Source organism: Balaenoptera musculus, chromosome 14 (assembly GCF_009873245.2).
Source record: "Balaenoptera musculus isolate JJ_BM4_2016_0621 chromosome 14, mBalMus1.pri.v3, whole genome shotgun sequence".
NCBI lineage: Eukaryota > Metazoa > Chordata > Mammalia > Artiodactyla > Balaenopteridae > Balaenoptera > Balaenoptera musculus.
In genome coordinates this window covers 566,255-704,598 of record NC_045798.1, presented here as the reverse complement: position 1 = coordinate 704,598, position 138,344 = coordinate 566,255, and the positions used below count along the sequence as shown (strand labels likewise).

Below are 138,344 nucleotides of genomic sequence, written 5' to 3'. Positions count from 1 at the left end.
CCACCTCAACCACTCCTGGCCCCTCCCCTCCCAGGCTCACAGGTTTTCCAAACACTCCCAGGACGTGGTGGCAGCATAGGCTGGACTTTGTTCTGGGTGGAGAACACCCAGGCACTTGCCTTCAGCAGGGAGGCCCTTCGGGGCTCAGCTTTTCTCTAAACACACACGAAGGAGGAGATGAACAGGCCCAGCGAGGAGAGCGCAGGCAGGTCTCCTAAGCAACCACCCGTCTGTTTGGCTCCGGCCAAATCCTAAGTGGCAAGACTCATGAGACGACCTTGGGAGCTCGGGCCGGGTAATTAGGGTGTTGCAGCTAAATGGCTGCGCTGGTCTTCCCTACCTGAGCCTCTCTGTCCAGTGCTAATTAAGAGAAGGCGTGATGCGGCAGACAGGCACGCTGGTAACACCTCTCTCTCCAGGCCCTGTGAACAGCCTGGGTGACCGTGCGTGCAATTCCCACCAGGAGTCCCCCACCCCGCCCCACCTGCACACCTGCACACACATATACACATGTGCGCACGCGCGCACACACACACACACACACACACACACACACAGAGGAACAGATGTTGACTTCAAAGCGCCAACAGTCATGCAAATGCTTAGGCAAAATAGAAGTTACTTTAAGCAGAATCTACACCGTATGGCAAATGGGGACCTGCTAGGTAAAGTGTGCTGTCAGCAGGCAACAAACCCCTCGTATCAGCTTATGGAAAGGAACAAAGAACAATTGGGGTAACATAACTGTATTCAAAAGAGAAGAGGAAAATGAGATGCTGGCATCTGGGAGGAAAACTAGTTTGCCGTAAGGTAGAATCAGCACTTAAAAAGAAACTGGGTGGGGGCTTCCCTGGTGGCGCAGTGGTTAAGAATCTGCCTGCCAATGCAGGGGACACGGGTTCGAGCCCTGGTCTGGGAGGATCCCACGTGCCGCGGAGCAACTAGGCCTGTGTGCCACAACTACTGAGCCTGCGCTCTAGAGCCCGCGAGCCACAACTACTGAAGCCCGTGCACTTGGAGCCCGTGCTCCCCAGTGCATGGGGTCACCGCGGTGAGACGCCCGCGCACCGCAACAAAGAGGGGCCCCTGCTCACTGCAACTAGGGAGAGCCCGCACGCAGCAATGTGGAACCCAACGCAACCAAAAATAAATTAAATAAATAAATTAAAAAAAAAAAAAGAAACTGGGTGGTTCCTCATACTTAAAGTGTAAATGCTAATCCACTGCAAATCTTTTTTCTGCCTGTAGGTTCAGGGCCTAGTGAACCACGGGAGGGGCACCGGGCGCAGAAACCAAACTGTTACCATTTTGAAAACAAGAGTTTCCCCTGAACAGGGGAGATAAACTGTAACTTCGCCTCTCGGAAAAAGATGGAAAACCTTCCACGCGACCAAGGCAGCTGGAATCTGCGTTCCGTCTGGTTTCCACCCAGAGCTCCGAAACCCGTCCCTAATCTGGACATGACTGGTTTAGTCCCTTCATCACTCTTGCTATCAGATGAACCAATTGCCTCCCTTCCCGTAAGCCGAGCTGCCGCGAGGGGAGGAGGGGAGGGGAGCAGCCTGGATCAGAATGCCCGGGCTCACTCTGTCTCTAGCCGTGTACCTGTTTGTTCATCTAAACACGGAGGACGAGCCATGGCACCCACGGTGCCTGGGCTCGGTGAGGTGATGTGTGCGATGCACTCAGCCCGTGCTTGGTCCTGCGTGTCTGCCGTTAACACTGTAACTGAGAGGTCGTCCAGGCTCCATGAGCCTCCACCCACACCACTGCATTCGGCGGCCCCTGCAAAAACCCAAAGGTTGGCTGGTAGGGATTTGGACTGGTTATAAGTGACAGAAACTCAACTCAAACTGCTTCAACAAACACACAGATAAACAAAAGCCAGGGGAAAGATCATCTGCATCCTGTACGAGAGGCAAAAACTTCAGGGCCTCTGTCTGTGGGTCTCTGCTTCTCTTTATTTCATTTTTCTCTTTTGAAAACAATATCTATGTGCTACTGTAATAGGGAAGAGCTAAATCAGACTCCATGTTCGATCTATTTCTTTGACTTTAACTTTTGCTTTTCGTTGCTTTTGTTATTGTCATCATATATGATGGCCTGCCTCAGGGAACCCTGCCCACCTGCGGATGGCTGCAAGAAAAAAGAAACTAACACATCCCCTCCCCGAGGCTGGACATTCCAGGAGATGTTTTGCAAGACTGATGGCCCTTTTACTCTTACTTCCTCACCGCCTCTCCCTCTCTGTTTCTATAAAAGAAACTGGCATCCAGACCCAGATAAGATGGTTTTTCAGAGACACTAGTCTGCCATCTTCTCAGTCTGCCGGCTTTCTGAATGAAGTCGCCTTCCTTGCCTCAGCACCTCGTCTCCGATTCATTGGCCTGTCGTGCGGTGAGCAGAGCGAGCTTGGACTCAGTAACACTATTAGGAGATGGCGATAAACTCCAACTGACCTCCTTCTTATAACCTTTAATTCCAGATGAAGAGACCTAGGTATCCGTGATCTAATCTCAGGGTAGACCCTGATTGGTCCGTCTTGTGTCAATCAAGAGGAAGGGGAGCTCTGATTGGCCACCCTGGATGTGAGCCCTCCTGAAAACTATAGGAAAGAGATGGAGGGATGACCCTGTTCCCAGAGCAGGTGAGCTATTCCACAGACATTAAAAATATCACCTGCCCTCTGTGTCAGGGGAGTAGGAGAGAACTTGACAGTGAGGAGGGGGCTGCTGCTCCCCTGGCATGACGAACTCTGGTGAAAACAAACCCTGGTGACTGCAGTAGGAGGAATGTCTGCTCTGGACAAAACGAAGGTTTTCTAAAGAAATTGATTCCTGTAGCTGGAGTGTGCTCGCTCTGTGAACAGTTGCTGAGGATGTAAAAACCCACAGCCTGGAGGGGCAGAGTCAGGCTCCGCCACCACCACACACCCGCCCCTCACGCCTGTCCTCCCTCACCACAGACTCCGTCTCCTCCTCGGCCAGAGAAAACAGGGAGAGGGACCTCCATTGATTGAGCTGACCCTGGAGGCGCAGAAATCACGTCAGAGAAGGGCCTTGGGCCTTAATTACCAAGGAAGGGGAAATGCTTCCTAGAAAATGAGAGAAGCAGGAACTCCCTGAGGATGAGGGCTTGAAGGAGACTGAAGAGAAGGAGCCTCGCCCAGGAGAGGCAGTGCTTGCAGGGGTGGTGGTCAGCTCCATGCCTGATCCCCTCCGCCACTGAGCACCCACTCAGAGGGGCAGCCATACTCCGCGGGACCCTGATGGTGCATCCTCCCAACCCCTTACCAGGGAAAGTTAGCCCATCTCTTTGGATGTGTATGGATCAGCTCATACTAGGTTGTGTTGCGGTAACAAACAATCCTCACATCTATAGCTTTATTTCTCACTTCCATTCTATGTTGGTTGAAGATTGGTTGCAGTTTTGCTCCCATTTATTCTTCATTCCCTTTTATTCTTCATTCTTCAGGCAGGGGAAACAGCCAGTCTGGAGCATTCACTATCATGGCAAAGGGCAGAAGTGGAGCCAGGTGATGGCTCTCAAACCTCTACCTGTAAGTGGTCCATCACCCTCCTCCTCATTTTTCAATAACCAAAGCAAGTCCAACAGCTAAACCTGATGCCCATGGTGGGGAGTGGCATCCCTCATGGGAAGGAGCAGGGAAGATTCCAGAACAGCACAGTCCACCACAGAGTGGCAGCCTCTTGGCCCCTGTCCCACCTCTAACCTGAGGGGACCCCTTCATAGGAGCCACAGGGTTCCCCAGCCCCAACCTCCCAAGGCCTGAGACAGGGCAGGCATTACCCCATTTCTTCCTGGACATGTGTGTGTCACGGTTCCTCCAAGCTCTGATGGCACAGGGCTCTCCTTTGGGCATCTCCAGACCAGAAAAGAGCTCTGGTCTCTGTCTACTGCTGCAATTATTCATTGCTCTATAAGAAATACCTTAAAACTTGATGGCTTAAAACAATCATTTTATTTCACAATCCTATGGATTGGGAATTTGGCAAGTCTCAACTGGACAGTTCTTTTGCTCCATGGGCATTGATTGGGGTCACTCACTGGGCTGCATTCAGCTGGGAATTCGGCTGGGACTGGAAAGTCCATGGTGGCTCAGAGTCTTCCTATAGAGCCTTTCTTCCTCTCCAGCAGGTTGAATTTCTTACATGGCAGCCAGCATCCAAGAGACAGCATCCCAAGTAGAGAAGGTGGGAGCTGCAGATCTCTTAAGACCTAGCCTTAGGTGGTCACTTATACCACATTCCGTTGGTCAAGCTCCATAGGGCCAGCCCAAATTCAAGGGGAGGAGAAACAGCCTCCACCTCTTCACGGGAGTACAAAGGCTTTGCAGCCATCTTTAATCCAGTATATTCATATATGTCCCCAAACTTTGCATGGCATGTGGCGAGAGCATTCTCACCACACTGTTCTCTAGCCACAGCCTGGGTGGCCTGGTAGGTATCCTCACTCCGAAAGCATCAAGCCAGGGAATGCATGGCAGCCTTCCCTTCTTGAGACGACTTCTCACAAGATATTCTCTCAGAGCCCTCTGATTTCACTTTGGGGGAGGGGATCTTGCACTGTCCCAAATGTCCATGACCCTGACCCCTTTTACATAGACTCACTGGGCAGGGGATGGTGATGGTAGGACAAGATATGCCACTCTTGAGCCAGTCCCATCTCTTGGTAGCTCCTTGGTGCTTTCAAATAGGGAGAATTTGGCTCCTTTGTTCTAATCCTTGGGTATTAGTTACTTCTCTAAGACAACAAGAGAAAATTCACCTCAGCATCCTGTTACTCTAGACTAAGGGCACACAGTCTCATGATTACCATCATCCTCACCACCACCATCACCATCATCATCATCCTCAATACCACCATCACCATCATCACCATCATCACCATCATCACCATCATCACCATCATCCCCACCACCACCACCATCATCACCATCATCACCATCACCGTCATCATCATCCTCATCATCAGCACCACCATCATCACCACCATCATCACCACCATCATTATCACCATCACCATCATCCTCACCATCATCATCACCATCATCACCACCATCATTACCACCATCACCATCATCCTCACCATCATCATCACCATCATCACCACCATCATTATCACCATCACCATCATCCTCAGCACCACCATCATCAGCACCACCACCAACATCATCACCATCATCGCTAACATCGTTTCATAGCTGAGGGAACCCGGCCACAGGGAACTAAGTGATCATCACATGATAAAGAGATTAAATTAATCTAAAGCTCAAAAAATCCTCTTTTTTTCCTGGGTTCTCCTGGGCCAAAAGGAGCAGCAGTGAACCCAGGCTGACCGGGCCTCATTTGGCCAGTGGATGGGATGAATGGGAGGGGTTCAAATAATGTCACCAGAGTATAATCCTCCTGCTCTTTCTGCCTCTCTCCTCCCGCTTTCTCTCCTTTCCCCACTTTCTTCCTCTCTCCCTCTTGCCCTCCTCTCTCCCGGGCAGCCCTGCTTGTCCCATGGTCAGCTCCATTCTCAGCCAGGACCTCCCCCAGGTGACTTCCAACAGCTGTCCTGACGCAATCCCACCTGCTTGCTGCCCCCAGGCCTCTCTTCCGTTGTCAGCCCCACCCAGGGCTCCAGGCAGCTCAGATCACAGGCTTGTCCTGCACCAATCACAGCTCTGAGGAGAGTGCTGTCACCAGGCCTGGGGCAGGAGCCAATCAGCAGAGCTGGACAGGGGGTGTGTCCAGGCCCAAGGACATCTGGGCTCAGGAGGCAGAGGTGATTCTAAACGGAGACGCTGGGGCTGTTAGCAGAAGATGGGACCGTGACCTGCCCCCGGATGGGGTGGGGACTTTGACAAAGATGAGCGGGAAAGAGCCTGAGTTGCTCTGGTTGAGCACTACCTCCTCAGCCACTCGCTAGCTGTGTTGCAGGAAGGGGGACCCTTCCAGGGCCCGAGAGTGGGCTCTTGTCTAACACGCGAACGTGAATTGTCCAAGGAGACACTCGTGCTGACAAAGCAAGAGACTTTGTTGGGAAGGGGCGCCCGGGCGGAGAGCAGCAGCGTAAGGGACCCCAGGAGAACGGCTCTGCCACGTGGCTCGCCGTTTCGGGTTTTATGGTGATGGGGTTAGTTTCCGGGTCGTCTCTGGCCAATCACTCTGAGTCAGGGTCCTTGCTGGTGGTGCATGCATCTCTCAGCTGAGATGGATTCCAGCGAGGAGGATTCTGGGAGGTTGGTAGGACTGGTATCTCCTCTCTCCTTTTGACCTTTCCCGAATTCTTCCGGTTGGTGGTGGCTTGTTAGTTCCGTGCTCCTTACCGGGACCCCCTGTTGTAAGATGACTCACGCAAGTGGTTACTATCGTGCCTGGCCAGGGCGGGCAGTTTCAGTCAGTGGTTCCCCTAGTAGGTGTGTCGCCCTGGATGAGTTACCCTCTCTGTGTCTGTTTCCCATCTGCAAGATGGGAATAACAGAATATCTACATCTCAGGGATGAGTGTGCATTAAGTGAGGAACGTGTGCATCCGCTCAGACACAGCTGTGTGCCTCGGGGTTACCGATACGACTGCAGAAGCCTCATCCCACCAGGGAGAAGAATTCACCTGGAACTAATGGGGCTAACTCACAGGCCTTGGACACCCTGACGCCCCAGAAAAGACACTGGAAAGAGCTCCTCCCACCATACCCCAGCAGGGTGCAGGGAGAAAGGGCCCAGGGCAGACCCTGAGAGGTGAGATGGCCCAGGCGGCATCCCAGGACACGACCTCCAGGCCCAGGCCTAATTGTGTCTCCTTCAGGCCTCATTGGATTCCGTTGTAGAGAGATAAAGGCTGTTACTTTGTATCAGCAAGGCATCTTTTTCTGCAGGATTGAGTTCCTGAAAGGCGGGAGACTCTTGAGAGAGACAGAGCCGGGACATGGAGGGAAAAAGCTGGGTGTGAATAGACTTTGGAATAAAATCCTGACAGACTCAAATTGATTCTGCCGCCCGAGAAAACTGAGTGCAGAGGGAATTAGATTTATGCCCTGTCAGATGTAACTGTCTCCTGGTGTCTGTACCAAGAGCTGTTAAAGTGGTAATCTTTAGAGATGTATGGAAATTGTGTGTGAATAGACCCATGCTCCATCTGGGGAAGAGGCTTCTTCCGTGGGGATGTACATAAGACGGCATCATGATTATTAACGACACGATAAACACGATGCACTGTGGGTGGAATTTAATCAGAGCATCTCAAAGCACAGCAAAGCTGAGGCTCCTGGTGACTTCTCCGTGTCTGTGGTCACTCGGGAACTCTGGGGGCTACTGAGGAAGGCTCTGGGTCCATCGCCCCGGGCAGTTGATGGACTGTGGGGTCCCCCAGCTGAGGGTGGGGAGGGCAAGAGTCACCGTGCATCCACCAGCCTCAGTCCAGGACACGCTCATGAGAGGACTCAGACCTGCCCCTCCCTCGTGACAGAGCCCTGGGACCCTCATAATCCCAGTCCTCCAGACCCCTTGCCCCCCACAGCCAGAGCTGTGCCTCCACCCAGCCTTGCCCACACCACACAGAGCACCCCTGGAGCCTTTCTTTTCGTTCTCTCTGATGCCCTAGAAGTAAGGTGTTTTGAACCTCACTAAGAAGCAGACCTGTGCCCACTCCCTCCAAACCAGGAGCAGAGAGACAGCCGCCTATGCGTGTTTGGGGGAGTGTATCAGTCAGGCTGGAACAGGGTCTGCTGTGTAACAAACACTCTCCACACCAGCGGCTGAACACATCAAAGGCACACCTCTCGCTCATGCTATGTGTCCAGTGTGGGTTAGCAGGGCCCTTTGCTCTGGGTAATCACACGGGAGCCAGGAAACCAGGCTGACACAAGCTTCCACAATCACCAAAGCAGGAACTAGGAAACGCCATAAACTGACCTTTAAATGCTCACGTGGGGCTTCCCTGGTGGCGCAGTGGTTAAGAATCTGCCTGCCAATGCAGGGGACAGGGGTTTGAGCCCTGGTCCGGGAAGATCCCACATGCTGCAGAGCAACTAAGCCCGTGCACCACAACTACTGAGTCTGCTCTCTAGAGCCCACGATCCACAACTACTGAGCCCGTGTGCCACAACTACTCAAGCCCGTGCACCTAGAGCCCATGCTCTGCAACAAGAGAAGCCACCGCAATGAGAAGCCCGCGCACCACAACAAAGAGTAGCCCCCGCTCGCCACAACTAGAGAAGAGCCCACGTGCACCAACAAAGGACACAATGCAGCCAAAAATAAATAAATTTTTTAAAAAATTAAAAAAATTAATGCTCACGTTTCATTGTCCAAAGCAGGTCACATGGCCAGGCCAGACTTCAAGGGAGCAGAGAAGCATAATCTCCCCAGGTGTCTGGAAAAGGAGGCCAAATGATTGGTGAACAGCCCAAATGACTTCGGGCCAGCTAATTCTATTCTCCCTCATCTCCCCAAGCAAGACGACCCCAAAATTCCAGCCACATACAACCAGGACCTCTGGGCGAAGCCCGGGGTGTTCGTACCTTTGTACCCTGTCCACATGGGGCCCCACTGCATCTGAAGACCCCAAAACTAGAAAGATAAATCCTTTCCTTCCACACACTCCATGTTGCACGGAACAGAGACAGGAAAACCACCGTAAGCGGAGGAAGGATGGAGATGCAGCTGTCGTAGAAGAGGAGCCCTCCCTCCTGGAGGACACTCTGAGCCCCTGCAGTGTGCCTGTTTCTTCCTGGTGGCCAGATTTGGGTCCTGCCTGGAAGCAGCCCCCCAGCTCTGCCCTCTGGGAACTTCCGGACTTTCCTCTGTCCTCTTGGCCAGTGTGATGTGGGGTTCGGGTGGACGCCCCCCAGGAACGGCAGTTTTCTCAGCCTGTTCTCTGGTCACAGGCGGTGAGTGGAAGTTTGTCTCAGACGCACCCTTTCCTCTTTTCTCCTGAACGGGTCTTGTTTTGTCATCACAGCTGTCTCAGAACCTTAGCAGGTGTCTTGTTTCTAATCCTGGTCAGCTCTGGTGCCAACAGCACCCGCAGTTCTTTTGCCGACGCCCCCAGGTTTGCATGGTCCGGCTCCTCGCCCTCCTCTGTCAGCGGGTGGCCACGTTCCCCGCCCCCGCACCGTGTCCAAAAAGCGTGTCTGACACGCCTTTAGCCACAGGGAGATTTTAACAGAGGCACGATGCCACACCCTTAACTTGACTCTTGTCCTATCTGTGTTTTAATTGAGTTTAAGTTGGGGGGCCTTAAATTCAGTCAGCCTTTCCAACTTGGTGGAAGCCCTTTTTTCACTTTCACGCCTGCTTCAAGCTGACAGCTGCCACCAGATCCCGCTAACGGCCTCTCGCCCCGGAGCTACGGTTTCACCAGGTTCACGGTCTGAGGTCCAAGTCGCTGCAGTCACGTCCGACCAAACACTTCCCCCCGCAGAGCGTGGAGCTTTCTCTCCAACTTCCATCTAAGCCAGTGCCACACGCTTTCCAGTGTTTATCTTCTGTTACAGCAGCACCGTTTCTGGGTGTCAGTTTCAGTATTAGTCAGGGCTGGTTAGGTTCTGCTGCACCTACTAAACGATCCCCAGGCCTCAGGGATGGAAAGTGACGAAGGCCCACTTCTCACTCACATCACTACCCTCCCAGGTCCTCAGGCCACCTGCGCCTTGAACTCACTCAGAGGCCCAGGCTACGGGCACTCTGTCCACCCATCCGGCCACGACTGTGGGCAGGAAAAGGGGACATGGCAACAGCGTGGCCACTTGAGGCCTCTGCCACCTGGCCTGTGGTCCCGTCTCATCTCCTGATGGTGCCTGCGGTTTCCTAACGCACATCAATAGGGGGGTTGGGTGGGTAGTTACTTGCTGTTATAGAATTTTTTACAAGAATGGATTCAGGCATAAACTTGTGCGGTTAAAAAATGTTTCTTGTGATTTTTAAGAAGAAACTTGGGAGAAAAGAATTGGAGTGTTGTTGCAAAGTACACATTTGTACAACGCGGCAAAGGGAAAGAAAACAAAGGAGGCCCCCTGCACAGCTCGGCCGGCTGCCGCCAGCCCAGCGGTCAGAGGGCTCTGGGGGTTCCCGACGCCGCGAGCTGGCGCTCTGAGGCCCGCCTTTCTTCATCAGAGCATTATCGGAACAGATCTAGGTAGTGTCAGCCTGAGGATTAAGTTTCTTCTGATAGGCTCAGAGTTTCACATCCTCACCTGTATCCCGTGGGACAGATGCACTCAGTAAACATGTGTGGAGCACCTGATGCCGCTGAGCACGAAAGGCCGAGTTTCTGCTGGATTCGCCCTCTGCTCCCTTTATTCATTCATTTATTCAACAGATACTTATTGAGGATCTGCTCTATGTCAGACATTGACCTAGACCGTAGGGATGCTGCAGAGGAGAAAACACAGGCACACACAGAGAAACCCCTGCTCTCATGGCGTGCACATCCTAGCAGCAAGAGGGGGAGCCAGGAAACAGAGTGCCGAATGCTGATGACAAATACGCAGGAAGGGACAGGGCGGTGGGAGGGGGTAAGTTTAAGCAGGGGGTCGTGCGAAAAGTGAGAGGGTGACCTAGTCGCATAACTCAGGGAAAAGCATCCCAGGCAGACGAGACAGCCAGTGCAAAGGCCCTGAGGCAGCTTGGACTGTCCAAGAAGAACACAACATGCACGGGGCTGGAGGAGAGGAAGCAAGGTGGAGGAGAGTCCAGATCGAGGGGTGATGAATGAGGTGGGGCCTGTGGGCTGCCGCAAGGACTCGGGCCTTTGCTTGGAGTGGGATGGGGGCCCTGGGGACTGTGTGCAGACAAGTGATGCGAGCAGTCTGGCTGCTGGCCAGGAGCAGGGTGTGGGGCATGTACCAGTTATTTGTGGCTGCGTAACAATTGACTCCAAAATTAGCAGCTTAAGACAACTCGAGTTCACGCCCTCACATTTTCTCAGGTCAGGAACCTGGCGTGGCTTAGCGGGCTCCCCAGCTCAGGGTTCCTGGCAGGCTGCAGCTGGGTGTTGGTGGGCTGAGGTCTAATCCGAAGGCTTCACTGGGGAAGGGTCCACTTTCAGGCTCACTCACAGCTTCTCAGCAGGACCAGTCCTCCGAGGGCTCAGCTCCTGGCTGGCTTTCAGCGGGGCCATCCTCGGTCTCTTGTCACGTGCGCCTCTCCACAGGGCTGCTCTCAACGTGGCAGCTGCTGACTTCATCAGACTGAGAAGCAAGAGCTAGAGAGGGGGAGAAGGTGGAAGCCAGAGTCTTTCTACAGCCCCACTTAGAAGGGACCTCCCATCGCTTTGGCCACTTTCTATTCGTTGGAGGCGAGTCACAGGCCCCACCCACACTCCAGGGGCAGGGATCCCCCGGGGTGTGACCAGCAGCAGGTGAGGCTCCGGGATCAGCTGGAAGCCCGCACAGGGGGCAGGAGTCAAGCAGGAGAGGCATCTTGGTCTGATTGTCTTTCAGCTTGAAGGGGTTGTCCTGACCTAAGATGGGACTAACCGAGACCCACTCTGGACAGGGGTCCCTCCCATACTCTGCGACCCTCCTCCCAGCAGAAGGAAGTGAGAAGAACGTGTAGGAAACCCCAAGTCCCAAAGCCCCCTGAGAGCAGATGCCCACCCACGCCCCAGCTCCAATCACCCCACCAGTTACTAAGCGAGTTAATCGCTGCGTGAAAAGGGAGCTGCAGACGCCTCGGAGGCCCCCCTGAGGCCCTAAGCCAGCTAACCCTCCCACTTAATCCGCTTTAAGACTGAAGCCTCAAGGGGAGGACCAGTAATCAGTTTTTAAGGTTACAGACAGCATCCGCACTCCAGTGGTTGCCCAGGGCAACGGTGTGGGGCTGAGCACCAGGCCTGAGGTTGGATTACTTGCCTTGTGGATTCATCCTTACAGTTTATCCCGCTCTGCCTGAGGCCAAGAAGGGATCTGCGGCTGTGTCATGAGAGCTCGTGAACGCAAAGAAGAATTTACGTGGGAAAAAATGCAGACCGACGACAGGGATTCATCTCAGCCAGTTCTGGCTTCCTAGTGCACCTTTCGGTTCACAATATTCCCTGAACTGATCGTCTCTGACAAGGACCCGGCCAGCGGAGGGGACGCTCAGCACCTCCCCCGGGAAGACCAGGTTCCGAAGGAAACCGACCCAAGACCTCAGTCTCCGTTCTCTGGGGATGCAGTTTAAGGCCGGTTTCCCAAGGCCAGAGAAAACAATCCTGCCCCAGAACTCTGTCTCTGAGGGCTCTCGCAGGGAAGGGGACCCCCAGGGGCTTCCGCAGCTCCATCTCCCCACTGCCTTGACCGCATGCCTCCTGTCCTCTGCATCAACCATGCCGGCCTCTGCCTCAGAGCCTTTGTGCTTGCTGGGCGGTTCCCACTTCTGCCTTTCACACACCCGGGTGCCCCTCCGCAGGTCCCAGCTTGCCGGCTCTTTCTCCTGGACGCCCGCCTGAAGCGCCCCACCATCACTCTACAGCCCATCTCAGGGCACTCGTCTCTTCCTGAAATTAACTTGTAGTGAATTTCCTTGCCCAGTGCCCGACTCCCTCCCCAGGATGGATGTCCCAGAAGCTCACTGGCCTTGCGCAGGTGTTCTCCCTGATCCAGGGAGGGCCTGGATGAATGAGTGGGTGGGTGAATGAATGAATGAATCAGGAGGACATGTGGGGTTGGACAGGAGCAGGTTGAGAGGCAGGACCTTCTCTCAGCCGGAAGTGGGCGTGGGCCCAGCACGGATCAGGGGCCAGCATGCGCTGGGCGGCACCTTAGCAGACCACGCTCGAAAGGCAGCCCAGCCAAACAGTGCTGGGGTCAGGGGCAGCTGAAGCCACTCCCACCTCTTCAAGGACACAAGCCCAGTCACCACCTCAGCCTGTCCTGCCAGCGCCCTGTCCCACGCTGGCTGGGTGACCCCTGCACCCTAGATGAAGCGTCAGCCCAGGCACCCACCAGGGACGGAGGGAGCTGCCTGGAGCGGAGGGAGTCCTCCCTGGGCGGTGGCGGCTTCGATGGGGCAGCTGCAGGGACATCGGCTTCCTGGAAGCCTCCTCTCGTCCGCGGCACTTTTTCATTGTTTTAGGCAGAGGGTCTGGGTGCTTCCAGCCCAAGTGTTCCAGAGAGTCCTGCCCCTCTTCAGTCTCCAAATTCTTCCCAAAGCCCCTGGATGACGATGCTCGGTAGAGGACAAAGCAGAAGGTGAAGGAGGCTGGGGGTGAGGCGTCTGGGCCAGGCCAAGTCTCGTGACCCGTGAGACATGCCCCTGAGAGCAGCGCTCTGGGCAGGGACCACCGCTGAGTCTGCATCCTGGCCTCGAAGAGCCCCAGGTGTGCTGGGGCCAGCCTGGGTGGGCCGGAATGTCCCTGCGCTCGGGGCAGAGACCACCAGGTGGCAGTGTGAGAGCATCCTGCCTGGGCCCAGCCCCTCAGCCCTAGCCGGGCCAGAAGAGACTCTGAGCCGAGAATTGGGGAAAAGTCCCATCTGCTTCCTGGGCAGGTGGTCGTAAGGCATCAGCAGACCTCCCACACTAGACCTCGGGCCTCAGGAGTCTAGGGTAAGACATGCTGAAGTGCCTGGATTCCTGGTCCTGGCACCCAGCACACCTGCACACACCTGAGTGCACACCTGCACATGTACCTGAGCACACCTGCGTACACCTGCACACCACCATGCTCTTCTCATTTGGCTGTGGCATCCTCCCAGGCAGGCCACCAAAGCTGAGGCCGCACGAGAAAGCGAAAGGAGTTGCAAGGCTGGTGAAGAGCCAGTTGTGACACAGCAGGGAGTGGTGAGGACCGGGACACGTCAGACCAGGAGCCCACGTGCGGGGGCAGCCGCTCCACGCAGCACCAGCTGACCGTCACCCTGTAGAAATGACCAGCATGCCCACATCTGGCCCTTCGAGAGAAGCTGCAAGCCTGGATCTGGGGGTGAAGATCCCATGTTTAGAAGCATCCTGTTGGCCAAACAAAATGTGTCTGTGAGTTGGGTGTGACCTGACAGGCCCTGGAGTGTGACTTCTGTTTCAGAGTGGCATGTGGATTCCACGTCTGCACTGACCACATCCTGCGTGGAGGGCCAGGCCTCCACTCAGTTTTTTCATGTGTCAAAAGATGTCATCCCCTGACCGGGCAGCTGTAGGATGACAACGATGGTCCAAATAAAGCACCTGCACCTGCCCTAGGGCCTGGCACACAGCTGGTGCTCAATAAACCAATTTGTGTTTGAGAGCATGGGCCCTGGATCTAGAAACCCTGGGTTTGGAACTCACGTCTACTCCCAGATTGTAGGTAGATTGCATCAGAAATGGCCAACCCAATATTTTTCAGTCCCCCACGCTCTTCCAGAAACTGCCACACCCCTCGTCGCCATGAGGCGGGACCTAGTCCCCTCCCTTTGAAACTGGGTGGGCCCCAGTGGCGGCCTCAGTGCGCAGAGCTGTCAGAAGGGGTGCCGCAGCCTTCTGAGGCTTGGTCGCCTATAGCCAGAGTCTCCGCCTGGTTTTCTCTCTGTGCTCGGGATGCGTGTGCCTGGAAGCAGCCGCCAAGCTGTAAGGAAGCCCAGGCGACGTGGTGAGGCCAGGGTCCAGCTGAGGTCTCAGCCAACAGCCAGCTGACCCACCAGAGCTGGGAGAGGACCTCACCCCAGCTCCTGCCAAGTGGAGCTGGGACCAGCTGTCCCCCCCCACCAAGCCCTGCCCCAACTGCAGATTCACGATCAAAATCACTGCTGTCGTAGTGTATGCCACTAAGTTTGGGCTGGCTTGTTCGCTCAACGACAGGGAGCTGAAAAGCGTCTGCTCCCTCAGGGACCTTGGACAAGCCGCTTAGGGCCTCTGTGCACGTTTCCACGTGTGTAATTACAGATAATAAGGTGCCCACCCCTCGTGAGCATCATGAGGGTTAAGTAAGAATGTGTATGTGGGGCTTCCCTGGTGGCGCAGTGGTTGGGAGTCTGCCTGCTAATGCAGGGGACGCGGGTTCGAGCCCTGGTCTGGGAAGATCCCACATGCCGCGGAGCGGCTGGGCCCGTGAGCCACAACTACTGAGCCTGCGCGTCTGGAGCCTGTGCCCCGCAACGGGAGGGGCCGCGATAGTGAGAGGCCCGCGCACCGCGATGAGGAGCGGTCCCCGCACCGCGACGAAGAGTGGCCCCCGCTTGCCGCAACTGGAGAAAGCCCTCGCGCGAGCCGAGGACCCAGCACAGCCAAAAATAAATAAATGAATAAAAATAAAAGTAGCTATAAAATTTAAAAAAAAAAAAAAAAAAAGAATGTGTATGTGATGCACCGGGTTGACTAGTGTCCCCTAAGCACGCATGCCCCTCCCGGAATTTCAGAACGTGCCTTATTTGGCAGTAGCGTCTTTGCAGGTATAATTAGTTAAGGTGAGGTCATCCTGGATTAAGGTGGGGCCTAAATCCAATGACTGGTGTCCTTACAAGAAGAGAAAACAGAAGCACAGAAGAGATGCAGGGGGGAAAAGGCTGACCGCAGGTGGAGGCTGGGCCGGAGGCACGTGTCTGCACAGGCAACACGCAGGGCGCCGGCGGCCCCAGAGCTGGGGAGGGCGGGAGGGACCCTCCTGGAGCCTGCGGGGGGAGCCGCCTGCCCGCACAGTGATTTTGGACGTCTGGCCTCCAGACCGGGAGAGGATAAACTGCCCTTGTTTCTAGTCGCCCAGTTGTGGTGACGTCACAGCAGCCAGGACAGTCGCGCTTGGAGAGAGGCCGAGAAAGCATCCGCTGTCCCTCATCCTGCACCCAGATCTGCTGCCGGATTCCAGCTGGGGTGAAAATGCTAACTTTAAAGTAATAATAAAATAAAATCCCCCTTGCCGCCGGCCCCCTGGCTCCTAACGGGATTCCCGGGATGGAATCTTATAGCGAGCCCCTGCTCCTCAGTGCATAGGGCTGTTCTCGTGAGAGCTGGCATCAAGCATGGCCTCCACGGGCACGGGGCCGAGGGCAGGAGACCAGCCCCGCCCGGCCCCGGGCACACACGGCTGCCGCCCTGCACCGAGCCCAGGTCCCCAGCTGGGAAGCTCCGCCACGGGGTGGGCGCAGCCCTGGAGACCCCATCGCAGCCCCCAGGCCTCTGCTTCCTGGGTTGCCTGGTGGAGAGGGGTGCTCGGCACTTGCAGCCCTGCAGCCCCCTCCTGCACTTCCAGGGCTGGCAGCTCAGAGGCCGCCCACCTCGGGGAGATGTTGCCACGCGGGCCCAGAGCAGGGCTGGGCTGTAGCTGCTCAGGGCTTTTCCTCCGAAGCACGGCCTGCCTTTGCTCCTGCCTTGGGGAGTTTTGCCAAAGGCATTTAAGCGTGGAACCTGCCCCTTGCCCCACCCCCAGGTCCCAGAACAGAGTCGGTTGTTCAATCCAAGTGGAGACAAAGACCCCCCAGAGGCCAGAGAGCCAGGCCGTGGTGTGCACGGCCCTGTGTCCTCGGGCCCGTCTGTCTGTGAGCACACGGGCCCGCGTGGACACACGTGCACAAGGAGATGCAGGTGTGTCTGTGGGTGCACACATGTGTGCCTCTGCTTATGGACGCACGGAGGCCCACGAGGCATGTGCGTGAGTCAGGCGTGTGAGTCTGAATCTGGACGCCCATGTGTTTGTGAGAGTCCGGAAATATGCGTGGCCATCTGCGTCTGGGTCTGCAGCTGGGCCTGGGTAGGCATGAGCGTGAGTGTGTGTGTGTGCACGCGTATGTGGAGGGGGTGTTTGCATGTGCGCAGGGTGTGTGAGCGTGTGTACATGCATGTGTGACAGTGTGTGTCTGAGTGTGTGTGTATATGTGAGAGCCTTGTGAGTGTGTGTGTGCAGGTGTGCTCATGTTTACCTTGGCGGGGTTTCTACATTTGAAGTACACGTGTGGATCTGTGTGTGTCCTCCTCTCCAAATGCACGTGTGTGCTTGAGGCATGTGCAGGATGGGACAGCGGGGGTGCAGAGAGGATACACCTGCAGGGGCGGGTCCTCCAAGGTCGGGAGTCTGTCCTCGTTGCCGTCGGAGAGCTGGTGTCGGCAGTGTCCTGGGCACGGCCTCTCCTCTCCTGCGCGGCCCACCCAGGGCGGGCGTTTCTCCAGTGGGTGCACAGATTGGGGTGGGGAGGTGGCACCTGCCCCCAGAGGTCCCCTGACCACCCAGGCATCTGTCCCTCTGCCCCAAGCTCAGCCTGCAGGAGGAACAAAGTACAGAAAAGGGAGAGGAAACCAAAAACCCTCCAGAGAAATGGAGCACAGGCGCCTGAGAACAACTTCCAAGGGGCCCCCGCCCTGCCAGCGTCCGCGAGTCCCTGCTGGTCCAGGCTGTCTCTTCCTCCAGGACCCGTGTCCTGCCCCAGCCCCAGGATGGAGGGGAGAGCAGCCCTGTTCACCGCCAAACCCTTGCCATTACACACTTCCCTTCGGAGGGGTTTGATGCCTTAATGGTGTCTCTGCAGGGATGGGCTTACGTTATCAGTAAGAGGAATTTGCCACGTTTGAGGCGGGGCTGGCTGGGAGCTGCGGCCTGGTGGGCTGACTCAGAGAGGCTGCTGCGAAACAAAACAGGAGGGCCGGGGTGGGGGTGAGGGTTACGGGAAAACAATGAGAACAAATGAGTTGGTGGAACCTTAATGCTGCTCCCTGATCACTGGGTGACCAGCCGTGCTCAGCGTCGTGGGGTCACGAGAGCCCAGGCCTGGGCCGGACGGGCCTTCCCTGAGGTCTGAGGTGGGCGCCCAGCTCTAGAATAGTAGGGCATCAGCTGGGGGACTTTCGGAAGCTGGGTTTGAGATCATGGGGGCGCTTCTATCTGCCTTCTTTCCACATCATGACCCCAATGCCCCCAAAGGTGGATGGGAACCCCGTGAATGGGGTTCCAGATCACTTTCCGAGAGCACCGTCCCCAAATTTGCTCCAGGTTTTCCCCACAAACGTGCCTGGATGCTGGGATGGTCCTCCTGGGCTGGGTTGGTGTGCGGCCGGTCAATGTGGCACCCTCCCCCCCCCCGCCCAATCCATTCTCTGTCCTTGGCCGCCTTGCCGTCCCGGAGATGCCTTGACGGCTGCGCTTCCCAGGCTCCCTGCCCACTGGCTTGTGCGCTGGCCGGCCAGTCAGCCACGTGGGCAGCCCCTCCCGGTCCCCAGCTCCCGCTGGGCTCACGTAAGCAGTGCTCGCTGCCCAGTAACTTTGGAGGCAAGGCCTCCCGCTCTCGCCCGCCCCTGGGCACCTCAGCATCCCTTAGCCTTGCCTGAACGTCTGCAAATCGTCAATTTATACGGTTTCTTTGTCTGAATTCTGTTTCCTGCTGGTAGCCTGAATGATACAGGCAGAAACCCAGCAGGGCTCCACCGCTGCCTGGAAAGAGCCATGAGCCTAGACACGTGAGAACCAGAGATGAGGGTCTTCATGTGAGTCCTTTTCCTAAAAACCAAGCAGACAGGGACTTCCCTGGTGGTCCAGTGGTTAAGACTTCACCTTCCGATGCAGGGGGTGCGGGTTCCATCCCTGGTCGGGGAGCTAAGACGCCCACACGCCTCGCAGCCAAAAAAACAAAACATAAAACAGAAGCAATATTGTAACAAATTCAATAAAGACTTTAAAAATGGTCCACATCAAAGAAATCTTAAAAAAAAACCCAAACCAAGCGGACATCCGCATTCCCTCACCAGCACCACTGTCACCCACTGTCACCCACAGCCACGCCATTATGCACAGCACCCCAAACACAGCGACACCGCTATTGCCGACACCGCTTTTGGCATCTCCACCACCCCCCGCCAACAGCGCCACGAACCAATCACCTGTCTACGGTCTGGGGGTTCAGGAGCCGAGGTCCGCACCCTCAGGTAGCTTGCATTCCAGTGACATGGGACAGATGACAAACAAACCTCCACGCAGATACACAGCACTTGTGGGCCGGCTATGTGGGCCCAGTGTAAAAATTGAAAAGCAAGGCCCCTTGCTCAAAACACGGTGGGAGAGTGTCGTAGGCACTAAACTCTTTTTTCTCTCTTTCTTTCTTTCTCCCGCTGTTTCTCTCTCTCTCTCTAACTGTCATAGAGTTTCTCACTTGCTATTTAATGTCATTCTAACTAAATAAAATGTTGACACTATTAGCACGAATTTTCTCTCCATTTCTGCACATGCAGCGCACGTGCCAGAGCCTGTCATCTACGGGCAGCGTCACCAAACTCACATGACGTGTGGGGCTCGTCCCTCAGCTGGCCCAAGAGAAAACACAACCTAGGCCAAGGGAAGTCGCAGGGGGAAGAGAGGGCCCCCCCCAAAGCTTGGAGCCTGTCTGAGGGACATTGTAAAGCACAGAGTACTGATGGGAATGTGAGGTGCCACCAGGCCAGCGGATCAGGAGACCACGCCCACTGATGGGAGGCTCCCAGGAGGAGGGGCCACGGGGAGGTCCGGAGGCAGAGGTGGGGGGTGCACCGGGGTCAGAGCCTTTACTGGGGTTCCCAGGGGAAGATGCCTCAGGGGAGCCCAGCAGTGGCTGGCTGAGCCATTCCCGGGGCTCTGGGGCACGGGGCTGGCCCTGCCCTGGGTGTGAGAGCCCACAGAGGGGGGTCGGGGTGGGGCTCGGGCCGGCTGGGTTACACGTGACAGGGGCGCTCAGGTGAGTGGTTTACAGCCTCCTGGAATCGGGAACCTGGGAGAGGCCGTCCCTCCGGGTCAGCGAGGCCCCAGACACTCATAATTACAGAAGCTGGAAGGCGTGGTTGATACCAGGGAGGGTACCAGGCATGGGGACGTTTGTGGGGCCTGTTCCTGCCACACGGGCGTGTGCTGGGACCTGACGACTGAAGGTCCTCCTCCTGATGGTCTAACGGCCAGCCAGGGTCTGGGGGAGTCAGGCCAGGTGTCTCCCCTTCCCAGAGGCCTTCACCCCAACAGACCACGCAGATCCCCCAAGGAATTTAGATTTCCGCGCTGGGACGCACGTGCGTCCCTGATCAGGGTCCCGAGAGGCTTGCGTCCACCAGGCTTGCTGCCGTGCTGCCATCCGGGTGGGGCGGCCACCGCCACCCAACGTTGAGACACTGCAGGGTGGGCTCCCAGCCTGATCTGACCCCTCTGCCCACACCAGGCCCCGTGGAGGGCAGTGAGCCAGGGCCTGGGGCCCTGGGGTGGGAGAGGGACACTTTCCTCCATCCCATACAACCCCACTCACAAAACAAGCTCAAAGACAGAATCATTAGAAGTTTCAAGGCAGGGACCGCAGAGCATTAAACTTAAGTGCGGTCCCTTGGGTTGGGGGCCCATGCGCTGCGCGGGTGACACTCTGTGAGGCCAACCCTAGGCGGTGTTTGGATCAGAGGAGCCCAGGGAGAGAGGTGTGCTGTTCAGGCCCGGATGGAAGGTGGTTCCCGGCCGAGGCCCCGAGGAGGGAGCAGGGCGGCCATGCAGGTACAGGCAGGAGGCCAGTGTGGCCGGAAGAGATGAACAGGGGAGAGGATGAGCTCAGAGAGGATGCAGGAAGGAGGGGGTCAGCCGTGGACAGACAGCAGGCCAGGGGAAGAAAAACAGAAGCTGGGGGGTGTTGAGGGAGAGTCACGTGTGTAGATGGAGAAGCCCCTAGAGAGAGACTGTGGACGGTGCAAGAGAGAGGCGGTCGCTGGGGGTCACGCGGTCCAGATGAGGGATGCGGGCCCGGGCGCAGGAAGCCAGAGGAGCCTGGCAGCTGGCCCTCGCGGGCGGGCAGGCGGGCTCCCGGCAGATCAGGAAGCGGGCAGACGCAGGGCGCGGGGCTGGGGAAGCTCTCTTCCAGCTGCTGGAACAGGAAACGAGGTGGTGGGGCGAGAGTGAGGATGGGGAGGGGGCACCTGATGTCGGAGAAGAGGAGAGACGGACGCCGGGAGAGAGACCAGAACTGGGGAACGCAGGACTGACAGCTGCGGCGCTCCCGGGGGTCAGTGGCTGTGAATTTAAAGTGAGAACGATCCGCACCTTGTCCTTACCTTCCCCGCAGCCAAGTTCAGCTGAACGAGGCAGAGAGCAGGCGAAGAGCTGCACTGACCCAGAATGACAGATTTCCAGCAGCGCGTGATGAAGGGAGAGCATGACGGGGCCAGGGCGCCCGTGCAGCAGTGACCATGAGGGTTACCCGCCGAGGAGCTGCGGGCGGGAGAGGAGGGGACCGCGAGAAGGCGGCGGTCCTGGGGCAGCGGAGGAAGAAGGGGGACGACTGGACAAGGCTCTGGAGACGGGGCTGGAAACTGAGGTGCGGAAGGACGGGGCGCTGCAGACGAGGCTGAGCGTGGGGGGAGGTCAGGGGACCCGGCACGTGCTGGAAGGTCGCCTCTGTGGACCCTGAAATGGGCAAGGCGGCGACCCCAGTACAGCGGATGGGTGTGGCGGGAGCCGGACCTGAACGCCTCAGGGAGTGAGGGGCGCCCGGCAGTGGGCAGCCCAGACCACGGGGAGGAGGGCAGGGGGGGGAGGGCAGCCCAGACCACGGGGAGGCCGTTTCGGGCCCATTCAGGCAGGAGGGACCCACGCAGGCTGCACAGTCACACCAGCCGGTCTGATTATGTCGAGTCGTCAGGGACGCGAGATGCTGTCCTGCTCCTGCCCGCTCCACCAGGGAGACCCCACGATGCCAGAGCAGCAGGTGGGCACATGCAGGGCGCCAGAGCCCACGTGGCAAAGGCGCCAGGCTCCAATGGGCTCAGGTCTCCCGGCCTGGAAGAATCAGATGTCGCTGCTACGCACGTGGCCAGCGGAGAGGTGGCGGGGAATAGGAGCGTCCCCGAAGCCTGGTCCTCTGGGGTCAGAACGAGACAAAGGCAGATCCTACACACACAGAGGCAGACCAGGACCTCGTACCTTCACGTGTGAGACTCTGGATCCATCGTTTAACGGTGGATGGACCTTCCGTGACCTGGGGGAGGGGAAGCACCCTCCTGTGTTCAGGCAAGTCCCCACGAGCGCAGGGGTGGTGAGGGGCAGCCCCTGTCTCCCACTGTCTATGCTGACAAGTCCAGATGCTGCCTCTCAGCCCCCGCTGCACGGGACCCAGCTCTGGCCACCCAGACCCTCCTATGCCCGGCTTTGACGCAGAGCAGAAGTTGTGCTTATAGCAGCGTGGGCAGGAAAGGGTTAACTCAGAAGGTCCCGCGTGTCCATACTCTGCAAGCTCCCAAGGTCCTTAGGACAGGCCCTCGCCAGCTTCAGGGAGGTGACCTCTGAGCCCTGGGGAGGTCCTGCCTGATAAGAGTGTCTTTGTTTACCTGGGGCCTTGAGCCACACCAGACTGTCTCTGCTGCAATGTGATTTATGGTCAGGCCTTTGGCCACACAGCATCAGCTCCACCTCCAGAGGGGTGGGAGGCTGAGAACAACCACGTGGGCAGGCAGCTATGTCTATGTGACCAAACCCAGTGAGAACCCTGGACCCCAAGTCTCGGTGGCCCTCCCTGGTCGGCGGCACCGCACGTGTTGTCACTCATCACAGCTGGGAGAATCCAGCGCTGCCCGCGCGACTCCCCGGAGAGGGCAGGACCGGGAGCCCACGCCTGGTTTCTCTGGGACTTGGTCCTGTGTGTTTCTTCCCTTTGCAGGTTCTAACCTGTACCATTTGCTGTCATAAACTGTAACCCTGAGCATTACAGCTTTTCTGAGTCCTGTGAGACTTAGCAAATCATTGAAACTGAGGGTGGTCTTAGGGACCCCCAAACTTGCAGTGGGTGTCAGAAGTGAGGTTGTCTTGAGGACCCCACACAAGCAGGAAACGTGCAGGTGTTTCCAGGTGTGCAGAGCACCCAGAGCCAGCAGGGGGGCAGCCGAGGGCTCTGCCTTCAAAGGCAGCCTCAGTCACCCCTCACCAGCCTGAGCCCTGGCACGGGGAACCTGTCATGCTCTGGCCTCTGACCTCCCTGTGTGTCTTCTGCACCTGTGAGCTAACCAACACCCTCTGTGCTGAACTCATTTCCTGCGTAGATCACCGAGTCGATTTCTGCTGCTCCAGATCCAGAATGCTGACTGATCCAAAGGATGCAGTCTCGCTGGGACCTGAGACGGGACCACTGAGAAAGGTCGTCATGCCAACGGCAATTCCACCTGGAGACCAGGAAGGAGCAGGTGTGCAGCCCTGAGTGGGAACAGGTGTGCCATGTCAGCGATCAGCCGCAGGTGAGATGGCTGGTCGTGCTCTTTGAGGCAGAAGGAGGGACAGACATGAAGTCCAGAATGGGGTTTCTCACTGAGACACCGGGAGGCTTCCAGGCCCATGACGGAGTCAGGGACACGCTCAGATGAGGGCTCAGCGGTGCAGCTTCATTCAAGGTCGGCTCAGCTATTTTATCTAATTCCTTCCTTGTCACCTGCAGTTTGGGGGTCCCCGGGACCACCCTCGCCCTAACAGCGATTCTCTCCAGCAATCGTGCATAACGTGCATTTGATTCTCTCCAGCAATCGTGCATAACGTGCATTTGTTTCTCTCCAGCAATCGTGCATAATGTGCACTTGTTTACTTGTGGTCTGTATCCTGCACAGGGGCAGCCGCTGAGGGTGGAGGTGCCCCTGGTTTACGCGCTGCCGGGTCCTGAGCGCCTGGCGAGGACTCGGGGAAGGCGGGGCGGGGACGCCGAGGTCCCGGGGCTCAAGACCACCCCCACTCCAGCCTGGTAGGGAGGACTCACCAGGGGTGACAGGCCCAGGCCACGGCCAGAGAAAAGGCCTGGAGGGTGCCCTCCATCACCGGGAACTCGCTGAAGGCCCTCCTGACCGGCAGGTGTGGGCAGGGCTGGGTCTGCTTTGCCGACACGTGGTCATCGGCAAACGCTCCCGCCCGGCATCACCACGCCCTGGGCGGAGGGTGCCCCAGATTCCCCCGTCAGCCGTGCTGTCTGAGTGGGGCACCTCGGGCACTAACCCAGGCCTAAGCTGTTGGCTCGTGGCCCTCCTGGGTCGCGTGACCAGTCCTGGGATGGGCACTATCGGAGCCAGTGGGATGAGTGAACCACAGGACCTGGGAGGCTGCTGGGACAAGGGCTTCCTCTTTCAGGACCCTTCACGCTGGCAGGGCCAATGCCCTCTGTCCCTCCCCCGTGCAGCTGCCGGTCGCCAGGGCACCTCTCCCTCCCCTCTGCTGCCCTCGGCCCTGCCAGCACTCTGCTGGCCGCCCCCTGCATCCCACTCCTCTGTTTGGACCCCCCAGAGGCTCCGGACTGACAGATTGCAGCCACAGCTCCCACGAGGAGTCCCGACGCCTGCCCTGAGTCCGAGGTCACAGCACCTCCCTCTCTGTGCTGTTGGCACCCTTCCACCCACCCCCAGGGCCACCCCCTCGGGTGCTGGGAACACGGCCCGTAAGTGCTCTGCAGAGGACCGCTCAGTCCTAAGCCCCCAGGAGAAGTGCTACTCCACCAGCTCTGCGAAGAGAATCCAGCGCTAACCCACTGGCCGCTGCTCAGAGCACCTGCCGGAGGCCGGGGCCCCCATCTGCCAGGCGACCTTTCCAGCTGCATCCTGGCACCCACTGCTCCCGCTGCAGCCCCGGGGCCGCGGGTGGCGGAGAGGCCAGGGGAGCCTCAGGCGGAGGCCACGGGTGCTGAGTGCGGCCGAGCTGGGCCAGGCGTCCTGTGCAGAGTCGACCTTCCGGAAAATTCTCCAAAGTTCAAGCGTAACACGCTTCCACTCAGCTTGGACTGGCGACCAGAGATCTCCGGGAGGTGACAAGTGACTTCCTCTGAGCTCACCACCCAGGAACTGGATCTCCCAGCAGGGCCACTTGAACGGAGGCTTGTCCAGGGGACCCCTGGGCTGACGTAAGGGGTGTAGATGTCTGGGTCTTGGGGGTCAGACTCCCCCCGCCCCCGTGTGTGGACACACCGTGTCAGGGAGGGCGCTCAAGGCAGGCACTGCAAGTACAATCACAGACACCCGAGTGACCCCCATGGGAGGACCCCCAGGAGCCAAGGGCCAGGCCTGATTGCCCCTCGGAGACGCCCGCTGGCCTGTGAGGAGAAGCCACGCAGAAGCCAGCAGAGAGGAGGCCAGGTTTGCTGGGCAGTCCTCGCCCAATGGAATAAAGTGTCCCCAGGAGGCCGGGCAGGACTGAGCGGTCCCCACTCAAGAGGCCAATGGGAGGAGGGTGAGCCCAACCGGCCCGGGACGGCAGGGGGCAGTGAGGGCCACCCGGCACCGCCCGGGAGTCTCCAGGGCCTGCCCGCACCGCCCCCATGCCAGGACCACATCCGCTCTGGTGCCTCCTGCCACTGGTCAGAAGTGTCTGAATAAAGAGTTCCCAGGGCTCACTCTCTGGGGGATTCGCTGAGGATTTCACTGGTTTTCCTTCTGCAGCGTCAGGAGTGAGCTGAACGCTCTCTTAAACAGGAGAGACTGGGCAGGGGAGGCGGGGAGGGGCGCTTGGGGGGCACACCCATCCCTCCTTCCACTGATGTGCAGCGGCCCAGGGGACCAGCCAGGCGGGCTCGTGTCGCGGCTCTGAGGACACAGGCCTCCCAAGGGCAGGCTCAGAGGCCAGGCCCACGAGTCACAGGGCAGGACGTCCACCGCTGGCGAGGAGCGGCCAGGCCTGGAAGAGGCGACTGCAGCCCCCGCAGAGGGGCTGTGCTCTCCTGCCGGCTCCTCCGGCCCCTCCTCGCAGCCCTCAGGTCCCTGGGAAAGGCATCCAGGGCTGCAGAGCCGTCAGGGGCAGGTGTGGAGCGGGGGGCAGGGCCAGGCCCAGCATCACCCCAAGCGGCTCCCACCACGGGGGCACGTGCAGGTGTATGAGGGGGGGTGTGAGGGTGTGACGGGCCCCATCCCGGGCCGCCTTCCCCCAGGCTGACCCCAGAGACCCGGTCAGCTTGCTGTCAGGGCAGCTTAGCTCCTACGCCCTCTCTATCAGGGCTGCCGGCTCACCCTTCTCAGCCCAGAGCCCACGCAGGTTCTCCCTTTTCCAGAAAGTTCTAGAATATGGACACATATACCCACAAGGAAATAGCTATGGCTATTTCATGAAGATAATTTCTGGAAGTGAAACCACTAGATCAGAAGGGTCTGAACCACTATGCAATTGCTCTCGAGAAGGACCAGGTCCATGTAATTTGTCTGCTGACTTCCATACTGAGCCCCTGTGCTAAGAGACAGAAACCCAAAGTGACCGCCCATCAGAGTGCCCCCATCTCTCCCAGTCAGGGAGCCCTACTTGTCCCTCCATGGCCGCACCCGGTATTGCTTGTATTTTTGTTTTTTAATAACTTTACTTATTTATTAACTTATTTTTGGCTGCGTTGGGTCTTCATTGCTGTGTGTGGGCTTTCTCTAGTTGCTGCGAGCAGGGGCTTCTCTTTGCTGCGGAGCGTGGGCTCTAGGATGCGTGGGCTTCAGTAATTATGGCACACGGGCTCAGTAGTTGTGGCACGTGGGCTCAGTAGTTGTGGCTCGCGGGCTTAGTTGCTCCGCAGCCTGTGGAATCTTCCCGGACCAGGGCTCGAACCCGTGTCCCCTGCATTGGCAGGTGGATTCTTAACCACTGCGCCACCAGGGAAGCCCTATTCGTATGTCTATATGCGTGTTTATTCACGCTTCTGCCTCTCCCAGCGTCCCGTGGCTCCCGCAATCTCTGCTCCGTCTTCAGGGGGCCTCCTCCTCTCTGTGTCTCTGTCTCTGTCTCTCCACCTATAAAGACCCCAGTCTTTGGATTCAGGGCCCACCCTAATCCCGTATAACCTCATCTTAACTTAGTTACATCTGCAAAGACCCCATTTCCAAATAAGGCCACATTCTGAGGTCCCGGTGGACATGAATTTGGGGGGACACTCTCCCACGCAGCACATTATGAAACCACGGTCCGTATAAACGGCTTTGGAGGCCTGCTCCCTCAGCCACCGGCTCCCCACGCTGTGCTCCGGCCACGCGTCCCCTCCGGGTGCGGCCAGCATTCCGGCTTCGTGTCCGAGGGCCTTTGCACGGGCTCTTCCCTCTGCCCTCTGCCCCCACGTTCCCGGGGCTCGTTCCTCACTGAATTCTAATATCACCTTCCTGGTCATCCAAGGCAAGCCAGCCGTCCTGGGCCTCCTGAGCCCCGTTGCGAGGCACTGGCCTCCGTGTGGCACGCCATGTGGCTTCAGGAGGCCACATGTCCCTCTAACCGGATGGCGCCCCCAGGGCAGGGCTCTATCTCTGCTCGCAGAGGCACCCCAGGCGCCTGAGCCGCGTCAGGCACGTGGCCTGTGTGGGGGCGGTGAGGGTCCCAGGCAGAGCCGGCAGCTGGCAGGTCCCCCAGAGCTGGCCTCTCAGCATGCAAGCAGCGGGAGGATGGCTGATTTAATTGAATTCCAGAATCCCTGCGATAAGCTAGGAAATTTACACCTGCAATTTGTGGGGCTGAGCGGAGCAGGCAGACGCCCCAGAATCCCTGCGATAAGCTAGGAAATTTACGCCTGCAGTTTGTGGGGCTGAGCGGAGCAGGCAGACGCCCCAGAATCCCTGCGATAAGCTAGGAAATTCACACCTGCAATTTGTGGGGCTGAGCGGAGCAGGCAGACGCCTCAGGCCTTGTTACACGTCCCGTGGGAGGCTTTACTGGGGCCAAAGGCACTGCAGCCTGGCTTGGCTCCAGCCAACCAGCTCGCTCTGGGTGGCTGGGCGGCAGGTTTAGGGGCGCCCACCCAGCCCTGCCCAGCAGGCCTTGGGGCTCAGGACGAGCACCCAGCCAGTCTGGGCAGTTCTCTCCGGTCTGCTCCTTGGCCTGCGTGAGAAGGGGTTAAGGGAACATCTGTCCAGCAACTCAGTTGTGCCAGTGTCATCCAAGGGATCAAGCGGGGGACACACCTGCCAGCTGGCAGGGCAGAGCCGGACAAGGGCTCAGTCCTCAGAGTAGCCAGAGTAGCGTCCCCAGATGGACAGGTCAGAGCCCCACGTGAGGGCACAAGGCAGCTGTGAGGCCAGCGCCCAGCGTTCAGAAGGCTCTGTCCCCGTTCCTAGGCCCCGGGGGGACCAGATACTCAGCCTCCTGCCACCCAGGGAGGAGTGCCCGCAGAGAGAGCTGCCAGCACAGAAGCCTGGGGAGGCCACCTGGCCGGGGCACAGGAAGGTGGGGGGCAAGGAGGCCGAGAGAGAGCAGGGCCCCCCAGGCCATGTATAAAGACTGGCTTTTATTCAAGTGGGGGGACCGCTCGGAAAAGAGGGAGGGGTGCTGACCAGTGCAGGGTCTCGCCTTTTCTCTGCTCAAAGGCCCAGGGCAGAGGGCAGGGATGTGCCTGGGGGCTCAGCCAGGGGGCACCAGGAGGAGCCGGAAGGGCTTGCTGCCCCCGGCCCTGCACCGGCACTCTGACAGGTGACGCGGGGGAGGGGAGCCATTAATTTGGAATAAATAGGGGTGTGTGTGGTTTTACGGGTCACGGCTTTATAAAGAAGATTCTGGGCCTGTATGTGAGCACGTGTGAACGTGTGTGCATATGTGCAGGAGTGTGTGGGCATGTGTGTGAACGCGTGTGTGAGCATTGAATGGTGGGTGTAGTGTGTGAATGTGCTGCCTGACTGGGGTGGCCTAAGGTGACGTGGGTGACGCACCCTTCCTGAAGTTCTGAACAACAGAACAATTGAATGCCCCACTGGGCTGTGGGGCAAGGCCGCCTGTGTGCCGGCAGACGGTGGCAAAGACGGCCAGGGCGCTCCGGACCCCTGCACCCACGCCCCGTGACTTGTGACAGTCTTCCCATCAAGGTGGTTCGGGGGAGGTATACTTCCCCTCCCCCGGCGTCAGGGCTGGCCTGTGTCCACCCGGATGGTCAGATCAGGGAGTGTCATCGCTCGAGCCCCGGACCCAGGCCTCAGGAGGCCCCCGCTTCCGGGGAGCCCCTGGGGAGGCTTCCGGGGAAGACAGAAGACCTGGGCTAACCAGCCAAGGCGAGAAGCCACCGCTCCACGCCCCCCGTGCCCCCACAGAGCCCCGACAGCCCTGGAGCAGCACGTGGAAGGGGTTCCCTTCCCAGCGCAGCCGAGCAGCTGAGGCCGGGCCCTCTGGAGGCCGAGGGGGTGTGCGGGAAGCCCCATGAGGATGGGGAGGCCGGCCCCAGGCCTCCCGCTGCGTGAGCATGCGGCCGACATAGCACAGCCCTGGCGGCCGTCAACACTCATCCAAGGACTTGTTACGGGTCGAAGGGTTGAATGGCCTTCCAAAATGATGCGCCCAGCACCCGTCAATGCGACCTCATTTGGAAAAAATCTTTCCAATGTGATCAAGTTAAAATGAGGTCTTACTGCCGCACTAAATCCCCAGAACCAGACACGGCAGGGGATGAAGGTTGCTAATCGGCTGACCTCAGAATAAGATGATCCTGGTGATCAGGCGGGCCCAGCGCCACCACCGTGCCCGTAAGTGGGAAAGGAGGAAGGGAGGGGCTGTATGTAGAGCGGGTGTCACCCCTGCCCCCGTGCGTAAGTCAGAGACGTCTCTAGACATGCCCCGGGGGCAACGTCACCCCAGTGAGGTCCGTGCCCCGCCTGACGTGCCGGCTGGGGTCCCCACGACCCTCACACCCTGAGCCACGTGGGGCCCGAACACAGAGGAGGCGCTGGCCCGGCGCCCTGCACCCACCCCTGCGCCCCATGCACTTACTGAGCGCTTTCCCACCGAGCTAAGGGCTTCACGCGGGCCCTCAGTTCTCTGTCGCCACCTGACAAGTCGCCCAAACTCGGTGGCTCAACCCAACTGCACTCCGTCCTTTTGCTCATGCACCTGCCAGGTGGGCAGGGCTCAGTGACCACACTTGCCTCTGCTCCACACCTGGGCAGCTCAGCTGGGCGGGAGGGCCCACTTCCAAGAGAGCGCCGTCACACGGCTGGGGGCCAAGGGCCTCGGTTCCTCCCCGCGTGGCCTCTCCCCACGTGAGCTGCTGGGGCTTCCTCACAGCACGGCGGCTGGTTCCAAGTGCAAACATCCAGCGTCACACAGCCCAGCACACGGCCCGACATGCACTGTGCTGTGTCGGCCGAAGCATCACGAAGGCCGGCCCGGTTCCAGGGCAGGGAGCAGGCCCCACCAGGACCAGAGGAGGGCACGCAAGTGCGAGATGCTCTGCCGGCATCTTTAGAGACTCGCCTCCACACGTGGATCATCTCACTGTAATCCCCACAGCCCCATCTGAGGCAGACGTGTGTTCCTGGTGAGCAACCGGGGATGCGGCGTGGTCAGTGAGTTGCCCAAGGCCACGCACAAGGACAGCGGAGCTGGGACTGACAGCCAGACCATCTGTCCCCAGCAGGTGGACATTCCCTTGTTACAGCCGAGTGGAATCTTTTGGACAATCAGCACAATGACAGCCACGAGGTTGGTGAGCGTCCCCTAAGGATCCTCGTCCACCTTCAGGACCGGCGAAGGGGCGGCCCGGTCGGCACTCCCCGTCCGTCAGCAGGCGGCGACCCGCGGTCCAGCGGTCACTGTCTCCTTCAGCATCCAGCCTTGTTTGCTGTTCGCCACAGAACAGGTTGGAAGTCTGGCCAAACGCTGAAATTCACACACGTTTCGCCAGCTGCCTTATTCCTCGCTGGTCTAACACGGGGGTGGGGGGCAGAGTCACAGCCCCCAGGGATGCCAGGTCCCAATCCGTGGGACCTGTGAAGAGTTACCTTATAAGGCAAAAGGGCCTTGGAAGAGATTATTAATTAAGGTTCTCAAATGGGGAGATTGTCCTGGGTGATGAGGGTGGGCCCAGTGTCATCACAAGGGTCCTTATAACGGGAGGTGGGGGGTCAGTCAGAGAAGGGGACGTGACGGCGGAAGCAGAGGTTGGAAGGATTGGCTCTGAAGTTGCAGAGGGGTGGGAGCCAAGGATGAGGACAGCTTCTGGAAACTGGAAAAGGCAGGGAAAGGACTCTCTCCGGAACCTCCGAAAGGAACCACCTGCCCGGACCTGACGCCCCGGAATGGGATTCGCGGGGAGAAGAAGGGCGGGTGGCTTTGAGCCACGCACTCGTGTGATTGCCATGCAGCAGAGGAGCCTGCCACCCGGTCACTGTTCCCTCTCCCAGGGCCTCCAGTGTCCACTCGAGCTCTGCCCCGGAATTGTGCCCAAGACCACATCCATCTCAGAGGTCCAAGGGCTTGGCCCCCTTTTGGAAACTGAAATCTCACTTTGTTTGGTCCCCAGCCTCCTCTCCTGGCTGCGAGGTCTCCCCCTGAACTGCTGGCTGGGGCGCGGTGAACACCGCCAGGCCAGAGGTGCCCCCGGGGGGGGTTTCGTGGAGGGGTCAGGTGTCTCTGGCCAGCAAACCGCGTCAGTCCGATGTTTGCTGGGAGGGCTGGAGGGCCGGGCTTGCATGCCGTGGTCTGACGGTCACAGGCTGGGGGCAGTGGGTAGGAATCAGGAGGCAGAGGCGGGGAACCAGCCCTCCTCGGGGCCCCAGTGCGGCAAGCCTGGGGCCCCCATAAAGAGGACTTCCTCTCCCGTGCCGCCAGCTCTCCCAGGCCATCCTGCACCTGCAGCCAGGCCGCCTGGCGGCCAGCACCCACCCCCCGGCCCCCAGACCAGGACTGGCTTTGGGGGACATCGAGGTGCTGGTGTTCGCATCCTTCTCTCCTACTTGTAGGTCACACTTCGAATTTAAATCTTAATCTGCATTTAATTGCCATCATTGTCCAGGTATTATATGCTCAGAAATGAAGTCTACGATGGAACGAGATGAAAATCGGGGTCCTGCCCCCGACCTCCGGCATCCGCATCTCTCATCCCATCCCCGAGAGGCCCTAACAGAGTTGGCTCTTGATTTACCACTGTAAAAGCAACCTCCGCCTGGTGCTACCCGTATCACTCCTGCCTTTACGAATTCATTTATTCCTGGGCTGGGGGACTCCTGTTCCCCTGAATTCCAGCTCTCTCACTTACCATTTGGTGGCCCCCAAAGGTCATCAGATGAGGAAGGGAGGGGACACAGAGAGGTGGAGGTGATGTGATGACGCAGGCAGAGACGGGGGCAATGCAGCCACCAGCCCAGGACAACGAGGGTGCTGGCAGCTCCAGGAGCAGGAGGAGGCCCGGGCCAGGTTCGCCTCGGAACCCGCAGAGGAACCAGCCCTGCAACCCCTGATCCCAGAGTTCTGGCCTCCAGGCTGTGAGAGGGTAAAGTCTGCTGTATCCAGCCCCCAGTTTGTGGTTACTTGTTGCAGCTGCCCAAGGTGACCGGCCCAGCTGGATGGCGGGTGAGAGCTGGGTGGAGAGCAGGTAGAGTAAATGGTGTAGCTGCGTCTGGACGATGGGCTGTGGGTCTGCACTGGAACGTTCTTTCAGCTTCCCCGTGTGTTTGAAAATTTTTCATGACAAAATGTTGGGGAAGAAATGAAATGTTAGCAGAATAAAAACCTGTCTCTCCCCACCACCGCTTAACAAAACCTGAACAAATGTTTAAAGACCAGCAGTCTGAAGGGCAGCTGAAGTCTGGCCAGCGGATCCAGGCCACCCGGATGTCCCCGTGCCACCCGTGCAGAGGCCTTCCCCTCCCCGGCTCCGCCTCAGCTTGGCGCCCCCTCCTGCACCCAGCCCTGCCTGACCTCCATCGGGTCACCCGTCCTGGTGAGGCCTTAGCAGGAGGAGCCTGTTTCTCTCCAACGTGTGAGGCTGGACATTCTAGGGACGGAGGGCGGGGCCACGTCCTGCTCCGCCCATGGCGGCCACCCCGAGAGCCCTGGAGCGGGACAACCCCGTGGGAGCAGGGCCTCTCCGTGCCCGGGCTCTGCCTGCTGCCAGCGCCCAGAACAGGGCCTGACCCACAGGCCACGTTCAAGTGACAAGTGAATGACAGCGTCAGCCACCACACCGCAGTTGCCTCTGTCCTGGGGACGCCGTGGGGACACGAGGGCTCTCACAGCCGTTTAGGTGAGCCCCTGTCTCGGGCAGAGAAAATATCTCTTAGCTCTTTTCATGTCGTTGCTGTTGTTATTCAAGCAGAATAAATATGACCAGCCACCTGCTGGAGGCTGGCCTCCTGCCCGCCGCCCCAAGGAGCCGGTGGGCCTCCACCAAGAGCGGCTCTGGTCCTGTCCCCTCCCCTTTGAGATACGGCCTGGAAGCAGGACACAGGCCTCTGTTTGGACCTCAGCACCACAACCTCTTGCTGAGCAATCTCAGGCAAGTCGCTTTGCCTCTCTGGCCCCCATCTTCGTCATGAAATGGGTGAAGCGCCACCAGCCTCGGAGGCGACCTCAGAGCCAGGGGCGTAAGGCGGGTGAAGTGCCATAGCGAGCCTGCAACTAGCTGAGCAGCATTGCATTGCTGGTGCTCGGACGGCCACCTGGCGTTAGACGTTTCCTCCTGGAACGAAGTCCATGTGGGGGTGAAGGAGGGGAAATCCCTGTCGAGAGACAGGCCACGCCCACACAGACAGATCCAGGTCTTATTCCCGGGCCCTGGGTAAGTAAACAAGATGCCTGGGAGGGGCCCGCACCCCGGAGAGGAGGGATGGGCAGAGGAAGAAGTCCAGCTGGGTGCAGGTCAGAGACGAGAGTGATGGGGCCACAAGCCAAGGGACACCTGGGGCCACCAGAAGCTGGAAGAGGCAGGAAGGATCCTCCCCTGGAGCCTCTGGAAGGAGCGTGGCCCTGCACACACCTCGACTTCAGACTTCGGGCTTCCAGAATGGTAAGAGAATGTATTCCTATTGTTTCTGGTTTGTGATGCTTTGTTACAGCAGCCCCAGGAAGCAAGTACGACACCCCAAACCTGTCCCTCACGCAGCGTCCCCCCCTTGAGAGACGACTACTCCTTGCTGGTTTCTTAGGTCGATAGGAGGACCTTCGCGCCTTCCCATATTCCTGTCCTCCGGGCCACGTCCAGCGCATTGGCGCGTGCTGGCACGTCACCGGCGGCTGGGTGCCGGTGCGCACAGTGGGCCAGGGACGTGGTCTCGGGGCAAGTGCATTCGACCGGGACGAGAAGGACTCGTATCCAGACGCACCTCCCCAGCCCCGCCTCTGCTGCCTAGGTTCGCAGTGGCTTTAGCTGGCCTCCTGCTTGTATTCATTCATTCATTCATTCATTCTAGGAAGGGGCTCACGTGATTATGGAGACTGGGAAGTCCCACAACCTGCCGTCTGCAAGCCGGCGGCTCAGGACAGCCGGTGGGGTAGATCAGCCCGCGTTCTAAGGCCTGAGAACCAGAGGAGCCGACGGGTGAAGCCCGGTCCGAGGGCAGGAGGAGGTGAGACGAGGAGTCCCTGATCCCCAGCGAGGCGGGAAGAAGGGGCGCGTCCTCCTGCCTGCACCTTGGGCGCTATTCAGGCCCTTCCGGATTGGAGAGGCCCTGCCCCGGCGAGGCCTCTGCGGCAGGGGCCCCCCTCAGAGGCTCATCTCGCCCGGAAACGCCCTCGCTGACCCTGAGCGGTGTTGGGTGTGGGCTCCAGCGGCCAGGCGAGCTGACACACGAGGCGGCCAGGCTGGCGCCGTCTCCGCCTCTCCCGCCTCCTGGGTCTCACACCCTCCCCGGCGCCCAGGGTTTGGCTCAGAGGCGGTGTCACAGCAGCGATAGGTGCCGGGCCTGCGCACACGCCCCGCTGCTTCCCCGCCAACCTCACCTGCACCGCCCACCCGGGCAGCCCTCGCTGACCTTCCCCGGGCGTCACGTGGCTCGCTCCCTCACCCCCTCCAGATAAGGCACCTTCTCAGCCGGCCCTGCTCTGCCCTTTGAATACCCTCGTTCCCTACCCTCTTCCTGCTGTATTTCTCTGTGTGACACTGGACAGGACACACAGCAGGCCAGCTGCGTCCCGGGCCCAGAACACCAGCGCACAGCGGGCACCCAAGCCATGCCACCCAAGGGAGTGACAGCTGGAGCCCGAGGCACAGCGCTGGGGCAGCGCGGAAGCCCCACACCGTGTGGCCACTTAGTGTGTCCCCTGCCCCCGCCCTGGCCCAGAGCACGGTGACGGGACCCAGATGGCACTGTTGCCAGTTGTAGCCGTGAGGCTCTGCCTCATGGAAGGACTTTGTGTGGCAGGTAGCATGTTCTGACCCCGCCTCGGGGATTCTCAGTCTGCCCCGACCTCAGTCTGCTCCAACCAGAGACGCCCATGAAAGCAAGCCAGCTTTGCAGAGGGTGTAGAGCTAACCACCCCCCCCCACATTGAGGGCTGGCCTTTGTCTGGCTCCAGCAGGGACCCGAGGCCCCGGGCGTCCTGATGGGAGCGCCGTCTGCGGGGCCGCGGCCCGTCAGAGTCCCCGATGCGGTCACGGCAGGGCTTTGGGCTGAGTGGCATCCGCTCCCCCTCCGAGGGGCCGGACACTGGGGGCAGCCACGCGGGTCCCACAGCCCCGGTGAAAACGGGACGCCGAGGCGGGGAGCCCCCGGCTGGCAGCACCCCGTGCGTGTGCTGTCACACGTCAGGGCCCACGGGGAAGACACCGGACGCTCGTGGTCGGGGATCTCCTGGGTCTGTCCTGCGCCCTTCCCTTGGCTGAGGCTACTTCACGCCCCTTCCCTGCAATGAACCAGGACCGTGAGAACAGAGCCCTGAGGGGGCTCGGGTAGTCCTCCCGGGGGGTTGTCCAACCCGAGGGGATCTCAGGGACCTTGGACTTGGAGTCGGGGTCAGAAGCAGGGGTCTTGTGTGCAATGGGCTCTCCCTAACTTTGAGGGTGACTAACGCTCACACAATAGCCAGCACAACTGCTTCCAAAAACTGACACGGGGGCACCTTCTGTGCTGTCTCGCTGCATCCCGGTAATGAGAAGAGAGCCTGACACAGAGCAGGTGCTTAATCAATATCGGTTGGAATCAGTCAATTGGATGTGAGGGTGGGGGAGAAGCAGGGGTGCCTTCCAGATTCCAGGAGCGCTGTCTGGGCCTGAGGACCCAGGCACTGGGGCACAGTGACAGAGAGAAAGGCCAGGCGGCGGGTTGACCCCTCTGCTAGCACCTGGCCCCTTGCTGCTTCCCAGGGAAAGCGTTGGCCCTGTGAGAGTCGGAGATGACCTTCCGTCGCATCGATGTGGACAGCGGGTCCTCCCAGGCTGCAGGGGCTCCCTGCTCCTGCTCCGAGGGCTCCGTCCCGGTCCTGGGAGCGCCAGGTGGCCTTTGATGAGCCAAGGGGCCCTCAGTGCACGGTCTGACCTTGACCCAGGACGCAGATCACACCCACGTCACATATGCTGAGCCCACTGGGTGCTGGGCCGTCCACTTGTACTCACAGTCTCTGCCCCTCACCCAGTGGTGGCCGCGTGTGCACGTGCTCTCCCCACTGCCAGAGCGGGGTCCGCGCCTCAGGCCTTCACCCAGGACTCTATCTGAAGCCTCCCCCGCCCCTGGCCTCCTTTTGTTTTTAATATAAATAAATAAATTTATTTATTTATTTATTTATTTATTTATTTTTGGCTGTGTTGGGTCTTCGTTTCTGTGCGAGGGCTTTCTCTAGTTGCGGCAAGTGGGGACCACTCTTCATCGCGGTGCGCGGGCCTCTCACTGTCGCGGCCTCTCTTGTTGCGGAGCACAGGCTCCAGACGCGCAGGCTCAGTAGTTGTGGCTCACGGGCCCAGTTGCTCCACGGCATGTGGGATCCTCCCAGACCAGGGCTCGAACCCGTGTCCCCTGCATTGGCAGGCAGACTCTCAACCACTGCACCACTAGGGAAGCCCTGGCCTCCTTTTTAACTGTGACCTATGCCCCCTGGGCCCCGTCTTTGCCAGCCCTGTCCACTGACTGTCACCCATCTGACTCACTTATTGTGTCTCACTGGGGTGAGGATTGGGGCCTGACTGCAGGCAGCCCTCACCAGCAGGACCAGCCGGCTGCCTGGAGCGCCTGCCAACCCCTCGACCCCTTGGCCCCCGTGAGACCCGCATGGGGCTCCTGGCCTCCAGACCGAGGGAGTGCCTCTGGCGTGGCCCCCCCTCCGGCAACCAGGAAACCGCACGCCCGGTGGCAGTTGTGAGAGCACATCCATCCCACGGGCTTTGCCAAAATCAATCTGTTTGAACAACAACCCTCTGACAGAGCCCTGGGGTGGGGGGACAGACGGAAGCAGCTGTCACCAACAGCTGGTGGGTGCCAGGAGCCTCCCCCAGGGCCGCCCCGCAGCCCCAGGATGGCCCTGGGCCGTCCCCACCCTCTGGCTACATCCCTGCTTCTACGCGCCTGTGGTCGCCTGAAGGCTGTGGGGTGGAGAAGGACTGCATTTGTTAGATGAGTAACGTGGCTGATTAAATTCGCTGGGCAGGCTCCTGGCACCCCACGCCGTCTCTCCCTGGTGGGCAGAGCATCTGTTTGAGGTCGTTAAAAAGACGGTGATTGAAACATCCTGAGGACTGGATCCAGCCATGAGAGAGCGCAGCCCCCGAGGACAAGATCCTGGCCCCATCGCTTAGGCTCCAGGCCCCCCAAGGGGGGGCCGGGAATTAAAGCCCAGGAACAGAAACGGGCGTCTAGCAGCTCCCGGGTACTGAGAACGGGGGCAGGTCATCCATCTGTGCCTTTCCTGGAATTTCCCTGCCCCGCACTTCACCGTCTTGCTGTGGGCCCGGAGAGGGCGAGTCAGGGGCTCCCTGCCCTCCGACCACCATTGAGTCCAGCCCAGGGAGCGCCCGCAGGAGAGCAGGGCCAGGGGCAAGAGAGGGAGGGCCCCTGGCTGCGGCCTTGACCTACCTGGACCGCAGCTCCTGCGGGCACCCTGCCCACGGAGGGTCCCCTCCGCTCTCCCTCCCCGTGTGTCTGCCTCACTCCCTCGGTTCCCACGTCTGTGCCCTCCCCTCCGCCCTTCAGCCCCAGGTGGGATGGCTCCTCCTGTGCCAGTACTGCCCCACCTGTGGACGCCCACGCCCCAAACACACCTGTGTCCCTTTGCAACACGGCAACCATACTTCCTGTAAAAAAAAAAACTGTTTGGTAGTCGCCCTAGAGTTTGCAACGTACATTCACAACCAATCCAAGTCCACTTCCAATAACACTGCCGGGCTCCACAGGCACGTCAGCACCTTCATGGAACACTGCTCTCTTCACGTCCCCACAAGCTATAATCACCCGATACATCGTGCTGGTACCATTTTGAAGAAACTGTTACGTGTTAGGACAATTAGAATAAGAAAAAGCGAAGATTTTATTCTGCCTTCATTTATTCCTTCTCCAGCTCTCTCCTCTTCCGCAGACCTCAGTTCTGGCCTAAATCATTCTCCGTCTGCCTGCAGGCCGTCGTCCAGCATTTCTTTCGAGGCAGGTTCCTGGCGCCTGTCTCTTTTCTATACCTTCCTCAAAGGGCCCAGGTGGAGGGTGCCTGACTCATTGCATTTCATTTAAACCTACAATTTTCAACAACCCTATGACATGGGCATGCTTTTTCGTGTCCTACAGGTGAGGAAACTGAGGCCCAGATTGCTGTGTGCACAGCGTTGGAGGTCATTCACCCACACAATGACTTTAAAGCCAGGCTCTGAACCACTGCATCTGCGCCCAGGAGACTCTGCGGGATGGGTGAGAGATGAGCTTCCGTTGGTCCAGCCCTGCCTGGCCCTCCTGGGAGCCCCCGGCCTCCTTCCACCTCCTGCCAGCCGTGTCGCTAACGCCGCCGTGGGCCACACCCTCAAGCCTAGCCTTTTCCCTCATCAGGATGCAGGACACGGCCTCATGTCCTCTGAGAGGCTCGTGAAGTGCCTGCCCAGCTGCCAGCTGGCCCAGTTGTTGCCATGGAAAAGCCCAGAGCGTGTGGGCCGCCTGGCAGCCCGACACCCGCTCCCCTGGGACCCCCCCCCGGCCAGGCTGCTGGCCCAGTGCCCAGAGCACACACGTGGCTGGGGACCTGCTCCCAGCGGGCCTCACTGAGGACGGCCAGGGGCCTTCCCTGGGAGGGACAGGCGATGCTGGGCCCCTCTGCATCCGTCAGGGCCAGGGGAGCCCCACTGCGGGGGACAGGGCTCTTTCTGCCTGCCCGCCTCCCTCCCCCGTTTTGCTAATGGCACCCCAGCCTGCTTTGAGGAGCAGCCTCCCCCTGGGAGTACAGACTCAGGGGCCCCACCCTCACCTTGGTCACACCCAGGTCTGACCAGTCAGCAGGTGTCACTCCCCCTACCTCTGTCCGTGTCACACAGGTTGGTCCAGGTCTGGGCAGGTAACCTTAGTCAAACCAGTGATACTCCTGGATACGTGCAAACACCTAGCGAAGGCGAATGGCTGAGCACAGAGCCAGGGAGACTCAGATGTGTCGGCCTGGGTTGACCTCTGGTTCAAGCCATACCTGAAACCAGTATCCCTGGCATCTCCAATTGCCTGAGGTAGCACAGTTCCATTTTTATTCATGCCTGATTGGGTTGGGTTTTTGTCACTTTGGGGTGAGCCCTCACTAACACTCTTTGGGTCCTAAAAAGATCCCTACAGGTAGGCTGTGTCCTGGCTCCACCCTGACCCGCCCTGTGTGCCTTTGAACTAATCAGCCCCCAGGAGCTTGGGTCTCTATGTCATGGGGACTGGGTGCCCACAATGGCCTCTCACTCTGACCGTCCTCCACTCTGTGCCATCAGGAGGGCATCAGAAGAATCTCCTTGTGACGTCAGCCTTTCCCCATCTTCAGAAAAATGTCAGGGCACCCAGGGAAGCAAGACGGGCTGAGCGTTATCTCTTTAACAGAGGTTTGAGCTGCCTGCTTCACTGGAGCAAGAAGAGACTTGTCTGTGCGTAGCCAGCCGGGAGGTTCTTTCTTGTGTCCACCCTTGTGTTCCAACTTGTGCCCAGCTATTTGCCTGGGACTCATTCCTTGCTCATTCCTGACCCTGCAGGTAGCGCCTCCCAGGCTCGCTTCTGCCTGGGCTCAGCCAGAAGGAGCCTTGGGTGGGAGACTGTGTGTCCATCACCCTGGATGGGAACCCATGGCCCCCAGCACTTCCTGCAAGGCTTGGTGTGGGTGTTCCAAGCGGGGCTTGAGGGACTGGGAAGGAGTCACTGCACATCCAACTCTGCCTTCTTGGAGGAGAATTCCACAACTTACCCCAACTGTGAGCAAGTCCTCATGTCCCCCCCAGCACATCACATCTATGAGTAGTGACACTGCAGAGGAACTGAGCCTGAAGCCAATATATTGATCCATCAGCAAAGGCTTGATATTTCCAACGTGCTCCCCTGACTCTTCCCATGCAGGCAAAGCACTCTTGCCTGACGTCTGGGCTGGAGACCCCAGTGACCAGAGAAATCTTCCCTGCATCCCTCACCACTATCACCGCCTCCGTCTCCACTTTCACTCTCAGGATGTTGACGATGGTGGTGGAGACGATGAGGAGGAGGAAGAGGAGGAGGAAGATGGTGAAACAGGTGATGAAAAAGGTGATGGTGGTGATGACGGTGGTGATGATGAAGGTGAGGGTGGTAATTTGGGGCCCATCATGCCTGGCTCATGACTGAAAGCTACGTGACTTCCAGGTCGAGTTATTCAACCTCTATGTGCTTCAGTGTCCTCAGTGATAAAATGAGGATAAAAAAGGATTGATCTCATTGGGTTGCTATGACGATTAAATGTCTAGGGAGAAAGATGGTACTCCGGCCATCGACGAGCCCTCAGTAACTGCTGACTATTCGCGTCATTGTCATCACCCCCTACTCGCAGTGTGTGATCGAGGATCCCCACGTGAGTCCAGTCAGAGTGAACCCCGGGATTTCACTAGGACCGTCTCGCTGGGGTCACTGCCCAGATAGAGTGTGATCGGGCAGCTTCAGTTCCGGGCCGTTTTGCCACAACCTGCACCCCGGGGTGTGAGCCTGGCCAAGAACAGGGCCAACATAGGGGACAGCAGAGCTGATGGAAGGAGACAGGGTCTTTGCAGATTATCTGAAACCCTAGGTCAAGCCGGGTCTGCCCTTTTCAGCAACATGAATAAAGTCCTTTCATTCTACGTAAGCCAGCTGAGTTGGGTTTAGGTTCTTCACAACAGAAGGGGCCCCAGTGGATCCTTGTGAGCCTCTGCTGAGCCCTGAGGGCAGGTGATAAGTGAAGGATGAGACATGCAAGGTCTGAAGAGTGAGGGAAGGAGGGAGAAGAGGACCTGGCCACGGGCAGCAGCTTGAGCTTCCTCACACCATGGTGGCCAGGTTCCAGAATTGGCCCATCTCTCATTCCCCTCCAGACAAGGGTCGCCAAGTACACCCACACAGGTTGTACACTGCACAACTTCAGGAGACGCCAACCTTCAGCACTTAGGCTTTCCAGCCTGTATTTGGAGTGAAAATTTTCAGCCCAGATCTCTAAAGGTCAGCTCAGGTCAGGTTAATCATCAGTTCTCTGGAACCACCTGAAACAAGACTTAAAGAGTAACCTGGACAAGCAGATAAGGAAATCCAGGGGCAACAGATATCTGCAGAGACAGGTGGGAACCAGATGAGCGAAGCCTATGGTGGAAGGGAAAAAGGAGTGGTGCGGATTGTGGCAGGGAAGCACGGACTCTACCTAAAGGTGTTCAAATGCCTTGACCTTCCACCTGCCAAAAAAGTGAGCCCACAGCAGAATTCAGATCAAGTTCAGAATCTTTGAAATAGAGACACTGTGCCTTAAGCAAGGATGGAGTCTTGTGTGTCCCACAGAGAGCCCAGCAGAGCAGGTGCTCGGTAATAACACTGACCTGGGTTAACCTGAGACTCGAGACCTCGTGTGATCTCTGAAGGACCAGAAAATAGGGCTTCTGCGTACGAGTCCAGAGAGTTATAAGCACAACAGCTGGTACGTATCGAGTCCTGTCTACACTCCAGGACTCGTAAACGCTGTTGGAGAGACATCTACTGCTTACAAATACCTGTGAGCTCCTCTCACTTCTCAGCCCTCTCGTGTTTTGGGGACCCATGTGGCTGCTCTGCCCTGTGTCACTTCAGGGCCACCGCACGATGGGTTGGGGCCTTCCCACCCAGCTCCCTCTTACACGGCTCGGGCAACTGATACCGTTCCAGACAGTAGACCCTCCACCGGCCTGGGTCCCTGATGACCACGTGGAGCAGGAATAGAACGAGCCTGTGAGAAGCACCGCACTGCCAGCTCCGCTCGCACCGTCAGCTAGCCTGTCACGACTAAGGCCTAGGTGCTTACAAACAGTTCAAGGCAATGGAGAGGGAAGCAGCTCCAAGAGCAGCCGCCGCCCCTCGGAGCGCGCGTGGACGTGCGCCTGAGCCCCCATTCCGCTGGCTCCCGAGCACCCCGACCCCGCCCTCCAGGGGTTATTTGCTCAACCTCCCTCCCGTGTCCTCCATACGCTCCTCCTGCCCGAGTCAGTGGAACCGGAACTTGGGTGTCTGCCATTTGCAAGAACAGCCAAAGAAAACCTGACACATCCAACGTTGTCCTGCTCTTCTCTGGGTTCTCCATAACCGAAGGTAAGTTCTGGAGTTCCGAGGAGCTCAGGAAATGTTTGCTGGATAAACAAAGAAACCAAGCGTGGCATGGGTGCCTGAGAGCTGCCGGGGCCGGACCCCTCAGGGGCCACTTCCTGCCTGAGGAGGTGGTGGGTGGCATCAGCCCTGACTGAGGGGCAGCCAGGAGCCTGGGAGGGAGTATCAAGCTTCAAGGCACAAGGAACCAGAGAACCCGGGTCTCAACCCCTTTGCTGTGGTTTTCATGGGCTTTTGACAGGTAACGGGGTCGTTTCAGATGCACTCTTTCAGTAAGATGTGCTTGTGGCAGAAGACTCAAACTGGATTAAGCAAAAAGGGAATATACTGAATCATGTGTATGTGAAGTCCATGCATAGAACTGGCTTCGGGTGCAGCTGGATCCGAAGTTAAAAATGTCGTTAGATCTCAGTCCCCTCAGTCTCCTTGCTCAGATGTCCTACATGTGGGATCCAGTCTCTGGCAGGCACTCCTCTTGTGATGGCAAGACCCCAGCTGGCACCTGCCTGCCCCCAAGACCTGAGGGAAAGAGGGAGCCTCCTCCATGGTCACCACCAAGGCCCTGGGTCATGTGCCCACCCCTGGACCAATCACTGGGCACATAAATGGGATGTTCCAACTGGCAAGGCTGGAGTGACACACTCACACCTGGAGCCAGAGATGAAGTTAACACCTCCTTAATTTCATGGACTGAGTACAGGAGAGGAGGGATTCCCCAGAGGAAAATCAGGGTGCCAGCACCAAAGACATGCTGCACAATGTATGCTGGACAATACTCACCGGCCACCGAATAGCCATCCATGCCCTGCTTCCTGGCTCACAGAGCCCCATTTTGTTCCTTTAGAGGCAGAAACCCCAGGACCACAGGAAAGTCTGACCCCCAACCCCAGCCGTATGACAAATCATATTTGGTTGAAGACAGCCATTAGTAAATCCACCCCCCTTTGCCGGATTTTCACTTTCCCAGCCTCCTTTACAACAATTAATGGCCATGAGACACACTATTCTGGTGATGAGAACTCCTGGGACTTGGCACCACTGTTGCTTTCCTATCCTCATGGGGTGCTGGAGTGAGGACATGATGGCTGGAACTGCAGCAATCATGTCATATCAATGAAACATCAAGTAAGATAAATAAAAGCCAGTGCTGTAAGTAACGTTCTATTTCTTGATTGTTACATGGGTAACACGGAACACATAACATTTTATGAGAATGCGTTGAGCCCTGCACTTTTCCAGCTGGAGACAATTAAGAATTGCAATTAAGAATGGCAACCTATAGGGCTTCCCTGGTGGCGCAGTGGTTTAGAATCCGCCTGCCAATGCAGGGGACACGGGTTCGAGCCCTGGTCCAGGAAGATCCCACATGCCGCGGAGCAACTAAGCCCGTGTGCCACAACTACTGAGCCTGTGCTCTAGAGCCCACGAACCACAACTACTGAGCCCACGTGCAACAAAGACTGAAGCCTGGGCGCTTAGAGCCCATACTCTGCAACAAGAGACGCCAACGCAATGAGAAGCCCGCGCACCACAGGGAAGAGTAGCCCCCACTCACCGCAACTAGAGAAAGCCTGCACACAGCAACGAAGACCCAATGCAGCCCAAAATAAATAAATAAAATTAAAAAAAAAAAAAAGAATGGCAACCTGTAATAAGAACACCTACAAAGAGTCTTGTGTTAGCTCAACTAAGAGATTAAATGAATTAATGCAGGAAAAGGATTTGGAACCACATCTGATAGATAAGTTCTCAAAAAGCGATGGCTATTAGTGCCCTTGTCACCATCACCACTGCTGTGCCACCACACGGTGCTCCCTCCATGGGGAGCTTCTCCCGGCCCTACCTTCCTCTCCATGTACCGTCCCACACCATGTTCCCCTTCACTGTCACACTCATTGAAAGAGGTGCCTGTGCTTCCTAACCTCACACCCACAGCCAACCAGCCATGGCAGAACCTGGTAACTTCGAGTGTAATGACTTGCTAACTACCCACCTCCAGTGCAGACCGCAGGCCTCCGCAGGCCAGGTCTGTGCCCCTCGAGGTCACCACTGCCTCTGCTGCACACACAGATGTCCTGAAAGTCACTGCAGAACCAACAGCTGGTTCCCACAGGCTGGCAGAGCAGAAATGTTTCAGTCCCTGACCGCTGGGCTCATCACCCAGCTGTAGCTGAGGAGCTATGTGAGGTCTTTTCTGAGCCTGGCTGCACGTCCCCTCCACCCTCCTCATCCCCATCTGCATCAGTCAGCTAGTCCACAACATGCTGAGTAACAAACAGCCCCAAGATCCCAGCTTCTTTGGACAATAAGTGTTTATGGTTCATGTGTTTGGACGTTGGCTGGACTGCTCATTTCAGCTGGACTCACTCTAGGATGGGCGTGCCCAGCACTGTAGCCAGAGCACTCAGTCCTGGGTGTGTCTCACCCTCCCTATCCTCCTGGGTCCAGTGGGCTAGCCTGGGCACGGCCTTCTCACGGCCCTGGCAGAGGCGTAAGAGAGCAAGTGGAAACACACAGAATCTCTTGAGTCTAGGCTCAGAATGGGCACATGGCCATTTCCATCCCTTCCATGGACCAAGGCGAGGTTGTAGGGGGCTCTAGGAGGGGGTGCTGGTAGGGGAAGCAACGCACCCCCCTCAGGGTAGCAGCCTGTCGTCATTTCTTGTGGCCACAAAGTGGGCAGCTTAAAGCAACAGAAACTCACTCTCTCCGAGTTCTGGGGGCCAGAGGTCTTAGATCAAGGTGCCAGCGGGACTGTGCTCCCTCTGAAGGCTCTGAAAAGACTGCCTCTTTACTGTTGACCTGAACTTAGCAGGATGAGGCTGCTGCACCCCTCACCCCCCCAGGTGAAGCCTGTCTGAGTCCAGCCCGACCTGAGGCCCAGGTGCACACCTGAAGCTCCACAGCAGAGGAAGCCAGGCTGGGTTTGGGTGTCTGTCCACTTCAAGTGGAAAAGCCCCAGGGGTCCCTGCGGCCCTGTCCTCCCTCCCGCAGGCTGCCACCCCCAACCTGCTGTGCATACCACTCAGGGCCATGTTGGGGACACAGGGACCGTGCAGACAGGACCTCCCTGCCTTGCAAACACCCCTTTCTTTCTTTTTTTTTTTTTTTAATAAATTTATTTATTTATTTATTTTTAGCCGTGTTGGGTCTTCGTTGCTGCAAGTGGGCTTTCTCTAGCTGCGGCGAGTGGGGGTTACTCTTCGTTGCAGTGTGCGTGCTTCTCATTGCAGTGGCTTGTCTTGTTGTGGAGCACGGGCTCTAGGCACACGGGCTTCAGTAGTTGCGGCACGCGGGCTCAGTAGTTGTGGCCCGCAGGCTCTAGAGCGCAGGCTCAGTGGTTGTGGCGCACGGGCTTAGTTGCTCCGCGGCATGTGGGATCTTCCCGGACCAGGGCTTGAACCCGTGTCCCCTGCATTGGCAGGTGGATTCTTAACCACTGCGCCACCAGAGAAGTCCCCAAACACCCCTTTCTTGCATGAGCCTTCCACTCCTCCTCCAAGGCTGGACCTGATGGAAGACACCCTCCAAGGAGAATCAGGAAGCCGGGACTCCTGGGGTGCCCCAGACAAAGGATACTCAGGGCCCCCTGTGTGTCCGGCACGGAGTCAGGCCCACAGCTGCTCTTCTGGAGCTGACGCACCCACGAAGGAGAGGATACCAAGATGGCAGGAGGGAGCCTGTGCCTGGAGAGGCCTCGGGCCCAGGGAGGTGCACTGCCTGTGGGACCAGGCACCGAAGCCTGGCCTTCCACGACGGGCGGATAGGGGTGGCGGGGACAGCGCTACGGGGTGTTGCCTGTGTGTCTCTAGCACGGCCAGGAGGCCGGGCAGCAGCTGTCAAGATAGAGCCTGGACAAACCCGAACTCCAGAGGGACCTCTCACGGCCGGCCTAGGGAGCCAAGCCCTTCCTCGGGGCTCCAGGAGGGGCAGGAGATGGAGGAAGCCCCCAGGGCTGCAGCCCAGAGCTGCCTGAGCCTCTCGGGGACGGGGGATGGTGGATCCTGACTCCGTGGGTGATGCTGGCAGGCCGGGCGCCTTGCAGGGCCCCCGGAGGTGAACTGACCGCTCTCGCTCTCACTTCTGCCTGCCAGAACGCACGGACTTCTCACGTGGGCAGCCCTGACCGGCCACTGGGCGAGGGGAATTCTGAGAAATGTTCCCACCCAGCTGGGTCAGCCCAGCACGAAGCGCCCAACTGCACTTCGGGGAGGAGTGACATCTGAGTTAGGCTGATGAAGAGGGAGGCTGTGGGCAGGGTGGGGCAGCAGGGGGTCAGGACGGCCGGGCAGCCCCCGCGCAGCAGTGGGCTCAGAGCCCAAGCACAGAGCAGATCCTGAGGAGCAGGAATGAGTGGGAGGGGCACACTTGGATGAGCACCCCCCAAATTCCAACCCCTCGGATGCCCTGCTCAAAGCAGATTCTAGGGAATCCCCTGGCGGTCCAGTGGTTAGGACTCTGCACTTCCACTGCAAGGGGCGCAGTTTCCATCCCTGGTGGGGGAACTAGGATCCCACAAGCCTTGTGGCACGGCGTAGCCTGGGACCCTGTTGTGACAAATGGGAATATGGTCCCCAAATCTCTACTTCCTTCCTGTAGCAGGGCCACACACACACCCACCCCCGGCCATGAGAATACAGTGCCACCCTCCCCACCCACACTGGAGCGGCAGGCCTCAACTTCCTGCCCCATGGGTGGCAGTCTTGGCCGAGTGACTTGCTTTGGACGGGATGGGAGCAGACATGATGAGGCTTAAACATAGACTTTCAAAGTGCCTGTGCAGTGTGGCTTGGCCCCATGAGTTTTGCAAAGAAAATGCCTCAGGTAGCTCACCTCTTGCAGCCTGGCTCCCAGAGAGAGACCCTTGAAACAGACCTGAACTTGACCCACAGGCTGAAGCCGAGCCCCTCCAGGACCCTGCAGCCCCACCGGCAAGAAAGAAAGAGTTGATGTTCCCAGTCACAGAGATTCCAGGGGCTGTTTGTCACACAGCATTAATACGGCAGGAGCTGGGACACCTGCCCATTCCTTGGCTAGGAGGGAGGGGCACACGGTGAGCTGTCCGCCCCTCCCAGACTGCACCCATGGAAGCGGGCTAGGTGTCCAAGTACACTGAGGCGCTCTTGCCAGAAGGAGGGGGAATGGATACTGGGAAGGTTGAAACCAGCATCATCTCTCACCGTGCTGGAGCAAACAGCTGTTCACAGACGGGGCAGCAGGGGCTGGCCTGTTAGCAGGAACTCATTTTCTGGCTGTCACCCTACAAGCGAAAAGTATGTTTGAACCCCAAAGGAGCAGCTGACTCTGATGATTTATAGGGCCTGAAGCGGCTCTGTGAGGGCAGACTGAATTCTGAATACAATTCCACACCAATTAACTTTGCTCAGAGCCTGACAGAAAAGCAGTGACTCTAAAGCAAAGCCAAACAGCGGAGACTGATGGGGCTGACAGGCCACCCTGGAAGCAAATAACTTTCAGCGATGCCTCTCGGAGCTCTGCTGTGTGTGGTGACCAGGCGAGGGCCTGGCTCTGGGGACGGGACCAGGGGAAGGCTGGGCTTCTGGCCTCACGGCAACGGGCCAGCAGGCTGGGGGTGGGATGGGGGGCTTCTCTCTGGCAGCGTCCTGCCCTCGGGGAGGGTCCCCTTTCCCCTGTTGGACTGGGAGGGATGAGTCCTCAGGGATGGGATGAGGCAGGAGAGACCTGGCCTGGCTGCAGATCAGAAAGCTGAGCCCCAGGGGCCTGGAGGGAGCTCGTAGGAAGGCAGAGAAGAGGGAGGAAATCAAGGTCATCAAGAGCCAGGTCCTGAGGGGCGTATCTCTCGGGGGAGGCGGAGCAAGGGGCGAAGGAGCCCTTTCTCACGTGAACAAGAGGGGCGCACAACCTGTGGTCCCCAGACCCTCAGCCCAGCTTGTCGGAAAGGCAAATCTCCAGGACCGGATGAGTCTCTCCTGCCCCTGTGTCACTCTAGGTGAAGTTCAGACCCCCCCCCCCAACAGGGAGCATCGACATCACGCCCCCACCCAGGGTCTATGGAAGGGACAGCAGATGCAGAGGCGTTAGACCACCTGCCCACAGTCCGATGACAGAAGCTGAGGTTGGAGCCCAGGTCCTAGACCTGCCCTGCCCAGCAGAGTAGCCACCAGCCACAAGGGGCTGTTTCATTTCAGATTAAAGTTAATAAATAAAATGTACAATTCAGTTCTTTAGTTGCATGAGCCACATCTCAAGGGCTCAAGAGCCTTGTATGGCTGGTGGCTACTGGACTGGACAGCATAGATCTAGAAAGTTCCCATCACTAGCATGATCTAGAAGCTATCCCTTAGCCACTGTTGGTGTCTGCACTCCAAAGCCCCCCATGTCTCTCCAGGAAGAACAGGGCAAATGTGTGTGCAAGCAAACAGGTCAAAACGAGAAGCACAGGGGCCCTGCCACCCATTACACCAGCAGGGAGTGGAGGCGTCAGGCGCTCAGCTCTGCAGGCCCCTGCAAACCCTGCGGAGCAGGTTTAGAGCCCTGGGAAGGGTACCCAGTCATTCTGTTACGATGTGCATAGCTGGGGGAAAAATGCGCACAAGGCAGGCAAGCAGGCTTCGGCCTCAGATCACCCCACCCTGCCCCTCTCCAGAGGGGAGGTTCCCTGGGCCCAGAATCCTGAGGAGATGGCGGCAGCTGGTCCCTAAGGCGCTGGCCAGCCACCTGGAAATGAATCGAGGGAGGGAAACACCTGGGGGGGAGGGGGGTTGCTCCCCAGGAGAGCTAAGAAACTCAGAGAGGAGTTCCCACAGGGGGTCTACAGAGACCCCATCCTTCACCCTGAACGCACATCCAAGCGTCTTCAAGAACAGATGAGCAGACACAGTCATTTCTACACTTGAAAATTTCAACACTAGAACCTGGACCTTCCCAAGCATTGCTCTAGGAGGGTGGGGAAGGGGTGACAAGAAAGGGCCCATAGGAAGCCCCCTACAGTCCCCAAGGTCAGTTCAGCAGCCCAGGCTGCAGGTCTCTGAGGCCTCCGGAGCAGGTATGGGGCCTGGAGACCCCTCTGGGGATGGGCAGGCAGGCCCAAGGGCCTAGATCCAGATGAAACCCGAAAGTATTTCCCTTGGGACCAGCCCCCAACACAGATTTTCTGGCCTTCTGTCCTCAGAGGGGAATTAGGGGAGGACGAATGCAAAGAAAGTTTTCCGTCTTCCTAACAAGGCTCTTAAAAATCAAAAGGGACGCTGCTGGGGGTAGTCAGAGTTATAACAAAATCTGGAATGGGAAGAGGGGGAGGAGGACCCTGCCCCCACCCCAGGGAGGCTAGGAGAGGCTGGGGGGAGGGCCCAGAGCAGAGGAAGCCTGACAGGATGGGCCTGGGAGGACTGGAGGTTGGTCTGGAGGCCTGAGCTCCCCACCCCCTGTATCCAGAAGCTTGTAGAGCAGCCTTCGCAGCCGCCCCCAGGGACAGCCCTGCCAACAGCGTGTGACAACCCAGACCACTGAGCTGCCTGCCCTGCGCACGCTGGGGCCCTGGGCTGGCTGCTGGCTGGCTCCTTCTCATCTGATAGGTCTCAGCTCAAACTGCCGCTCCTCAGAGGTCTTCCGGGACCACCCCATGCCCACTTCCTATGACACTTCCCTGTTCAGTTTTCTTCAAGTTAGCCTTCCATATTACGTTATTTGGCTCTGTGTTCATGTTCTCTCTCACTTCTAAAAGGGCCCTCTGTCTCATCGACCACTGCATCACAAACAGTGCTGGGATGTAGGGCATTTGGTAAATATGTGTTAAATGAATTGATGACCTTAAGATTTGAGGAAGACAGCCGGCCCCTCTCCACCTGCAGTGGGTCCTCACCACAGTCTCCATGGGTGAAAGAGGACGGTCCTCCTATACCTAGCTTTCAACTCTCAGGCTGCCCTTTCTCATCCGTTCCTGCCATGATGCAGCCCCGGATGGAGAGCAGCCCCTGCACCCCAAATTGCTGTCTCTGTGCCAACCAGGCACGCCCGGGGCCTCCCACCCAGAGGGGTGAGGCGGGGAACTTGACCCAGGAGAAGGGAGAGGGGACGCACTTCGTGTAGAACTCCCCCTTCCCAGACTAGAACCCAGAGGTTGGGGTGCCTGGGCAGGGGCCGGTGGAGAGCACGGGGAAGCCGTGGAGTGGCAAGACCAGCCTGCAGGAAGACCCCGGGACAAGAGGGGCAGGAGACACGTGAAGAAGTCCTGGATTGGGGTGCACGGTGGTGAGGGGCCGAGAAACTCTCACCCGACTTTCACACGCCCCCACTCGGGGCGGAGGTGGTCTGTGCCCCTCCACGAGCGGAGTAAGACCCTTACCCGCCCCTGTGTCAGGAGTGGCGGCGAGGACGCCCCACCCTCGGCCCTCGCATCAGGGCTGGGACAAGGACGCCTCATCCGTGCTCACCCTGCGGGGGCGGGGTGGGGTGACGGTGAGCGTGGAGAGGCCCCCCACTTTTCTGCTCATGCGCTCCCATTTAAAGATTCTTCGGAACGAGGCTGCGCCTGGGGAGGCGCAAAGACGCCCCCCACCCCGACCCCGCAACTGAAATAGCGGGCAGCACTCCAGCTCCCCACACCTCCCACTTTCAGGGACGCCTGCCCAGGTGCGAGCGGAGGGGCGGGAAGGGGGGCGGCTTCCCAGCTCCCTCCCCCGGGGGGCGGGGTGAGGGCGGGGCGGAGCGCGGCTTGGGCGGGGCGGGGCCGGAGGCGGGGCGGTGGGGCAAGGCCGAGGGGCAGAACGCGGCCTGGGCGGGGCTAGGAGGGGCAGGGCCATGGCGGGGCGGGGCTTGCGTCGGCCCCGCTGAAGCGCCCACTTCCTCTGGCGCCGGCTGCCTGGCGGAAGTACGTCAGTTGTTATCCGCTCGGGGCGCCGCTGCCACCGCCGCCTCACGAGCCCAGGCGCCTCAGCTCCGGTCCGCGCCCCGCCCGCCCACCGGGCCTCCGCCCAGCCTTCGCCCGCCGCCAGCTGCCCGCCGCCAGTCGCGCATGGGGCGTGCCCCCGGGGCCGCGGCCGAGGGCCGCTGAGCGCCGGCCGCCCCGCCGATGCGCGCGGCCTCCCGCGCCGAGGCGCCCAGGCCGCGCCGGGCCCGGGGCTGAGGCCACCCGCGCGGCATGTCTGGCCCGGCCCGCCGCCCGCCGCCGCCCACGGCCGGAGTCCGCGCGGTCCGCACCGAGCCCGGCGGTGCCGCGTAGCGCAGCGGCAGCGGAGCGGGAGCCCGACGGCGCGGCCGCAAGGTCACCGCGCGCCATGGAGGCCAAGGTCCGCCAGAGCCGGCGCTCGCGCGCGCAGCGGGACCGCGGCCGGCGCCGGGAGGCGGCCCGCGACGCCCGCGACCAGAGCGCGTCGTCGGGGGACGAGCCCGAGCCCGGGCCCGGCAAGGAGAACACGGGCCTGCCCCGCGCGCCCCCGCCCCGCGCCGCCGCCGCGCGCCCCCCGCGCCGCCGCCGCCGCGAGTCCAGCTCGCAGGAGGAAGAGGTCATCGATGGCTTCGCCATCGCCAGCTTCAGCACGCTGGAGGCCTTGGAGGTAGGTGGGCCCCCGCGAGCGTGCTGCCGCGGGGTCGCGAGCGGGAAGCCCCTGGGGCATGGGCACACCCACCCCTTAGGGCTCCCCGGGCTGCGTGGGCCCCGCGCGCCCGGCGGGTTGCTCCTGGAGGACCCGGCAACCTGCGTTGGGTGCAGGTGTGTTTGTGTCTTGAGGTGCTGGGGAGAAAAATCTCTAAATTACACTGTCCGAACTGGGGGCCGTTTAGCTACTCAGCCGGTCTTTTTTCAGTTGTGTTTCTGTTGCCAAAATATCACTTGATTCGGTTCAGGATGTGCTAGGGAGGTGGACACTGCTGGACTTGGTGGAGGCCGTGATAAAATGGATACACGGGGAATTCCTCCTGTTCCTCTCCTCCTCCTCGAGGTTTCTGTTCAGACGGGGAGAGGGAGGGTCATGTTTTATCCCCCTCTCTGCGACCGCTGTTTGCTGCGTGGTTAATAGGATGGCAAAAAAATATCGTTTGTCTGGTTGAGTTATCATGGAAGTATCTGCTGAGCAAATGCTTCCCTTCTCGCCTGGAACCAAGTGAGTGGAGAAGGAAATGGACGCTGTCAGAGTTGGCAAGTGGACCGGTTGGGAGCTGCTGTCTCCTAGAACTGGCCTGGGTAGGAATGCCGCCTGGCCGCGGAGTCCCGTGAGCCGCAGCCAGCTGGCCAGCCCGCCAGCCCCTCCACCCTCCAGGGGCCCCAGGCAGCACTTACTTTGAGGGACTGCCACCCACTGGGTTTGGGGCCCCAGGGGCCGCTCAGTTAACAGCTCCCCTTTTCCTGGGGGTTGGGGGCCAGTGGCCTAGGACTCACCGGTCGCAGAGGCTGAGCTTTGGGGGAAGGGAAGCCCCCACAGTTCAGGTCTCTGCAGTGAGCCCCCTCCCAGGGGTGCCCCAGGTCCGTAGAGAGCCTCAGGGTCGGGTGCTGGCAGCCAGGGAGAGGTGGCCCAGGGACAGGTTTGCCCCTTCTTGTCTGGGCACATGGATGCACAGAGGTGGGGCACCTGTGTCAGAGCTTGTGCTAACACAGAGCCCCAGGATCGTCTGTTGTGCACATCTGGGGGGCCTGAGATGGCTCCTAGGCCTAGGGGGTCCTCAGCGAACGCGCTTTGGTGGGGTGTGGTGGCACGTGCCTTGGCTCCGTTCTGGGCAGGGGAGGTCCCAGGGCTGAGTTTTCTGCCTTTGTACAAGCCAGGTCCTGCCCTGCGGCCTCTGAGAGGGGATACACCACCCACCTTCCAGGTGTGTAACCGCTCTGCCCCGTGGGGAAAAGACAAAACCCCAACTGCGGCCTCCAAGGCCCTGCGGCCCATCAGCTGGCCTCTGCCACCTGACATCCTCTCACGCCAGCATATCAGCCCCTTTCCGGTTTTGCCTCAGGGCCTCCGTACTTGCTGTTCCCTCTGCCTGGGTTGTTTGGCGCCTTCATGTCTCAGGCGCAGATGTCACTCTGAGAGGCCCTCTCCGGGCATGGCCTGAAGCAGCGTGCCTTTCCCCCCAGCTGTCCATCTCCCCGTTTTATTTCACAGACTTTCTTTGCTGTCAGTTACCACTCTTTCCGAAGCTGTCTGCTCTGTTGTGACGCTCTCCCCGCCAGAACTTGTAGCTGAAAGAGAGCAGGCCCCATGTCTGTGTGTGTGTGTCCCCTGCGGGGTCCTAGTGCCCCATACGTGTTTGTGGAATGAACCAGTGAGAGGAGATACTGAGGTTCAGGAAAGCTGCGCCCAGGGTCACTCAGCGCACCTGCTGGGCCCACACGCTGCCTGCAGTGGCTCTGGCTGCACCGCTTCTGCATCAGGGGCCGGAAAGTGCGGCCTCGGCTGTAGGGGACTTCTGCAGGCTCAGACCAGCCCCGGCCGGGTCATAGTGAGACTGAGCTTGCTTTCTGCTTGGCATTCACGCGGCCGCATCACCCCGGGGCCACTCCATGCACCTTTCTCTGCCCTGCTGGGCCAGGGAGGAGTCTGCCTGCCTTGGAAAGTACGGGACTTCTGGACGAGTCATAACTCCTAGATCAGCCCCGCTTGTTTGGCCTCATTTCTTGCTAAAGTGTAGTGGTTTTCCCCCAGAGTTCAGATAGTTGATAACGAGGCTGATGGTGACAGCTGGCACTCAGCAAATGAGTGCGCTCTACCAGGTGCTGTTCTGAGGCCTGCTTGTCCCCACGGCACAGATGGGGACACTGAGGCCCGGCACCGTGAGCGTGGAGGCCTCAGCCTGCCTGGTCTCAGAGCTCTGCCAGGCCCTTGGGAGTCCGTCTTGGCCTCCATGCGGACACAGGCTGCCACCCCTGGAGCATAACCTAATGTTAGGTGTGGCCCTGCTCCGGAGGTGGGACCTGTGCACGGTGCCAGTGTCCCTCGAGTCCTCCTTGCCTTTGTCCTGGGGGTGCAGGCCCCCCCCCCCGCCGCCACATCCCGACAGGCCCCTCCTCCTCTCTGCCAGGGGAAGGCCTTCCCGCCCCCTGCGTCTCGGGCAGGTCCCAGGCACCCTCACCCTCTACCCTGTGTACCTGAGTGTGCCCCTGAGGGAGGACGAGACCGATCCCTGCCTCTGGGGCAGCCAAGAGGATCACCGGCCGCCTCCGTCAGGTGCTGTGGACACAGCAGGAGCTCCACAACGTGGCAGTGATGTTGTCGGCTGAGGGCAGCACCTGCTTTGGCCTGGCTCAGGATGTGTCCACAGTCCTGGGGATAGAGTTGTCTCCTGGGATCCTGGGTCGGGCGGCTGGAGTCCAGCGTCTGCGCTGAGGGTGTGCAGAGGCCACAGTCTGGGCAGGGGGTCACACAGCTGAGCCCTGGTCCCCATCGGCTTTCTGAGTCTACATCTCTCCGTGTGGGGGCAGTGAGCAGGTAGCAGTGGGACAGCGGTCTTGTGGTTTGGGCAGGACAGGGGCTCTTTCTTCTGTTCTCACTGAGCAGGGACATTTGGGACAGACTGATGGACAGCCCTTGCTGTCTCTCTGGTTCCTGTGATGTCTCCGCCTCCCGGTGTGTTGACCAGAGGTGATGGGAAGGCCCTTGGGGGCAGGCCAGAGCAGCACTGTGGGTCTCTCCCCAGGTCCTCTCAACCTTTTTTCCCTGTGGCAAATCTGCCCTCCGACCGCAGGGCAGGTTGTGCGGGCCCCGAGGTCTCCCGAGAGGTCGCCTCGCAGGCAGTCAGGACGTGCCCAGCAGACCTACTGTGCGCCTCCTGGGGCTTTCCCTCAGGGCCGCCAGCCCTTGCCCTCAGCTCCGTCTCTGCAGGTCTGGAGAGAAAGCATTTGCCGCTAGAACCACTCTTCTGGTTAGGCATCCACATGATTCTTTGTTAATTTGCTTTTCGAACAGCAGAATACTTTTACGTGCTTCAGAAGTCAAGCTTTATGACAAGGTATATTTTGAAAAAAGTCAGCTCCAAACTCAGCCTCCTTCAGTGACCACTCTCGCCAGCCCCTGGCCTTTCCAGAGCATGTTGTGCAGCTGTAACCATGCTTTCGGTCTTGTGTCTCCTTTTTTGCAGCAGGAAAAGGTTATTTACCACATCTGTACACACGTCTGGGAGGTGTGTACCCGGGAATAGAGATGGAAAGGAAAAGACCCCCCATTTTAGCTGTGGTTGCAGGTGACTTCCTTTCTCTAATTCTGTTTCCTACACGCTGACCAACACGTGTTACTCTCATGAGCACAAAGCAGACCCCGAGGCCGCACGTGAGCTGCTGCACGTGGAGTCGTGCCCGCTCCACACCACGCAGGGGCTGCCCGGGGGCTGCCCAGGGGCTCGCTGCGCATTTCCCCTGAAAACAGCGGCGCTCTTCCAGCTTGGGATGCGAGCCTCACGCCCGCGGAGGGGTGGGTTCCGGTCTGGACCTGGCCCCGTGGCGGGTCGGGGAGTCGGTGAGGGGTGCCGAGGAGGCTCAGTGGTGGCGGTCTGTCTGCAAGCCGGGTTCAGCGGCCCACAGGGGCGGAGGGCACGTGGTCTGTGCCGCCTCTGGGTGCTCAGGGCCAGGAGTGTAGGGAGCTGGGGTGTAGTCCCCGCGGCCCGTGGACGGAAGCCCATGCTGTTGGTGTGCCTGGAGGGCCACGTGTCCAGCCCAGCCCTCTGACGGGGAAGCAGGGCTGAGACCACGCAGATGATTGGGCTCTGTGAGGAGAGCCAGCAGCCAGAGAAGCCTTCAGCTTGGAGAGCGCCTGAGCCTCCAGGCCAGAGCACCTCCTCCAGGCTGCCTTCTAGTCTTCAGATGGGGAAACTGAGGCTGGGCCGGGGGACAAGTCCTCGCCCAGGATCTGCCCGCCACAGTCCCAGTCCGCAGACGGGAAGAGGCAGAGGGTGGTCCTGCGCGACATCGAAGGGGCAGCCTTTCCTGGGCTGCAGGAGCAGCACTGTGGCCCGGGCCGGCTGTCCCACCTCTAGGGAAGGGCCGTCCCCTCTGAGCACCGTGGGGATCGACCAGACTGCAGAGCCTGAGGCTGCACCAGGCTGGGAGGGCTCAGCTGCGTCCCCCACCCCGTCACCACGTATCCATCGCGGGCAGTAGGATCACAGAGCAGACACTCAGAGGTGACACCCAGCGTGGAGGCAGCCGCTGTCCCGACGGACGGTCAGCTCATTACCCTCGCCTGCCCCTGAGCACAGGTGAGGGTCTTGAGCCCCATGCGGGGGGCCAGGGCCATCTCCGCTCCGGCACGCTGGCCCACTCCCCTGCTCCCATGGCTGGGGCTTGCGCGCACAGCACTTGTGGCCCCCGGGCCTTGGTTTCCCTGTGTGTCCCACCCACACTGTGAAGGCCGGCGAGGGGCTGACGACAGGAGAGGTGGCGGACGTCCGTCTCCCCACTGCCACCCTCTCCCGGGCGCCTGGAGGCTGTGCTGCGCCTGGGGCAGAGCGTCGTGGACCCCCGCGGCCTGCAGCCTCCCCTTCCCACAAGCTGAGTTTGCCCCGGTGGCGCGGCCCGGGGGCAGCTGTAGCCCGCTTTCCCTTTGCGCCGCCCTGGCTTCTGGGCAGTGTGCGCATGTCTGCGCCGCAGAGGGCTGGGGGGCCGGGTACGCGTGTCAGGCGGGCAGAGTCGGCCTTCTGTAGGAGCGATGCTGGCGCCTGGACACCACCCCTGCCGTGGGCGTGGGGTCACTGTGAGCTGGGGCCGCCAGAGTGACAACAGTGGCACGCAGTGAGACACCCGCTGGGGGACACCCCCGTCCTGGCCTTGACCCGCGTGGTTTCACGTGCTCTGCGCGGAGCCCTGGGAGCGGGGAGCCGTGGTCACGGGGGCCCTGTGCCGATGGGGAGACGGAAGCATGGGTCTGGTCTCTGCCACTCGCCTGGGGCCCGAGTCCAGAGCTGGTCAGGGGCGGCCCAGGTGCCTGTCGTGGTCTTGCTGCCCAGGCCGTGCTGCCCGCCGGCCCGCGCTCCTCTGCCGAGAGCCCCTTTCTGCCTCCTCGGTGACCGGCGTACCTGCTGGTCCTGGTGCCCTGAGGACGCGTCCCCGGGTGCAGTCTCGTGAGGCCCCTGGGCAGCCGGGCCGCCTCCCAGTCTGAGGTTTTCAGCACCGTGGGTTGCGTAGCTGAGCCGTGGCCTCCCTCATCCAGCCCTGGCAGCCCTTCTCTCCTGGACTGCTGCTCGGGACGGTCTCTCATCGCTCTCGCTCCTTGGGGCCCAGGCAGTGGTGGCCCCGAGGCAGGCGAAGGCACGCTCGCATGAGGCTGCCGGGCCTCTGGCAGCGACCGCTGGCCACCAGGGAGGGCTCTGACCCGTCCTTCTCTCCTGACTCACTGAGCATCGATAAGCAGTGGCCATGCCCCGAGCCGGCTGCGGGCTTGGCTCCAGGCAGATTGGTGACTAGACTCCAGGGAGGCTGGGGGGAGGTCACGGGCTGTCGTGACAGCGGCTGCTGGGCGGGAGCCGGCACGGGTGGGGCTCTCAGGTGGAGAGGCCTGGGGAAGGTGGGTGAGGCGCTCGGAGGCTGGGGTGAGGGTGGGGACGTGGGTGGTCACTGGGGTCACCTGAGGTGCTTTCTCCCTCGGGAGCTGGAATCTGAAACCTGCATGGAGTCAAGTGCTTTGGGGACTTGGGGCAAATGTATTTGACTCCAGTTGGGTGTGGAGAACCTTCCAGTGCCCTGGTTTCCCACATTAGTCCTGGAAGGAAAACGCACTGCGCTACTCCCTTCATTCAGCTCACCAGGACTCTGTGTGAATGTGCCGGGAGAGCTGATGGGATCCTGGTGCGCACGGAATGTTTGTGAGGGCAGGGACTGCCGGGTCACACCCTGCCCTGGGGAAGCGTCTCAGTGGCCCCGGCTCTGCTCCTTCCTTGGAGCGGTCTGGGGCAGTCGCTGCCCTCTGGACGCTGCACAGAGCAGCACACGCTGACCGGCCGCAGGTGCCTGCAGGTCCCAGGCAAGGGAGGGTTCTCTGGTGAGAGCTTAGCGTCAGCCGGTGGCTGTGGGGAGCAGAGCAGCCATCTGTGCGAGGCACACGTGCGGCCCTGGCAGGGGGCCGCCACTCATACACCGTTGGCAGGGAGGAGTGGGAGGCCCGAGTCCCGCCCGATGCCGGAAAGTCACGGAAATAGGAGCGATAGCAGTCAGGGCCTCGGCTCACTTCATCCTCCTAGCAGCCCTTGCAGTGGATGCTTGCTGTTCCATTGTATAGAAGAGAAAACTGAGGCATGGGGGTTAAGTCACTTTTTGAGTCTACATGGCTGGCAGGTGGCAGAGCGGGATGGGAACCAGGCACAGGGCGTGGGTCTGTGCTGCACCTTGGGGGCTGGGGGTGGAGGCCATGTGACCAGACAGCGGCAGCGCTCCCACGTGTCCAGCCTGGGCCTCACCTTTCTGGCGTAGGGCTGCGTGTCTGGCCACCCTGCCTTTCCTGTCCTTGGGAGGGACGGTCCTCACAGTTTCACGCTGAGTCAAGAGTTGACCCTATGGGGATCAGGTTCCTGGTGGGTCCTCCAGACCAGCTTCCATGGGAGCTCCAGCCCTGCGTGGCCATCAGCCACGTCCTGAATCCTCTCCCCTGGCCCTGTCCCACTGGTCGCCCCCAATCTGACATATTGTGCCACCTCGGGTGCCTGGCAGCTGCCACCCTCCCTGCAAATACTCTGCAGCCTTGGGTGGGGTGTTCTTGTGGCCCCAGGGGTCCCGCCTCTCTGTACGAGCCAGTCCCCACAGGGACCGTGGGTCTGCCACGACCCCATCACTCAGCTGACCTCACACACCACAGCTGTCCCTTCTGCCCCCCAGCCGTGGACCCACGTGCTGGTCCTCAGACCCTGGCAGGCCCCTGGCCGATGCTTTTCCCACGTGCTGCCTGGCCTGCCCTCAGCCCTGGCTCCGCCTGCGGCCCCAGTGAGGATTTGTCAGACAGGAATGCTCATAGACTCGTCTGGATACAGCCAGTGGCCCCTGGCTCCGGAGATCACATCTCTGCCTGGCCCAGATCCCCTAGGGGTCCCCTGTCTGTCATCTGTGGAATGAACCCATGTTCCCCTCGAGGCCTGGCCCTGCCCATCTCCTCACCTCGGTCCCAGCACCCAGGAACGTCTGCCTTGGGGCCTTTGCCCACCTCTCGCCATCACCCAGGAGCAAGTTCAGGTTGCTTCCTCCAAGGCCCTCCCCGCCAGCTGAGGTGGCCAGTGAAGCTAGTGAGTGTCTCCCTCTCCTCACGTGTGGCCCCTGGCAGCCCTGTGCCTGCTCCGGGTCTCAGTTTCCTCTAGGGAGTCTAGGGAGTGACAAGGTGGAAGTACCTGCCGTGTGGTCCTGCGCCCTCCCCATCTCCTCTTCGAGGCCCTTCTCTGAGCTTGTTTCTCTTCGTGCCCCACCTGGACGGAAGGCAGGCACGAGGTGCTTCAGCAGCAGCGGCCCCGGCCCCCGCAGCTTCCCCTGCCGGGCCAGGCAGGCCTCGGCAGCAGCTGTGCACATTCCGGGGCCGAGGGGGAGCTCCCAGGGCCACGAGCGTGAGAGCAACTGTGGCAGTCGTGGGCGAGTGCGGGATGCGCTGTCTGGGCGTGGAGGGACTGGCGGTCATGCTGAGAGGGGCCTGGACAGACTGACCTCGCAACGTCACTGTCAGGACAGTGGCTGTGACCGTAAATCCCAGTCGAGTGCGGGGCAGAGGGTGGCCCAGGCCGTCGGCCAGGGTCGCGGTGGGGGACCCACACGTGGACGTGGTCTTGGGTGGCGGCTCAAGCGGATCCACAGGGCGCAGACCTGGGCAGGCGGCCGCCTTCTTCCACCAGGCGGCGTCTGGCTTGTCTTCAGCAATGGGGTAGGTCTGTGTTTTGTTTCCAGGTGACTCTTCTCTGTCCCGGCACACGGCGGGGGGGCTCACTGGATGTGTGAAGGGGTGGGTACAGGGCCTGGGAGGGGCGTCCCTCCCGGAGGCGCTCCCCACTGGCATGCAGGGGGCTGGCGCTCGGGAAGCACTCCAGATGCCGTGGTCGTCCTGCTGAAGGCCCGGCTCCTGAATCCTGGCTCCCTGACCGTCTGCCATCCAGCCGTGCCGGCCTCACCAGGTGATCAGTGCCTGGCGCCCACTGTGGGCGGGTGCTCGGGGCAGGGCACTGAGGAGGAGCACAGCGGGCCAGCGGGAAACGGACCCAGAGGGACCAGGATGCAACGAGTCAGGTTCCGGAAGCTTCTGGAGCAGCTGAGGTGTCAGTAAGGCCTTCAGGAAATGGTCCTCAAGGGCCAGGTGACTCTCAGGCAGGATGACTTGCCTGGGGGGTTGGCGCACTGGGCGTGGGATTGAGGAGAAGACGGGCAGCGGTGCCTGTGCGGTGTGAGTGTGACTTAGGCGGTGGACGGGTCAGGGAGGACAGTTTTGTCCCAGCAGCATAGCTGGAGGGGGTGACTGGACCTGGTCCCCACACCAGAGTTGGAACAGCTGGGCCAGCTCCCAGTTCAGCGTTCAAGCCCGGAGAGAGGTCAGCGGCAGGTGCTGGAGGTGTCCCCGGCCTTCCTGCACCTGGAGCAGGGCCCGGGGTGGGGGTCAGGCCAGGCAGAGGGACCTTCCCACCCCTCCATCCTGGCCCCCAGCCCACTGTGTGGACAGGGAGGGGCTCTGGCGAAGGCTGTCTAAATGATGGAAGATGCTGTCGTCGTGGTTCACGGGGCCTCCCCAGTTTCTCTAGAACTTCCCTGATTTTGGCACCGAAGTCCCACGTCGTCGCCAGAACCTTCTTAGTCCCAGGTAGGCATGGAGAGTTGGTCACTTGGGGGTGTCGGGCACCAGTTGCTGGTGGGTGGTGCAGAAGCTGCCTCCTGTCTGGCCGCCTGGGGAGAGACCCTGCGCTAAGCCACGTGCTCCCCCGACCACAGGAAAGGAGCACCTGCACGTTGAGTTTCTGAGGAGTGGGGAGGCGGGGCGGGGCATGGGGGCTGCGGATTCACCCTGGGTGGGGTAAGGGAAGTTTGAGCCAGAACTTGCAGGTGAGGGGGAGTGAGCCATGTGGGTGCCAGGGCAGAGGAAACAGCCGCGCCAAGGCCCTGAGGCAGACGTGCTCTGAAGGGCGTCCAGGTCGAGGGATGACAGCCTGCCCGGTGAGCCATGGGCGAGGCTCTGAAGGTGGACTGGGTGGGGCCGCACTCAGACTGGACGTGGGTGGGATGTGGCGCGAGCTCCTGGAACCATGGAGAGCAGGTGCCTGAACCATGCGTCGGGAGGGCTGCTGGGGCCCTCAGGTCCAGAGGTTCTGGGAGAAGGCAACCTCTGCCACCCGCAGCCTCCTGGCACCTTACGGGGACGGGTCTCCAGGCCTGGCCCTGTCCCAGGGTGACATGGACATCCCACAAAGCCTCCCTCCGGGAAGTGGAGCAACAGGTGGGGTGGGGTGGGGGGCAGTGGTGAGGGCTCAGGTGGGCCATCTGCCTTCTTGCCCCCGGCGGCGAGAGTTGCCCAAGTTTGGTGACGAGGGGTGAGCTCTATGGGCTGGAGCCCAGGTACTGGGGAGCAGACCCCAGCGTGGTTCGCAGAGTAGAGGGGCCCCCCGCCTGGTCAGAGGGGTGTGGCCGCGCTTTTGCCTGCAGGGTCTGGGGGCCTGAAAGGGCCTGATCCAGGTGGGAGCAGGCAGCCTCAGCCCCCGGTGAGGGGAATCGTTCCGAGTCTGTGTTTACTAGTTGTCATTGCTTTTCTCTCTCCGCGGTCGGTTTACAGAAGCGAGTTAGAAATTCGGTCGGTGCTGCATAGTAATCGTGTTTAGGGGAGCTACAGGCGGTCACGTAAAATCGCTGCAGGAAGATCTAGTCTGATTTCACGGCAACATGCACACCGCCGCCCCCGTGGTCCGGGAGGGTCAGAGGGCCTGGCTACTGCGGGGGGCTTCGCTGCAGGGCCGTTGCCTCAGGTCCCAGGGCTTGTCACCGCCGTGCCTGGCAGCGCCTGCTCTGGAGGGTCCCCTGCATGCGGGCGTGGGTGCTGGGGTCTGTGTGGCCGCGTCTGCCCATCTGTCCCTGTGTGCTCACAGGTGTGGCTGCACGGGCAGATCTGGAGGGGATGGTGCCCCGAGGCTCTGTGGTGACTGAGGCCCTGCCTGGACACCCCCTTGGGTTTCCCCACTTGCAGCCGGACACCCTCTGGTGATGGCAAGAGCTGGCCACTTCCGGGGGACATGACCCCAGACCCTGGAGCACTGGAGTTCGTCCTGGCTCACCCTGAATTGTCGCAGCCTTGGCGGTGCCTCAGTTTCCCCATTTGTACTCGGGAGCACTCGTAGCACCAACTTTGTGGGCCCGCAGTGTGGCTCAGAAGTGTGGCTGTGGGTAAAACCCCCGCATGCCCCAGCTTCGCTCTTCCCTGCAGGCCTGGGCACAGCTGCCGCGCCAGTCTACAGATAAGGAAACTGAGGCCAGTGAGGGCAGAACTCTGGCACTGCGTGTGCCCAAGCATGGCTGAGCCTTCAAAACGGGCCCAGACACACCCCCCCACGGGTCTGGCGTCACAGGTGAGGGCAGCCCCAGCCTTGGGCACCAAGCTCAGGCCTGGCTCGCGCTCACCAGCAGTGCGGTACAGAACAGAAGCCCAGGGAGCTCCGCGGTCGTTCTCACGGCAGTGGCTCGGTGTAGGAGCGGCTGCGTCTGGACCCTGGTAAGCCCTGCTCCAGAGAAATCCTTCTGAGATGGCGATTTTCCTTCCAGGAGAGGAAACTGGCAGGGCCGTTGGCTTAGAGTTCATCCTCTCGAACCTTCAGGCGGGAAACACTATGGGCCTCTCTTGGAGCTGGGACGTGTGCAGCATGAGGCCTCCTGCCTGCGGAAGCCAGGAGAGAGCCCGTGGTCCTGCCGTCCCCTCCGTCTGCACAAGGCCCACGCCTGGGCACCTCAGCCCGGCAAGGCAGGTGGCTTTCCTGCTCCCCCAACTCTTCCAGATGCAGGAGGTCCTGCCCTGGGCCCCACCTGCCACTGTGGGCTGTGGCCAGCATGGAGCTGGACTGAGTGCAGGCCAGGGGAGAGGCACTGGTGGTTCAAAGATTCTGACAATCTAGTTGTTTCTAACGAAAGACAACAATGCCAAAAACAGGTTTACAGATGTGACGAGTTAGAACAATCTGTGGTTGACAGATGCGTCCTTTTTACCACATGAACGATGCGGTGGCCGGATGTGTCTGGAGAGATGACCTAGAATTTTCCTGAGGCCCTTCCAGAACCTGTGGAGGGGCCGAGGTGGGCCCCGGAGCGCGGCGGGGGGCGGGTCTGTCTGAGGTGCTCACCACGCAAGTCAGCACCACGCTTGCTTCGCTGCACGTCTGCCCTTCCCTGTCCTTCTTCTTTGTTCACAAATGCTTGTTAGAAGGACAGGTCCCAGGTGTCCCCCTGGGGCAGGCTGCCCCTGGAGATTCATGGTTAGTAGTGGACACGTTCTCTGTGTTTGCTCAGACGCACCACGGGCAGCCCTGTTCTGTTCCAGGGCTCAGACCTGAGAGCTCAGAGGTTATCCCGCGGGCTAGAAGCAGTCTTTGTGACTTTAGCCAGGTAGGTCAAAAGTGGCTTCGGGCGGCCCTAGAAAGACCCTGAGGAGGGTTCTTGCTCCCTTCCTGCCCTGTAAAGGCGAGGCCCACCCCGCAGTGACGTGGGACACGCGCATCTCGGGACCAGGTCGCACGGGGGCAAGATGGTTAGTTAGTTACTCTTTCTGGAAGGAGGTGGCCCGTGGGGAGGTGGGGAGAGATAACTTGCCACTTTCTGTGGCGATGAGAAGGTCAAGGTGGCCCACGGTGGGGGGGCTCCGAGGTGTGGGAGTCGAGAGGCCCGTTGTCAGGGCAGGCTTGGGCCCGGGGCCTGACCAGCACGGCCGCAGCCCAGAGACTCGCGTCCTGCCCGGGGCCCCAGGGTCTCCAGGGTCCTGGGTGTGCGGGGTGGGGCTGCGTCAAAGCCCCGCGGGCCCCTCAGGTGGCACCTGCCGGGCCAGCCTGGCCCCAGACGGGAGGGCGTGTGGACGGGGCTGCGTTTCCACCGCAGACTGAGTGCGGCAGGCGTCCTCTGCATGCGGGCGGGCCTCGTCCTGTCTGCTGAAGGCCGTGTGGAGCCAAAAGGCCCGCCGTGCCCCGAGGAGGACGGGGCTCCTGCCTGAGGGCCTTTCCTCCGCCTCCCGCGGCCCTCTGGGGTCACAAGGCTGCCCGCAGCGGGTCTCGGGACGTCGGCCTGCACGGTCGTGCCGCCGCCTCCTTCTAATCGAGCTTCGCCTGCGCACGCACGCGGGGGGCCCTGACTGACGCACCCCTTACAGCGTGGTGCCTGGGGACTTGCCCTGTGTCTTCCCTGGGGCCTCTGACCGCAGCCTGCTGGGCCCCACCCTCTGCACCACGATGGGGCTGGGGGGAGGTGGGTGCCCACGGGTGGGCAGTGAGGCTCTGAGGCAACGGAGCTGCAGGCTGGCGCCCCGTGGTCGGGAGGTGGCGTCCAGGCTGGACAGGTAGGGACTCTGGGGGCCTCGCTGCGCTGCAGGGCCTGTGTGGCAGCAGCCTGTTAGCAGGGAGACCCTTGCGCGCTGGGTGACCGGGAACGTCGCTGGGCCTCTCTAGGCCTCGGCCTCTGTGGGGGGTGACATTCACGTGTCACGGGCGCACCAGGAGCCCATGCGTATTAAGTCCTTTGCGTGTGGAAAGCGAGCCGTCTTCGCCAGTGCTTCCTCGCCGCCGGAGGGGCGGCCTCAGCGTTCTTCGCCAGGGAAGCCCTGGCCGTATGCTGGGCCGGCTGCTGACCAGTAGAGCCTCCCTCCTGGCATCACCGTCCTGAGGAGACGGGCACCAGAGAGGGAGCATGGAACTCCTCGTCACCTCAGGGGCTTGGCACTGGCTGCTCCCTGAGGGAGGCTCCCTGCGCTCTGACCAAGGGTCCTCCCCGAGCAGCTCTGAAGCGGCTCCTTCCTTTCCGCTTCCCTGCCTGTGTCACTCTCCTGCCTTTTTGGGTGTCATGACAACTTGCCTGTTGGCCCAGCTCCCTCCCGATCTGGTCCCAGGTGCCTGGCGCCAAGCTAGCATAGAGTCGGCGCTCACTGCCAGTTTAATGAGTTGACCTGTGGGCAGGGCAGGCGCTGGGAAGTCCTGGGGTCAGCAGGGGCTCTGTCGGCAGGGCGTGAGGGAGAGCGACCCCCTCGGGCTGAGATGAGCTGGTGCCCTTGGGGATTCCGGCAGTGGCCCCGGAAGTGTAGATGACCTGTGGGTGTCCCTGGGGTCTGATAGCCCAGAGTGTGAGCAGGGGGAAGGGTCAGTCCTGCATCCAGGACGTTGGGGTCCCACCTGCTGCTCAGGCGGAAGCCTGTGGAACTTTGGGCAGATCCACATGTGGTGGGAGCGCGCTTCTGCGTGGAAGGGTGTCTGACCTCACAGATGCGCCAGGACGAGCGCCCTGCCTGCGGCCTCACGGTTCAGCTGACCTTTAGGAGCCCCCACTGGCACACCATCCCTCTCTCTCTTCCCGGTTGACGCTGAGTCAACCCCTGAGTTGACACTGGGGACAGGGCAGGGATGCAGGGCGTGCAGGAAGGTGAGTACGCCAGCCCTTGGTGTGGGGTCAGAGGTCAAGGGGTGCCACATGCCCCCTCTTGAGAGGCCGCGGATGGCCCTTCCCTCCCCAGATCCTGCTTGAGCCGCAGGTCTTTGGGCCTGGGAGAGGGGAGGGATCTGCTGCTGCCGCCGCCTTGTGCAGCCGCGACTGTGTGCAGCCGCCGAGGGGGGGTGGTCAGTCAGCCTGCGGTTGGACGTGGCTGCTCCCAGGCCGGGCCGCGGGCCACACCAGGCGGGGCAGCTGGGGGGCTTCCGTGCCTGGAGGGGCAGCTCCAGTCTGGCTGACCTCATTGGCACGCCTCTCGAATTCTGGGAGTTGTGGGCCCCCTTCACTGGACGGGAGGAGGGGTGTAGGGAGTCGCCTTGAGGGAGCTGCTGGCTCCAGGTCAGAGGACCCCGCGCGGCAAGCACAGCACATCCCTTTCCCTGCTGCCGGTCCAGGGGACATTTCCTGGGGGGCCGTGAGGGTGTCACCTGGGACAAGTCACCATTGCCCTCATTCAGGCTTTCCTCTTTCCCTCCTTCTTGGGCAGATGCTTTCGGAACCTTCTGGGTCCCTTGTTGGCATTTCCTTACCTCTCTCTTCAGCAGCCCAGTGGCGCTGGCGCTGCCCCTGGTTCCCCATGGACCCAAGCAAGAGGCCGGTGGGTGCCCCTTGCCTCTTCACCACCAGTGAATGCCAGCATCTCTGGGCACATTGGCAGAGCTGCAGGTGGGGGCGGGTCCAGGCCCCCTTGGCCCAGTAGGAGCTGCGCGGGCAGTGCAGAGGCCCAGCCGCCCATGCTGCCGTTGTCGGCATCGTTTTAGCACGTGCTTATTACACACCCACTGTGTGTCAGGCCCGGCTCCAGGCACTGGGCACAGCTGTGAGCAAGGCGGGCCCAGGTCCCTGCTCTAGGGATGACATCTGGGGTCGCTGAAGCTCTGCACACCTGGCTGACATGGAGACTGCTTTCCCAAGACAGGCTCCCATTGGGTCAGGATGCCAGTTGGGCATCCTGGAGTTGGGCTGATAAACCCACGGGTGGCTCAGGACCAGGGGATGGGGCAGCTGGAGTTGCAGCATCTCTGCCTGTGGCCAGCTACTGCGGTGATGGCCCTCAGACCAGGGATCCAGAGGGCACCCCCAGGATGGGCCATGCCTCCTGAAGGCCAGCACAGCCGCCGGTCTCAGGAGCTGCTTCCTGCTGAGCTTGGGTGAGGCCTCACACCGGGCCAAGGATCAGGGCCCCACGTTACTGGCTGGGCTCCTTGGGAAACTCACCCCAGTCACCCTCCTCAGACCCCCAGTCCTGACAGGCCCACCCACGCTCATCAGACCCGTCTGCCCCCTACCATTCATCCATCTCCCTTCATTCCCCCTCGTGCGGCCCTCCCAGGATGGGAGGCTCCTTCCCGAGGTGTGGCAGCCTGAGAGCCCACTGTGGGGGGTGGCAGGGAGTGGCATCTCCAGGTAGGTGCTGTCACATGCCCAGGGCCCCACCTTTGGCACAACGTAGTCTCTCATGGTGTCACTGGTGGGATAACACTTGGAATCGTGTCACCGCCGATTAACTGGCTTTGTCCTTCCTCACCCCACAGAAGGACATGGCCCTGAAGCCACACGAGCGGAAGGAGAAGTGGGAACGTCGCCTCGTCAAGAAGCCCCGTGAGTCAGAAAACTGCCCGTCTGCAGAGCCTGGTGAGAACGGGCGGCCCCTGGAGGCAGGCAGCTCCGAGCAGGACCTGGAGCCCACCTGCGACCGAGGGGAGAAGAAGGCCCCGCTGCAGCCCGCCAAGCAGGTGAGCGCTGGGCCCTCCCACTCCGAATCAAGGGCTCCCGGGCGGCCTGGGGGCCACAGCAGCACCTGGACACCACCCATCGGCATCTGGGCCTGCCTGGCAACGTGCTCCATCGTTGTCGGGTGTGGGATTAGGGGCACACGTGGATTGGGGCCGGGGGCAGCCGCCTGCTGGAAGTCTGAGGGTTCTGAGCAGAGGCAGGAGGCACCCCGGGAGGGGGGTGGCAAACCAGGCCAGGAACCCAGGAACTGGGGGCAGGGGGTGCTTGGCTCGGGCGGGGCTGGAGGGCGCACCCGCGGATAGGCTGGCCCCGTTTCCCCATTGCGTCTGTCAGGCTCCGCCGACTGTGGGGTGTCCAGCGTGTCTGTAACACGTGGGGACCGGGCTCATCGCTGGGTGCTCTCCACGTGCTAAACTTACGCGAAACGCAGTGGGTCTGCAAGACAGGGAGGGAGTCACGTCAGTTGTGGTTGGTGGACCAGGTGCAAGGAGCAGCCCCGCTGGGAGCGGGCCCTCGGTGGGAGGAGCCATCCTTGCTGTCACCCAGAGCTCAGCTGGCATGGGGCAGGGAGACTGGGGCCAGGGGCTTTCTCCCAGAGTACAGGGTTCTGTCCTAGGTGTCGGCTCAGCACTACAGCTGTTTTCCTCTCCAGGGACTCACTGGTTTGCGCCTTCTTTTCCGAGAGGGGTTTTTCTTGGTGTTTCACACTCCACTTTCAACTCCCTTGGGGATTGGAATGCTGGTGAGGGGGCAGCATGTCTCAGGGGCCTGGGCTGGATGGGGGGTCTACAGGCACACCTGCCCAGGTGGACACGTGCTCTTTCTTCCATGCAGGTGTGCTCCCCAGAAGGGGGGCCGCTCCCAGCCAACCACTGGGACCAGAACGGCCCGGCCCAGCGCCAGCAGCAGCTCCAGCCCAGCCAGCCCCAGGGGTCACTCCCAGCCCCGTGTCAGCGCTGCCAGCCCCGTCGGGCTCTCCCGGACCCTGGGCAGCCCTTCCAGCCCCAGCGGCCACTCCCGGGTCAGCGCAGCTGGCCCCAGCGGTCACTTCTGGGCCCAAGACAGCCCAGCCAGCCCCGGCGGTCACTTCTGGGTCCAGGTCAGCCCTGCCGGCCCCAGCAGCTGCTTCCAGCCCCAGATCAGCCCTGCCGGCCCCAGCGGTCACTCCCGGCTCAGCCCCGCCAGCCGCGTTGGGCACTCCTAGCCCCCAGGCAGCGCTGCCGGCGCCTGCGCTCCCTCCTGGCCCCGTGGCAGCGCTGCCGGCCCCTGCGGTCCATCCTGGCCCCGTGTCACCTCTGTCGACCCCTGCGGTCCATCCTGGCCCCGTGGCACCGCTGCCGGCCCCTCCGGTCTGTCCTGGCCCCATGCCACCTCTGTCGGTCCCTGCTGGCCCTCTGGCACCGCTGCTGGCCCACGCGGTCGGGGATGGGCCCGTGTCTCCGTGGCCAGCCCGGCAGGGCATCCTCAGGACAGCGGTGCCGGCCGCTTCGGTCACTGCTAGCCCAGTGCCAGCGGTGCCAGCCCCCACAGTCACTCCTCATGCTGCGTCCACGTCGCCGGCCCACCAGCTCACTCTCAGGCCAGTGCTGCTGCCCCCGGCGGGTGTCCCTAGCCCCGTGCCAGCCCCGAAGGTCCCTCCTGGGCCAGCCCAGCCGCCCCCGGCGGTCACTCCTGGGCCTAAGTCAGCCCCAGCAATTAGTCGAAACCCCAGAGCAGCCTGGCCCCCCCAAGCCTTCACTGTTGGGCCCTGGACAGCCGTGCCAGCAAAAGCGGCCACTCATGGACCCAGAACAGCCTCACCCGCCCAAGCGGCCACTCTTGGGCCCAGAACAGCCGTGCCGACGAAAGCGGCCACTTCTGGGCCCGAAACAGCCCTGCCAGCCCCTGCGGTCACTTCTGGGTCCGAGCCAGTCCCTGCCAGCCCCAGCCGTTACTCCCCATACCTGAGCGCCCGTCACTCCTGGGCCGGCCAGCCCCACCCCGCCGGCCTCTCCTGGGGCCCCCGAGCCAGCCACGGCAGTCCCTGCTGGACCTGGTCCGGGCCCATCAGCCCCAGCTCTCCCTCCTGGCCCCGGGCCAACCCTGCCGGCCCCTGAGGTCACGACGGACTCGATCCTCCACCCCTGCAGTGGCCCGCCAGGCCCCATCTGTGAGCCCTGGAGCCTGACGCTCGTTTTCCCAGACCACCCCAGGTGTGGCTGTGCTGGGCCGGGCCAAGGCCCCCTCAGCCTGTGGCCCGAGATGTGTTGTCGGACTGGCCGGAGGCCTTCTCCAGACAGGCCGGGCCGTTTGCGGCCGGAGGCTGAGGCCCAGCAGACAGGAGCCCCTGCAGGGCCACCACCGAGCTGAGGCCCCCCACGCCGGGAAGAGCGGAGAGGACCACAGCGCCTTCCCACCTCCCACCAGGCTGGCCCCCGCCGTGCCCGCTGCTTTGTGACGCGCACGCCCCCGGGAGAGAGCGCACAGCCACCCCCAGGGGCTCAGGCTTGTGGGGTGGGGGGTCCTTTAGCATCTGTCTGTGCCTCTAAAGTGCCCGCGTGTCCTTGAATGTTGGCCTTCCGTGCCCGGGTGTGCTGCGCAGCCAGTGTGTGAGTGTGTGTGTGCATATACGCGGCGTGTGGTCTGCAGGTGTCTGCGTGTGCGTGGAGTGTGTGCGTGTGTGACTTTGGGGGGCGTGCCGGCTGTAGGCCTTGCCCTCCTCGGGCCCCACCCCATCTGGCCAGTGTGCATTCCCGCCCCCCACCAGGCAGAATGTGGGCCCAACCAGAGCCAGGCCTGAGGTCCTGCTGCTTCCCTCTGCAAAGGGTGATGTTTGTCCAGCTCTAGAGTCCTGTGACTGTGGAGAGGGGACACGAGGGGTGCTCAGGGCTGTCTGTGGTTGAGTAGCAACTGCTGCTGAGACAGGAGGCCCCCCGTCAGCACTCTTCTTCCACCCCAGTGACTGAGCACTGAAGCCGGGGGCAGTCTCCTGTCCACCCCCCAGCTTTGGACCAAGAAAGCCTGCAGGGCCTGAGGCCATTCCCACAGTGTCCCCTCCCAGCATCCCATTCGTCCCCTACAGCTTTCTGGCGCCTGGCCCCCTAGGACGTCCCCTATCAGGACAGACCTCACACTACAAAACTTTCTCTGCTGCCCCCCACTCCCACCCGACCCGCACCTGCGCTCAAGGGTCACCACCCCTTGCCCCTGACGTCTGGCTCAGGGCAGCCCCACGCTAGTGCTCCTGGAGTCCTGGGCACAAGGTGGGAGAGCAGCGTCGGCCACCAGGGATGCCCTGGCCAGGCTCCCACTCAGTGCTCTGTGCGCCGAGTCTCATCCGGCTGTGACAGCCACCTCTAATACCGACCCGGTTCATGGAGGCCACGGAGGTGCCCCCCGGTTTCCAGACCCGAGCCTTCCTCCCTGCTTGGTCATGAGGGCCCTGGCCCTCCGGGGGTCCTGACACCTAGAGCAAAGCCTACAGATAACCTGGTCTCCCTCCCAGAAACATGGGGCTTATTTTTCTGATTAAAGAAAATAAAAAGTGCTGTGCCATTATTTTTATAACAGCATCAGTGTTTGTAATTTAACAAAGTATGTGTCGTACGGGAAGTGATTTACTCCGACAAGTGGTTTTCTGCACATCTGGACTTGCCTGTCGTTCATTCCGTTCCGGCTGAGCTGCGGGAGAGCAGCCAGGGGAGGGGGCGCCTGGCCTGGACCTGGCTCACTGCGTCACATGGTGTGGGCCTGGGGGCACTCAGCTGGCCATAATCACCCTCCAGGCCTCCCTGGCAGCCTCCTTGATGGACTGGCTCCACCTGTCCTGTTTTGGAGCCCCGGCTCTGGAAGGGGTCTGTTTCTAGATGCCACTGAAGGCGCTTCTGAGGTCTTGTCGTTGACCCTTCACGTTCGTTCCCACTGTTCCCTGTCGTCATGCACTGAGGGTGGCAAGGCTTCAGGCCGCCCCCTCCCTCCCGCTGCCCTGACCTCCCAGCCTGAGGGGCAGCACGAGCATCGCTGCACCGCCCGCGCCCCCAGCCCTGTGCTCTTGTCTGGGCGTGGCACGGGCAGGCCAGGACTGGACGGGTGCAGCTGCTGCCTTTCTAGGCCTTTCTGCTCTGGGCATGTTGCTGCAGTGCTTGGGTGCCACTTAGTGGGGCAGACAGGACTGTCGGGGCACCGTCTCTGATGGCAGAAGGGGGGTGGGGAAGAGGCCTGAGCCCACAGGGACGCCACGGCTGGGGCCACCCTCCTTCTTCCCCTCCGGAAGTGCTCCGGCCATGGGGGAGCTCCGTGGTGACTGGGGTGGGGCTGTTCCCTGCGTGATCGCTGCTGAGGAAGGGGCTTGGCTTCCGCCTGAACCTGCAGGGGCCCTCTAACCCCTCCGGGGCTCCGCACGGCCGGGGCTGGCCTCAGGTTCAGAGTGCTGGGACCCTGAGGGGTGTGCACTTTGGCGAGGCACCCGCTGGCCACGGAGGAGACTGGACTGCGTGTGTCGTGTCCTGGGGGACCCGTGTTGCCATGAGAAAATATAGGTCCAGTGTGGCCAGATCTTTGTTTCTGCGAACAACTGGAAACCTGGGTTTTTCTGTGGATTCAGTGATTTTTGAAACTTTGGTGGCTAATTCTAATTTGATGACTCACTTTGTTGGCCAAAGGACACAGCTGTGTGGGCTCTGCATGGCCTGGTGGCAGAGGTTGGGGCCCTGGCAATTGACCTGGCCCCGAGGTCAGGGGTGTTGGGTGTGGGGTGTGGCCCACCCCGTCACAGGGAGAGTAGAGCAGCCCAGCCTGATGGGTGGGGCTGGAGTGAGTCTTTGGGGGTGTCGTGGGGCTCTGGGGGAGGCCCCATGCTGCCCCAGGGAGCCCTCGGACGGAGACCAGAGCCTGGGCACAGTGCTCTACTGGGACCTCTCCTCCAGCCCTGCAGCCCACCTCCCCTTCTGCAGACTGGGCCGTGGGGAGGGGACAGGCACCTTCTGGGCAGGAGCCCCTGACTCGGCGCCTCGTCCCTGTTAAACCTGTGATGGGCAAGGGCAGTGGTGGTTGTGATTTGCTGCCAGGTTGAAGAGGGAGAGGTGAGCAGGTGGTCCATCCAAAAGCGGCCAGAGATGGAGCGTACTGTGCAGGTGCTTACTAAGGAGACCCCTTGGGATCCACCCCGTGGGTGGCAGGGCAGCCCCGGGAGGTGAGCGTGGGCGACCCCTGATGAGTCCCCGGCCCTCACAGGGGACCGCACGCCACTTGCAGCGCCCACCTGGGGCACCCAGTCCAGGCTGGCAGTTTCCTGGGGAAGATGGCTCGTCTGCTGCTGTGCGCAGGCCTTCCCCACGTGCGCGTGTGCACGCACCTCTTCTGAGCACGGAGGTGCTCCACACGTGAACGCCTGGTCGCTCCCAACACGGTCTGCTCCTTCACGTGGGAGACACTCTGGGGAGGACAGGCCCCTGGACCGGCCGCTCCCCGCACGAGGACTTCGTCAGCACCTAAGGCGCCAACGCTGAGGATGCGTCCCGACTGAAGCAGATCACCCGCGCCCCGTGAAGCCTCTGTCCCAGCAGACGCGGAACGTGACTCAGTCCCCCAGTACGTTAGGAAAGGCAAGCGTGCGTCTGGTGCGCACAGACGTCTGGCTGGCCCGCCTCCTCCCAGCCAGGGGCTGCATTGACCGCAAGACGCCCCTAGCAGCTCGTCAGAGCAGGGGTGGTGGTGTCTAAGGAAGATGGTGTCCATGCCCAGCCACCTGCCCTTGCCTGGGGGGCTTGGCAAGAAACCTATCCCAGGGGTGGGACTGGGGAGCCTGAGACGGAGGGGTGCACCGCCCAAACCCCTGGAGGGGTCCCAGGGGCCTTGTCAAAAGGCAGGTCCTGACCCTGCAGACGAAGCTTGGAGCAGCGCTCTTTGATAGGACTGTAATAGGACCCACATTGCAAGTGTGAAGAGAAGAGACAAAATTAACCCTAATGTATTTTAAGTCCGTGTACCGTCAGCTCTGTGTATCCGCGGACGCAGCGGGCTGACTGGGCCACCTCATTTTATATGAGGGACCTGAGCAACCGTGGATTTCGGTATCTGCAGGGGGCTCCTGGAACCAGCCCCCCACGGACACCGAGGGCCAGCTACATTCCAAGTAGTATCGTTTCAATATGCAGTCAGTATGAAAACTATCAATTGGATATTCCAGTGTTTTTTTGTACCAAGTCTTGGAAAAGCAGCGTGTATCTTACTCTGCCCTTATGCAGCCCTTCTCAGTTGAGACTGGCCTCAGACTGGTCCAGTGTGTCTCAGAGCCGGCAGGCCGGGGAGGTGACCTTCCCAAGGTCACTTTCTCCCCACACTTGCTGCTCTTGTTGGTTTCCTCATTCGCTCGCTCAGCCAGCCTTGGTTTGACCCCTCACCACTGGACCGCAAAGCCGAGCGCGTGTCAGCCTGGAACCTCCCCTTGAGCACCAGGCCTGTGTATCCAGAGCCGAGACCCTCCACTCAGATGCCACGGCCCCCGCACTGAGCGAGAACAAGCCAGAACACAGCTCTAAAGCTTCCCCGCACTTCAGTGGGGAGCCTTGCGTCTGCCCCGGTGATTGGGCCAGAAACAGGGAGCAATCTTCCACTGCTCACTCCTACCCAGGCCAGTCCTTCGCTTCTGCCTCCTGACTGTCCTTCTGAGCAGGGTTTCATTAGAAAATTCAAATGGAAACAAAAATTCACCGTATAGAATGTGTGGGGTGCAGCTAAAGTAGTGTTCGGAGTGAGACCTCCAGTTTCAGTGCTCGTGTTAGAAAAGAAGACAGGTTCAAGATCAGTGACCTGAAGAAGCTAGAAAGAGAAGAGGAAAGTATCCTAAAGAAGAAAGGGGCGAATACAAATGAGAGCGTAATTAGTGAACCAGAAAGCAAACAATAGAGAAAATAAAGCCAAAAATTGTTTCTTGGAAAACACCAACAAAATTGAGAACTCCCTGGTTAGACTGATCAAGCAAAAAAGAACACAGATTACCAATGTTAGGAACGAAAAAGGAACTACCACTGCAGGTGCTACAGACATGGAAAGGATGGCACAGAAACAATTTTATTCCAGTAATTGAACAACTTAGGTGAAATGAACAAATTTTTTGAAAAATACAACTTGCCAAAACCGACATAAGATGAAATAGGTGATCTGAATAGTCCTGTACCTGTTAAAGAACTTGACTTTGTCACCGGATGCCGTGCCTACCCGTCACGGCCAGCCCACCACCGTCTCACCAGCAAAGACAAGCTGACCCCACAGTCGGCCCAGGGGCTGTGTTCAGCGACCACGCCTGTGAGGCAGCGTGTTGCTAGTGCCGTTTTCAGGTGAGGGCACTGAAGCAAAAAACAAGCAATAGCAACACGAGGAAGCATCTCCGTAACTTGCCCAAGACAAGCAGGAAAAGTGGCTGAGCCAGAATTCAAACCAGGTGGCTCGGCTCCAGAGTCTCTGCCCTTGACCCTGACCTTTCCGTGGAAGACAGCAGCAGCTGGCCGGCCCCCGTCTCCCTGCCCGTCTGCGGGCAGTGAGGTTCCTCTAAGGAGCTCATTTGAGCATGCCCTTCCCTTGCTGAAAGCATTCTGGAAGGTCCCCTCCACCCTCGGGAAGTCCTGGCTCCTGGATATGGCCTGAGCTCCCCCCCTCCCCCCACAGCCTGCCTGCCAGCTCACTCACCCTGTGGCTCAGCTCCCGCACCACCCACCCCTCCGCGCACACCCTCCCTCTCCTGTGCCCATGCCCCTCTCCCGCTTTTTTTTTTTTTTTTTTTTAATTTTTATTTTGGCTGCACTGGGCCTTCCTTGCAGCACGTGGACTTCTCTAGTTGCGGTGCGCGGGCTTAGTTGCCCCGCGGCATGTGGGATCTTAGTTCCCTGAACAGGGATCCAGCCCGCATCCCCTGCATTGGAAGGCGGATTCTTAACCGCTGGACCACCAGGGAAGTCCCCCGTGCCCCTCTCTTCAGCTCACCCTTCTGCGGTGTGGTTATTTCTCATCTGCACCCCTCCACCAGGCCTGGTAACCCCGAGGCTGGCAGAGGGCTGGGCCCCTGGAGCCTCGGTAAACGGCGAGAGTGAGACAGAGAGGGACAGAGTTCTGGGTGCACTCCACGTTGGCCCGTCCGTGCTCCTCACCATCACATCTGTCGGCTGGGCCCATATTTGTTTGCCAGTTTGTTCAGGGGTTTTCTAATCACTTATAAGACAGTTTCCAGACTGGGCTGGGTAGAGTCCTTCCAGAAGATTCACACTTGGCCTCTGGCAGATGAGCATCGTGGTGGGGAATAAGCTCTGACACCTACTAGCGGTGTGGCCTTGGGCAGGTGACTGCCCCTCGGTGCCTCAGTTTTCTCATCTGTACAGTGGGGTAATGACACCCCTCCCTAAGGGTTTTCGGTGAGTCAATTTAAAGTCAGAACCATTCTGGGTCCTGGCTAGCTGCTGTAAATGCCTGGCTCCTTTAATGTGGATGGTTTCTCCCACCTCCACCTGTTCTGAGGCCTGGGCTGCAGCTGGTGGGGAGGGGCAGCCGCGGGGGGCTTTCCTGGGTCGCTCTTCATCCTCTCCCCCTCCCCCCCCCATGCCGTCATCGTCATCGTCATCGTCGGCTCTGCGCCAGCCTGGCTGGGACCACACACGCGGAGGTGCAGTTCCAGGGTTAGGGGCCCGGGCTCTGCAGTGGCCCCAGGCAAGGACTCCTCCTTTCAGATGGCCTGTTTCCTCATGTGTAAAGTGGGGCTGTCACTACTGCATGCGCCTCAGGTTGCTGAGATGAAAAACTGAGTTGGCGTGCACGGTCCGTGCTAGATACGCTTGTTTGCTGCTCTTATTGTGGTTACTGCTTTATCGTTATTCCTTGTAGAAGGATTCCTCCCGCCTCCTGGGTGAGGCCTGGCCGGGCGAGGCTCAGCTTTGGCCTCCTTGGCAGGCTCACCTGGCCCCATCCTGCGGGGGGAATCCGGCGGCCTGGCAGGGCCTAAGGGCAGAGTGCTTGGCCTTTCCGTGGCTTTGGCACCTGTGCCCGGGGCCTGCAGCCTAGGGAGCCGCAGGCTGGGTGCCGAGGCGGCCTGCAACACGGGCCCCCACCCCAGACAGGACCCTCACGCGGACGGAGCATGGGGGACTTGCTGAGGGGCGCTGTTGGGAGGAGGGTGGAGGGGAGTGGACATCTGGGGCGCAGCCGGCACCCACCCCACGTTCCTGGCCCGCCGTGCTGTCACAGCCTGTTCGGCGTGTACTTCTTTGGGCTCTGTTGTCAGTCCCTGTCTGGACCCAGGAATGCCTCGGTGACTACGACACCCGTTGGAGTTCCAGACAGGCGTGACAGGAGTGGGGAGATTTGGGGGTGACAACAGGCCTGCCTGGAAACGGAAGGGGGCTGCTTTAGACCAGGGGATCGGGGCGGCCTCACCCAGGAGGTGACCCGAGCTGAGGCCCGAGTGACGAGGAGCCAGCTGGCCAGTACCCTGGGATGGGGGTGGCGCAGGGCCTGGGCAAGTGTGAATGCCACTCACCCACAGAGGGCCACTGGGGGGTTTTAAGCTGCACAGTGACATGAGCTGAGTTATGTGTTTCAAAATTCACACTGGAGGAGGGCTGGGCAGCTGCGGGGAGGTGCTTGTGGCTTGACTCAGCAGACAGATGGGGACAGCAATGGAGCAGGCTGAGTGGCTCAGCCAAAGAGTGGAGGTGAGATGGAGCCCAGGGGACCCTGCTCTGGTGGCACACACACCCAGAGTCCACTGGCACGACTGGGGGCAGGACACGGCACACCACCGCTGTCCCCCAGCAAGAGGGACCACACTCAGGCACAGGCAGGGTGTCGCGGACACTCACATGCACTTGCTTACATAGAGCTCCCAGAGCCTGCTGGCTCCCCGGGTTGTAGCCTCAACTCAGCCAGCGTCCCGTATACAATCTGTTGTACGTCTCCATCCCCCATCTGTCCATCCATCCACCAATCACCCACCTGTCCATCTGCCCACCCGGCCGAGTCCCAGGGGAAGGATGTGGAGCAGCGGGAGGGGTGGCCAGCCTCAGAGGGCAGCAGCTCGCTCCCTGACCCTGTGCTGGTGTGGGACCCCTCCTCACTGTGCCGGGCCCCGTGCCAGGTAGTGGGGACTGAGGACAGCCCCTGCCTATTGGGCACTCGCGGTCCAGCGACCCTGCTTCACTCTCAGAGGGACACCTGGTGACGCAGGAGTGGAGGGAACATCGGGAAGGATTCCTGGGAGAAGCAGGGCCCACGCCCAGAGCCGGGGCTCCTTAGGGCTGACTGCATGGTTCTGGAGCCTCCACCCCCTCGCAGCCCGGAGGACCGCCCCCCTCCCTCCCCCTTCCCCGGGTCACCCGGCAGCTGCAGTACCACACTTCACCAGCAGGCGCTGCTGTCAGTCGCGGACGCCAGCCTGCAGTGCTGCACTTGGGGTGACCGTCCTCCACGCGGAGCTGGGGGGTGTGCTGTGCGCATGCGGAGGAGAGGCCGTGCAGGCCGCCTTGTCGGGTGGGGCGGGGGCCCTGGCCTTCCTCGCCCACCCCAGCGTCTGACCCGCCCACCAGCCCCCTCGCGGGTGTGTTTGCCCGGTCTGCGAGAAGGGCCCCTCCCTGGGCCAGCCTTGCTCTATGGCCCTGCCCGAAGCCCGGGCTCCCCAGAGTGGGAGGTAGAGCACAGACCTGGAGCTCGGAGGGTGGGGGCGGGGGGCTGAACAGAGTAAAGTATGTGATGTCCTCACTGCTGTCACGTGCCAGGCGGGGCGGGGTGCAGGTTCAGTGGGGTCAGGCGGCCCCCTGAGCGACAGGGAACCGGGTACAGAGCAAGTAGTCAGGCGGCAAGGGGCTTCCTGGGCAGAGCTTTGGGTTTACAGCCCTGGGGCACTGATGTAGTGGGGGTGACAGAGGGGCTAGGCGGCGGGGCACCGGGGGGAAGGGGGCCCCATCCCCGGCACAGCCTGGGCCTCGGACCCTGCTGCAGTCCAGGCTTCAGGTGGACACGACAGGCTGTCGCCCCCCACTTAGCTGTGCCGGGCACCTGCTCCGAGGGGTCACGGAAGGCTTCGGAGCCCCCAGAACGCACTGGACACTGGGGACCGGCTGGAACGGGCAGGGAGCACGAGGGGGGGCGAGAAGGCAGGTGGGTTCTCGTGGATGAGCGCGGCGCGGCCTCCCCGTCCAGCCCGCGGGGGCCACTCAGGGCCATGGGCTTGGCCTGTGGCTGCCCAGTCGCCCTTGAGGTGCCCAGGGGAGTCACCTGGGGGGCCCACACGGTCTCTGAGACCCAGGCCCACGGTGTCCAATCCCTGAGGAGGCCCAGGAGCGCTTGCTTTGCACGGGGGGTGGTCCCGGAGAGGAAACTGGGGTGCTGGGAGGAGTGGGGAGTGAAGGAGGAGGGGCCTCCACCGCAGGCCTGGGTTGCCATGTGGCCCCGGCACGGAGAGGCCGGGTGTGTGCACACGCGTGTCTGTGCGTGTTTGCTGAGTGGACACGGGATGGGGTGCCTGGGCTGTCGGGAGCCTGTGCTCGATGTCTGCAGGGGCGTCGTGGAGTTGGCCACGGGGGCACTTTTCCCGACTCCCTTCTCGCTGGGATGTGCCTGACCCTTGCCCCACCTCCCAGAGCCTGTCCCCTGACTGGTTTGAAGGAGACTCTGGGTGGCCTCAGCCGCAGCCCCCTTTGCAGGGTTCCCCAGGGTCTGCACTAGGCCATCCTCCACCCCTTCCCCTCCCAGGCCTGCAGGTGTGGAGGCCAAGTGAGCCTCTCCTTATCCTGGAGGCCAGTGCAGACCGACTGTGGGCCAGAGGGCACCTCCCACCCCTGGGGGGCAGGGGGGAGAGGCATGAGGCAGAGCCCAGAGCCCCTGAGAACGTGTGTGTACTCGCGTGCACTCCCGAGAGCTCCACGGTCTGATGGTCGTCTGCGGGCAGAACCGTCTGGTGGGGCGCCAGCTCCTGCAGGGGCTGTCGCATGCGGCTGTCCGGGTTGTGCACTGCACAGCTCCAGGGCCGCCACCCCACTGTCGCCAGAGGTGGCGTGTGCATCTGTACGCGTGCAGCAGTCGCGTGTGCGGAGGGAGGGCGCCTCTGTTCCGTCTGCGTGGCAGGGCTCTAGGGGTCGCGGGGGCCCTGTATGCGCCCTGCTTCAGCCAAGGGTCTCGGCCGGGTGGTGTGCGTGCGGGGCACTGGGCAGGTGTCAGGAGCAGGTGGGCGATGGTCGGGATGTGGGCAGGAGAGGCCGGGTTGGGTTCATGCAGGGCCGTCCAGGGCTCTCAGTCGCCCTCGTATCTGTGCGCTCTGGTGGGTGCTGGTCTGTGAAGGGTCTGGACTCCCTGTGAGCCTGCTCACTGCTGGAGAGAGGGGTGCCGGGCGCCCCCAGCCAGCCCCAGGGCATCCCAGGCCCAGGGCGTTTCCTCTCCGCACCAGGGGGGAAGCCACCTGGTGTGCAGCTTGAGGGGCAGCCTGGGGACACCGCTGGGTCCCACCTCTTGAGCCCCTTCTCAGCCGCACCCCCTGGGCTGGCCGCCCGCCCCCCACACTCTGGGGGTCTGATCACCAAGTGGAACCACATGCTGCCTGTCTGCGGCCAAGTGCGCTTGGCGGCCGGCCCGGGAGACAGACGCTTCCTCCTGGGATGTGCCACAGAACCCAGGGCGGGGAGGGGAGCCCTGCTGGCCAGAAAGCCCAGGACCCCAGGTGCTCCTGGGGTGCTTCAGTCTGAGGGTGGTGCCCCTGACCCTGCTGGTCTGAGGGAAGTGTCCTCTCGCCACCCTTCTGAGGGCCGTGAGCTGACCCTGCCAGCTGGAGAGCAATGCCCTGCTTCCACATACCCACCCGTCTAAAGGGGAGTCCTGGCCCCGCCAGCCTGAGGACACGTTCTGGTGGTGTGCCAGCTTGCACGAGCCGATTGGTACGTGCTCAGGAATTTTGCACACCTCGCGGAAACCGCTAGGGCTCTTCTCTCCCCAGGGAGCCTCATTGCTCCCAGCGGTGCCCTCTCCCCCCCCTTCCCGATAGCCCCGTGACCCACCTCCTCGCCTTTCAGAAGTGTCACCTTCTCAGTGAGGCCCGCCCTGGCGACCCTTCTTTGCTCTTCTCCGCTGTTGTCCTTCCAAAGCACCTGTGGCCGTCTGCCGACCGTGTGCCGGCCTCTTTGTGGCTTCAGGAGGGCGGGGCTTGGGTCTGTTTGTGTTCACTGCCCAGAACAGAGCCAGCTCATAGGCACGCAGTAAGCCTTGGGTGGGTGGATGGATGGATGGGTGGACGACGCGTGGGTGAATGGATAGGTGGATAGATAGGTGAATGGATGGTGAATGGATGGATGAGTGGACAGGTAGATGGGTGGATGGATGGATGGATAGGTGGATGGACGGGTGAGTGGATGGGTAGATGGGTGGATAGGTGGAAGGGTGGATGGATGGATGGGTGGATGGATGGATGGGCAGATGGATAGACCGCAAGGCCCAGGGGTGGGCACAGGCACAGGGGCTCCCAGCTGCCCTCCCAGGACAATCAGTGCCCAGGGACTCTGATCTTATCTCTCCAGCTCCAGCTAGAAGTGGAGGCATGGCATCCCTGGCCTTCTGGCATAGCTGGCTAGCAGCACTTCTGAGCCGCTAGGAAGCAGGCAGGGCTACAGGACAGCCAGACCCCAGCTTGGGCTGTTTGGGGTCCTGGCCTAGGAAGAGAAGGTGACCAGCCACCCCAGTCCAGGGTTGGGGTGGTTCCCAGGGCACAGGACTCAGTTTTACAGGATCTTCTGGGAAATGGGGCTTTCAGAGCCAAAACTGACTGCCTGAGGAAGGATGACAGACCCCAGCCTGCCCCCCTCTGCAGGGCACCACCAAGGAGTCAGGATGAGGCATCCTCTCTGAGGCCCAGCTTAGAGAGGAGACAACTTGTGTGAATGTATGAAGTGTAATGTGGCATCCTCCCGCCTCACACTTCAGCTGTGTGTGGGCTGTTCTTCAGCCTCTGCTTCCCCTCCTGCTTCGTTGGGTGTCCTTGTGCAGTGAGCAACCTGCACAGCTATACACAGCAGCCCTGCGCCAGGCCTTTCCTGTCCTCGCAGTGTCTCTGGGTCCAGCCTTCTTCTTCTTGGGCAGGGACCCTGCTCCGAGCCCAACCCGAAATACTGTCCCCCAGCAGTGAGTTGGGGCTCATGGGGGTGATTACTAATGATCAGAGCTGTGAGTCTCAACTGGAGCCACAGCAGAATCCCCCAGAGGGCCTGATGGCACAGCAGGTCTGGGGCGGGGCCTGAAGGTGCGCGTTTGCATTGCTAACCAGCTCCTGGGTCCTCCTGCTGCTGGTCCGGGGACCCCACTTTGAAAACCACTGGACTAGGGCGTTTGTCTTCTCACAGAGGCTGCCTGTCAGCAAGGCGGTGAGGAAGGTCCCCCAGGCTCCCGTGTTCCCTCCTTTTGGTGAGGCCTGTCACGGGGTCCAGAGGCAAGAAAGGCCCATCCCTGCGGGGCAGTTAGAGCCCACTGGGGACAACAGGGACACCTGGTGGCTTCTCGGTGCTGGAGAAGGGTTCCGGCTCACAAACAGAACCTCTTACCCCCATAGTGCCTGTGAAGGGCTCTGTCGGCACCCCCATTTCACAGATGAGGAAACAGGCTCAAGCACAGTCAGAAGAGGCAGCGCTGGCCCAGGGGCTGGGCATTCACCACTTGGCTGAGCACGATGGAGCTAGTGAAGCTGGGGTGCCACGGGCTCACGATGGGGGTGCTCCTGCCTGGGGTAGGACTGGAACCCCACCCTGGGCCTGCCGTGGGGAGCGAGGGTGGTATTGAGGCCTGGGCTCCCCCCGGGTGTGGCTGTTCCAGCTTCCCAAGAGGGTCCTTGCACCCAGGGCCCGGGCTGTGGATGGACACTGGTTCTGTGTTTTGTCATTACACTCTGCTGGCCACACAGTGTAGGGGCCTGTGGCTTTGGGGAGTTGTACCCCATCTCAGGGCTTAGGTTGGCCCTGGGGAGCAGGGGCTCTGAGGGGCTGCCTCGAGAGAGGCTTCTGGCCGAGCCCACCCTGGGGTCTGCAGGAAGAAGGGCTCAGGCCATAAGGGGGTTTCCTGGGGACTCGAGAATATCCCAGAGCATAGCTGGTCCACCTTGCTGACCCGTCCTGACCTTCCGCCCCGGCTGGGGTCTCTGGGGCTGAAGGATGCTTATGAAAAAACGGCTGGGTGTGGAGGACTGGGCCTGCCTGACCCCGGTCGTGGCGCAGCTTCTGAGCACTCCTGAGCTCCGCGAGCTTGTGCGCTGGGCTGCGAGGCCTGGGGGTGGAGAGGGGGGCAGGCCGTCCGCACGCCCCCCACGCTGCCCCACAGGGACAGTGGCGGCCCCTGGAGCAGGGGTCATCGGGTGCTAGGCAGCGTGCCGGCCGAAAGCCACGGCCTCGGTCTGCTGCTAGGAGACGTCAGACACGCAGACGAAGGTGTGGGCCGTCAGTGCGTGTCCAGACGAAGCTGCGGGAACGTTCCAACACAGGGAGGCTGGAGAGACCGGGAGGTGGTGGGATGGCCGAGCTCAGCGGGTCCTGCCGGGAGGGCATCAGGAGCTGGCAAGACATGGGTGGAGGCTGGCCTGGTTCAGGGGTGATGAGTTCCTGGGCCTGGGAGGGTGGAGGTCTGGGGCCGTGATGGGCACCCCTGCCCCGCAGTTTTGCAAGGTTTGAAACTATTTCCGAGTACAAAGAAAGATGCAAGCAGGATTTGGGTCCACTTTCCACACTGTCACGTAACCTCTCTAGGCCTTGGTTTCCTCCTCTAAAGTGGGCACAAAGCATCTAACAGGGCTTTTGTGTGAGGAGCAAAGAGCTGAGGGCCCGCCAGGTCTACAGAAATTCTGGCAGATACATGACCTAGCAGCACCTGTCCTAGTGAGTACTACTTGCTTCGTTCTGCAGATGACAGAACTGAGGCACAGAGAGGTTGAGTAATGGCCCTAGGACACAGAGCGGGGAGTGGCTCTGCAGACCTTGCAGCCCTGACTGCCCACCATGGGTTGTGGTGAGGACTGAAGGGGCCCGGGAGTGGTGTGCATGCCGGGAGCGGGGGTGAATTGCCGCCGGCCTGTCTTGACGCCCCCTGACCGGCCCTGGTGGAGTGGAAAAGGGCAGGGCGGCCCATTGGCCCGCTCCGCATCCAGGAGTCTTTACAGTCATCCACTGGGCCAGCGAGAGGAAAGGAGAGACCGAGCCGGCAGCGGTTCATGCTGCTGAGTGCTCGCCCTTCGCTCTCTGAGGCATTTCTTTCCCATGCTGGGTAGGAATGGGCGGTACTGGGTTGTAAATGTTTGGCTCTGCCCCTGCCGCCCCCTCCCCAGGTTTCAGCCCCGAGGGACCGGGTCGCGGAGGGGGGAGGAGCCCGAGCCTGGCTGTGCCCCGGCCCCACCCTGCAGGGTGTTTGCTGAGCCCGTGTCTCCCGTTCCCCAGATGAAGGTCACAGTGTCCAGAGGGGGCGACCACAACAGTGACGGCGACAGCGTCCGAGAAGCCACCAGCTCCCGGAGGAGCAGTTCTCGGGACCAGCTCAGTGACGTGAGTAGCCCAGCCGCTCACCGGAGCATTTCTGGGTCCCTGGGGTGACTGCCAGACCAACTCCCAACCTTCAGACACAGCCGGGCCGTTTGCTTAGGGGCCCAGAGTCGCAACTGAGGGCTTTGTGCTCACAGTTAGCATCTGCCTTCATTAAAACATGGGTTTTCACTAATTAGGGCGTCCTCGTTAGGAGGGATTTGAATGAGGCGCAACCACGAGGCACTGGCCAGGGCCCGTGGAGGCGACCGTGCTGGGGTGCAGGTCCTGTGTCCCGCTGGGGGCGGGCTCGGGGTGGGTGCCAGGCAGGCAGCCATCAGGGATGTGGATGGGGAATGGCTCGCACAGATGTGTTTATTAAGAAGGGTAGGGGGAGCGTCTCTGGCCCGGTGAGCAGGTCTGGAACTGCAGGGAACAAGCTGGAAGCACTCCCACCTGCCCAGGCGGACCGGCCTGTCAGCTCAGGCTGGCAGTGGCCTGTGTGTCCAGCATTCCAGGTCTCTGCCTGGGTGCTGAGGTGGCCACTGGGGGCCACGCGGAGGGGAGGGTGCCCCGCCGAGGCACAGGCTGGCCTGTCCGGGGACACCCTTCGGTGTCCTGCCTAAAAGACAGGTCCCTGAGCTCAGGTCCCGGGGTGGGTGTTCTTGGGGCCCAGTGTGGGGATGACCCAGGCAGGCAACACACAGGAGCTGCCGCTGGGATTTGGCCCACAGTGGGGATGCTGGGTAGCCCTCCAGGGCCCCTGGGTCTCCCTGGACCTTGGAGAAGGGGATGGGCAGGTGATGTCAGGGCTAGGGGTGGGGACAGAGGGGCCCCAGGGGGAGGGACGACTCAGGCAGAAGGGTTCCCAGGAGGAGGCATTGCTCCTGGAAGAGGCCTTTGTCTTCTTGACCCCCAGCTGCAGAAGTGGCCGCAGAGCAGAGATGGGTTTTCTGCAGGGCTAAATGGAACGAGTCGTCTCTCATTATCATTTAAATGGGGGCTGGGGGAGGGCGGGCACGGGAGGCCGGGAGGAGGGCCTAATTGCCCGGCTCCGATCTTGTTGCCACAAGATGGGAAAATAGGCTGGTAATTGTCTGGGGCCGCGGGGGCTGCCCTAGTTCGAACTCCTCTAATTGCCAGCCGCAGTAAATGAACGGAGACAGATTCTGAGCACAGCGCCAGCGGTGTGAGGGCGCAAGCTTGGGGGCAATTATGGCACCCTACCCACCCCCATTAGCAGGGCCTGGGGCTGGGCCACCCCTGGTGGTAAGGGACCCCCACTGCGGTGAGCTCGGCCTGGCAGACCCCCAGGGGCTGGCCCGGGCCGGCCAGGGTCTGCCTGGGGCGGGGAGGGGTGGCCTGGCCTCAGCTGAGCAGAGCAGAGTGGGCCAGGCTGCAGTGGTCACCCCTCCCAGAAGAATCTTGGCATCTGGACCTCAGTGTGGCCTGGACCCTGGTCTGTGGGTCCCACACACCTCAGACAAGCCCGCCCTCGCTGACTGCGCCAATGTCCCCCGCACACACACCTGCCCGGTCACCATGTCCTGTCCGCCTGGACCTCAGGGCTCAGCCCTGGGGAGCTGGTGAAATGCACTTGACTGGTCTCTCCCATCGGATCCGAAATGCCCTTTTGAACCAGAGGGAGCTCCATCAAGCATTGTTGGGGTCCCCTCACAGGACCTCTGGGGTGGCTGCCAGCCTCCAGGCCACAGCTGACCCCCACATCTTGACATCTGAGGCCCCAGTTGCCCAGCTCCTCCTCCAGGAAGGCTTCCCGAGGTTTCCCGCTGGACCCTGTGACCTGGGAGGCTGGTGGGTGGTGAGGGAAAGGTCGACCTGAGCACAGAGAGGGGGTCGACCCCTGGCCCAGAACCCTGTGTGGAAAGGTGGGGTTGGTCCTCTGGGAGGGGCTGAGATCTGGCCAAGGGCCGAGCCCGTCCCCGAGGAACGTGGGGAGGCCCCGCTGGGCTGGACCACATCTCCAGGTCTGGGGGTGGAAGGCTCCTGGTGCAGGTCTTCAAGCCAGGCCCCAGGCTGGTCTGGGCTCCGTGGTGCTCGGCGTGGCCCCGGGCCAGAGTTCCAGCAAAGACCCGGAGGGGGCTGCCGGGCTCTGCCTGCTCAGGCCCTCGGAGGAGAGGGTGGCCGTCAGGGGCTGCCGCCGGTTCCTGACTGTCCTTCTTCCTTCCCTGCAGAGCTCGGCGCAGGCGGTCTCAGGCAGAGGTTACTCCGTAAGTGTCCCGCCCTGCTTCTGCTGTCTGCTCCCCGCACCCTGGCCCTCAGGAGCCCCGACTGTGCCGGGCGCTGCCCCCAGGCGGGAGGGGGGGCTGGCGCAGGTTGGGGATGGGGCCAGAGTGGGCGGAGGTTCCGAGGGAGCATCCCTCCTGGGGTCCTGCCCTGCAGCCCTGGCCTGCGAGGAGTGTGGGTGGGCCGGACACTCTGCCTCTGGGTCCTGTGGGGCAGCGCTTGGTGTCAGGGGTCCCACCCATGGAGCAGCTGCCCCCCAGTGCCCTGACACCATCTCCCGGACCATACTCGGCCGGGCCGGAGAGTCTGGACCGGGGTGTGCAGCCCCAGTCCCTTAGCTGTCGTCTGGGGCCCAGGGGCAGGAGGGGGACGGCCTGCTGCCGCCTGATACTCCAGCCAAGGGGGGGCCCCGTCCCTGTCCCCCAGCCTCCTCCTCACGACTTTATTTCATTTCCTCTTAAGTATCAGGAGGACTGTTAATGACACCATAAAACCCAGAGCTCCATAAAAGCCATTTCTGCAGATTTACAGCCGTTTCGGCTCATTGGAGGGCAGGGTCCTGGGCTCCGCCCGCCTCATCCCCGCAGCCCCTGATTTACTGCGAGTTCCAGAGTTCCAGGGTTTGACAGGCAGCCTCTCTAAATCACAGGGGCTTTTTATAGGGTGTGTAATTAACCCATTAATTCCCCGGGTGGCAGGGACAGCCGTGGATCCCTGGCCGTCCTCTCCCCCAGCTCCCCGACCCCCAGGGTCCGCTGGCCCAGGCAGCTCTGCCTTCTTCCTCTAACCCCGGGCCAGGCCACAGCGTCTTCGAGCCTTTGACCTGGGGGGCTGGACACTTCCGGGTGGCGGTCCCGGGGCCGCCCGAGGGCTGTCTTCCTGGGGAGGCCTCTGCGCTCCTTGGGCAGCCTTGGTGCTCTCATCTCTGGTCACGGCCGTGGTCGGTGGCCCGTGCTGCTCCTTCCTCCCGCGGGCCTGGGCGGTCCTGACACACCGGCCTCCCCTGGAGCTGACTGTGTTGGCAGTGGCATTCAGGCCAGGAGCTGGGCCAGGACCAGGGCTGTGGGAGATGGTTGGCAGTGTGGTGCAGGTCGGCACTGGGGCGAGCTGGCACGGTAACGGGGACGGTGGGGGCCAGAAGGCCCACCGGCCTGCATCGGTCCCAGAGGGTCCAGGAGTCCCGAGAGGCTGGGCCCAGGGAGGCCCTGTGTGGAGCTTCCCGCTGTGTCTGAGACGCCCAGGGCAGCTGGGGTCTGCCTGCCCCAAGTCTCCTTGCCAGAGCTGCTGGGCGGCCCTTCTGCTTCCAAATCACCATGTGTCATTCGTGGTTTCTCCCCAGAACGCTGCTTTGAATGTTTCCTGGAGAAGAACCTGTAATTAACATGCCAGCTGCTTGCAGCTTAGCTCCCTGCCGCCGCTGCACGGGAGTGACAGATGGTGGCGGGCAGGGGCCCAGCCTGCTCTTCAGCCGTGGGGTTCCTGAACCATGTCTGCAGACGCCTGCGTGTGCGCACCAGGCCCTGGCGTGAGCAGATGTGTCCGCAGGTCCCTGACGTGTGCCGGCCAGCGCTGCAGGGCACGCATGGTCAACCCGGCCCTGGTGGCCCTCTTGCCCAGTTGGCGTGGTAGCAGGGGGGGCTGCCCCTGGGGCTGGAGGAATGGAAACGGGCCCAGAGGACCCTTGCCCAGCAGGCAGCGGCTCGGGGCTGGGGGCAGGCAGGCGGCCCTGCCAGGAGCCAGGGGGCTGGGGTTTGGAGGCCAGCTGGGCCGAGCTCAGGGCGGCTGCAGTCCTGCCTCTAGATCCAGATTTCACTGTGGAGGCCTCAGACACACCTGAGGGTGCCACTCAGGTTGGGGGCCATGTCTGTGTGTGGCTCTCAGTGAAAGGGGAGTGTGTGTTGTGTACCCCTGTGTGTTGACATGTGTCGGTCACATGCACGTGCCTTGAGGCGGTGCCTCTGTGTGGCCGTGCGGCTGCACGCCTACGCGTAGAAGCGTCACGTGTTTCTCTCTGGCCATCTGTGTGTGTGTCTGGGTCTTGTCCTCTCGAATGTCTGTCTGGAGGTGCCCGGATGTGTCTGTGGATGTAGCAGGTGGGTGTGTGCCTGCCACACGTGTGTATCTGCATGTAAGTGTCCATCTGAGAGCCTGTGTCTGGACGTGGCACGGGTGCCTCTGTACATGTACAACTGTGATTCTGCAGTACGTGTGTGTGTGTGTGTCTGGCCACGTGGCATTGCGTGTAGGTGTGTACCTTGGCCTGTGTGTCCCTTGCCGTCTGTGCGTGTCTGCAGTTGGGGCCTCAGGCCCAGCAGGGGTCATGCTTGTGCTTGCCTCTCCTCGACAGCGTCCCTCCCCCCGTACTAGGTGACAGGGCGGGGGGCGGGGGCATTTGTCGTCTGACCTGGTTTATAGACCGTACTTAAAAGAGTTTAATTTGCCGAGATTTATCCCCAGCAAATCCCCAATTATCGTTCATCCCCAACAGCGTCCGTCCCAAAAGCTCCGTGCAGCTTCCCCAGCCCGCCGTCAGAGGTGCGTTAGTGCCATAGGATTACTTAGAAAGTAATTTTCCTAATTTGGCTGCTTGCAACCAAGGACACGAGGATTCGTCTCCCGCCGAAGCTGGGGACTTGGGGCTTTCCTCTATTAAAGAGAAATGAGTATCTAGACTCCTGCCGAGGCGGGAGGCCGGCCCTGCCCCCACGCCGAGCGTGCTGCCCGGGGACGGGAGCGGAGGACGCCGAGCAGCAGTGACGCCGCAGTGACCCGGGCAGGTGTCCCACGGCCACCCTCCGGGGTGGACGTTGTTATCCTGGCGATGACTGCCCACCCTGTAGATGAGGAAGCTGAGGCACGGGGGCAGAGACCCCGCTGCAGCGCCCACTGTCAGGAGGGGTCTCTGCTAAGGGACCCCCGGCACTGGCCACACCCCGGCGTCCCTGCCGTCCCCTCCCACCCAGCCCCGCCCCGCCCCGGCCCCTGGTTGTCACCAATGGGAGGAAGCCTGCCCTCCACCTCGCCTGCCTGAGCCCAAGGCACAGCACCTCTCCCACCCTCACTGGCCAGTCTCAGCTGAGCCGCGGTCCTCCCGCCCTCCCCTGGGCTTGGGTGCATTTGTTTCTTCCCTCCTCCCCTCAACACACCTGGGTTGAGCGGCTGCTCTGCACCGGTCACCGCCCACCGCCCGTCATGGCGGCTGGAAAGGAATCAAACAGCCAGCGCCCCTGCCCCGGGGATAAGTAGCGTCCCCCATGGAGGTGGTGAGCTCTGCGGAGGAGTTTGCGTGGTGTGGCGGGAAGGCCTCCCCACCTCGCCCTGACACCGGAGCGGCCCCGACACACACGCACACACCGGGAGCGAAGGCCCTGGGCCGGGGGCCCACGTGTGTCGGGAACAGTTCCGGGGGCGGCCAGTGAGCCTCTAACTCTGGTTCCCAGTAGAGCGGCGGAGGGCTGGGAGGAAGGGGCACCTGCCTGCACCCCGGCCTCCAGGATGCCCAGGCTCACCTGGGTCGGGCGGGGCCCCCCATGCCGAACCTGCCGGGGTGGCCCCCATACACACAGATACACAAGGCATCGTTAGCTGATGGGCGTGACTGCCTCAAGGGGGTTTCTGGAAGTGACCTCTGAGCTGTTGGCCGGGCTGCAGAGAGCCTGCCAATCTCACATCACCTGCACTGCAGCACCAGCCCCGGGTCTCAGGGACCGCCACACCTCGCATTCCTGGCGCAAGTGGGCGAATAAGACGTGTCAAGGCCCAGCTGGCGCCCTGCCCCGGGGCCGCGGAGGGGACTGCTGCGGCCTGTGGCGCGCCCCTGGCTGGTCCCTTCCCCCTGGAGCCTGGGCAGTAGGGCAGAGTTAAAACTAGCAGCTGCCGTGGCCCAGACAGAGCCGACACGAGGGCTGGCAGGGCCCAGGCTGGCGCTGTGCCCAGCCAGCTGTTGCCGAGGACGTCTGTCTGGAGGGGCGGGGAGGGGGGGCGCAGGGGCTCCTTGTCGAGGAAACACCTCGACATCTGGGGGTCACGGGAGGCTCCTTTCCTCCCCCATCTGGGGCTTGCTGCCAGCTCGTGGTTGGTGGCCTCAGTGCCTCTGACGTGGGCCTCGCCCGGCGGGCTGGTTGGGCTTCCTCGAGCGTGGTGGCTGGTTCCCGGGGTCCCGAGAGCTAGGAGGAAGCGGCAGCGGTGCTGTGGCCTCAGCTCCGGGTGGCACGGCGTGGCCTCCTGAGGCTCTGTTGTCGTAAGCACCCCTTAGGCTCATGGGGAGGGGCTGTGGACGCCCCCCTCTCTGGTGGGAGTGTCAGCACCTCATGCGAGGGGTGCCGGCACCTGGGCAGCCTGGGGACGCACAGGCCGCTCACGAAGCGGAGCCCCTACCCACCCTGACGAGGCCTCTCACACTCGGGGCGCAGCGGCTTCTGCGGGGGAGGTCCGCCGTGCACGCGTGTGTGACAGCACCAGCCCGCGCACAGCCCTGGGAGGTGCGGCAGTGGACGAGGCCAGCTGAGCTCCAGCCACGCCGGCAGGGCCATGTCCCATGAGCCGCGTGTGCACGCGCCCGCGCCCTGTGGGTCCTGCCAGCCCTCCTCCCGGGCATGCTCGTCGTGGCTCCCGGCTCCACGCTCGGGTTTCTGCCCCGTCACCCTCTCTGGCAGGAGCGAGCGGCACAGCCCTGCCTGCTGGGAGCCCCGGTGTGGGGCTCGGGAGGGCAGAGCAGGTGGCCCGCCGGGGACGGGGTACCTGGTTGGCCGCCTGCAGGTCACTTGCCAGCTTCGCCCGTAAGCCAGGGGCGATCGTGGCTGAAGATGAGGCGCGGCACGTGGCGGGGGAGTCGGCTCCCGTGAGCCCTCAGGGGCGGGAGGGCTGGTGGACGCGGGCGGCGAGTTCTGCAGGCTGGCAGGGGCGCCCGGGGGGCCCCTGGGCCGTCCTGAGGCCTGCCTGCCCCCGTGCCCACCGCGGCCGCGGCTCAGCGCCCTCAGCCCCTGCAGCGGCCCCTGCTCGCTCTGGCGGCCGGGCCTCCTCTGACCCACCCAGCTGCCCCGCTCGCAGCCCTGCGGCAGGCTCCGTCTTTACGAGGCGGGTTTACGACACCCGTTACCCTGCTCCTCGGGCCTCTTCCGAGCAGAGCAGCCGTAATTTGTACAAAAGCAATGGAAGCCCGTCAGGCTCTCCCTGGAGCCGGGAACTGCACCCACCTCCCACCTCTGAGCACAGGACCGTCCTCAGCCGGGAAGGGGCCGCTGGGAAGGGGTCGCCAGGGACGGCGGGTGTGCGGTGGGCAGTGTCCTCACCTGTGATGCAACCCCAGCCCGTGCCCAGCCAGCCTTCTGTCAGGAGGCACCGTCTGCCCATACATCCGTCCGTCTGTTCGTCCGTTCTTCCCTCGTCTGTCCTTCACTTGGCCCACCTCTCCGGGTCCTGGGGTGCAGCCGTGCCCCACATTTGACCAGGTGGAGGACCCAGAAATCCTTCCCTGTGGGCTGATAGAGAGCCTGCGTCCCGCTGCCCCTGTCATCCAGCACCTCTCCTGGCCTGGCCTGGGGCAGGGGGGTCAGCACCGCCTCCTCGGCCAGTTGTGAGGGATTCTGAACATGGCATGTGGGTACATCCGCGGTTGTTATTCCCAGAGAAGCAGACCGTGATGTATTCGCCTTGGGGGCCTTTGCCGCTGGGAGGAGGGCCAGGAGGGGAGAGTGCCCAGGACAGCCGGACCGTTCTTCATCGCTGACCTGGGTCGGTGGATGTGGCACCAGGAAGAGCATGGCCCTCAGGGCCTCTGCTCGGCTTCCTGTGAGCGGGCACTGGGTGGGGAGCCTCTCCAGGCAGGGGGCAGCAGGTTCTTCCTAAAAGGGGTCTAGGCCCCAGATAGAGCAGGGACAGAGTAATTGATAAATAAGAGAAGCAGGTGACCTGCACGGAGCTGTAGGCGTAGGTGGTGCAGGCAGAGGGGTGCTGGTATGGGGGGTGGGTGCTAGCTTTAGAGGGGGTGCTGGTGTAGAGGGAGGAGTGGTCAAGGACTTGGGATTTCACCGACACGAGCGGCCCTGAGTGGAGCCGTGCGCGGCTGACCGGTCTGCCTGCCGGGGCTTCCCGTGGGCACACTCTGGGCCCCTCTGCCTGTGGCCATCCTCTGCAGGCAGCCGGGTCCTTGGCCCCTGACTCTGCTGTCCCGCGTAGAGGTCAACCTGCCAGGGCGGCACGCCCTCCCCCTGAGGGCTCCAGCACCTGGGCCCCTCCGGGGTCCTGGGGACCCGCCCTCCCGGCCAGGAAACTTCCTGCGGCCACCCTCTGTCCGGCCAGACGCTGGGGTGGGAGAAGGAGGCGTCCTGTGCTCCCCGGGGGTCCCTGGCCCAACCTCTTGGCCCTGAGCCCGCATCACTCCCTCCGCCCCACTGCTGTATCCTGCTCGCCCTCTCATGAAGCAGCACCCAGCGCGTGCTGGGGGGAGGCCGTCTCAGAGCCCCCACGGGTCACAGTCAGGTTGGGGTGGCACAGACCTGGACAGCCACCTGCCTCTGGGAGCCCTGGGCCCGCGGGCCCCTTGGCCTTTGGGCGCTTGACCCAGCAGGACAGCTTGGCCCTCCGGGTCGGTGAATATTCTGGCTCCTAGCTCTGCCCTATCAGGAACGCGCTGGAGCCACCTCCAGGAAGGTCATGTGTGGCCCCCAGGTGTCGAGCAGGGGAGGAGCAGGGATGGCAGAGCCAGAGGCCACTAGCCCCTGCCTGCCTGGAGGCTGCACTGCCAGTCCGAGGTCCTGTGAAGCCTGAGGGGGTGAGCGGCCCGCTGGGCAGGGCCTAGCAGGGTCTCAGGTCGGGAGAGGAGGTGAAGCCGCCGGGCCGGGTGCCACCCGGTGCCCCAGTCTTCTCATCTGTAAGACAGTGGAGCCCCGGGACCCGCCCCACAGGGCTGCGGGGAGAATCCGCGCGCCTGCCAGGCACCTGCTGTTACTCTCTGCGCTGTGCGGCGGGTCGCTGTCACACTTCACGCGTCTGCCTAGGCCTGTGGCCTCTGTGCCGCCCGCCCTTGGGGCCGTGCTCCGCTGGGGGCACAGCAGAGCGAGTCTTGGGGTCCCTGCCCTGGCGGGGAGATGGTGGGAGAAAGCAGATGCATCAGCGGCAGGTGCTTCCAGGAGTGCTGGCTGCTGCGGAGGGCATCTGGGGGCAACTGTGCCAGCGGTCAGGGGCAGCGTCCCAGGAAGAGCCAGCAGGGAGGTCGGGCCAAGGGCAAATGCAAGCTGGGGTGCAGGTGCGCCAGGGGCCCGAAAGGAGGAAGGGAGGGGCCCGCCAGCCCATGGCTTCAGCAAGGCTCGTCCCAGCTGCCCACACACGTCAGGCGTTGGCGCCCCTCTGGGTGGGTGGCTCCACGGGAGATCTGGGGAGCAGTCGGCAAGGCAGACTGGAAGCTGGGGGCCTGAAGCTTCAGGCTGGGTTGTCCGGGCCTCGGGGGTGACATGGGTGTGTCACCCGTGTGTATCTTGTGCTGTCATCTGAGCAGGGGTCGGATTTAGTGACAAGAGAGCATTCATTCGTGAGAAAACCTCAAGTCTCCATGGCATTTTGCAACCATCTTTAAAAGGCTCCTCCCCACCCCCCATTATTTTATTTCAAACCGGCAGCAGACCCATGAAGAGGCCTCAGCCCGCTGCAGAGGTAGGAGCTGCGGCGCACGCACCAGCCCGCCTAGCGTTGTGGAGCCGCTGACGGGAGAACACCCGCAGCCGGCGCTTGCGGGGTCAGGCCTTCAGTGGGCCTTGGATTTGGGCCCCCCTTGGGCACTTTGCAGGCACTACCAGGAGAAACCACCCCGGACACCCTACCGCGCCCCTGCCCTACAAGCTCCTCCATCCCGATGCCGAGCCCCTGGCCTCCGTACGGGGTCCCTCCCCTCCCCTGCTCTCCATATGGAAGGCTCTGGGACATTCTAGAAACCACTGGCCCCCAGAGCTGCACGTGTTCTAGCTGTCTTGTCGTATCCCACTGCTTTGTGCACTCAGCTCTGGGCGTGCTGCCCCCGTAGCTGGGCGGCAGGCCGCAAGGTGGCCTCACTCACACCCTTGGCTCCTGGGTGGGCACGGACCCACCCTCTCCATGGCAGCTCAAGGCCCTCCGCGGGGGTCTCCCTGTGGGACAGTGGGGCAGCGCGGGGCTCTCAGAGGGCAAGGCAGCCCTGGGGCTGGCCTGCTGGCACGTGTGCCGCTTTCCATCGGTCAGCTCAGCCTCGCCAGCCCAGGCCCAACGGGAGGGGATGGGCCTCGGCCCTCAGTGGGAGGGTGACCAAGAACATGCCTGCTGCAGTGTGGCCCTGCCACCTCAGGAGCCCCCTCGCCAGGCCAGCGAGCTTCTTTTCACTCGTGTGTTTGTCATCGGTTGCTAAGTAACCAGTTGGCCTGACTTAGTTGCTTAGGGCAGCAGTGTTCACCATGACCGTTTCTGAGGGCGGGCATTCAGGGGCGCTTGGCCGCAGACCTCTCCAGAGCGCAGCCTGCAGGGGGGTGTGAGGCCGAGCTCTGGACGGCGTGGTCGCTCCGCATTGGGCTCTGGGAGGGCTCGTGGGGGCCACCACAGCCCCCTCCCCAGGTTCCTCCCCCGACCCTCCGGGCAGGCAGCAGCTTCTGCCCCCGGCCCCACCCCTCCTGCCCCTCTCGACCTGCTCCCACCCCGCGGCGGCTGCAGAGGCGGAGATGCGGGGGCGCCCTCCCCTCCTGGCCCAGCCTGGGGTGCGGGCAGACCCTGGCCCCTCAGGTTAGCCCAGAGCAATTCAGGCCCCTGGAGGCCCCGCCCCCCTCGCACCTTCAGGCAGCACGAGCCAAGGACTCTCGTCCAGTCGGGTCCTGTCCCTAGAAGCTGGACGCCGACGCTCTAGGGAACCCCTGAAGGCCACGACCACGTGTGCCAGGAGCCACGGCTGGAGGGACGGTCATTCTGGGGAGCGGGTGGGTGGCGGGCAGGCCGCTGGGAGTGAAATTCAATTATGTGGAACAGGCGGGGCTGCCGGGACCCAGAAGGTTAGGAATTAATGTTAACACCATTCTGGTTAAGACTTTTTGTGTTGATAAATAATTCATAAGGCAGTTAGCGCTTTGAGTCTGACAACAGGAGAATATATTAATACAGTCGGCTCCAAAAAGGTCAGCGGCGGGTGGCAGGGCCAGGGGCCATCTTTTATTCATTCCTGACATGGGATCGTTCATTATTCCAGCGCAGCGAGGGCTGCGGGGAGAGCCGCTGATGAGAAAAGGGAGAGTGGGTTTGGCGTGACCCACCGTCCTAGGTGTGGACCCAGGCCCCAGCAAGGCCCCGGAGACGGGAGCCGAAAGCGGCGGGGTCTGCAGCTCAGGCGGGGCCAGGGGTGGGCGGGAAGTGGGTCCTAAAGCGGCGACTGCTGGCCGTCCCCAAGTATTTGTGGCACCCTCGCTGTGGGCCAGGTGCCACTCCAGGCCCCAAGGTCAGAGGATTGAAGAGAACCCAGAAATCCCCGCTCTCGTGGAGGCCATGGAGGGAGGGGCAGATGGGACAGGGGAAGCGAGTCAGAGGGGTGTCGTGCCAGCGAAAGTGCACAGAGCGGATGCGGAGGGCGCCCTGAAGCTCCGGGTCCACGGGTGCCATCCATCCGAGGAGCGGCTCGGAGGAGGGGCCCGGCCTCGCGGGGTACCTGCGGCGTGGGCGTTCCTACGGGGAGCAGAGTGCGTGGGACCCTAGCCATCACGTGAGCATTTGTGTGTCAGTGTGTGTGTGCTTGGGCATGCGTGCAAGTATGTGTACAGGTGTGCACGTGTACACGACAACGTGAGTACACGTGCGTGCATGCAGGTGTAATTACAGTCACAACGTGGCCGGCCAGAGGTGGGGGGATGTCAGGTGAGCTGGTGGCCCGTGAGGCCTGTGGAGATTCGGGGACGTCACGTTTGCCCCGGGCATGAGGCGATGTCACCCTTGGCACTGAGCAGTGACGTGGCCGCCGCTCTGTTGCCAGGAGCTGCTGGAGGGGACCGATGAGGCACAGAGCGGAGGAGGGGGGCTGCAGGGACAGACACGTTTGGCCCATCTGGGGGCAGCAGATTTGCCAGTCGGCTGGCGGAGCCTGCGGGGAGGGCTCAGGGAGGGCTCCCCGGAAGGACGGGGCTGCCCTCCGCACCCACTGTCACAGCACCCTGCATCGCCCCTCACGGTGGGACCACGCAACCCCGGCACAGAATTAGAAAGCTACAGGGGCAGAACTGATGGGAAGAGAAGTTGCTGGGGGAAAAGGACTCGTTCATGATGTGAGTGCCGGGCCTGAGTCCCGGCGTGGGTGCGCAGAGCAGAGGCCGTGGGGCGCTCTAGTGTATCCTCGTGGCTCTTGGAAAAGTTACCCACAGGGAGGTGCCCCAGTCCTCCTTGGTATCTGTGGGAACTGCACCCGGAGAAAATGAAAAGTAACTTTGTGTTTTTCATAACAGGGTCAAGGCTCTGGTGATATTGAGCAGGCTGTCGGCTTCGTGAACTTTGTCTGACAGAACATTCCAGAATTATGTGAGGTGCTAGGCAATGCTGTGGGGACGGCCCCCAGCACAGGCAGAACCCCACTCTGTGTGAAACCCAAAGCACCCTCTGGATGCCGACCCTCGAGACCCCGTGAGGGGAGGGGGGTGGGACCAGTCAGTTGTCAGGGCCTAAGTCATCTATCTGCTCCTTCATTCCTTCCCTGCCTGTGCTGTCCGGGGTCTGTGTACACCCACGAGTCATTCATTCATTCGTTCCCTACCCTTTGCTGTCTGGGGTCTGTGTGTATCCCCCTTGAGTCATTCATTCATTCACTCCCTACCCCCTGCTGTCCAGGGTCTGTGTGTACCCCCCGAGTCATTCATTCAGTCACTCATTCCCTGCCCGCGCTGGACTGCAAGAATGAGATCTTTGTACTTTTTTTTTTTTTGGCCTTGCCGCGTGGCATGTGGGGTCTTAGTTCCCCGCCCAGGGATTGAACCCGCACCCCCTGCATTGGGAGCACGGTGTCTTAACCACTGGACCGCCAGGGAAGTTCCCGAATGAGATCTTTGTTCTCAGGGAACTTGGGTTTCACTGGAAGGAGGCTGGTGATAAACAAATTAGCAACTGACTGAAGATGGCTGCGGGGCGAGGTCAGGACTGCATAGGCGGCTGTGGAGCGCTGCGCCCAAGCTCAGCTCAGGGGAGGGCGGGGAAGGCCAGCCTGGCAGGGTTATGGGGGGCGGGGCAGCAGGCCAGTCGCACAGGCCAGGCGTGGGAAGGCCTGGAATTCTGTTCCAGGTCCTCTTGAGGTTGGCGCGTTGGGAGGGGGGGCTTTTGCTGTGCCGGCCTCTCCTCTCACTGGGCACCGGCTCCACCCCAGACTCTCCCCACTGAAGACAGACCACGCGCTGGCCACCCGTAAGCCGCGGCGTCCACAGCGACAGCTCAGGCTTGGGGCCTGGGATGACGCCGGGCTGCCACCGAGACCCGCACCGTGTCCCCGGTGGCTTCCCTCAGAGGCAGCTCTCAGCCGCGTCTGAAAGTGCAGGAGGGGCCCCAGCCCCCCGTCTCTCAGGCCGCGCGAAACCCGCGACCCGGCTGCAGGGCCGTCTCTTCTCAGCCAGGCTTGGCGGCCGCTGTGGCCCCCAGAGCTCCACCCACTGCCACCGCCGGCGGGGAACGGGCTGCGGGGCTCAGCCCTCCTGGCCCGGAGGGGCCTGGGGAAGGCAGGTGGGCCGTGTGGGCTGAGCACCTGGCCCAGGTGACTCGGGCCCCTCTGTCCCCGCTGCGCCCACCCCGTGACGGGTGGCGTCCCCACAGCGCATCCCTGCTCGGTGGTCCCCTCCCCACAGAGGCAGTCCGCGCCCGGCTATTAGGATGCAGTAACTTAATTGCTCGTTAATTGAGTAATTAGTGCTTTGTTTTGCTTTAAAGCCTAAATTCTCACAAAAAGTGACTTAGCTGAGTAAACAAACATGGGATTTTCAGGATCCACCATCCAGGTATCATGCCTAATTAATCAGGGCCGACTGTGACTTCCTGGGCCGAGGGGGCCAGGGGCTCTTTGAGGGGCAGTACTGGGACCTCAGTGCGGTCTTGGCCACCACGAGGGAGTCGCTGGCGTGGGGCCCTGACCACATGGGCAGGTTAGGACTGTGGGTTCCGGAGCCTATCACCCACCCTGCAGCCATGCCCTGGGAGGACGCCCAACCGCTCTGCCTCCGTTTCGCCGTCCGTAAGCAGGTAGATCTGTGGTGGGGACTAGTGAAGTGTGTGGAAGCAAGCCCAGTGAGCAAACACAGCATCAGCCCCATGCCCTGTGGTTTTCTGGGCCTCTGCCTCTCTTCTGCCCCCACTCCTGCCAGCCCTACGGTCCCAGGGCTTGCCTGGGGTTCTAGGGCAGGTGGGCAGTGGCACAGGGCCATTTGGGGCCTGGACCCAGCTCACGGCCCCTGCTCAGTGGCCATGTGGCCGCAGGTAAATCCCTTTACCCTTTGAGCCTCTGCTTTCTCATCTGTGAAGTGGGCTTGTGCCACGGTGAGCACTGGTGGCTGCAGCCGCCCTTGAAAGGAGGGTGGTGCCAGCCTTCTCCAGCCGTGTGCCCAGCTCCCAGCACTTCAGACCCGGTCACCCGACAACCCCGTGGGCACCCCATTCAGCAGATGAGACAGCGGAGGCCCCAGCACTGCCCTGGTGGCACCCCCGCCCCCGAGGGCCCCCAGGGTCTACTTCTGACGGGGGGGGGGGGGGGGAGGGGGCGGTGCCTGGCTGAAACCCTCAGCCGCGGTGCTCATTTACATGATGGAGGCGCGCGTACAAGGATGAGAAGTGGCCTTCCCACTGCAGAGCGTAACCAGACAGCGCTGCCTCTTCCCAGGCTGCTCCCTGCCCGGCTGGGGTTCACAGCTCGTTTGGCTCTGTATTTTAGCCGAATCGCTTAATTGGCATGTGTTCTACATCCCCATAGAGCGTTTGCAGCAGAAACGAAGGTGACATTTCCGCCCGGGCTGGGGCCCCTCTGCTCCCCAGACAGCGACACCCCTCTCTTCTCCCCCAGTTCTTCCAAAGCGGCTCCAAAAGCAGAGTGTTTAATAAGCTGGAGCTGACGTGCGGGCCAAGGGCGGGAGCCCCAAGCGCAGACACGGACTGTCCACACAGCCACCGCTCCTGGGCCCGCGTGGCCCCATGGCAGGTCTCCTGACTGTTCAGGTGCCGCACACTCGTGGGACATCTGGCAGGACACGCTAGGGTGGAGCGCCCCCGGACAGGGTGCCCAGGGGCTCACGTGTGAGACGCCTTGGAGCACGACTCCCATGTCTTGGCGCTCAGGCGTGCACAGGCACACATGAGCCACGAGAACACGCCCAGCGAGCGCTGCCCGCGCCGAGGACTGGTGCCACCCGGGCTTCCCCGGGCGTCCCCTGGCACACCTCCGGCCACGTGGCTACGACCCAGGGCGGGGGTCAGCAGCGGCTGCCCAGCAGCTCAGACCTGCCTCGCCGCCACGCCCAGGTGGCCTGAACAGAACGTCCCGTCACCTTCCGCTCACACACAGACCGCGGATCCTGCCTGCTTTTTCGGTTCGCAGCTGCTCAGGCCTTTGCAGGTGACGGTGCCCACTGGGAGCCCGGCCCAGACCGGGGGGAGGGCCCGGCCCCCCTTGGCCCCCAGCAACTCTGCAGTCAGGGCCTCCGCGGGCCCTTGTGCAGCTCAGGCCCCGCTGCCGGGCAGGGGCCCGGCCCACCCCCGCCTCCAAGCGCCAGGCCACGCTGGCCCTGAGCCTGCTGGACCCCTGGATGGAGGTGGGGCCGCCTGAGTGAGAAGAAGGGCCGGGGCGGTTTCACACCCTCCTTCCAGCAGCCCCCCGGCAGCCCCTCGACCTGTGTCTCCGTTGCACAGTGGAGACCCCGCAGCGATCAGGAGGGACAGCCCCGCCCCCATGGGTGACCTGGCCCAGCCGTGGGTGCTGGAACGCCTGCTGGGGGCACGGGCTCGGCAGCAGGGCGCCCAGCCCAGGGATTTTTCACGCCTTTGTTCGAGGAGTGGGAGCGGCGGCCTTGCTCAGCGACGCCGCGGTAATTAACGTTCGCTCTGAGAGAAGAGCAAGGCCCGTCTCTGCGGCTGCTGAACAACCGTGTCGATCTTTGGAGGCCGATGAGCAGCCCTCGCCCCAAGCAAGTAGCTGCCCAGGTTTCTGGAAGGGTCTCGGTGACGGAGGCCAAGCTCTCCAGACCCGCCGTGCAGGTGCCCCCGGGGAAGCAGGACTGTCGGGCGACAGTGTCTGTGCCCAGGCCCGTGGATGACTCAGGTGCCTCCAGGGGCTGGTTGGGTGATAGGGGAGAAGGGGCTGGGGCAGATCACGGTGACGGCGAAGGTGTCAGTGGTGATGGTGAAGGTGACGGTGATGCTGAAGGTGACGATGATGAGGGGGGTGACACTGAGGAAGGTGGAGATGGCGACGACAGCGGCTCCCATTTATGTGCCCGGACTGCCAACCAGCTGCTGCCCTGAGCACCCCACCCACACTGACCGATGTGACCCCAAGCCCCCGCAGCACCGAGGCCCCCCGTCTCGGCAGACGAGGAACTGAGGCCCAGAGAGGTGAAACGAGCGGCCGCCATTACCGGGAGTGAAGGCAGGACAGAGCCCTGGGCTCCGGGACCCACCGTGGGGCTATGTCCCCAGCATGTGACAAGGGCCAGCACTCGGGCCCTGGACGTCAGGAGAGGCGGGGAGGGGGCCCAGCGGGGCCCTGCCTGGCACTGGGCAGGGCTGTCACGCGGGCATGTGGCTCCCCGCTCTCAGTAAGGCGCAGGATCTCATGAGAAATCTCCAGATTTTTAAATGTTGGCAGCAAATTTTTTTTAAAAATTAGGCCAGTTAGGCCAAACAAAGCCTCATCCAGCTTATGGCTTCTCACGCTGTGTCTCAAGGCCATGTCCACCCATGGATGGGTCCCTCGTCACGTCACATCCGTGAACGTGGGCGACACGCAGCTACCCTTGGGCATCCCCACGTCACATCTATTTGCGTGAGTGACACAGTGGCCTGGGACATGGAAGAGCTGAGCTTCGGGGCTTTGGGATGCGGGACCCTGAGCTCACATCTGCCTCTGACCTACACTGGGTGGTCTTGAGCTCCCAGCGGGGTGCCTCTCCCCAGCCCCTCGTTAGAGTCACCTGGCCCAGGCTTCAGGCTGACGGGGTCTGAGGCCCCTCGGGTGAGCTGAGGTGCACTCAGGACTGTAAGCCTCTGGGCTGGCTGAAGGGTGGGCAGAGGGGCTGGTCCTGGATGAGTGGGCCTGCTGGTTCATTGTTTGCTGGCTCAAGCAGGCTGGGAGGAACCGGTAGGCAAGTAGAGGGGTGCGCTACCTCCTGAGCGGGATTGGAGCTGGGGGCAAGCAGGGAAGGATGGAGTTGATGCTGGGCTCTCATCTGGGCCAAGGAGTGCTCCCTTTCTGGCCACCAGCCATCAGGGTCAGGGGCAAGAGCTGGCACTTCCAGGGCTGGGAGACGCCTCCCTGAAACTCTCAGGTTTGGGCCTTCAGCCATTCCAAAGGGGAACTCCTCATTCTCGGCCTAGTTGGAAGACAGTAATAATTAATACTGAGTGATGATGGTGGTGGTGATGGTGGTGGTTATGGTGATGGTGATGATGGTGGTGGTGATGACGGTGATGGTGATGATGGTGGTGGTGATGATGGTGATGGTGGTGGTGGTGGTGATGATGGTGATGGTAATGACGGTGGTGACGGTGGTGGTGGTGATGATGGTGATGGTGATGGTGGTGGTGGTGGTTATGGTGACAGTGATGATGGTGGTGGTGGTAGTGGTAGTGGCGGTGGTGGTGAAAATACATCCACACGGTATATCATGATGAGTACACACCCAGCGCTGTCCTAGTGCTTTGCATGTATTCACTCATATAAGCTGTACAACAATCCTGTAGGTGGGCTGTTGGCTCCGTTTTACAGAAGCATAACTGAGGCACAGAGAGGTCATGGCACTTGCCCAGGGCTGCACAGCGTAGGTGGCAGCACAGCGTCAGAGAAGGCGTCTGCTCCAGAGCCCATGTCTTGGGCTCCCACCATACCCAGCACATCCCTTGGGGCCTAGGGTCTGTCCCCTGCTCTGTGGACTCCCCGCCTGGACCCCCACCCATACCAGGATGACGCTCTCCAGGACCGCCCAGCCCAGCCCAACCCCGTGAAGGTCGCCTCACTCAGGCAGCTCCCACGAGACAGATGTGGCTCTTTTTCCCTCTTTGTCCTGATTAATTGCCTCATTCAATTCCGACTCCATTGCAGTTAAACATTAATTCAGTAGGACTTAGTAACGTGAATTCATCTGCGGCGCAGCCTGCGCTGGCTGAAAACGGTGAGTTGTTTGGTCAATTATAGGCTCCGTGGACTCTCTGGAAAGCGCCCTCACCCCCTCCTCGATGTCAGATCGTTTAGCTGTCACCAGTGGCACCGTCTGAAAGCGCGGAAGGGATGAAACCGGGCCTGGGGTGGAGCAGGGCCAGGCCTAGGGGTGCTTCCAGGCTGCCCAAGGGACAGTGTGCTGCGCCCGAGGCCCGGCCCCCTGATGGTTTGATGGGATTGCAGTTTCCATCTCAAGGGCTTGTTAGGCATAAAGAGGCCTGATTGGGGGTGTCTGGCAGCTCGGCTAATTCTGCAGCATCAGAGGGGTTCCTGTCCCCCACAGCCCCCCTCCAGGCCGCGCTCCCACGGGCCACGACCCCCCGGTTCCCCCCACCCCTCCCTCCTGGCACAGAGAACGTCCGGAAGTGCCGGTCATGTGGCCGCACGACAAAGCTCAGTCCAAGCTCGCTGTGCGGTGAAGCTTTGCATGTTCTGGCCACTCACCTTTCCAGCCTCATCTCCCGCCTCCCCTCCTCGCCTTCCTGCTCTGCCTCTGGGTTTCAGCCGCCCTGCTAGAGCCAGCCAGCCATGAGGGGCGGACCTGGCCTCTCACCGTGGCTGTACAGCCAGGAGACTGGGCCCGTGGTCCTTCTGCCATTTGTGAAGGGACACCCGCCCTGGAGGTCTTGGGCCAGGCCCTGCAGGGTGCAGTGCGAGGTTGGGGGGCAGAGGGTCCACGGAGCTGCTGTCAGCCTCAGGAAGATCCCCCCAAATGCCCATCCCCCCTGTCCCCAGGGACACTCTCCGCCTGCGGTGAGTGGCTGATAAAGCACAAGGCAGGTCGCCACAACTCCGTGAACTCTGTCTTTGAACCCACCCCAGCCCTGGGGCGCGGAGGGCGTGTGCCTGATCGCAGAATGGGTCTGGTGGAGGACCCCACAGAAACAGCACGTGTCTGTGGAGCACCTCCACATGTCTGCCTGGGGCCCATCACCCTCCTGTGCGTCCCGGGGAGATTTATTTTCAGCAATATAATTCACTTGACATAAACGTGTCACAATTACAGTTGCTGGGAAGAGATTCTTTATGGTTTATATTCTTTTAGGGGGAAAATTGCTGTGGTTTCTAGAGCAGGCTTTCTTTTTAAAGCTCTGCTCACTGAAAATGGAAAACGAGGATTTGTTTGCACGATTTTCACAATCTTCCCTTAACCAGCTGCGCTAACCCGTGGAGCGGTTTCTGCTGGGGCATCTGCAGGGGCGGGCGGGGGGGCAGGTGGCCCCCACCCCGGCAGGCAGCACCTGCAGCACAGGCTGTCCTGACTGCTTGTCCTCCACGGGCCCCAGCCCTCACTGCCCCCCGCCCTCCCTGCGGCCCCTTCAGGCCACCCGAGGCTGGGCCTCTCTGTCTCCCTGCCCAGGCGGTGCCCAGAGTCCCTCCCCTGAGCCCTGGTCCGTCGGCCTCGTAACCAGCCAAGGGCCCCTCGCGTCTCACCGCGGCCCCCCCACTGCCTGGAGAGCTCAGCACCTGGGAGGGAGCCTGAGGGGGGCGGGGGGCTGCTCCACGTGTGTCCTGGGGTTACCGGGTAGCTCGGGCCTGCTTGGGCGTGCCGGTGCTGGTCTGCATCTGCCTGGTCACGTGCGCTCCTCTGTCTCACCTCTGCCTCGCCTACCCCTACCACCAGCCCCATGCCCCGGTCCTCGATGGAGCTCCCACCCAGGGCTTGCCTAGGCCCCCAGATCCCTCCCAGCTCCCGGCGCCTGGGCCCCTGGTCCTGCTGGCTGGGGACACCCCCATCCCAGACCTGAGGCCCCGAGTCGGGGCGTGGGGCGGCCAGAGCCGCCTCCTCTGGCCCTGCCCTCCAGCCCAGGCCCCTCCCACACTCTCACCTTCTCACCCCCTAGCCCCCGACCCGCCTGTGGGGCGCTGACTCACCTCTCTCTCTCTCTTCCCCCCACTGCAGTGCGACAGCGAGAGCGACGGGGATGACAAGGTAAGCCTTCCACCCCCTCCCCTGCCCCTCCTGCTGACCTGGACCCCAGCAGGCTGGGCCCTGGACACCAGGCAGAAAGGTCGTGGTTCTCCTGTGGGGTGTGCGGGTGGCTGTCGCCTCCCCGACCTGGCTGAGGGCCAGATGCGGTAGACGTCCACGCTGGGACCTGGGAAGCTGCCCGGGCCCCTTGGGGCTGCAGGACCGGGCCTCAGCTCCTGGCCTGTCGGCAGCTGTCTCAGTCCAGGGTTCCCTGGGATGGGGGAGCCGTGGGCAGAGCGGGGGCCACACTCTGTTGCGTTTCCATGCTGGGAGCCGTAAACATCACCCCAAAACAGAGACTTCCGCTAATAGCAACAGCGCCTGGCCCCTCGCAATTCCCTCCAACCCCCCGCTTTTTAGGAACAATGAAGTTTCTACTAACTCGGGATTTATGCAGTGGGAGAGTTAGCACAGGGACAGCCGAGGGGCCTTCCGGCGGTACCGTCATCCTTCTGCGTTCCTTTCCGCAGCTCCTGCCTTGGCCCTTGGGGTTCGGGAGTCCTTGCTCCTGGCCATCTGCCGGGCCCTGTGTGTCCTGGGGGAAGGGCAAGAGCTCTTGGCTCAGCAGGTATTGGCAGAGCACCTACTGTGTGCTGAGCTCTGTGTGGGCAGGGATACAGCGGGGGGCGCCGCTCGGGACTGCCTCTCGGGGGCAGCGACCAGAAGCAGCAGCAACAGGCGTGAGGCCCAGCGGGCGCAGGCGCCCGGCACTCACCGTCCCAAAGCCCTGTGGGGCAGGGACTGTCACTTCCTGATGTAGAAGTGGAGACAAGGCACAGAGAGGGTAAAGAACCTGCCCGAGGTCACACAGCTGGAACCCGGGCAGGCTGGGTGCACCGTCCTTGGGGAACGAGCTAGCAGCCCACCTGAAGAGTCTTAGGTGGTGAGACGGGCAGGAGGTGGCCGCGCCAACGTGATGGAGCCCCTTGTCCTCGGGGTGCGGCCCCCCCGGGGGTGGCACCGGGCACCAAGGAGGACAAGTGTCCAGGCAGTGGGGCCAGTGTGCATGAGGGCTCTTCGTGTGAGGCAGATGGAAGGGCAGCTGAATACCGACTGGTGTCTAGGCAAGTTTCTGTGAACTGGAACGTGGTCCCGTCGGGAGGTCTGTGCGGTGTGAGAGCCTCGGTTGCTGCCTCTCTGGTGTGTCCTGGCCTGCGTGGGCAGGAGCTGTGGACGGACAGACGGCCGGCCCCCCTCGTACAGGCTTCACGCTCGAGCACAGAGCCGCCTATAAGCACGTGAGCAAGTGTGGAGAGAACCCAAAGGCCGGCTAGCAGGGTGCTCGGGGCAGGACAGGCCTGCAGGGGGTGCCTGGGGTCCGGGTGACCAGCCTCGCGAGGCAGGGTGCTGGGCTGGCCTGGGCGAGTGTTTATCCCAAGGGCCGGGAGGGGGACAGGAGTCGCGTGGTGAATGGAGGAGGGGCAGGTGTGAACGGGTGAGGTTGAGGGTGTGCCGTCCCAGGTGAGTTGGCCCAGAAGCCCCGTGTGGAGTCGTTGCTGTTGTCGAGACCGTCCTGGGAAGGTGGCCAGAGGGCAGGGCAGCTAGGAAGTGTCTGTGGTCCCGAGTGCTCCCCGCTCAGCCGTCCTGTGAGTGGACAAGGTGTCGGGCCGCCGGAGGGCACTGGGACAGGTGCCGCGTTTTCGCAGGAGCTGTCGCTCCTGATGTCTTTTTTTTAATATAAATTTATGTATTTATTTTTGGCTGCATTGGGTCTTCGTTGTTGTGCACGGGCTTTCTCTAGTTGCGGCGAGCGGGGGCTACTCTTCGTTGCTGTGCGTGGGCCTCTCATTGTGGTGGCTTCTCTTGTTGTGGAGCACGGGCTCTAGGTGCGCGGGCTTCAGTAGTTGTGGCTCACGGGCTCAGTAGTTGTGGCTCGCGGGCTTCGTTGCTCCGCGGCATGTGGGATCTTCCCGGGCCAGGGCTCGAACCCACGTCCCCTGCATTGGCAGGCGGATTCTTAACCACTGCGCCACCAGGGAAGCCCCACTCCTGATGTCTTTAATGTATTAGATCGCAGCACCTGGGAAAGTGCTGCGCTGGGCCATCACCTTCAGCACCTCCTTTAATTGAAAAGCTGCAGGAAACGCTCTTTGAGGCTACGGGCTGCTCTGAGGGGGGTGTGGGGAGGGGCTTCTGAGACCCTGAGGCTTCTGACTGCTCTGTCCAGGGGCCCCTTGGTCAGCGCTGGTCCTGGCATGTTTCTCCCTCCACCCCTCGGTCCACCCCTCCTGCCGGAGCGAGGACCCTGGAGTGGAGACCAGGCGCCGGAAGGGGCCGAGCCAGGGCACAGCCCCACATGGCAGCTCCGACCAGGCACGCCGAGAACTTCTGCCCAGGGCCGTCAATCCCGGGCACCGAGGCCGGCAGGCTGTGACCGAGGGCTAGCCGGAGGCCGTGGCTTTGGCCTCCTCTGCATTCACGCCCACCCGCGCACTGGCGGTGGCCCCGAGCTCAGCCTGGCCAAGGACTGACGGCACAGCAGGCGCGGTCACCAGGGGCGGCCCGGGAGCTCGCTCTGGTCGAGTCTGGGGTGGGGTCTGGAACCAGCAGTTCCTTCTGGCGATTCCCTGTGCAGCGTGCGGGAAGAACCCCACTCTGAGGGTCTTTGGGAAGGCCAGGGTCTGAGTTCCAGAGGCCTCTGCTGGGAGAGACTGGGTTCTGCGCTGGGGCTGACCCCGTGGCACTTGCACCGGGCCTCGGCGGCCGGGGGTCCTCAGGAGGAGGGGCAGAGCCCAGTCTTCCCCATGGTGACTGGGCCCCCAGGGGGCTGCACGGGCGATGCGGCCGTGTGACCGCCCCTGGCTCCGGTGCGGGCAGGCCTTGGTGGGCCCAGGCAGGGGGAGGGAGAGAGAAGCCTCCCACTGTCGCCACCTGCTCCGGGAGTGACGGGGTGCTTCTCCTGGGCTATGGTGAGCTCTGAGTGAGCTAGCACAGGGTGACTGAGCCTGCCATTTGTTTGTGGGGCGGTGGGGCCCCTGAAGTGGGCAGAGCCAGGCCATGCTGCAGAAAGCCTCTTGGCTGATGAGCCAGGGAAAGGTACAGGATTCCTCCCCGGTCACCCGAGTTTGCCTTCTCCATGAGCACATGGGGCTTCTGGGGCACTAGGTTGTGTTCCAGACAGCTTGAGATGCAGGCCAGAGGCCAGGGCCAAGATTCCATGGTGCCGCTCAGAGAAGGGGGCCTGGATGGAGCCCAAGAGCTGCCTGGTGGTGGGGAGGTCTTGGGGCTTCCTAGAGCAGCCCCCTGGGATCTGGGCCCCCTCTAGGGCCCCAGGGCTATTCACCAACCAGCATGGACAGATGTTGGTATTTCTGCCACCGGGACGGGGATGTGTGTGGTCAGCACTGGCTGGGCTGTTGTGACTCGCCAGGCCCTGCATGGCTGCCCGGCTGTAGGTCTGGAGGCCACAGCTGCCCTCGCCCTGCCCTCACCAGCTCTCCTCTGGGCGTGGCACAGTCTCCTTGCTCGCCAGCTCACATCTCTGCCCTTACCAGAAAGATGCGGAGACCTCTGTTGCCTACATGATAAAGTCCCTACCTCTGTCCTGGCTTTCAAGGTGCAGACACCAACTGTCTACCACATGGCCCGTGTCAGGGAGGAAGCTGTAATGGAACTGGACTAAAGAAGGAGTTTGCATTTCTCACCTAAAGGCCTGGATGTGGACACTCTCGGCTGGCATGGCCTGTCTGTGGTCATCAGTCTCCTCTGTCTTTCTGCTTGGCCATTCTTGGCATATGGCTTCCTTCCTCATAGTCACCTCTTAATCCACAGAAGCAGCTGTAGCACCAGCCATCTTATCTGCATTCCCCTTTCCCACATCATTGATCTTACAACCTGACTGATCACCTCCTGCGTGGTGAGGCAGGGATGATGTTGATGTAAAATGTCCAGTGGGGCCGAAGCAGAAGGAGGGAGGGAGTGGGTGAGCTCAGAGAGGCCACATTGTAAAAAGTCATGGCAAGAAATTCAGCTTTTGATCCAAGTGCGGTGGGGAGCCACCATCCTGGGAGGTCCCTGACACACAGCCTCACCCTGGCAGTGCTCCCCGGGGGCACTAATTATGCACCAAGGGTATCACCTGCGGTCCAGACCTCTCTGTTTCCTCCATGGCAGGGACACCCGGTTACTCGAGGCTGTTTGGGTCTGAGTTGGGGTGGTGGGTATGGAGAGACCTTTGGAGTTCCTTCTGTCCTTTACCCGAGCTGGGTTTCTGGGCAATGAGTAACTTCCTCTGGGCCCATCCAAAAGCAGGCGCAGGTCAGAGGGCCACGGTGGACACTTGGCTGGGGCCTCGGCCAAAGTTACCATCCCCCGCCTTCCCCACCCCATAGGGCGGGGAGAGCAGAGAGAGGCGTCCGTCCTCTGCGGCGCTCCGGGGCAGAGCCCTGCCTTTCCGAGGCCGTGAGAGCACAGGTGGCAGGGAAAACACCGTCCACTGACAGCAGTGCCCTGGCCTCCCCTGGAGCCTGGCCGCGAACAGGCTGAACGAAGCTGGGACAAGCTTGACTTGTCACACTCCTCGGTGCACAGCAGGCTGGAAGCAGCGGTCAGAAGGCACCCGGGCTGCTCGGGTCGGCGAAGGAGACGCAGCTGGGTGTGCAGGTGGGGCGGGAGAGTGGGGGCGGAGCCCCGTGCCCTGGGTATGTCGGCGCTGACTCCACACCCGTGCTGGGCGCTGGGGATGGCGTGCCAGGCAGGCAGCCCCAAGGAGGCCTCCTCCTGGGCAGGGCGGCGGGAAGACCAGCGCTCCGTCTCTCCTGGCCAGTTTGCTCCTCCCGTGCCTGCCAGCGTCTGAGGTCAGACGCGCCTGCACCTCCAGGGCCCACTGCTGCCCCTCCTGCCCCGCTTGCCTCCCCGGCCCCGGGCTCCTGCCGGCCCACCCGCCCCTTGCCCGCCGGCCTCGGGCTCTGCCTCTTGGCTCGAGGTACAGACACGCTGAGGACAGTGTGCCTCCCAGACACGGACAGACAGTCGGAAACCAGCGAGGCCTCTCCAACCAGCCCAGCCCCAGAGGCTGACACGCAGACAGACAGACAGACAGACAGATGGAAAACCTCTCCGCCGCCTCCCCTTCTGCGGGACCAGGCCCTGCCCCGGGGGCAGCCCACACCCGGGATGCAGGCCCCCCCGCCCCCCTGAGACGCTCCCCTCGCCACAGAACCCCTACATGCTTCCCCACGCCCCACCCCGGCCCTGCCCTGGGCCCTCAGTGCTGGCGGGGAAGGCGGCCTGAGCTGCCAGGAGGCTCCGGAGCCGGGCGGCCAGATGGCTGCGGTCGGTGTCTAACTGCTTTTTTATTGGAAAAATATGGGGTGAAAAATCGTGTGGGGCTCGTCAGGCAGCCTGCTGGTCCGGGCCGGCTGCCGTCTGCCTGAGCGGCCCGGCCAGCACCCAGCCGTCTCTTGAGGGATGTCTGTCTGGCCTGCCTGCCAGGCTCGCCCCCGCCACCCCGCCAGGACGTGCGCCCCGCACTGGGCCGCAGGAACGGGCAGGGGCAGGGGTGGGGCTGTCAGGCGGCTGGCCGGAGGGCCGGGGGTCCTCTGAGGGCCAGCCCTCCAGCCCCGAGCCTCGGTTTCCTCTTTGCTGAGCGTTGCGAACGGGGGGTCCGGGGTGCCTGCGGCCCGGGGTGGAGGCCGGGGTTCGGGGGGGTCGGCGCTGGCTGCTGAGATGGCCGGGCGGGCGTCCGCCGCCTCGGGCCCCGGGTCAGCCTGGCTCCTCGGGGCCCTCAGTCTGCGGTGAGCACGGAGCCCGGTCCAGGCTCCTCCGCCTGGCACCTGACGGGGGCCTCCTCTGAGTCCCCGCCTTCTCACCTCTGGCACGAGGCTCGCGGGCCCACCCCTTAGGTCCCTGTGGCAGCAAGGAAAGGGCACGGCAGCCCGACAGCAGCTCAGAGCAGCGCCCGGCGTGCGTCCCTGCCGCCCGCCTCGGGGCAGCTCCCCTCTGCATCCCGGGCCCGCTGGCACTTGCCTCCCGCGCCGCCGCCGCCGCCCCCACTTCCCGCGGGATGCCCCTGCTCGCCCTCGGAGCGTCCCTGCTCACAGAGGTTTCCTGTGTGCCGGCCCAGCCCCACTCCTGAGAACACCTTCCCGGAGTCTGTAGGAGGCTCACCCGTCCTCCCCTCTCCCAGCCGCGGGCCCCCACTCCAAGGCCGGGTGCTGGGGGGACAGAGGTGCAGGGGGCCCTGCACAGGCAACCTCACCGGGTGTCCTCACGAGGGCTCAGGGCTGTGCACCGTGACCTAGGGCTGCTCCACCCAGAGTGTGTCTTCCCACGGGTCTGCCTGAGGAAGAGGAAGGGCCTTTGGCAGTTTGCTCACTGAGGGTCCCAGGCAGGCACTGGGGCGGCACATAGGTCCCAGCAAGGACCACGATGTGATGACTGAAATGTAGCCCGCACCTCCTGGCCCCTGCACGCGTCAGCTCATTCAGCCCCAGATAACCCTCTGAAGTGGCATCTGTCCTGCAGCCCCACCCTCAGCGAGGAACCCGAGGGACAGAGTGAGCATCTGCTAGGACCGGAGGCCTCAGGGGACTCAGGCACCGTCAGGCTACTGCAAGAGTCCCAGCAGGCGAGGGCGGAGGCCTGGGCTGTGGATGCAGGGGTGGGAGAGGCACTTGTGTCCTACAGCTGCTGTAACAAATTACCACAGACTGGGTGGCCTAAAACAGCTCAAGTTTATAGTTCAGGAGGTCAGAAGTCCAAAATGGGTCTCCCTAAGCCAAAACCAAGGTGTCAGCAGGGGTGGTCCCTTCCGGAGGCTCCAGGGAGAACGTGGTTCCTTGCCTGGCGGGCTTCTGGAGGCTGCCGTGTTCCTGGGCTCGTAGCCTCCTCCCGTCGTCACTCTGACCTCTGCTTCTGAGGTCACGTCTTCTTCTCTGACTCTCCTGCCTCCCTCTTGTGAGGACCCTTGTGATCACGTTGGGTCCATCCAGGCCCATTAGGGCCTGTGGGCTGGGACGCTAGAGCCCGCTGATGCCTTCAGGACTCCACTGCTCACCTGGGACGGCCCTGGGTGCGTGGGGGGCCCCAGGACGCCACGGGATAGAGGTAGCGGAGGGTCTCAGTCTGGAAGGTGTTGGGTCTGAGGAGCCTGAAGGGTGTCCCAGCATAGGTGAGACAGATGTGATGGCCGCCAGGGACAGAGAATGGGGGGTGGGCACTGACACCAGGGTCCCCATCCACGAGCGCCGTGTAGCGTGAGGCCCAGCACAGCAGCGAGGGTGGGAGTGCCCGCTGTGCTCAGCAGAAAGCTGGGTGCGGAGAGTTTAACTTCCTGCTGGGGTCACACAGACCTAAGTGCCAGGCGGGACCTGAACCTGCACCTTCCAGCTGAATGGGAACGCTGAGGCTGAGGAGAAGCCGGGAGGCTGGAAGAGAAGGCAGGAAGACCTCCACGGTGGGGGCCATCTGCCCCTCCCGCCTCCCCTGCCCCGGCCTTTCCAGAACTAGCTGAGCAGGACCCCGGGCAGCTCCCACATCCACCTCCAGGTCTCCCCGGGCTCCCCCAGGGATGCACCAGGCTGCCTGGGCACTTACAGGGAGGTTGTCCTCTGGCCCTGGGGTGTCCATACGCCTCTGTGCCCGGAGGGGTCGTAGCGCCTTCAGACCACACCTGCCCTGCTAGCCTCGGAGGGGGCCTCACTGGGCGGGGGCGCCAGGGGCCTGGTGCAGGCTTGCGAGGTGGGTGGTCCTCACCTGGGGGCAGGTGGGAACCATGGGATCGGTCAGGGCACAGGCAGAGGCCCAGCATGCAAAACAAGCAGATGCTTTCCGGAACGGTCAGAGCTTGAGGACCAGTCAGGTGGCTGGGGCAGGGGTTAGAGGGCGGCCGAGACACCCCACCCCGTCCCTGCACGCCCCGTCCCTGCACGCCCCGGCCCTGCCACAGCGGAGAGCTGGATTAGCGCCACGACAGCGCTGTGCCCCCGGGTCCCCAGCACGCCCAGAGGCGCCGCCCCGAGAGAAAGGGCTTTGCCGTTGTTCTGGCTGAAGAAAGCCAGGCCTCCGTGGCCTTCGTGCAGACGCAGACGCGGCTGGGGACAGGGAGCCGCCGCACGTCCCTGCCCTGCGTCACACGCACACGTGCTCCCACACTCGCACACGCATGCCTTCACACCCGCACACGTGCGCGTGTTCGCCCACAGAGTGTCGCACACACGTGCATTCAGCGGGCACTCACGTGTGCACTCAATGCCCACGCGCCCCTCCTGATACCTGGAGCTCATGGCTTCTGCTTTAGACACCGGCAGAGAACCCACTCCCCTCAGGGATGGGCTGGTCAGGGTGCCCACCGCACACTCAGTGGACCCCAGTACCACACTGGGCAGCTTAAACCACAGGAAGTTATTCTCCTATGTCCCAGAGACCGGGAGCCTGGCATCAAGGTGTGGGCAGGGCCGCGCTCCCCGGGAGGAGGCTTCCTGCCTCTGGTGGCTTCAGGCTTCCCTAGCTCGTGGAATCGCTCCCTTCTCCGCCTCCGTGGTCACGTGGCCTCCCTCCCCCACCCCCGTGTCTGTGCCTCCTCTGTGCAGAAGGATGCAGTCATAGGACCTGGGCCCCCAATCCAGGGTGCACTCACCCCAAGATCCTGAATCACAGCTGCAAAGACCCTAATTGCAAGTACGGTCACATCCCGAGGTTCTGGGTGTGCGTGTCTCTGGGGGCCACGCTCAGCCGCTGCAGCAGGCCACCCTGTCCTCCTGCTCGCAGCCCCTCACGGACAGCACAGACCACAGAGGGTTGTCGTGGCCGCAGCACTGAGGACTGTGGAGGGCCCGGGGCCTCCTGCGCCCTAGAAGCCCCGCTCAGCCCCACTCATCATCCACGCGGCTGTTCTCCCAAGCCCATCAGGAGCCCGTCAGCCTCCTCCAAGGCTTTCCAGAGCGTCTTCTCAGTTGCACGAACTCTCACATCTTTGGCACAGTCTGCAGTTACCCCTCTGCTGTTTTGCACTGAATTTGCGTTTTCTGGTCAGTAAGGAGGGCGAGCCAGCGTTGAGCGGGGTCTGAGTTCACCCTTGGTCGGCCCATTAGTGAGCATTTGTAGATTTTTCTGGCCTTTGCTTCTTCCCCAACACTGGACACCAATGATGGACATGCCCAGCTAGCGAGGACCCTCTGGACTCCGCCCCGCCCCCCATGCCCTCCCCTCCGTTGAGCCCGCCAGCCTGGCCGAGAGGGTCTGCGCTCCGGTCCACAGCCACGGGGTCGCTCTGTGTGAGGCCACAGTCGCAGCTCGGCAAGGATGAACCGAGGCTGGGGAGCCCAGCCCAGGAAGCCTGTCCCCCATCCCCCCAGTGACCCCCCCCCCAGCCACACTGGCCTTCTCACACGCATGGGGCCCTGTCTCGCTAGGTGTCCTTGTCACACGGCCCACGGGCCTTCGTCTGCAGCCCCTGCATCCACTTGCCTCCCAGAGAGGCAGCCACGAGGGAGCAGGCCAGCTGGCAGCGCCTTAGCCCAGCCGAGGGGAGCCCAGCGATTGACGTGGCTGATTGGCAGCGGGGTGGGCACTCCCAGTGCCCCCCGGCTGTGGGTGGAGCCCCCCCCCATGGCCCCTGTGACGGTACCTCCCCCTTGCTCTGCGTAACGATGACAGATGTGGTTCTAAGATGGGTTGTCGTCCCCTGCCCACCACGTGCAGGCCCTGAGTGGATTACCTCTGTTTGGCCTGGGACGTCCCTGCGCTCTCTGACGGTGGCCTTCATTCCTCCCGGTAATCTAGGCCTGCTCCATTTCCTTCTAGATTTCCAACCTCATTAAATCTTTCATATCACAGCCACTTTCCTCTCTAAACAGAATTAAAGCCAGTCCTGCCCAAAGTCTGATTTTACTCCCAAACCAGAGGGCGGGGCCATGGCTCAGAGGTGGCATGGCAAGGACTGCGGCCTTTTCAAGGACCATGAGTGCCCAGGGTGGTCTTGAGAATGATGTTTGAAGTGAAGCCATGTCATTACAGGAAGACAGGCTCCTCCAGGGTCAGGCTGTGGTGGGAGAGGAGCCGGGGGGCACATTGAGACCTTGACCATGACCTGATGGTCAGACTCGGGGGCTTGTTCCAGACCTGGGTGACAAGGCCGGGCTGGGGCTGGAGAAGCTCCTAGCTGCTCCCGCTGGTTCCTGGCGCTGGCCCAGCCCTCAGTTGCCACCCGCTCTCCCCACTGCCACTGGCTCCAGGAACCTTTTACTGCCAGGGGTGGGGTCTCCAGGTAGCTGGGAGAGACTGGGTGCAGCCCGGCTGCTCATCTGGAGGAGACATGATGATGGAGCGTACCTTTGGGGCCCCGAGGATTCAGCAGCTCGACTGGGGGAGGTTGCCTGACCTGGTGCACCAGGGTCACTGCCCCCAGAGCTCCAAGCTCCGTAACCAACTGCCAGCTGACATCTCCAACGGGACGGTCCCTGTCCCCACCTCTGGAGGGGCCCCACCGCCTGCCCCCTTTCATCCCCACGCCTGCTTGTCGCTGCAGCTCCTAGCCCAGCTCCTTGCGCCCCACCCAGCCCTGTGGCGGATCCTACAGAGGGGTCTTTTTAAAGACCTCGTCATCCGTCTCCTCCTCGGATCCCACACACATCTCTTCCTGTTGCTCAACACAAATGCCCAAGCTCCCTCATGGCCCTCAAGGCCCTGTGCCCCACCCCACCTCCCTGGCTGGCCCTGCCAAGTTGTTCCTGCCTCAGGGCCTTTGCACTGGCTGTGGCCACCCCAGAAGACTCTTCCCTAGAGCTCCCCTCAGCTTAGCCTGGTCCTTCTCATCTTTCAGGTCTCAGCTCAGACGCCCCTCATGGGAAGGCTCCCCCAGCTGCCCTTCAGATCAGTGCCCGTCACTGCTTTTCACATTGCCCTTTACTGTCTGTCCAACGCATCTGTACTCGTATTACCTGTCTCCCTGTGTATGGCCCTTCTCTCCCACTAGGCTGTGAGCTTGACTCAGGCCTGCCGATGGGGCGGCTTGTTCTTCTGCATTCCATCCCCTAATCAGGGTCCTGGCTGTGAGTGTAAGTTGAGTGTGGCTGCAGTGACAAGTTGTCACCAACTCGGCGGCTGAGTACTACACTATTATCTCTCAGTCTGGAGGCCAGAAGTCCCACAGGAGTGTCCCCGTGGGAGTCAAGCTGTGGGCTGGGCCGGCCCCTCTGCGGCTCCAGGGAGAATCCCTTCCCGGCCTTTCTGGGCTTGTAGAGTCGCCCACATGCCTGGGTTCCCGGCCCCTTCCTCCAGCTTCACAGCCAGAGGGCAGCGTCTTCCCGTCTCTCCTCCCACTAGTAAGGACCCTGAGATTAAGCTGTGCCCGTGGCATCGTCTCTCCATCTCCAGGTCAACTGACCAACCTTAATTCCACTTTGCTGTGTAAGGTTCACAGACCTCTGGGCTGAGGGCACTTTTGCTGCTGACCCCAGAGGGGTAGATCAGGACACCCCACTGCATGAACACCTTTCCTCTTCGCTGCCAGAGGCCTTGGAGCTGGGCCAAGTGCAAGAGCTCACGCCCTGCTGGGGCACGGTGCAGTGGGCACGGGGGCACATGGGCCCGCAGACACCCACCCCTGAGGTAAAGCCACCCCCCAGCCTGGGAGTCAGGGCTCTCCCGCCAGAATCCCACGTCCCAGGACCAGTCTCTGCTGCTCTCCTAGAGGAAGAGCACGTCTTGGCTAAGCCCATGGACCCCAGGGTCAGACTGCCAGGTTTCCAATCCCAGCCCTGCCACATACCAGCTCCGTGGCCTCCAGCATGTCACCTCACTTCTCTGTCTCAGTTTCCTCATCAACAAAATGGAGGTGACAATAGTGTGTCCTCAAAGGATAGGCGTGAGGGCCCAGTGATTTCATGGTTAAAAGTCATTCAGCACGGTGCCACATACGTGCTGTTTTTATGGCAGGAAACGGTTTCGTGGTATGACGTTTATGGGGGTGGGGTAAGGGGAATACATGTAACTGGTAAATAATTCAAACAGAACAAAAGGACTTAAAAGCCCCACCTAGAGGCTGGCACCGTTGGCCATTTCTTCTTTACGGTTGGAGATTAACTGTGGGCTGTGTAAGTGCATGTGTCTGCCTGTGTTTTGCCGCCTTTTGAAAAGGGAGCGCTGGCCCCGTGCCCGCGGTTCTGGAGCTGTGTCCCAGGGTCCTGTTTAAATGGCTGTGCGCTTCCCCGCTGAATGGACCCGCCTCTGATCGCCCAGCTTAGGGCAGGCGTATGCAGGCCCTGAACCTGGGCTCTAAGCTGTGGGTCCCTGGATGCCTCAGGAGAGCTGACCTCCTGGTGCCCCTAGCCCCACAGCAGCTTAGAGGTGGGCTCTCAAACTCCTTGCAGGAGCCCCTCGGCCCCCTTACCCTCCGTGGATTTTTTTACAGCAAGTTTCATGATTGGGAGTTGTGCTGCTGGTGTCCTGGTGTTGCACCTGCGCGCTCTGGAATGTTAGGTGCCACCCCGTGGGCCTGGATCGGTGTGGGGCATATACTCGGCCTTCTCAAGGGGCGGTTGTTCCCCCTGGATCTGAACTCGGTTTGGGCCCACGGAGCGGCCAGGTGGCTCCGGAGTAGTGGTCAGGGTTGGCGTGTACTGCGTAATTCGCAATTACAGTAACTACTTGGACCCCTTCTCCCACTTTGCATCCCCATCTCGCAGATGGTGAAACTGAGGGCGGAGCTTACATCGGACAGATGTGGGGGCTCTGTTGTCCTTCCTTCAAGTCCCAGCTCCTCGACCTCGCCGCTCCGTGACTCAGTTTCCCCCTCTGTAAACTGGGCGTAGGAGCCATGCATATTCGTTGCTGTGAGCGTCGGAGTAGCCGGCCCATACAGCGTTCGGTACAGCTGGCACCGCGCGCCCAGACCTGGTGACGGGGATGGGACGGCGAACGCTTGAACCCAAGTCCGCGGCCCCGTGCGGGCAGATCCGCGCCTCGGGGCTGGATTAATCGGGCCTGCCCGCGCCCCGCCCCCGCCCCGCCCCGCCGCGCTCCCTGGCCGCCGCCTGCGCGCTAGCCAGCAGTGCGCCCGCCGCCGCCGTCCCCGCCGCCTGTGGGACACGCGCCGCGCCCGACGGCGTCCGGGAGCCCGGTGCGCACCGAGAGCCGCCCGGAGCGCGCCGAGTCGGCGCGGCGGACATGCGTGCCCCGCGCGCCCCCGGCCTGGGTTCCGGCTAGGCAGGGCGCCACGGGAGAGGGGCCACCTCGACGGGCCGAGGCTGGCGGGGGCCCGCGTCCATGCCGCCCAGCTTCGACTCCGGCTCCGGTACGAGGACTAGCGGCGGTCGCCTGCAGAGCGCGCCGGACCCGGGGCGCCCGCGCGGTGAGTGAGCGCTGGTGGCTCCGGGGAGGAACTCGGGACTTCGGGGGCCGGGGTTGGGAGAGCAGCCGCCCCCTCTAGAGGAACGGGGAGCGGGAGAGGCCCCCGGCGCTCTGCTCACTCCGTCTCTCACGGGAGCCGCACGCGCGGACACCCCACGTACCTCCGCCTGCGCCCGTGGGGCGCACGTGGCGGCAGACCCGCAGAGAGTCCTGGGCCTCGGCCAGGGCGCTGGGGGGCCCGCGGCGGAGGCGGGGCAGGGCGCTGGGGGACGCGCGCCTTTGTCTGCGCCCTGGCGCGGGCTCGGCCGCCCGGGTTCCCGGCGCCCGCCGCGCTCACCTGCCCGGAGTTGGAGCTCTTTGTCTGGGGCGGGGCGCGGCCGGCGGAGTCTGTGCCGCGTGTCTGGGCCGAGGCTGCCCCGCAGGTCGGGTGTTCGCAAACAAAGCGCGCCTTGACCTCCGCCCGCGGCCGGGATTGCGTATCTCCGGGGAAAGAGTGCTGACCCTGACACTCTGGGTACGGAGCGGGCGCCTTCCACGGGGACCCTGAACTTGCAGCCCGGGGACCTCCAGCCTGGACTTTGGCCTGAAGTGACCCTCTTCTTTCACACCCACACCGGCTCAGTGCCAGGATTGGAGGGTGCCGGCGCTGCCTGGGTCAAGTCCCAGTGGATAACCCTCGGGAAGTGACTGGCACAGATCTGGCGGGTGCGCCAGGGCTGCCCACCCGCCTTGGGTCAGCTGGCCGGCTCCAGACCCCTTGTCCTGGAAGGGAAAGAACCGAGGGACCTCGACCTGGGCCAAGTCCCAGCAGGGGTGGCTTTGTGCCTGTGCTGGGAAGGGGGCTGGAACCTGAGCCACGGCCCCAGAGGTCCTGGGAGCTAAGGGTGCCTGTGGGTGTTTCTTGAGAGCCTTCTCCAGTGGGCCTGGCCGTGCCTGGCCCGGTGTCCCGGCCCTTGCCGTGCGGTGGAAGCCTGCCAGGTCCCTGCCCACGACCCCTGTGGGGACTTGGATCCCTCAGCTTCCCTGAGCAAACTTTAATTTGGGCAGTGTGGCTGTGAGGACCGGACAGACAGGGGACAGTGGCCTTCCCACCTGCCTCCCGCCTTTGCCCGGGCGGCATCCCAGGGGTCGGCAGGGCCAGGGAAGACACTCCCCGTCGCTGCTCCTCGCCCCCCTCCCCTCCCCTCCCTTCTCTGCTCCCCATTCACTTTACCAGTGTCTGGGGCGCCACCTCCTGGCTCTGGGGTCCAGTGCTCCAGCCTGGGGCCTTGAAGCGAACCGGAACTGGCCTGGCTGGGTCTCCCGGACAGGGCAGGGGCGCCTGCAGCCTTAACTGGACTTGCTGCTCTTCCCTCCACCCCCAGTCTAGGACCGAGGGCAGTCCTGCCCCACAGGAGCAAACGCATTTTCTCAGAGTGACGCCTCTACCACGTTCCTTTGCAACACCAGCCTTGGTGGGACGGGCGCCCTGCTGTATCAGAGGAGGGCTCCGGTGAGGGCTGGCACACACGGGGCAGCTGAGGCAGGTGCTTGAGGCCGACCTGCCATGGAGTAGCCCCCTCCCCCTCCCCGTGGCCCAGCGACCACACCCCTGGGAGCTGATGACAGCTTGCAGGCTGAGCTCACTCCCTGCACCTGCTGATGGCACGCGATAAGGCACTGGGGTGGGCTGCTTGCGCGGTCAGCACCACCGCCAGGCCCAGAGGGGCTGTCGGTGCCTCAGGTAGTGGAGATCTTAAGGGGGCGGCTCCGGAGAGCAGAGTGGCTGCCGCTGCTCTGGTCCATCTCATTTGGGGGGCGCCGGCCCTGCCCACTCGTGCCCTTCTCCCGCTGGTGCAGGGCAGCAGGCGAAGAGGATTTAAACGTGCGCCAGTGGGGGCGGGGCACCCTCAGGCTGACGGGGTCTGGGAAGGCCTGGGGGGACTTGGCCGAAGCCACTGGGTCAAGGGCCCAGACAGGCCGGCCGGCCACACCCTTTTGGGGGCTGGGGGAGAAGCTCACACTGTAGTTTGGGGCAGTGGGAAGGCACTGGAGTGCTTTCAGTCCAGGGTGACTTGTTCTGGTTTGGCTTTTAAAGATACTCTTGGCTGCTGTGTGGAGAATTAATTTGTGAGAGTGTTAACGAGACCAGCTAGTAATTAAGCAGCTGTCACTCGGGCTGTGTGGCCTCAAGTGGGAGTGTCAACAGGACCCCCTCCTGGGGTCGTGGCGAGGGTCCAGTCCTGTTAGGCCTGGGGGTCTTTGGGTGGGAGGATAGGTGACTCATGGGCCTTTGCGGGAGGATACAGGGCTCTGGGGGCACCTGGCCTCACGCCTGGACACGTGGCCGTAGCTCCCAGCAGAGCTGGGGCCGTGCCTGGTGCAGAGTGAGCGGGCGTGAGGTGTCCCCATCCTGGCCCTGAGGGGTGGGCGGGCTGGCACTGCTGACTCTGCCATCCTGACCCCGCAGACCCCCAGCTCAGGTGGGCCCCTCACCCACCCATCCCCCCACCCCCACCCCGGGGTCTCCCCGGGTGAGGCCATGATCCAGGCTGCTCACCCCGCAGGATGCCTCGGGAACACCCTCAGGAAGAGGTCAAGGCACAGCCTCCCTGCAGAGGGCACCCCGGCCTCAGCTCCCTGCTCCCCTGGCGCCCCGGTTAGCAGACTCCCCTCTGGTGCGGGTCCGAGTCCAGCCCGGGGAGCGTGGGCCTGTGTTTTCGGGCTGCGTTTGCCACCTGTTTTCTTCCCAGTGCGGGGTTTCGGGGCGTGGTTAGGCAGGTGGCCCCAACCCAGCACGAGTGTAAGGGGCACAGCGGTCTGTTCAGGGTTCGCTCTGCACGTTGCCGTCAGCAGGCCTGGAGTGACACGGGCCCGGGGAGCCCCCGTCCAAGCAGCTCCTGCCCTTTCCCACAGACCGCGGCCCTGCCTGTGCTGGGCCTCCCGTGGGCGTCACTGTCTGGGACTCTTGTTTCTGTTCTGTTCACCTGTCAGTCTGTTCTCGCCTCAGTCCCCATCTCATGATTGACTTTCTTGCACCACAATTTACGCGCAACAAAATGCACCTGTTTTAAGTGTACAGTTGGGTGCGTTTCGACAAATACATACCACTACATACCCCCACCGGAGTCCGACAGAGAATGTTTTCATCACCCCAGAGAGCTCTTTCATGCTTTTTTCTTTAAGTTTTTTATTTATCATGGTGAGATACACATAACAAAATTACCATCTTAACCATTTTAAGTGTACAGCTCGGGGCATTAAATACATTCATATCGTTGTGCAACCATCACCACCATCCAACTCCAGAATTTCTTCATCTTGCCAAACTGAAACTCTGTCCCCATTAAACACTAATGCCCCCTCCCCTCCCCCTCCCCCAGCACCCACCAGCCTGCTTTCTGCCTCCATGGATTTGCCTGCTCTAGGGACGTCATGTAGTGGAACCGCACAGGATTTGTCCTTTTGTGACGGGCTTACTTCACTGAGCATAGTGTACGCAAGGTCATCCACTTGCAGCATATGTCAAAGTTTCCTCCCTTTTTAAGGCTGCATAATATTTCATTGTGTGCATACACCACGTTTTGTTTATCCAGCCATCTGTTTATGGACACTTGGGTTGCTTCCACGTTTGTTGTTTTTTTTTGTTTTTTGGGGTTTTTAAAATATTTATTTATTTATTTGGCCCGCGCCGGGTCTTAGTTGCGGCACTCGGGATCTTCGTTGCCATGTGTGGGATCTTTTTAGTTGCGGCGGGCGGGCGGGCTCTTAGTTGCTGGCATGTGGAATCTAGTTCCCTGACCAGGGGTCGAACCCAGGGCCTCTGCATTGGGAGCGTGGAGTCTTAGCCACTAGACCACCAGGGAAGTCCCTGCTTCCACGTTTTGGCTATTGTGAATAATGCTGCTGTGAACACGGGTGGACAGATACATGTTTGAGTTTCTGCTTTCAGTTCTCTGGACATATGCTCCCAAGTGGGATTGCCGCATCATACCGTAGTTCTATGATTGATTTTTTGAGGAACCTCCGTGCCGTTTTCCACAGCGGCTGCGCCGTGTTCCAGTTTCTCCACATTGTCCTCGCCAGCCTTGGCTGTTTTCTGTCTTTCTTGACAGTGGCCGTCCTGGGGGGAGGCCTCATGCCCTTTGGTACTCAGTCACCCCACGCCAACAGCAACCACTGTCTGCTTTCTCCCCAAGGAAGTCCACGATGGGGGCATCGGGAGACGCTGGGAGCAGAGTAGCGGTGCCCAGGGCAGGGGGAGGTGCGAGGATTGGGGCGATAGCTGAAGGGCATGTGGTTTCTTTCCGGGGTGCTGAGAATGTTCTACAACAGGTGGAGGTGATGGTTGCCCACAGCTGTGTGCCTTCAGTGGGCGTGTTGTATGGTACGTGAATCATATCTCAGCGAAACTGTTTTAAAACAACACTAGCTAGGGAGAAAAGATCTGCTCAGAACAGCCTTACAGGCTTGCGGCTGTGAACCGGTGGGTGGGCCACATCCTCATCCTGACGGTCCTCACCAAGGCCCGGCACACACAGGGGCGTCTCCCCCGGAGGGGAGAGGCCGAGCGGCCCAGGGGCCCATCAGAAACTGCCACGTTCCCTCCTGAAGTGGGTTGACCCCACTCCACCCTGGACACTCAGTGTATCATGGTGGCCGGGGTCCCCAGACCTGTGACTCAGCATGTCTGGGGCATGGCACGTGGTGTCTTGCAGCCTGGGGCTGGGGGGCGCGGGCATCCCTACTCTGCTCCCCCCACCCTGCCACCTCCAGTGCCAGGCCCAGCGGAGCCCTCAGGTTCCTGGTGCCGGCTCCGCGGGTTGGCGCCCCGATTCCCAAGTCCTAGCTCCCCACCCAGCAGGGCCAGGCTGAGCCCCTGCATCCCTGCTGAGTGGGGCGTCCTTGGTTCCCTGGTCACAGGCCGAATGACCTGTGTCCGAGTACTTGCAGCTGGGACTGGGCGTAGTCACCCTCCTCCATGGGGGCTGTGGGCCCAGAAGGATGTGTTCTGCCAGGCTGGGCGGCCCTTGTGTGCGCAGAACCTGCCCAGACCTGTTTCCTGGGTGCCGGGGGCAGGGGGTGAGGGCCAGGTTCACCCCAGCCCTGTAGGTCTCTCTGGCCTCTGACCCTCCTCTCTTTCTTTCAGGCGTCTGTGGGCTCTGAGAAGCTCTTTGCCCCGGCAGCCGATAAAGGTAAGTGTGTTCCTGGGCTCCTGGCCTCTAGGAAGGGACAGGACACATTCCTGAAGTCCGTGGCGGCCCCCAAGTTAGGCTCTGTCTTGGGTTTCAGGTGCAGAGCCCCAGGCAGGAGTTGGGTGCTGTCATTTACTGAGGGATGCAGCCCGCCCCCCCCGCCAACCCCCCGGGAAAACCACAAGGAGACAAGGGAAGCTGGGAACAGGGCCAGTGTCTCGGCCAGAGCTGGGCAGTTCTGGAGCGGCGGTTCCCAAAGTGGGGTCCCTGCACCGCTGGGGACCGTGAGGAGCGCACTTTCCCCGGCCCTCCCCGGGCTCACGGGCTCAGGTGCTCTGGGATGGCCAGCAGCTCCTGGCTCGGGATGCGGCCCCGCCAGCACACCCAGGCCCTGGCCAGTGACCCCCGAGTGGCATGGCGCAGGTACCCAGCATTTCACTGTCCCACAAAGCTCTTCTGGCCGGCACTGCTCTGGAGGGTGGATGCCTGGCCACGGTCCCATCAAGGCCAGGATAGGCCTTTGTGACCCAGCCTGTCGGCTGTCGGCTGTGGCCGGGAAGGGGGCTTCCCTGGGCCCAGCACAGAGAAGGGGCCCTTTTGCTTGGGGGGGGCTCCCTCAGGATGTGAGCACACAGGACAGGCCTTGGGGCACCCGCAGCACCATGGGTCCTGCTGGCCTGGTAGCTGGGCACGGCCTCTACGTGCCTTGAACTCGAGAAGCCCCTTCCTCCAGTCAGAGCATTGCAGCCGAGCAGACACCTGCTGGGGAGTCTGGGTAAGGCGGCCCACCAGAGGCTCCGAGGAGCCAGGCATGCTCAGCTGGCATTTCAGCCGGAACTAACGTAGGGTGTATCACTTTCAACAAATGACCACAAACCGCGTGGCTTGAAACAACAGACATTCACCTGCTCACGGTTCTGGAGATCAGAAATCTGGAGTCAAGTGTGCGCAGGGCCGCGCTCCCTCCAGAGGCTCCAGGGGAGGGGTGCCTCCTGCCTCTTCCAGCTCCTGGTGTTGCCTGCAAACCTGGGCATCCCCGGGCTTCTGGCTGCATCCTTCGCATCTCTGCCTCCGCCTTCATGAGGCCTCTTCCTCTTCTGTCCCTTACAAGGACACCGTCACTGGATTTAGGGCCCACCCGATTCCAAGCTGATCTCATCTTGAGATTCTTAGCTTGATTACGGCTGCAAAGACCCTTTTTCCAAATAAGGTCACAGTCACAGGTTTGGAGGTTATGATTCAGCAGAGTTCAGGGAACTCTGGGCTTTGAGGTACCCAGAGAGGTGGCGGGGCGGGAGGGTGATGAGTAGCAGTGCTTTTCCAGTGGCAGGAGGCTCTAGAAGGTTCCAGGCGTCTCCAGAAGGGCTGGGGCACTGGTGGCACACGTGGGGTCACGTCCAGGTCTGCATGGCCCGTGCCTGCCTCTTTCCATCCTGATGCCTGCTCTTACTTTGTGAGGGCCTCGTGTGGAGATGTGAGAGAGACAGGAGGGGAGAAAGGGCTAGCGCCCCTGGGCAGCTGTGAGCAGCAGGTGGGCTGAAGCCAGCGGCCCTCTGTTCCTGTCCTTGTTGCAGGAGTGGTGGCAATGGCCTCCTCTGTAGGTGCGTCCCTAAGCAAACAGACCCAAGGCAGAGGGAGGTGTCGCCCTAGGGAAGGAGACTTCCCAGAGGCTCCAGACCTCTCACCTCTCTGCCAGCCTGGGTCACACTGCCCTGCAGCCGCAGGGGAGTCTGTGGCCAGCTCTTCACTCAGCGTGGCAGCCACGGGGTCAGCCCACAGCCCAGCGACGTGAATTTCCACTCCTCCTGGGGACCGGGATGCTGCCCCCTGCAGGCAAAGCGGCTCACATGGGTGGTGCTGCCCCCGCCTGGCTGCTGGGTATGTGACCTGAGGCCTCCCTTGTAGCCGTTTCAAAAGGAGGGTCTGAAGTGAGCAGGCGGCTGGCTGGAGCTCACGGCCCAAGGGCAGGCCCGCAGCTCGCAGGGGAGCAGAGGCTCTGGGCGGTGAAGAGGGGGGCAGTGTTGGCCCGCGGCAGCTTCCTCCCGGCAGACCAGGCAAGGCTTGTCATCCGGAAGTCTGCCCCAGGGCAAGGGCCCACAGAGGGCTTAGGCCAGGGGTCACCCGGGTGGGTCCAGAAGGAGCAGCTGCTAGCACGAGTGAAGCTCCTGCCGGAGGAAGGAAGGGCGACAGAATGAGCTGGGAGCCCAGCGCCCTGCCTGGCCCGGCTCCCTCGTGCACCTCGGTCTCCCTCTGTACAATGGGGCCGGGACAGTCCCTGCGCTGGGATCTCCGTGGGCAGGAGGTGCAGGGACACTCCCTGCGGGTCGGCCCTCAGGGCAGGTAGCCTGGGGGGCGGGGGTACCGAGGTGTTGTGGGCAGGAGCTCCGCGCCGCGTGTCTCCCCGTCGGAAACAGCCCTGGACGGCATTCAGTGAGCCGGGACCCCAGCTCACTCCGGCCCCGCTCTCCGCAGGACCCACGCTGGGCGAGAAGTCCGAGGCCAAGGCCGGGGCGGCGCTCAAAGTCTCGGGCCTGGAGCGCAGCCGCGAGCTGAGCACCGAGCCGCCCTTCCTGCCCCCTGTGCGCAGCCCCGCGCCGGTCCTGCCCTCCGCCGGCCCCGCGCCCGGCGCCCCGTCCAGCCCACCCGTCAAGAAGGAAGCCCCGGCCCTGCCCCGCCTCACGCCGCAGCCGCCGCCCGCGCCCCTGCAGACCCGGGCCCCGCTCCCGACGCACGTGCCTCTCCCCCCGGGCGCCTTCCCGGGCCCTGGCGCGGCAGCGCACAACGGCCTGCACAGCCTCAGGTGGGCGCGGGGCGGGGCCTGCGCAGCAGCAGGTGGGCGCGGGGCGGGGCCTGCGCAGCAGCAGGTGGGCGTGGGGCGCGCGCGGCCGGCCGGGCACTGAGCGCCCCTCCCTGCAGCAGGAGCAGCAGCGCCAGCAGCGGCGCCAGCCTGGGGCTCGCGAAGCACGCGTCCCTGTCGCCTCACGGGCCGGGCCCCCACCTCTCTACCTCACACTTGGCGCTCCGCTCGCAGGCCCAGCACCAGCACCACGCGGCGGCCATGTTCGCCGCGCCCCCGACACTGCCCCCGCCCCCGGCGCTGCCGGCCAACAGCCTGGTCATCCCAGGACACCCCGCCGGTAGGTCCGGGCGCCGTTGGTGGGGCAGCGGGGTCACTGTTCCCCTGCACTCTGGGACCCTAATCCCCGGGGGGAGGGACGCGGCCCCTGGGGAGGGGGCCAGCCCCCGAGGTCTGTATCCTTAGTGATCACCTGGCCCTCCAGACCCCACCCAGCTGGATGGCAGCCCCCCGGCAGCCCATAGCGCTAGCAGGCCACCTTGCCCAGGGCAGAGGAAGCTTCCTGCCAGGGCTTCGGTTGTGTGTGCGCGCGCGCGCACACACACACACACACAGGTACAGGTGCTCACACACGCGTACACGGATACACACGTCCCTTGCTCCATTCTGAGCCCTTGCCAGGCCTGGTCAGGCAGTCTGGGGCAGGGAGTTGGTGAAACCTGGAGCTGCTCCGTGGTCATGGTAGTGAGGGCTCCCGGGGCCTGCCGTGGCTCTTCCCATCCACCGTCCCTGGGCTGCTGGGGGGGCGGGGGAGGGGGGAGGGTTGAATTGTGGAGGAGAGGGGCCCCAGGTGAACAGCAGCTGGCCTGGCCCAGCCTGGCCTCTCTCTCCCTCCCTGATTCCAGCAGGGGCCCCCTCACGGCCAAATCTTAGGTCACTAAGGATTTCTCTGTGGGTCTCCAATTTTTTTCTAAAATCTTGTCGGCCTAGCTTGGGTTGGGGGCAGCTCAGTGCCCCAGGATGGGACCAGGACACTGGTCTGGGGGTGCTGGGACGGGCAGGGCTCCCCTTCAGGGCTGTCTCCAGGGGCTCCCAGGGTGGCTCACGGTGTTCTCTCTTGCCTTTAGATGCCAGCCTGTTGATCTCATTCAGCCAGCCAATCATGTATTGCCAGCCTCATTCGGGGATTCTGATTGGTACTTGGTCACAGGCACCTCTCTTACCTCCACCCTGGGGCCCGCACGTAGCGAGCGGCCACCACGGCTTGGCCTGCCGAAACCGGGAGTGCCAGCAGGTGACTATCCGCCTCGCCCCGCCGGGAGCCCGCGGCCGACGTGCCTCTCTGTCTCTCTCTTTTTCTCTTGTAGATCACGAGCTGCTCAGGCAAGAGCTGAACGCGCGTTTTCTGGTCCAGAGCGCCCCCCTGGGCCCGGGAGCTCTGCTGCGGGCGGAGTTCCACCAGCACCAACACACACACCAGCACACACACCAGCACCAACACACATTCGCCCCCTTCCCTGCCGGGCCGCCCCCGACGCCGCTCCTGCCGCCCGCCGCACCCCCGCCGGTGCGTAGGCTGCGTGCCGGCGGGCGGGCGGGCGGGGGCGGCCCGGGCGCGGGACACGCAGCAGGCACACGCAGACGCTCTCTGCACGCATGCAGGCTGACACCATCCCCTTCCGTCTGGCTGTCCGTCCAGCCCCTCCTCTCGTCCCCGTCCCCCCCCCGCCCCGGGTCATGCCATGAGGTTCCCCATCCTGAGCCGTTCTTTCGGGCTTGGGGAGCACCGCGTGTCCACATGGCCATGGGGCCAGTGGCACCCACGTGGGGTCCTCCGTGTCTCCGCTGGCAGCAGGGCGGCAGGTCTGGAGGCCTGACAGGACTGAGGGGCCACGGGAGCCAGGCCTCTTCCCATGTTCCTGGTCCTCGAGGTCCCATCCCCTGAGCCAGCTGTTGTGGGGCAGGGTCCCCTCTGCTCCCACCTAGCTTTGCTTTGTCACTGACTAGTCTGCCAGTGGCCTAGGTGTGTCCTGCAGCCTAACCACCAGCCTTGGGCTTCATGCCCTCCCCCCCCCGCCCCCCCAGTCATGGCCACAGACACCAGATGGGCGAGTCTGCGCCTCCCGTGCTGGGACCACTAAAACAGGGAAGGCCAAAGGGCAGCACCCTCGGGGAGCCTAGGGGACAGCTGGCCTAAGGCCACCAGCCTCACTGTGGCCACTGCCTGGCCCGAGGGCGTGGGTGGGTGCTTGGCCAGCGGAGGGCGTCCGCGTGGACGGAGGCCTCACTCTCTGCCTCCTTCCCTTCCAGTTTGACAAGTACACGCCCAAGCTGGACAGTCCCTACTTCCGACATTCCAACGTGAGTGTCCCTGCGCGCTCTGGGCTGTCCAGGCAGGGTGAGGGGTGTGGAGGGCGGCGGGACTGTGCCGTGTCCGTGTAGCCTCCCACCCAGCGCAGGGGTGACGGAGTGGGGACCAGAGGGCTGGGCCCAGCGTCCCTGCCCTGGGCGTCCAAGCATCTGGCGAGGCCCCTGGAATGCCCCTCCTGCCTTCTCTTGCAGTTTTTCCCGCCCTTCCCTCCAGCCGTCCCAGGACTGCCCGCCCTGCTCCCACACCCAGGTCCCTTTGGATCCCTGCAGGGTGCTTTTCAGCCCAAGGTACCAGCTGCTCCCAGGAGGGGGGTGGGCACTGTGGGTGGGGTCTGCAGGACCGCTCCCCCCACCCCCCACCCCAGCCAGCCCTTCCCATCCCGGGGCAGCTCCAGCCGCCTCGCACGTGGTTGTGTGTGTCGTGATCCCGGGTGGCCCCCAAGGGGTCTTCATCTCAGTGCAGAACATCCTGACCCTGGGTGGGGCCCTGTGTGCCCCACGGGGCCGGGAGAGCCTGGCTTCGCTCGTTCTCACCTCTCCCGCTGGCAGCGCTCGGGGTTGGGGGTGGGAGGAGCAGCACAGCAGCGGGGTCTGGCTGGCAGCAGCGCAGGGCCATCCTCGCTGCAGGAGGCCCAGGCAGGAAGCACCCCCTGAGGCCCCAGGACCAGGGACGGGGCTTGCTCTGCTCACCTAACCTGAAGCGGGCCTGCCTTGGGCCTTGGGGAAGACCCTGGCCCAGGCACGTCGGTCAAGAGCTTTTTCAGAAACCTCTGGGTAGGATATGGTGGGAGGCCAGGCCGCCCCTGGGTGGCGCCTGGGGGGTCTCGTGCCACCTGGGTGTGGGGCCTGCAAAGTCATCTCGTGCCCTGTCCCTCTCTCCTCTCAGACTTCAAACCCACTCGAGCTAACAGGCCAGGCCAGTGCTGTTCACACCCTCCTACAGAAAGCCCCCGGGGTAGGTGGCAGCGGTGCCCGTGCCTCCCTGCTTCCCTGGCGGGCATTCCCGCCAGCGTGGCCCCTCGTGGAGGCCCGCATAGTGCTCTCCCCCGACCCCCCGGGGCTGGGCTGCTTGCAGAGCCTGGGTCTGATGCTTCTTCCTCTGTCAATGGCAGGTGTCAGACCCGTACCGGGCAGCAGTCAGGGTGAGTGTGTGTACGCCTGCTTGCCTCACCTTGGGAGGGAGGGGCCTGGCGGGACCTCAGGGGAGGTCCAAGGCCAGGGAGGACTCTGGGTGCCTCTTGAGTGGCCACAGGGGTGCGCTGTGACAGCAGGAATCTGGCGGGGGGTGGGGGGAGCGAGGGGGTCCTGGCCTCAAAGCTGAGCCCGTCACCCGCCCTGTCGCAGAAGCCCGGGAAGTGGTGTGCCGTGCACGTGCAGATCGCCTGGCAGATCTACCACCATCAGCAGAAGATAAAGGTGAGCCTGACTGCTCATCCTGCGGCCAGGCCCGCGGCTCAGAGGGTGCCCCTCGCCCAGGCGCTGTGCCGGGCTGTGAGGGGTCGGAGCTGGGGAGGGGACAGGACGGCAGTGTGTGGGGAACTCAAGGCCACTTACCGCCTGGTCACCCAGGGTGACACAGGCAGGGGTTTGGGAGGCGCTGACCCTGCGGGCCTCCCCACCATCAGTCGAGTCCTCCCAGCGAGCCTTTGGCCCTGCCCCCTTCTTCCCCCCAGGTGTCTATAAGCACTTGGGCCTGCTGTGTGCCTGGGCTTTTAGACAGGGGCAAAGACGACCAAAAGTGCTCACGGAGCCTGCGTGCTCCCTGCGGGGGGGGGGGGGACAGGTGGTGAACAGGAACCCAGCTCGAGGCCGTCCCCCTCCCGGCAGGTGGTGCCAGGCACCCTGGCCGAGCGACACAGGGAAGTGGGAGACCTGGGGACCCACGGCTGGGGCGATGGGCCGGGGCGCTGAGGGGGCCAGGACGGACCCTGCCCTCGTATTGCAGAAGGGTCTCCATGCTCTCCTCTGCCATCTCAGATAACACGTTACCCCACGCACAATATCTTCACGTCCTAAATATGCTACAAAGGACCAGTCACAGAAAGGGGTTTATGACAGATTATTGTGCGTTTCAACATGCAGATGCTCAGACAGGGCCACCTGGAAGGCACAGTGAAGGAGGTGGGCAGGGCCCCCAGCTAGGGCCCAAGCACCCGCTCTGTCACTGCCATCTCGGCAGGTAGAACTCACCTAGCCCCATGCCTCCTGCGGCCCTTGTGACCCAGGGACTGGCTTCTTAGTTTTGTTTAACTTTAATAAATTTGAATCTTAATACTGAAGCTAAATTTAGTCATTGGAAAACTGGAACGACTTGCGTATGGGAATGCTTTTCCAGCCTAATTTTACAAAGTGTAAACAAAGTATTTCCAATGAAAATGTAGCATCCAAATTGAGATGTGTTTTAAGTGTAAACACACCAGCTTTCAAAAAGCGCATGAAAAGGAGTGAAACACCTCAATTAGGAACTTGTGTCATCACACATGGCGTTCGGTTATCCTGCGTCCGCTGAAACGTCGTCAGGATAAATCTTACCTGTCTCCGCCCGCTGGGCAAGGCCAGCGGAGCAGATGGCATCCCACCTTGCTGTCAGCTCACTGGCAGCCCCTGCGCACACCCTGTCCTGCAGATGCAGCTGGGCCCTCACAAACTGGACGCGGGCGCCAAGCTGGACTTGTTCAGCAGACCCCCCGCCCCGGGTGTGTTCGCCGGATTCCACTACCCGCAGGACCTGGCCCGGCCCCTCCTCTCCAGCTCAGGTAAGGCGGCCTGGCCCGTGGGCGCTGGGGGCTCAGCCGCCATGCAGGCCAGGGGGCGGCCGGGCGGGCGGAGGCGTTCTCGCCTTTTCCCTCTGGCTGGTGCCGGCGCCAGAGGGCTCCGGCTGCTCGGGCAGCGTTCTTGTTTCTCCGGCCGTAGCCGGAGGGGTCTGGCAGCCCTGCCCTCCTCGAGCTTCTCCCCCCGCGGAGACTTCCCCCCCCGCTGACCTGAGTCCCGCATGGACTCTGCCCAGGATGCCCTCCTCTCTGGGGCGTCCTTCCCGATGTCCCTCCCAGGAAGGGTCTGGCTTTTCTCCGAAAGGTGGGAAACGGCTCCCGGAACCCCTGTGCTCGCCCCCGCCAGCAGCCGCGCCACAGCCTTGCTGTGTCAGGGTCCCTGGGACTACCCCCAGGCTCGCAGTGCTCCCAGGACTCAGCACAAGTCACACTCCAGCCCTGGCTGTATGCGTTGCAGCCGAGGGACACACAGCAGTTGGCAAGGAGGAGGGGGAGGGTGGAAATGGGCGGGTGCCTCCTGAGCACTGCCCCGAGGGGCCCCAGGACGCAGTTCATTCCCCAGCGAGGAGCCATGACAGCAGGGCGAGGTGCTGTCTCCCAGGGAAGCTCGTGGAGACCCAGCGCCCAGGGTTCTTACTGGGGGCCGGTCACGCAGGCAGCTCTGCCTGCATGGACCAAAACCCGGACTCCCAGAAGGAAAGCAGGTGCTCAGCACAGACCACCTTGTTTGCACAAGCAACCTGAGCGTCCGTGAGGCCTTCCTATCAGAGGGAAGCGAGAAACCTCCTGGAACCCGGGTTCCCAGATGCCGGCCGAGGGCAGCCGAGCAGCAGGCCTTGCTGAGGTCAGCGGCCTTGAGCCCTCGCGCCGGGGCTGCTGCTGCTTCCTCCCCAACTGTCAGGCCCTCAAAGGACGTCACCTCCTCAGAGAGCCCTCCCTGACTGTTCCTCGGACACCTCCCCCCGCCCTCCTCCGAGCTCATGTATGCTCACCCCCACCCGCTGCCCCTTGCACGTGGACACGTGGTGCATGCGGGCAGCCCGTTGGCACACTGGCGTGACGGGTGTGGATGGGGTCATGCTGGCTGGCCTGGTGAGCCTGGCGCCTCTTCCCAGCCCCAGCTCCACTGCCCTGATGGCCTCCAGACCCCAGCCAGGCGTCAGGGCCCTTCAGAAAGCAGAGGGCCTCCCATCTGGGCCAGAGCCCACAGGCTGTGGCCTGGGCCCCTCTGTGCTCCGCACCCACCCATGGCCTCGTCGATACACCATCCTCTTTAGCCCTGGGGCCAGCTGTTTTCCTAACTTCTTTGACTCAGGGTCACTTGGAGGTGAGGTCAAGTTTCTAGTTGGGAGCTCCCTGGGAGCTAGAACCTGCGTGTGGGTGGAGGAGCCCGCCGGTGACGCACACAGGAGCGCGCCACTGTTGGGGTCCCCACAGGTGCAGGGAGCTGGAGGGACACGAGGGGGCGCCCACGTCACTGGTCTCGCCAGGCACTCACCTGTAGGCTACGGGGCGGGGCACCCTAAGCAGCAGAGTTGGCCCCTGACTCAGCCCCGTCTCCAGACTGGGCCCACCGGCTGCCCTCCAGGTTCGGTCCTGGGGGGCGTCGGGGGAGCCGGGGCTGTTGCCGCCGAGACGCTTGTGGGCTGTGGCCTGCAGCCAGGGGACGCCGCAGGAGGAGCTGCGGCCTCTGGCAGCCGTGACTCGGGCCAGTGTCCGTCAGCACCCAGGCCGCACCCACTGTTAGGTGACCGGGGCTGTAGCTCTGGTTGGAAACTCCAGGGCCGCTGGCTTTGGGAGAGCCCCCTGAAGGCTCGATCGCAGGCCGTTCCTCTGCCCTTCTTCCTCTGGGGGCTCCGCTGCTGTCAGCACCTGCCTCCCTGCTCCGCCCCCTCGGGGTCTTCCAGGCTCCAGGGAGATGAAGGCCCACCTCCTACCTGGTCACGTGCTTGGAGTGGGAGGAGCAGCCACCCTTGGAAGGAGCCACAGCCGAGGCCCCAGGCGCACTCCGGCCTCCATCAACCTGTCCCCCTCCCCAGGTGCTGCCCATCCCACCACCAACCCGTTCGGACCCTCAGCCCATCCTGGCAGCTTCCTGCCCACTGGTCACTTGACAGGTAGGTGTTCTTTGAGGTCCGTGCCGTCTGGCTGGCCTGTGCTGACCTCAGGGCTGCCGGGATGCAGGTGGGTGGGGAGATGACCTCAAGAACCCGGGTACCCCGCAGATTGCAGAGGTGGCACCTGCCAGGTTCGGGAGCCACGGGGTGGGGGGAGGGTCCAGTGCGCACGTGGAGGCCCCTGAGCCCTCGTTTCCCCCACAGACCCTTTCAGCAGATCAAGCACCTTCGGGGGCCTGGGGAGCCTGGGCAGCAACGCCTTCGGAGGCCTGGGCAGCCATGCGCTGAGTGAGTGACCGCGCCCCCTGCTCTCCCCGCGCATGCGCCCTCACTTCGCGCATGGGCACGCACCTTGTCCTCCGCGCGCGCCTGCGCGGGCCCGGGCCGCCCTGACGCCGGGCGCGCGGACCCTCTTCGCCGCCTCCCTGGGGCACTTGTGGGTCTGAGGTCGGGAATCTCCGTGTGTGTGCGCCTCCCTGGCGACCCGGCCTCACGCTCCCACCGCCACCCACCCCCCAGCTTCCGGTGGCGGCCTCTTTGCCCCCAAGGAGGGCCCCACGCTGCACGGCCTGCCCAGCCCCCGCGAGGCCTGGAACCGGCTGCACCGGGCGCCGCCCTCCTTCCCCACGCCACCCTCGTGGCCTAAGCCTGTAGACGCCGAGCGGGTCTCAGCCTTGACCAACCACGACCGAGAGCTGGACAAGAGCAGGGAGGAGCGGTGAGTGGGGCCCCTTCGCTCCCCCATCCTGCCGGCTTCCCACCCCCGCGTCCCCTAGGCAGCTCCGCCGAGTCCCGGGTACCCGCCCGCGGGGCACGCTGAACTCTGCCTTCAGTCTCCTCGGTTGGGAGGGTGTGAAGTCTGCACCCTCAGGACCGGGAAAGACTAGGGGAAGGGGCCCCCCATACCCAAGCACCTTCCATTCCGCCCGCACGGAGGGCTCTTGTTAGCGCAGGGTCTGGGCAGGCACCATGCAGGGCGGGGGTGCACTCCCTCCGAGGCCCTGGCGGGGACCGTGGGCTTGTGGACCACAGCGGGGCCTCGAGGGAGCGCAGATCAGCAGGGCAGAGCATGCCGTTGCACGCTGCAGGGGGTTGCTGAGCCACCAGGGGGACCGAGTCTGGGAGGTACGCCCGTGGGCAGGGCAGGTGGATGGCGGCTGAGCTTGTGCGTGCCTCCCTGCCCCCAGCCCTATGGGCCGCAGAGCTAGGCCAGGGCAGGGGAGGTGGGAGCCACCTTCTCAGGTCAGTGGCAGAGGCTGGGACTTGAGTGTTCTTGAGGAGCCGTGGCCCGCCACGTGGACGGGAGCAGAGGAGGACTCCCTGTGGGGCCCTTCCACCCAGGTCCCGCCCCCCCCAGTCCTGAACTTGGGGCACTTCACTCATGGGCAGTGCTGCGTGCCAGGTACTGGGGGCACAGGGTGGAGGTTGAGAGCGAGGAGGCGACCTAGAATCGGCCTAGAAGGCGGTGGGGACGTGTGTCGCCGGACCCAGGAAGGGTGCCAGGGAGCAGCCCAGGGCCTGCCCGCATCCTACAGCCAGCACTGTCACCACAGAGATGGTGGCCAGGTGCAGCACTGAGGGTTGGGCAGGGGTCTGGGGGACCTGGAGACTCCCAAGGGGAAAAGGAGCCTCGGATCTGACCCACTCAAGCCCAGCTGCTCTCCCAGCCCCTCATCAAGGTGGGGGCCGTGCCCGCTGTGCTCCCAGCTCAGAGGCAAAGAACTGTAAAGTACAGGGTGGCGCCTCGGGTGAGAACCAGCCTGCGATGGGGCGGGCGGAACTGCGGTGACCGCAGCCAGGCCACACACTGCCCACGAGGAAGGAGTTGCAGGACCCTGTCCCTGCAGCGGATCTGGGGCCTGGGTGGAACTGCCCTACGTTCCTCACTGAAGGACTTGTCCTGGCTCAGGGGCTCAGCGGCCTGGGTCCCCGTGGAGCATTCTGCGGTTCTACTGCAAAGTCGGTCTCCGTGGTGCTTGTGGAGGGGAGACGGTCGTGGGGTAACCTGCGTGGGGATGTGGGTTGTGGTCGCCATGTGTGTACGGGGTGCCACTAGCAGTGATTCCATGGGAGCCCGGGGTGCTAAGCGTACCCCACACGCACGCACGCAAGGACTCTGAGGTCACTACGGTGGGCAGTGGCCTCGCTGCGTTGAGGTGGGAGCTTGGTGTCAGGGGGGCTCGCTGCCCGGTGTCCCGCCAGGCTGAGGAGGGCTCTCTGTCTTGTCGCTCCCAGGGACCTCCTGGAGAAGACGCGCCTGCTGAGCCGGACCTCGCCCGCGGCCGCCTTGGGCCACCCGGGCAGCGGCCTCCTGCTCCGCGGCCAGGGCGAGCCGGGCCGGCCCGGGCTTCCTGCCGAGCGCGAGGCCGAGCCCCGCGTCAAGGAGAGCCGCTCCCCGGCCCGGGAGGACAGCGCCAAGCCCAGCAAGGCGGCCCTGGGGGACGGCCTGCGCCTGGCTGGCCTCCTGGGCCGTGAGCCGACGAAGCCGCTCGAGGCGGCGGCCGAGCGGCCCCAGAGCGACGTGAAGGTCAAGGAGGAGCGCGGGGAGGACGGCGACGCGCCCCCGCAGCCTGGCCCGGGCCCCGCGGGCCGCGAGCGCCCAGCTTTCGCCTGGGAGCCGCTGCGGGAGGCCTACCGCGGCCCAGAGCCGCCCCGCCGCGCCCCGCTCGCCCCGGGCCCCGCCGCCCTCCTCGAGCCGCCCGAGCGCCCCTATCGCGACCGCGAGCCGCACGACTACAGCCCCGAGCGCCTGCGGGAGGCGCGCCGCGACGAGCTGGAGCGCGCCCGGGCCGCGCACCTGGACGGCACGGCGCTGCTTCCCGCGCTGGGCGCCCTGCACTACCCGCGCCTCGCGCCCGCCGCCGCCGCGCTGCACAACGGGCTCCTGGCGCGGACCCCGCCGGCCGCCGCCGCCTCCCTCGGCGCGCCGCCCCCGCTGGTGGCCGCGGCCGGGCCCCCCACGCCCCCGGGGCCGCCGCGGAGCAGGACTACGCCGCTCGGGGCCCGCGCGCCCGGCGAGGCCCGCGACTACTCCCCCTCGCGCAACCCCCAGGAGGTGGAGGCGCGGTAGTGGCCGCGGGGCCGCGCCCGCCGCGTGTGCGGAGGCCCCTCCACGAACGAACGCACTGCTGTGGACTAACCTAAACGTCTGTTTCTAGAACTTAAGCACAGTTCCATCGGCCCTGGGGCGACGCTCGCTCTTCCACTCGCAGCCCGTGGAGTCGGGGTGTCATACACAGCTTTTCTGGGGGTGATCTTTAGTTTTCCGAGCTTGGAATGAGGCTACTGGAAAAAAAATTCAAGTTTGTACCTTTTTTCCCACAGGTGAGAAGCGTTTTTAATAGATTTGTATTTTTTTCAACTTTGTGCTCTTTAGACATTTAAATGAAACAAAAAAGAGACTTTTGCTTTTTAACTTTTAGTTTGGTTTTGCGATTTAATGGCCTCAGAGCCCCAGGGGGTTTTTTTGTCTTATTTATGGAGAAGAAAACGGTCATTTTGTCCAACGCACTGTGAGGTCCCCACTCAGGCCCGGCCCTGGCCCTCCCTTGGTACTTGGAACCGAAGTTACAGATATATATTAGGATAATTAATAATGTACAAAACTTTATTTGCCTTATTATGCAGAAGTGTAAAAGGGTTTCTTTTTCGGTTTGTTTTTTTAAAAAAAAAACACAAACTGTAAATAGTCTGTTAATATAAATATATGATGTTATTAAATTCTTAACCTAGGTAGACTTTATAAAAACGGTTTCTAGAAACTCCTCTGGTTATCTGTTTAACATGGTCACAAAAACCCACCCGCTGTCAGTTGGAAATGCCCTCAGACGTTTAACTGCGGCAGCGTCCTTCAACTATGCAAGCGGTCAGGGCGGCCGGGCCGCCGGGGGGACCACGGAGCGGCCCTGGGACGTGTGTGCTGACGGCGGTGTCCTCGGGATCCACCCCAGACAAGTAGGCTTTGGGAGGTGAAAAGGCTAAAGGCACAAAAGAAATAACTTCTGTCTCTTCTCACGGAGGACATCAGCAGACGTTTGTCTCGTGTTTTCCCACCGGCCAAGGCCTTGGCATGATTTCCTTTTGGTTTCAGTCTTACTTTCATAACCCCGTGAATGTCACCATGCCCTGTCGTCAGCGTACCTTGTTTCCTGGCATCCACACCTGTGTCCTCGGCGTGTGAGCCTTGGTTCGGCCATCTGTAGCTGTTTGCTTTGTTCGGTTCTGTATCTTCAACCCCGTGTTTCCACTGTAGACTCCGGTTATTTTAAACATTCTGTTCTCACATCAACCAATGAAGGTAAATACAGCCTTGATTTTGGATGGACAGGTGGTTGAGTGTTTTGTGGGGCTTTGTGACAGCTGGGGGTCGCGCACCCACCCTCAGTTCCCTCCCGCACTCTGGCTGCTACCTCCACCAGGGCTGCCCAGTGGAGCGCCGTCCTCGTCACCAGCCTCACCTCGCCCCGCTCCCCCAGGCCGTTCCGTTCCCCCGGGGCCTTTCAGGCTCCTCCCTCTGACCTTTGCCTGGCACCTCTCGCTTGGCCTTCAACTCTGCTCTGGTCACGTGGTCCCCACCCTGTCATCTGCCACATCTCCCCTGTATGGAACTTGTCCGCTGGGTTGGTCTTCTCTGTGCGTTGGCTGTCGGGGTGCATGTCCTGGGCGGGGCGGGCCTTGCCCCCCGCTGCCCCAGCAGAGCGGGTGGCGGCTGTTGGAGAGGGGAGAGCTCAGGAAGGAGGGGAGCAGGGGAGCAGGGGCACAGCTGGCTGCCGCCACCTGCCGGAGGAGAAGGGCGAGGGGGCGCCTGCCCTGCAGTGGGGACCGCAGCTACTTGCGCTGAGCGCTGGGCCCTTAGCCCTGCCCTGGCCATGGTTTAGAAATGGGGCCCTGGCACTGTACCCCAAGTGGATTGGCCTCCTTGGGTGAGCAGCCAGGGCCTAAGCAGGGCCTCTGAGCCCATGACGGTCCCCATGGAGAGTTGGGGGTGCCCTTCATTCCCAGGGACAAGCTGGTCACCGTTGTGCCCTGGAGCACCAGCCAGGGGCTTCTCCAAAGGGGTTTGGTTCCCGGGGACCAGCCCCACCGGGCCACAGTGCCTTCCTCTCTCACTCCTTGGTTTTCCCTTGTCTCAGTTGTAGCCTACACAGCAGAG

The 138,344-nt window shown here is 62.1% G+C and overlaps 1 protein-coding gene across 14 annotated transcripts; it reads left to right on the top strand.

Annotated features, from left to right (window-relative positions):
• Positions 1–51,341: 51,341 nt before the first annotated feature.
• On the top strand, positions 51,342–137,516 carry FBRSL1 (fibrosin like 1). 14 transcript variants are annotated; one of them, XM_036874745.1, is made up of 20 exons: positions 51,343–51,798; positions 67,367–67,567; positions 83,984–84,088; positions 86,260–86,295; positions 104,605–104,634; positions 123,092–123,137; positions 125,610–125,937; positions 126,054–126,274; positions 127,062–127,130; positions 127,302–127,501; positions 128,245–128,295; positions 128,497–128,592; positions 129,191–129,259; positions 129,417–129,446; positions 129,649–129,720; positions 130,931–131,060; positions 133,115–133,192; positions 133,397–133,480; positions 133,712–133,910; positions 135,428–137,516. In XM_036874745.1, exons 1-20 carry the CDS (start codon positions 51,520–51,522, stop codon positions 136,260–136,262), a joined length of 3,159 nt encoding a protein of 1,052 aa, XP_036730640.1. In that variant the 5' UTR covers positions 51,343–51,519; the 3' UTR covers positions 136,263–137,516. The 14 variants fall into 14 exon arrangements, with proteins under 14 accessions (XP_036730634.1, XP_036730633.1, XP_036730636.1 ...); XM_036874739.1 differs by having other exon boundaries at positions 51,342–51,798; positions 126,057–126,274; positions 127,062–127,501; XM_036874738.1 differs by having other exon boundaries at positions 51,342–51,798; positions 127,062–127,501; positions 129,652–129,720.
• The last annotated feature ends 828 nt before the right edge of the window (positions 137,517–138,344 follow it).

Bases quoted from the DNA above. Each gene is read 5' to 3' on its own strand.
- FBRSL1 (XM_036874737.1), top strand. From the start codon at position 51,520: ATGGAGGCCAAGGTCCGCCAGAGCCGGCGCTCGCGCGCGCAGCGGGAC. The intron at 67,568-83,983 runs GTGAGCGCTGGG...CCCGTTCCCCAG, and splicing joins CGCTGCAGCCCGCCAAGCAG to ATGAAGGTCACAGTGTCCAG. The intron at 84,089-86,259 runs GTGAGTAGCCCA...CCTTCCCTGCAG, and splicing joins CTCGGGACCAGCTCAGTGAC to AGCTCGGCGCAGGCGGTCTC.